Here is a 144,179-nt window from a genome sequence, read left to right as displayed (position 1 = left end):
CCCACCAACCCAAATAACGAAGGACTCACAAGAGATGTAAAATGCAAGCGAGGTTTATTGTGCTGCATCTCTGTCCCGGCTAGCCAGGGGTCGAGACCCAGACACTATGGTCGAGTTTCGACCCAGAGCTCACTCCAAGGTCTGAATTTATAGCCCCAGGAGGGAGTGGTTACACACGTCACAGCCCGCCAACCTTAGAATACAACCAATCAGATACAAGGACAAACAAGTACAATCAATAATTTTAAAACATGCATCCACATATGTCAGAGCCTGCTAAAGACTGCTTATCTCCCTTATGGTATGTGCTTGTTCCCTAGGGCTGCCTTTCCCACCCACCTTGGCTGGGCCAGGCTTATCTCTGCGCTGAGGAATCTTCGGGGAGAGCAGATTAGCATGGCCTTGTTCCCCAGGCTGAAGGGGGAATGCTGATCTGGCTCAGAGATATGGGGATCAGGTCCCATGTACAAAGACCTTGGCTGGCAAGCTGGAGATTAGAGGCTTTGACCTGGTGGGTCCCCTACCCTGGTCCTTGAATCCTGCAACCTGGGCAGCTGGGCTTAGTTAACTTCTCATGCTAGGGGGGGAAAGCACTTCTTCCAGTCTGCTTTCCAGCACCCCTACACCCTCAAGCAGCCGTCCACGGGCATTGAAAGTCTGTTCCCACCCCGTTCGCCCTCCGCTGAGTCAGAACAGTCAAGTGGGTTTCCTGCCTCTTTCCACCTCTTGACTTTCTTGAGTGGGTGCAACAATTTTTTGATTGCTAGCTAGCTTGGATCTCAGTGCTGCAACATCTTCAAAATAGTGCCTAACCTTTCAAAGCAGCAGAGAAAGTCACATTTCCTGTACCAGTATTGGGAACGGCCTAGGAAGATTTGGGAAAGCTCTGATTACTAATATATTTCAAAAGAAAATAATTGATATATCTCAAAATAGTTGTGTCAAAATGGTGGCAGACATGGGTAAAGAAAGGATTTGATTTCTGCCTAAAACAGGCAGCTATTCCAATGTAAATTAACCTAGCTAAAAGTAATTAACAAGTCAATAGAGGAGAGCTAGGGCTTCTCATCTAAAGACAGATCTTAGTTGAGGAGAACTAGGCCTTTCTCTAAAGACAGATCTACATGATTGGATAAGCTAGCTAAGATGGTAGGAGGGGTCGACCTTCATGAAAGGCGACACCTCGCCACACCTTATTGGGGGAGGTACCTTACAGGGTAAGGGGAGGTACCTTACAGGGATGTTCACTACGTCAGGATTACGTGAACAAGATGGAGGTCATGGGTATAAAAGGCCAAGTCCACGTGTGATCCCTTTGGTGTATTCATTTCGAGTCACCCCCCCCCCATGCCATTTTGGCATAGGGCTGTATTTCTATTTTCTGTATTTCTATATTTCTAATAAACTTCTTTAAATCTTCAGCAACTGTCCAAGCTATGCATATTTATTCTTAGCTTAGGACAAGAACCCATGGTAATTTTCTGTTTTTGGTTGTTTTGGGTTGGGGGAAATTGTGTCTGGGACCTTAGCAGGGGTCCCCGGGGAACAGTTTCCCCAAACCATATTCTCCCAATCTGTAACATTTCCCTTATAAAGTCTCCTAGATTTTTCTCTTAAGAGTAATGGGAGGGTTTTTGGAAGGATTGGACAATATTCAACTGAGTGTGCGTGTGTGTATGTGTGTATTACTGGAGATTAAACCCAGGGAGGGGCATTCTACCTCTGAGCTACACCACCAGTCCTATTTTATTTTCTAATTTTGAAATGGTCTCATTAAGTTGCAGAGGGCCTTGCTAAGTTGCAGGGCTGGCCTTGAACTTGAGATCCTGTCTCGGCCTCCCCAGTACTGAGATTGCGGGGTGTGCTACCAAGCCCAGCTCAGCTGAGTCTTTGCGACCGAATCCCCTCAGCTGCTGATGGCGGTGGCAGGTTCCCTTTCCACGTCTCTCATTGGAAGTTTAAGTGAAGCATTTTCTTTTGCTTGTGCCTCTTTAAGCAATAAAAAGCAATCTAGTGGTGACCAGTTTAAAGAGGACAGAGCTTTATCTGCCCTCAAAACATCCCATCAGAGCAGTAAGACATGGACATACAAGTTCTATTTCATGGGAACTAGGAGAAACAAATGGGTCTGTCCTTCAGATTAAACAACAAAACAAAGAACACTACAGGAAGTCTAGAAATGCTGATAAGAATTTGATAAGAGTTTCAAAGGGAAGGGACTTGTCAGGTAAATAATTCAAGACAGCCGGGGGTGGTGGCGCAGGCTTTTACTCCCCGTGCTTGGGAGGTGGAGACAGGAGGATCGCAAGGGTTTGAAGCCAGCCCTGCTGGCTTAAGAGACCCTGTTTCCAAATAAAATATAAAATAGGTCTGGGAGTGTAGCCCGGAGAAGAGTTCCATCCCCAGTACCACCAAAAGAAAAAAATAAAAAATAAAAAAAATAAAGACTAAGAAATAGGGCAGTGGGTATAGCTCGGAGGTCGAATGCCCCTGGGTTCCATCCCCAGACCCCCCCCCAAAAAAAAAGTATAATAGTGAGCAATTTGAGTACCTGTTGGGTGCTAGGAACTGTTCTTGGTATTTAACATCTTCTCTAAATCCTTAGGTCCATTTTACAGATGTAAAAACAGAACTTGGGAACTTTAAATTCCCCACCCAGGACCAAGAAGCCAGGAAGCTTCCTAAATCTGTCTGATTCTGAAACTCACGCCCTTTGTACTCAACCAGCTGCCTCTGGCAGATCCGCAGCCAAGACAAGGATTATTAAATGTTCCCTTTAAGGCAGGTGTGGTGGTGCACACCTGGCGGCTGGCGTGGGTGGAATCAAACAGTGGCGTGCAGGCGGCATGGCTTGCCAGGCCTGCGGTGTGGAAACAAAATGGCTTCCAGGCACGTGGCAGACGCTGAGGCTGGGCCACAGGGCACACGGCTCAGCAAACCTGGCTTGGGGGTGGGTGTAATGGAGATGGAGTATACACTCCGACTTTGCCAAAAGACAGATCCCTGGTATTGCCCTGCTGTTGGCGGTGGCGGCTCAGCCCTCTGGAGCACCACCTGGGGGTGGCGGACAGCAATGACAACCTCCAGGAGCCTGCCTCAAGTGTGGCAAGGTCAAGCCCACCAATCAGACTGTACCCGGCGTGTGGCCAGGAGGGCCACTGGAGCAGTGCCCTTTGAAAAGTGGTGAGCCCCAGGTGCCTCAACACAGGGGGACCACCTTTCCAGACCAGGACCTGCCGCTGGCCCTACTCAGCCTGGCCGAAGACTGATGACTCCTGGATCCCTCAACCTCCATCCTCATTGCCAGTCCAGGGCAACTCTCCAGATAGGGAGTAAGCCAGTCTCCTTTTTGGTTGCCTGCTCAGTCCTTCCATCCTTTCAGGTTCTAGTTTTTCCTTTTCTGATCTTGGTACAGGGGATTGACAGCAAGCTCTCATGACCACGCATTACAGGCCTCTTTCACAGGACAAAATTGCTCTGCCTGAAGCTCAGGCAGATTCTACAAAGGGCTCCGCTACAACAGCCTCATGACAAACTGTCTTGCACAATTTTGGGGCCCACTAAGCTTCGTTTTTCTCGACATAATTCTCTTTAATGTTTTTATTTTAGCAGGTCCACTCGTTTACATAGTATGATGCTCTCCCTCTCCAGATGCCAAACAGCCATAAATATTAAACTCCCGAAAATCCATTACCGATGCTCCTGACCCAATAGCATGTTTTCATTTGACCAGACTAACCCAAACCCACTCACTGCTCTCACGATTTGCCTTTTCTTTAATAGGTCCTTGGCTGTTAAAATCTCCTCAAATGCACATCACCAAGCTGTCCAGGGTAACCTCCGACTCCGCTGCTGCCATACTCCCACCTGCCCACTTCTGGAAGACCCGACCTCTCCCGGCCAAGGGGCCCCCTATGGCGCCTCCTGACAGCAGGAAGTAGTTTAAGACTCGGTCTCTGCCCATTATCACCAAAAGGCCAGGATGATAAGTTGGGTCCCTCCCCTATGTGATCTCGCAGTGGAAGCCAGACGCGGAGATATCGCGAGACTCCAGGTGCCTCAAGACTCCAAACACCGTGATGCTACAGATGTCGCGAGAGAATCGGCATGCCTATAAAACAGCGGTACCTCTGATCCCCCACGTGACTCAGTCAACTGATCAGGACTATGTGCAACTCTCCAGACGTGTGGCCCGTTGGTCCCTTCCTTCATGGCCGGCTGACTCTCCAGAGGGTATCAGGTCTGAATAAAGCAGTGGTCTCTGATAACCCGGTTGGTGTTTTTACCTCCCTCCTAAACTCCTAACTCTATTTTCAACCTAACAATAGTAAAATCATGTTCAGAATGTAGAGTCCCAAGCATTTTATTTATTTATTTATTTATTTATTTATTTATTTATTTATTTTTGTGGCACTGGGGATGGAACCCAGGAGCATTCTACCTCTGAACTACACTCCCAGCCCTATTTTTTTCTTTTTTCTTTTTTGGTGGTACTGGGGGTAAAACCCAGAGGCTTTCTACCTCTGCGGTATACTCCCAGAACTATTTTATATTTTATTTGGAAACAGGGTCGCACTAAGTTGCTGAGAGCCTCACAAGGTAGCTGAGGCTGGCTTCGAACCTTCACAATCCTTCTGTCTCAGCCTCCCAAGCGCAGGGATTACAAGTGTGCGCCACCATGCCCGGCTTTATTTTTCATTTTGAAACAAGGTCTCACTGAGTTGCAGAGGGGCTCACTAAGTAGCTGAAGTTGGCTGTGAAGCTGCGATCCTTCCTGTCTCAGCCTCCCGAGTATTGGGATTAAAGCATGCACTCCCAAGCACTTTATTTCTAAAGTGTACTTCCTTAAGGTATGCCCAAACAGAACGTAAACCAAGACGTCGGCCCACCAAGCAGATTAACAGAGGAATTCCACGATTTACAAACAGCCAGGTTCCCAGATGGCAGTTGGGGCCTCGGTGTGGAGACAGGCTCAGAGAGCCTACTTGGAGCAGGGAGTGGGGTTATGAATGGTTTTAGGAGGGATTTTTCTAGAAACAAAACAAAACAAAACTTGTAGTTAATTGTGTAGATTTGATCATGTAGAAAGCAGCACTGAGAGTAGTTTTACCAATTTACCGGGGAGTTGGAAATAACTACGTATTAGTTGTAATGATCCCACATGGGAGAAGGAAAAGTGTTACGGTGAAATATGTTATGGTTTTGGGAATGTTATGGTTGTGGGGAAACTGATCCTGGGGACCCCTGTTAGGATCCTGGACACAATTTCCCTCAAACCACAACCAAACCCAAAAGAACCAAAAACAGAAAAACCGAAAAACCACGGGTTCTTGTCCTGAGCTAAGGGTAGAAACACGTTAGCTCGGACTCTTGCTGAAGATTTAAAGAAGTTTATTAAAAAGATAGAGATACAGAAGACAGTTAAAGCCCCATGCCATTCAGAAATGGCATGGGGGGTGATTTGAGCGAATTCACCAAAGGGACATACGTGGACCTGGCTTTTTTTTATACACATGACCTCCATCTTGTTCATGTAATTCTGACATAGTGAACATCCCTGTAAGGTGCCTCTCCTTACCCTGTAAGGTACCTCCCCCAGCAAGGTGTGGCAAGGTGTCTCCTTTCATGAAGGTCGAAGTTCTAACTTAGCTAGATTATTATGTAGATCTGTCTTTAGAAAAAGGAAGCCTTAGCTCCCCTTTCCTATTCACTCGCTAATTACCTTTAACTAGGTTAATTTTACATTGGAATAACTGCCTGCTTCTAGGCAGAAACCAAGTCCTTTCTTTCTCCAGGTCTGCTGCCATTTTGACACAATTATTTTTGAAATATATCTATTAATAATCAGAGCTTTCTCAAATCTTCCTAGGCCATTCCCAATACTGGTACAAAAAATATCCAGGGAACCTTTTTTTTTGTGTTACTGGGGATGGAACCCAGGGGCATTCTACCTCCGAGCAAGACCCCCAGCCCCATTTTTTATTCTTTATTTTGAAACAGGGTCTCACTGAGTTGCAAAGAGTTTCACTAACTAGTAGCTGAGTTGGTCTTTGAACCGCGATCCTCTTGAGTGAATTGGGACAGGTGTTCCCTGCTTTTATTCTTATTATCTTAAAGTCTGTGCTTGGTAACTCTGATACTTGGACCAGATTGTTCTGTTTCTATTGTCTGTCTGCCTCCCCCCCTTTTTAACCTGTCTCTTGGCATAGAAAGAAATTTTTGATTAAATGCCAGGCATTGTGTGGAAAAACTATAGCTGCATGGGTGATGTTATTTCTGCCCAAAGCTCTCTTTCATCTCTATCAGACAGTTAAAGTAGAAACACATTGCTTTTACTCGGTCACTGAGTTGATGTGAAGTTGGTGTCTAGTTTTTGTAAGGCCTGGTCTATTTAGGTTCAACCTTACTCTTGGGATCGAATCCTTTAGGACTCCTAATAACAGCTGGGGATGCTTGGCAGAGTCACTCTACCTTGATGGCCTCGGACTCTAGATTTTACCTCTCCAGTTTTGTGCGATGCTATTACCGGGTTTCCCCTACTCCCTTACCAGTTTCTTTTGGAAGAATTTCCTCAATAAATAACTTGCACTTGAGTTCTTGCCTTAACTCCTGCTTCTTGGAGAACCTGATCTAAGATGACAATGGTTAGTAAAACAAAAGTAGATGGGCAGACAAAGGGGATGGAAGTATGGTCTAGGCATAAATCAACCTAGCTCTCAGGTCTACTTGGGCCCAATCAGCCCCCGCAGATTTTCCATCTCGAGGGCCGCGTGACGCGAGCCTTTATTTTTGTGATTTATTTTATAGCTGCCTATTAATTTCTGCCTAAGCAGACATTGGAAAAGGCATAAAGGAAGAAATGAAGACTTAGAGGGACTGTCAGATACTCGGGTTTCTCTTTGGCTTGGTCTAGATTGGTAGAAGAAAGCCACAGCAAAGGGCTTCTATCTTGGTGTTTTGTAAAGGGAGTGACTCTGAAATCATTAAGCTTACAATTTCTCAACTTGCTGTGGACATCTGAAATTTGCTTTTGCAACAGAGCAAAAAAAATTTTTTTTTTTTTTTACCTTTTCTGGGCTATTTGCTAGGGGCTTTGTGCCGAGTGCGGGACTGACTGAGCATGCTTTTGACAGGGGATGCTATAGGTTCTATATTCCTTAAAGACAAAATAACTTTAGTTATCTAAGTCTAGTTTGGACTTAAAGCCAGGCCAGGCATGATGTTGCACACCTGTAATCCCAGTACGTGCGAGGCTGAGACAGCATGATCGCAGGTACGCAGCCAGCCTCAGCAACTTAGTGAGGCCCTCTGCAACTTAGTGAGACCCTGTTTCAAGATGAAAAATAAAATAAAATAAAATGGGGTTAGGGTGTGGCTAAATTTCCAGTACCAAAAATAAATACATTAAAAAATAAAATAGGGCCTGGCGTGGTGGCGCACGCTTGTAATCCCCTAACTTGGGAGGCGGAGACAGGAGGATCGCACAGGTTCAAAGCCAGCCGCACTGGCTTAAGAGACCCTGTTTCCAAATATAAAAAAGTATAAAATAGGTCTGGGAGTGTAGCCTGGAGGTAGAAGGGCTTCCGGGAACCCCAGTACCACCAAAAAAGAAAAAAAAAAAATAGGGCTGGGGATGTAACTTGGAGTAGAATGCCCCTGGATTCAATCCCCAGTGACACACACACACACACACACACACACACACACACACACACACACACAGTATATCAGACCATGACCTTTTGTGCAAACTCTCTGAGGCTCATCTCAGAGTGACAACCCAAGTCCCAAAGCCCCACCTGCCCTCCCCACTCCGGCCACCTTTGCCCCGTGGTCTCTGGTGGTCTCCGCCTCAGCCTCCTCCCCCTCCAGGCTTCTCTTTGGACACATCAGTGTGCTCTGAGCTCCGGCCTTCCCCGGCCCGTTTTTCTTCTCTGGGAGGTTCTTCGGCTGGGCACACATGTGACCTCCGATGTCACCACCCCAGGTCTTCACTGGAACGTCGCTTTCTCATGGGGTCCAAGCCAGATCCTGTTGTCTAGAGCTGCGATCGTCTTTTATCCCTGGGCCCCCACTCCACTCCCCTGCCTCAGTTTCCTCTGTAGCCCTTTCCTTTTTGTTCGTTGCACCAGACGTTTGACTTATTTATTCTTTCATGGGCTATCTTTACCCTCAAGCACAAGAATAGAGATTTGTGTGAGTTTTGTCTTTGGCTTTAACCTCAGTGCTTAGAACAGTGCCAGGCACCTGTGAGCCCAATAACTTAACAACTCTTATTGGTCGGGTTCCATTTATATCTTGTCCTTAATGGAAAATAGTACTACACAGGGCAACAGAAGGGGTGTCAATTCAGAGTGACTTGGTGTGAGTTTCAGATCTGCTCTTTGGGTAAGCCATGAAGATTAGTCTCTTTTTAACTTGTTTATCTCGAGTGGAAAGGATACTCACACCTGCAATTAACTTTATTGTTATTTTTACTATTATTATTATTATTTTGGTATTGAACCCAACATTCGACCTCTGAGCTAAATCCCAGCCCTATTTTATTTATTTTTTATTTTGGAGCAGAGTCTCACTAAGTTGCTGAGGGTCTTGTTAAATTGTTGAGACTGATTTCAAACCCACAATCCTCCTGTCTCAGCCTCCTAAGTACTGGGATTATGTACCATCACATTCTGCCTGTAACTAACTTTTTTTTTTTTTTTTTTTTTTGCAGGTCTGGTGATGGAACCCAGGGGAATTTGACCTCTGAGATACATCCCCTGCCCTATTTTTTATTCTTTATTTTGAAACCGGGTCTCACTGAGTTGCAGAGGGCCTCACTAAGTAGCTGAGGCTGTCTGCGAACCGCGATCCTCCGGTCTCAGGCTCCCGAATGCTGGGATTACAAGCGTGCGCCACCACGCCCGGCTAAGACCTCTCTAACTTTGAATCTTAAGCTTTTTTATGTGGAAGAGATGTTTAAAGCCAGGTTTATATGGCTCTGAAAGTCATGTATTTTTCCCCCCTTTTATTTAACTAGCCTGCTGCTGCTGCTGTGGGTTGTTTAACGAAAAACAATTCAAGAATCTTAGACAGAAATCAAGTGACAGGACCTTTCCCTCCGTGACCCAGAGCTAGCTCTCAAAGTGTGAACACTTAAAGAAGAGGTCGGAGAGGAGATGGTGACACAGCCCCTTTTGAGTAACTCTTTCTAGACTCTATTTAAACATACCCTGTGGCAAGAACAGAAAGAAATTCAAGGCCAGAGATGCTTCTCCAAAAAGAAACATTCTCCTGTAGAGAATGGCATCATGGTTCTCATTTTGCAAGAACTGGATGGAGTTCAATTTTAGTTTTTAAAATTTTTTATTTTATTTTATTTATTTATTCTTTTTGGTGGCACTGGGGTTCCTGGAAGCCCTTCTACCTCTGGGCTACACTCCCAGACCTATTTTTATATTTTTATTTGGAAACAGAGTCCCTTAAGCCAGCGCGGCTGGCTTCGAACCTGCCCGATCCTCCTGTCTCCCCTCCCAAGCGCGGGGATTACAAGCGTGCGCCACCACGTCTGGCTTGGAGTTCAATTTTAAATGTACAGGTTGATTTTATTCATCCATCCATCCATCCATCCATCCATTCATTTTTGTGGTCCTTATTGGGGAATGAATCCAGGGGATTCTACCCGTGAGCTACATTTTCAGCCCTATTTTTATTTTTATTTGGAAACAGGGTCGCATTAAATTGCACAGGGCTTTGCTAAGTTGCTGAGGTTGTCCACACACCTGCGATCCTCCATTCTCAGCCTCCCAAGTACCGAGATGATAAGTGTGCGCCGCCACGCCCGGCCTCAGTAAAGTATTATTATTATTGGTTAGTAATAATTTTCACAGTTGCGTGGTAACTTTATTGTGATCTTAGTGGCAGTCATGGACAGTACACAGAATGAGTCATCTTTCTACTTAAACTTTTCTTCTTCTTTTTTTGTGGCACTGGGGATTGAACTCAGGGGCATGCTGGCCTCTGAGCTATACCTCAGCACTATTTTATTCTTTTATTTTGAAACAGGGTCTCACTAAGTTGAGGAGGGCCTCTAAGTTGCAGAGGCTGTCCTTGAAACTGCGATCCTCCTGTCTCAGCCTCTCAAGCACTGGGATTACAAGAGTGAACCACTGTGTCCGGCTTCCCCACTCTACCTTTGCCTATGGCTAACAGTCACACTATGTAAATGATCAGAAATTTGAAACAAAGGCAGTCTTGTGTTTTTCCTTTTAAAATACTACTTATTGACTTAGTGGTACTATGGGTTGAACCCAGGGTCATTCTCCATCTGAATTGTACCTTCAAGCTACATCCTCAGCCCTGTTTTATTTTTTATTTTGAAATAGGGTCTCACTAAGTTGCAGGGTGTCTCTCGAGGTTGTTGAGGCTGGCTGTGAACCTTCAATCCTCCTGTCTCCGCCTCCCATGTACTGGGATTACAGGCATGTGTCACCATACCCGGTTTAAATACGCTTTATTGGAGTTTCCAGAGACTTTCTTCTTATAACTTTATTTCAGTTAAATCTGTGTCATTCTCTGAATTGGGTCAGACACCCAGGAATTTGGGCTCAGGGAAAGTACAGTAATTTGTCCAAGGCCATCTGTTGAAATACTTGGTTTGGAATATTTTCGTTAGCTTTGATCTATTCACGCAGAGGAAATAAACATCAATCCACCAATGCCATTTTAGGACTCTATTGTGAATTAGTATATATCTTCAGCACTGTTCACTGGAACAGAGTTGCAGTTACCTTCAGGGTTCATCAAGGAGAAAGGCTACATAATTTATGGTTCATCTGTTTGATGAAACACTGTATGTACTGATGATTTGAAAAGATCTGCAATATGTGTTTGCAAGTGACATGATCTCATTCATGTAAAACAAACAAAACAAGCCCTCCCTGTGTGAGGAAATATATGGAAAGGGAAGGCAGAATACACTTTATTTATTTATTATTATTTATTTATTTATTTATTTTTGTGGTACTGGGGATGGAACCCAGGGGGTCTTCTACCTCTGGGCTATACCCCCCAGGCCTATTTTTATATTTTATTTGGAAACAGGTTTCTCAGTAAGTTGCTGAGAGCCTCACTAAATTGCTGAGGCTGGCTTTAAACCTGTGATCCTTTTGTCTCAGCCTCCCAGGTACTGGGATCACAAGTGTGTGCCACCATGCCCGGCTCCAGAATACACTTTAAATTTTTAATAGTGGCCAATGTTGGGGGAAGAGATCAGAAAGAGAAGAAAATATGGAGGTATTTCATATTTTACTCATAAGATCCTCTTGTTTCAGCCTTCCAAGGACTGGAATTATAGGTTGTACCACCCTACCTGGTTTATTATTTTTTATTAAAAACAAAAAAATTTATTTTTTTTTCTGATACTGGGAACTGAACCCAGGAGCATTCTACCTTCAAGCTACACAGTAGCCCTTTTTACTTATAATTTAAAATAGAGTCTTGCTAACTAGTTATGTAATACCCAAATCTTTGTTTACAAGGTCATATTCACGTACTACTTATATAATAAAGGCAAACAACCGGGCGTGGTGGCGTATACCTGTAATCCCAGCACTTAGGAGGTTGAGACAGGAGGCAGGGCGATTTTATTGTGTAAAAGAGGACCTGTAGTGAGTGGGCAGGAGGGCATGAGGGCTTACCATCAATCCTCTGTACAGAGATTGGAAAAGGAAAATAGGATCTGAAAAGGATGGAAGGACTGAGAAAGCAACCAAAAAGGAGAGTGGCTTACCCACTACCTTGAGAGTTCGGCAAGGATGATTGAGGTTGAGGAGTCCAGGATCTGTCAGTCTTCAGCCAGGCTGCGTAGGGCCAGTGGCGGAGCCTGGTCTGGAAGGGTGGTGGTCCCTCTGTGTTGAGGTACCTGGGGCTCGTGGCTTTTCCAAGGGCACTGTTCCAGTGGCCCTCCTGGCCCCAGTCCGGGCATGGTCTGGTTGGTGGGTGTGGCCTTGCCGCACTTGGGGCAGGCTCTTGGAGGTGGTTGTTGTCGCTGTCCTCCACCCCTAGGTGGCGCTCCAGAGGGCTGAGCAGCTGCTGCTGGCCTCAGGGTAGCTACCAGGGATCTGCCTTTTGGCAAAGTTGTAGTGTACGCTCCATTTCAGCCTGTTCCTCTTGGGAATTAAAGACTTTAAATGCCACGTTCGCCAAATCTTGGATAGGGATCCAAGGGCCGTCCTCAGCCTTTCTTAATTTTTCAAATATCAGAGGCTGATTGCCCAGTGAAATGGGTTGCCGATACTACAGATCCTGCCTCAGTCTAAGCGGGTATAGAGGGTAAAAGCCTCCTGAAGCCGATTAAGTAAAACAGCTGGGTTTTCATCTGGACCTTGGGTGATTTCTTTAAGTTTATCGTAATTAACTGCTTTATGGGAAGCAGCCCACATGTCATCAAGAAGGCATAGTATCATATGGTCTCTCATTTTTAATCCCTCACTCCTAGCATTAGGGGCTGGCTGATAATCCCAGTGGGGATCCTGAGAAGGAACCGCAGCTGCTCCTGTAGGGAGCGCTGGGTTGGTCAGATGAGCCTGGTCGGCCCGTTCTCAGGCAGCCTTTACAATACGATCCCGTTCATCCGGAGTTAAGGCAGAGGTTAAAATGACACGAAGATCCCACCGTGTACAATCATACGCTTGCACAATGTATTGGAATTCTTTAATAAAATTGGATGGATTGGTGGAAAAATAACCCAGTTTTCTTTCAATATTAGCAAGATCAGGGAGGGAGGAAGGGACATGGACGCAGACTATTCCTTCTGCTTTGGCCACCTTGCAGAGCGGGGCCAAGAGAGAAGCAGGGTCCTCGGAGCGGGTACAGTAACATAATGGGGGAAGGCGAGGGGGAGGTAAGGGTTGGTCCCTTAAGGGAGGATGGTGGGCAGGGTAGAGTGGGAGGCTGTCCTAGGGTAGGCTGGTGGTCGGGGTGGTGAGGAGAGATCATGGGATCAGGGTCCTCAGAAAGCAGTGCTTGCAACCCAGCAGGGTCAGACGGCGGCAACTGCATGTCGCCACAAAATGGCAACTGTGCCTGTGAGTCAGCAAGATCACAAGCTGGTGCCCGCACACCGCCACAGTGGGATGACCAAGATGGCGACCTTGTGACATCACCAGGTCGCGACTGTGCGCGCCATCACAAAATGGCGGCTGATGGGGGAGAGCAGTCAGAGGGACCAGAGTGCAGGAAAAAGAAGGCCGGGACGTAAAGGACTTCCAGCCCTTTACCAGGATGCTTACAAAAGTTTCTGATCCTGGTCAGGGCATTAAAATCCAGAGTTCCATTTGCAGGCCAACATGACTCCTTATCCAAATCATACTGAGGCCGGACTCTATTGCAATAGAAACGTAGGTGCTCAGGGCATAAGTCCTCCCCTAGACCCAGAGTCTGGAAATTAGTGAGGAGACGACCCAGTGGGGACTGGGAATCTATTTTGGAGATTTGGCTTCCCATAATTGGTCCATGGGTAAAAACAAAGAAAAGGAAACAGGCGTCCCTATTCCTGATCAATCGTTTGGGAACAGAGGGCAAGAGGGCAGGAAAGACGTCTCAGTCCCTCCTCAAGACCGGAGGACGACCTGGTTGTGTGTGTGTGTGTGTGTGTGTGTGTGTGTGTGTGTGTGTGTGTGTGTGGCAGCGACTCTGACGCGGCTGCGCGTTTTAATAACAGAGAAGCCGGAGGCAAAAAGCTGAAAGGCAGAAAGCTGGAACCTGCTGTCCAATGGAAGGGGAGGGAGCTTATCCTGTCTGAAAGAAAGCAGCCGGTCCAATTGAGGGCTGGGTGGGAGAATTCGGGGCTCAAAAAGGGGCACAGCAACAAAAAAAAAAAAAGAGAGAGAAAAGTATTCCTGGGTTTCGTGAACTAGATGTAACGTTGAAATTGAGTTGGGGGTTGCAAAGGAGATAAATCCATGAAAGGGGTGTGGGATTAGGCCTCTTTATTAAAAGGAAATGTTGTTCCTGGTTGATGTCCGGAGACCAGTATCGCAATCGGTCTGCAGTCGCAGGGCAGAGGGGAAGTGCGGGTATTTATAGCGGGGTTCTGGGGTGGAGCTAGCAGCATGGCAATGCTGATCCTCTCGCGATATCTGGGGTCCGCCCCGAGATGTCTGGAGTTTCGCGCTGTCCGTAGCCTTGCCACATCTCTGCTTCTGGCTTCCGGGGTTCCACCTCTTGTCCCAGCTGTGGGGTCCGTGGGGGAGGGGAGGGACCTGACCTATCATCACCTAGGAGCCATGCATGGGTGGCGTTGGACTCTGAGTCACAGTGGAAGAGAGACCCCGGGAGTCAGCCAGGACAGAATTCAGCATTTCTTAGAAACTTTGGGTTTCTAAGAAAATCTACCTGTAAATATAGAAAACACATACATTCTCTTTGTATATAAGATTAAAGCATGGGGCTGAATGATCACATTTATTTTTATAGCACCTTCGGTTTAAGAGCAGGAAATGTCAATAGGGAGGGAAAAGGAACAGAAAACCAGCCTGTGGAGTTTGAAAAGCTTGGACACAAGGAGAACAGATGTTGCCTCTTCTCACAATAGCGCCCTAAGTCCTTGGCTACACAGCTAAGCACTCAAGAGACTTTCAGGACCCGTTGCAAGGTAAACATTGAAAAGGTTTTTTGTGCCCAGTTGGGCTAAAAGCCTTTGGACGAGTGCTCCAGCTCGCAGATGAGACAGTGCGACGGAGGAGCTGTGTTGGGGAGTAAAAGGCAAGGGCAGGAGTAAACAGGCTTTCACAAGACGGTCTCGACCCCTCAAGAGCCACTCCTCACAAGCAAGCCTGCCTTTTTTGTCCAAATAACCGCAGGGGGAAGCTTCTGGAAATGAATAGGTCAGGCAAATGTTAACAACGTTGAACCCGCCACATTTGTAGCCCTCTTGGGCCATGACCTTTTAATCCACAAGGGATATACTGAAAAGGGGAAGATAATATACCCTTTCTCCATTATAAAGTAGCATCGACTAGAAGAGATGTCGTTGATAGAGTGGCTATATTGTCACTTTCTTTTTTTTTTTGTTATCGTCTTTCTTTTTTGTTTATTATAGTCTCTCTTACTTATTTATTCACAGAACTCTTTTTTGTTTATTTTTGTCTCTCTTTTGTTTATTATAGTCTTATTTATTTACTATTTATTTACTTATTTATTTATTTTTGCAGAACTGAGGATTGAACCCAGGGGCGTTCTACCTCCAAGCTACATCCCCAGTCCTATTTTTATTCTTTATTTGCAACGGCGGTCTCACTAAATTGGGGAGGACCGCACTAAGTAGCCGAGGCTGGCCACGAACCCACAGTCCTCCAATCTCAGCCTCCCAAGTACTGGGATTGCAAGCCTGCGCCACCACCCCCAGCTGGAGAGAAGGTTTAAAGGGAGGCAGGCCCAGGGTGTGACCTGGGCGACACCTGGCTTTAACCATTTTGAGCCTCAGTTTTTTCATCTGTAAAATAGAGACAAGAATGGGCACTACTTTAGAGGGGTCTTACCATTATTATTATTGTTTTTGTTGTTATTGTTATTATTTTTGTGTGTAGTACTGGGGATGGAATCCAGAAGCATTCTACCTCTGAGCTATACCGCTAGCCTCATTTTTCCTTTTTCTTTCCTTCTTTTTTTTTTTACTTTGAAACAAGGTCTCACTAAGATGCTGAGGCTGTCCTTGAACCTGAGATGCTTCTGTTTTAGTCTTCCGGGTACTGGGATTCTAGGTGTGAACCACCACGCCTAGCTTATCATAGGTATAAAAGAGGCTAATTCACTCCAAGTGTTCAGTACAAGGCTCAGAGCATTGTAAATGAGCAGTAGATAGCAACTGCCTTCATTTATTATTCATTTACTTATTTATTTATTCATTAATTAATTTTTGTGGTACCAGGCAGGGATTGAACTCAGCGATGCTCCACCACTTAGCTATACCTCCAGCCCCTTAGTTTTTTTTTTTTTTTTTTAATTTTGAGACAGAGACTTGCTAAATTGCTGAGGCTGGCCTTGAACCTATGATGTTCCTGTTTCAGACTCCCAAGTACTGGAATTACAGGCATGTGCCACTATACCTGGTTTATTATGTTCATTTAAAAAATTGTTTTAGCTGGGCATGGTGGCGCACGCTTGTCATCTCAGCATTTGGGAGACTGAGACAGGAGGATTGCAGTTTGAGGACAGCCTCAGCTACTTAGTGAGGCCCTTTGCAACTCAGTGAGACCCTGTTTCAAAATAAAGAATAAAAAATAGAGCTGGGGGTGTAGCTCGGAGGTAGAATGCCCCTGGGTTCCATCCCCAGTACCGCAAAAAAAAAAAAAAAAATTTTGTTTTAATTAAAAAAAAAATTTTTTTTTGGTACTGGGGATGGAACGCAGGGGCATTCCACCTCCAAGCTTCACCCCCAACCTTTTTTACTTTTTATTTTTGAAACAGGGTCTTGCTAGGTCACTGAGGGCCTCATTAAGTTGCTGAGCTTGGTGTCAAACCTGTGATCCTCCAGTCTTTATCCTCCCAAGCACCGAGATTATAGGCATGTGCCACTATGCCTTGCTTATTCTTTTTATTTTAAAGACTACTTTGGTGGAGCAAGATAACTTTGCTTTAGCAATTATATAATTGGTGTTTCTTTTACTCTGTATTGAACAATCTGTGTATGTAGCTGGACAGTCACTGTAGGAAGGACTAAATCTTGGAGGGCTCTCTCCCACTTGTATGCCTTATTCCTCCTCCTCCTCCTCCTCCTCCTCCTCCTCTTCCTCCTCCTCCTCGTTGTTGATGTCCTCCTCCTCCTCCTCTTCTTCTTCAAATATACCTTTTCTTTTTTTGCAGCATTGAAAATGGAACCCAGGGGCATGGTACCTCCGAGCTACATCCCCAGCCCTATTTTTTATTTTCCTATTTTGAAACAGGGTCTCACTAAGTTACGGAGGGCCTCACTAAGTAGCTGAGGCTGTCCGTGAACTGGCGATCCTCCGGTCTCAGCCTCCCAAGCCTTGTGCACTGTAATTATACATCAGAGTGAGGCTCAGCATGATATGGACAGACATGCACACAGCCATTGGTTGGTGTAATTCTCTCTGGATCCTCCTGCCTCCTGCCTCCCTGTATATATTGGGGAGTTTGGTGGTAATACCTTCATATATGAACATAGCATTACTTGAACTCTCTCCTTCCCCCAGCCTCCTTCCCCTCTCCCCGCTCCCCGTTTGCCAACTCCCATCTGTCTGCCTCATTTTAATGCAGCAATCCTCTGTGACTAAGCTCAATTTTCTTGAAGACCCCCTCAGGACAGGGTGGATTTTCTGGCCCCTTTCGTCTTTCCACTTGTAACCAATGAGGTGGCTGTATCCTTAGGTATCAATGGTATGATGTTCAAAAAGTTAAAAACACAATTTTCATCCAAATGTACATTGAGTGGCTGCCAGAGATTTATCTGACTGATGAAACTATTAGCACAATTAGGCAAGTTCAAGGAACACCTGTCAGCTGGGGCAGGAGTGGGGAAATAAGCTTGCTACTTTAGAGACATTAATAAATTAATCTCTAGCCGCAGGAGGATCACACAGGTTCGAAGCCAGCCTCAGCTACATAGTGAAGCCCTCTGCAACTCAGTGAGATCCAGTTTCAAAATAAAGAACAAGCCGGCGTGGTGGCGCATGCTTTAATCCCCGCGCTTGTGAGGCTGAGACAGGAGGATCACTCAGGTTCGAAGCCAGCCTCAGCTACTTAGTGAGGCTCTCAGCAACTTAGTGAGACCCTGTTTCCAAATAAAGTATAAAATAGTTCTGGGAGTATAGCCCGGAGGTAGAAAAGCCCCTGGGTTCCACCTTCAGTAACACACACACACACACACACACACACCCCTGAAACAAGCTGCCTGTCACTCACAGGCCACACTTGCTACAACCTGATGATTTCTGCACCTGCATTGGCTCCCCTCCCTGTTTTGTTCATAAATTTAAAAACAAGTTGTTTTTCAGCCAGCAAATTGTTGGATTTATTATTTCACACAACCCATATTTTGTGTGGGAGTGTGCTGTTTATATTTATTGTCATAATTAACTCATTTGTAATATCTGCCAACTGTTGCTAAGTTTAGCCTAACTGTTGAACTGTTGTTTGCGTTTAGTTTTACTTCTACTTTAGATATTTTCTGTAGTGAGTTTTGTAAAAAAAAAAAAATCTATCCTTTAACTTTTTAAAATTGCACGAATCATATAAGACGGAGCTATCGTTGTAAAAGATGCTGCTCAAAAATGGCACAGAGCATAGAGCATAAAACAAGTAAGAGCGCCTGGAATGTGCTTCCCCCGTTGTCCCCACTCCTCTAAGGGACACGTCACTGTCAGCACTTGGGAGCATATTCTACTCTTCTTTTCTATACATTTCAAATACATTTCTATAAGCCGGGCGTGGTGACGCACGCTTGTAATCCCAGTACTTGGGAGGCTGAGACAAAGGTTTGAGGACAGCTTCAGCTAATTAGTGAGGCCTTATACCTGTTTCAGTCTCCCAAGTACCAGGCTTACAGGTATCACTTCCATGCCCAACTTTTTGTGTGAGTGGTTGTTGTTATTATTTTTTATTTTTGGTGGTACTGGGGTTCCTGGAAACCCTTCTACCTCTGGGCTACCCTCCCAGACCTATTTTATATTTTTTTATTTGGAAACAGGGTCTCTTAAGCCAGCGCGGCTGGCTTCGAACCAGTGAGATCCTCCTGTCTCCGCCTCCCAAGCGCGGGGATTACAAGCGTGCACCACCACATCCGGCATGGTTGTTGTTATTTTTTAAGTGCTGGGAATTGAACCCAGGGCTTTATGCATGCTAAGCAAGCGCTCTACCACTTAGCCGCATTTCTAGCTTTTCTCCCGTGATTTTTAAGCACAATGAAGTTTAAGAAATACTGCCTTGATCTTTGATCTTCAAAGTGTGGTATTTTTTTATTTTTATTTTTTTGTGGTATTGGGGATGGAACCCAGGGCATTCTACCTCCAAGCCACATCCCCAGCCCTATATTTTATTCTTTAGTTGGAAACAGGGTCTCACTGAGTTGCAAAGGATTTCACTAAGTAGCTGAGGCTGTCCATGAACTGCGATCCTCATGTCTCAGCCCCCCAAACGCGGGGATTACAAGCGTGCGCCACCACGCCTGGCAAAGTGCGGTCTTTAGATTAGCAGTGTTGGCATCACCATCATTTGGGAGCTTGTTGTAAGTGCAGAATTGCAGAAAAAGGCCTGTTACAGTTTCAGAAGCACTGCTCTAGAGAGAGACTGTTGATTTCCTGTGATCACAGAATGATTCGCTTTTTATCTCCAGTACTAGAGAGCAAATTCCCTTAGGTGTCTTGGTCAATATTCTCACTGCTAGTAATCCAAAATGACTGACCACTCAACTAAGTGAAAGGAAGATTGATTGGCTCGCAGTTTTTGGAGATTTAGAGGTTCAGTTCATGTCAGGCTGGGTCTGCAGAGCTCAGGGTTCAGTAGTGAGAATTGGAGAGATGGAGAGAGCAGGGGCTCTGCTCTCACATTGTGGAGGCCAGCGAGCGAGAGAGAGAGGGAGGGAGAGAGAGAGAGAGAGGAGAGAGAGAGACGGGAGAGAGAGACAGGGAGAGAGGAGAGAGAGAGAGAGAGAGAGAGAGAGAGAGAGAGAGAGAGAGAGAGACAGGGAGAGAGGAGAGAGAGAGAGAGAGAGAGGGGAGAGAGAGGAGAGAGAGAAAGAGAGAGAGACAGGGAGAGACAGGGAGAGAGGGGAGAGAGAGAGAGAGAGAAAGAGAGAAGAGAGAGAGAGAGAGAGAGGAGAGAGAAGAGAGAGAGGAGAGAGAGACGGGGAGAGAGGGGAGAGAGAGAGAGAGAGAGAGAGGGGAGAGAGAGAGACAGGGAGAGACGGGAGAGAGGGGAGAGAGAGAGAGAGAGACAGGGAGAGAGACAGGGAGAGACAGGGAGAGAGGGGAGAGAGAGAGAGAGAGAAAGAGAGAGAGACAGGGAGAGAGGGGAGAGAGAGAGAGAGACGGGAGAGAGGGGAGAGAGGGGAGAGAGAGAGAGAGAGAGACAGGAGAGAGAGAGAGAGAGAGAGAGAGAGAGAGAGAGAGAGAGAGAGAAGAAGAAGAAGAAGAAGAAGAAGAAGGAGGAGGAGGAGGAGGAGGAGGAGGAGGAGGGGAGAGGAGAGGAGAGGAGAGGAACCATGTAATCCCCAAGGCCACAGTCCCAGGACCCCTCCTTAGTGACCAAGCCCCATTTCCAACACCGTTATCTTATTTCTGTGAGGGCGAGGGGACGTTCATTTAGAACCAACCAAACCATTACAGTAGGCATTTTGACGAATTCGTGCTCGAGCCCAGGGCACCTTAGCACAGTGTTGTTTTCTCCCCCCATAAAGAGATGCTCAGTAGCCCAGGCATGGTGGTGCACGCTTGTAATCCCAGCATTTGGGAGGCTGAGACCGGAGGATCGCGGTTCGCGGACAGCCTCAGCTACTTAGTGAGGCCCTCCGCAACTCTGTGAGACCCTGTTTCAAAATAAAGGATAAAAAATAGGGCAGGAGGGGTGTACCTTGGAGGTTTATGCCTAGGTTCCATCCCCAGTACTGCAAAAAAAAAAAAAAAGATGCTCAGTAAATATTTCTACATATTTATGAATAAGTTTTTCTATGTCTTCCACAAGGTGCACACACACATTTCCTCTTCCTATTGCCTGCTCTATCTCCCTCCCAGGAATCAGAAACCTCTCATTTTCATATCACTTTAAATTATGCCATATCCTACATAATTAGAAAAACATACCACAAGTTCTATGTGCATGTATGTTTCTATAGCACTGAACCCCATTATAATATATAATTACAATGCACCAAAACAGAAACAAACAAAAATCTCATGGGTGGAGTCATTTCAAACATTCCTGATGTTTCAGAAAAAACCGATCTGGACATTTAAGTGTCCGTTCTTCTGGAACATGCTTGTTAGCCAAAGGTTTGCTGTGTGGGCCAAGGCTTTGGTTTCATTTGCTTTCACATAAAGGAGGTTCACATTCTTCTTAAAATTTCTATCCCCATGGTTACTGATGTTAAGTGGCTTTCCTTAGAATCTCAAGAGCATTTCTCCGATGATGCTTCTGGCAAAAATGTCGACATTAAAAATTAAAGATGCCCTCTCCCTTGACAGTATCCTTTTTTTTTTTTTAAACCACAATAGAGAAGCATCACTTTTGGAAAAAAAATTTAACACTTTTGTGAAATGGTCAAATGAAACAACCTTGAGAATTAGCAACTCTTGGGAGCCTTCTGGAGTAGGCTATGTAGCTGGAATGATGCCCCTCCACCCAAGTCCTAATTATTTTATGTCCTATTTGTTCCCCCTCTTCCCAGCATGTGAAGGTACGACCTTCTTCAGCAAAAGAATCTTTGCAGATGCGATTAAGGTTAAGGACTTTTTGATAGAGAGGTTTTTCTGGATTATTCCAGTGGGCTCAATGCAATCAGAGGTCCTTAAAAGTGGAAGACATTTTCTGGGTAGGGGGAAACAGAGAGACGGCAGCATGAGAAGGATTTTGAGGAGATAGAAAGGAAATAGGCAGATAGGGAAAAGGCCTTGGTAGAAAAAAGCTAATTTCCTGAGTTTCCTGAGGGGCAACAAATGCTTGAAACTCCAAAGGCTCAGAGATAAGAAGGCCAGAGCTTCACAAAGCCATCCTGAGTTTCCTGAGAGACAACAGATACCTGAAACTCTAAAGGTTCAGAGATAAGAAGGTCAAAGCTTCACAAGGCCATCCTGAGTTTCCTAATCAACAAACCCACCGAGCAAGTCTGGCATTCCTGAAAGGAGACCCTTCAAAGAACTTGCAAATGTCCTATGCAAATTCTCTTTGGAGTCACCCTAACCACAAACGGACTTGCAAGCGGTCAGGCATTGGCCAGTCAGATGGCAAAAGTGGGGACTTTCCCACTCGGGACCCCCTCCCCTTCTGGGGAGCTCTCTCTCTCTCTCTCTCTCTCTCTCTCTCTCTCTCTCTCTCTCTCTCTCTCTCTCTCAGGTCGTTTTGGCCCTGAGAGAAGGCAGAGTGCATCTGAGGGCACGTGGCTCAGGCGACTCTCGAGTAGTGACCTGAAGGCCTCTGCTGGACATCAAGGCTGACCAGGCCCCTAGGGGTGACCTGCACCTCTTTTCTGGCAGATCGCGTGGACTCTGGGAGAAAGTAGTTTGCAACTGATGGGCACTTGGCTCGGGCGACACTCGGGTAGTGACCCTGAAGGCAGCTACTGGACCCCGGAGTTCCGACTGCCCCTATGGGGTGTTCGGCCACTTTTCTCTATTCCCTTCTGACAGATCGTGTGGACTCCGGAAGAAAGCAGCCTGCACCTGAAGGCAATTGGCTTGGGCTACTCTCAAGTATTGTCCTGAAGGCAGCTGCTGGACCCAGAGTTCCAGACCCTTTGGGGGTGTTCAGCCACCCTTGCCCCATTCCCTGCTGTTTCCAATAAACCTTTTACTCCCCTTCCTGAGGTCTGCGGGTGTCATTCTTCGCTCTCCGTAGACAAGAACTCGCCGGGGTTTTCTCGCAAGAAACCCCCATTTCAATTTGACCTGCAAGAGCTGGAGAAAGAGGACCAGAACATGGTCCCTAAGAAACAAGAAAAGGCCAGGAAACAGATTCTGTGTTAGAGCCTCCAGAAAAGCATCTAACCCTACTGACGATGACTGTCGTTGGAAAGTCTCTCCCATCTCCTTTCTGTGACGTCTCTGGATCTTTAGTTTCACTGAAAAAGGACCTAAGCAGCTCCCCTGAGAATTTATCTTTGCATTAAGAAAGAAGATAAATTTTGATTTGGGAAAACTCAATCTCTTGTCAAAGGTCCTGATGTTAAAGGAGACCCGGAATACATTTTATTGTGATTCACTGGAAGAATTCTTTCAGTTTGAACTCTGCTCGGACAAAAGGACAAACTCATAAAGTTCTCAAATGTCTTCAAAGGAAGATGGGGTAATTGAGATCTAAATTGTGGTACTTCTATATTTCTGACTAAAGATGAGAGTAAAAAGATTTTTTGACCCTTTTGACATATTTATTAAACATATTACTTATCAAAAGAAATCATGACTATAGATCTTAGAGCAGTGAAGTTCTCAGCTTCCGGTAGGCCTAGGGGAAATGCTATTTAAACTTAATCTCAGTTGGGCGTGGTGGCACACTCCCCTAATCCCAGTACTTGGTACTTGCTGAGACAGGAGGATCACAGGTTCAAGGACAGCCTCAGCAGGTAGGGAGACTGTCATCAACCGAGTGAAATCCTGTTTCAAAATAATAATAAAATTGTGCTGGAGGTGAACCTTGGAGGTAGAATGCCCCTGGGTTCAATCCCCAGTGCCAAAAAAAAAAAAAAGAAAAATAAAGATAAAAACAATAAATTTAACCTCTTTCATGTGCACCTTATCCATTTCTTCTACCGATCTATGTGATTTTATATTCTTTATGGACTAAGTCTTAGAGATCTTTGTTCAGTCTACATAGAAAGTTGAAAAAGTGATTAATGTAGTTGCATTGCTGCTATAGAAATGTCTGGAAGAATGTTTATCCATGCAAATGTTAGCCGTGGCTGCCCTTGGGCCACCGGGCCACAGACAGGTCTATTACACTATTTTTTTTTTTTTTTTTTTGGTACTGGGGATGAAACCCAGGGACATTCTACCTCCGAGCTACACCCCCAGCCCTATTTTTTATTCTTTATTTTGAAACAGGGTCTCACTGAGTTGCAGAGGGCCTCAGTAAGTAGTAGCTGAGGCTGTCTGTGAACCGCGATCCTCCTGTCTCAGCCTCCCGAATGCTGGGATTACAAGCCTGCGCCACCACGGCCGGCTTTATTTCACACTCGCCTGAGGGTGGTGGCCTGAGGCGGGCGAGGCGTTGTCTCCTGGTCCTTGCTTTCTAGTTTTCAGTTCTTCTCACCCTTGAGTTTTTCTTCCCTTTTGCAAATAGCATATGGCATGGGAGAAGTGGGGGTACAACGTGGAGCCCTACCATGTGCCAGTATAGCTGAGGGGGCTCAGTAACTCTCCAAACTGTTCCAGGGGCTGAGAGGGCTCCAAGAATCTCCTGTGCCCAGCAGTGGGGACTTTTGGGGGGGTGTCTCCCTGGAAGAGGGCTCTCTTACATTCGAGTCTGGGTAACGGATGTGGGGGGCAGGAAGAGGCAGGAAGCCTCATCTCCTTTCTTGTGGCGCCATCTTGAGTGTTTTCATGCCACGGGGATCTCCTCTCTTCTCTGCAGCTCTCCAGCCCAATCCCTTAGTCACATCGGTCAGAACGCCACTGTTTATCCTTTATCATGGTCTCTTTTTATGGGGAGAATGAGCGACAGAGAACTCTACCTGGTCATCTTGTTGATGACAGTCAGTGATTGAATTTCCCTATTTGGTTTTGAGTTGATCTGGATGAACAAAAAATGCTTTATGGTCAGTCGTCATCCTTCTTCTTCTCCTTTTCCTTCTCCTTTTCCTCCTCCTCCCTCCTCCTCCTCCTCCTCCTCCTCCTCCTCCTCCTCCTCCTCCTCCTGCTCCACCTCCTCCTCCTGCTCCACCTCCTTCTCCTCCTCCTTCTCTTCCTCCTCCATCTTCTTTTTTTATTGTGGTACTGGAAATTGGATCTAGGGGCATTTTACCTCTGAGCTAAACTCCCAGCTCACTTTATATTTATTAATTTATTGAAACAGGGTCTCAACCTTGTTGCTGAAAGTCTTACTACGTTGCTGAGGCTGTCTTTGAACTTGTGATCCTTTTGTCTCACCCTCCCAAGTCCTGGGATTACAGGCCTGCATCACCATGCCCAGCAAATTAAAATATCTTTTAGGGCCGGGCATGGTGGCTCATGCTTGTAATCCCATCATTTGGGAGGCTGAGACAGGAGGATTGTGGTTTGCAGACAGTCTCAGCTACTTAGCAAGGCCCTTCACAACTCGGTGAGGCCCTGTTTCAAAATAAAGAATAAAAAATAGGGCTGGGGTGTATCTCGGAGGTAAAATGCCCCTGGGTTCCATCCCTGGTACTGCAAAAAAAAAAAAAATCTTTTAAAATGAAACTGGAAATTAAGGAACATTTAATAAAGGTTCTGTTTACTTGTGAGAACTACTCCTCAGACTCCCGGGGATATTTGGGTTTAAATTAAGAATACATGTTCTTTTATTCCCCGGGGTCACTTTTGTTTTTGGGTGCCATGGATACCACACTTGGAGGAAGGCTGTGGCACCCTGCTCCCCACCACCCCGGCCCCAGTATCTCTGTCTATGCGAGATATATTTGTGCATTTTCTCAGAGGGGTAGTGCATAGCCTTATTTTTTTTGGAAAGAGAGAAATCTACATTTGGATATGAAATGAAGGGATTCCTGGAGATACGCAGCTGATGCCCTTGAGATGTTTTTATGACAAGCTGGATGCCATCACTTCTTGTAAACATGTGACGCGTCATCGCTGTTTTGAAGGAAAAAAGTTTCACCAGCACATTTTTCGTCTTGCTTGCAATTCACAGCAATTTAGAGTGGTCAGACTCCAATTATGCCTACTTTTGATAGACATTCAAAGTAAGCCAATTTCTTAGCTCAAATTTCCCATGATGCCCCTACGTAGAAGGAGCTGAGATCTTACAGCACAATTTCAAAATACAACCCTCCCCCTCCCCCTGCGGCTCTGACTATTTTAAGGCGTCTGTTTATCCATAGTGGGCTCGTCAAATATCCAGATACCTTTCTGCGGTGACCGATCATGGAGAATACGAGCGCTCTGAAATGTTAGGAGAGAGCTGAATTCACTGCGGAACATTTTGAAAAAGTTCTGTTCTCTATGCCATTGAATTGTCGGAGAAACCTCTCCAACTGCTTGTTGGCTGTGGTTTTTAGCGCATTATGCAGCCAAGATGTTTAAGACTAATTTTGGTCAAAATAAGTTCGTGCCTGGGCAGACAACCCATGTGCAGTCTCCACCAGAGGCAATTAAGTGGAGATTCATTTTATAATGGGCATTCCTAATAACGACCACGGGGCTCAGCATCGTCCTGATGGAGCCGTGGTACCAGCGTGTCCCCACGATGTCAGACTATCCTAGCATTTATCTGCCATGTGTTTTTCTCCTCACTTTAGAGTTGCTCTTTGATTCTGGCACGACATTCTTTCTGGTAATGGTTTCAAATCAGCCAGTTTGATTTATGGCAGTACAGAGCTGGCTTTCTCAGGAGCTGGTAGGATGATTGTTAAAAAAAAAAACCACAAAACCCCGGAGAGACAGATGGTAGGCTAGATTTTTCTGGCTCATCTGCTTTTGCAGGGAATAATTACACATTCAAAGTCAGCGGCACCAGTAGTCAAACTTTTCCAAGGTCCATCTCTTGTGTTTCTTTGTAGAGCAGCTAAGATGCAGCATCAGAGACAGTTTTAAGTTCAGAAAAGTAAGTACACCCCTGAGGACACGGTCTCTATGGGAGCCAGGGATGGGGCGCGTCTGAAAGGCCATTTGTTTTGTGATTCTAGTGTTCTTCCAACCTCGTTGTCAGATGGCAGCTTAGATTCTGCGCGGACACCTCCGGATGACGGGGAACTCGCTATTCCTACCCACAGACGGGAACTGCGACACGAGTCTCACTTCTTTTGAGCGGATGCTGACTTCTACACAGATTCTGTCCGTCACTCCTTGCTCGGCAGCGCAGAAGGGGCTGAGCTCCTCTCCCACCCGCGGCTAGCCTGGGCCCGAGCCGGAAAGCCATCTCAAGTCTACAGGCTGACGGCCCCACTTCCTTGGCTCACCCCCTATATGATATGGACTGAGTCCGGCTTCATCCTCTCCTCCCCTATGAATTAGAAAAACTAGGAAAAGACAGAAATAGTTGATTTTAAGCTTTCCCTACCCACATACATATATGACACAGACAAATTGGATATTCAATATCAGGCTCATAAAAAATAAGACTTTTTTGGGGGATTCCTGGGGATTGAACCCAGGGACCCTGTCCCTTCAAGCTACACCCCTAGCTCTTTTTATTTTGAAACAGTATCTCACTAAATTGCCGAGGGTCTCACTACATTGCTGAGACTGTCTTTGAACCTGCGCTTTTCCTGTCTCAGCCTCCCAAGTACCGGGAATACAGGCGGGCACCACCACGCCCAGCTAAGAGACCTGTCAATTTAGTTTTAAAGGGTAAAGCAGTGTACTCATGACGGCAAAAGCTCTGCCCTCAGGTTCCCTATTCTGGTCCCAGGTGTCATAGGATCAGGCCCTGTCTGGACTGTTGGTGACATTCAGGGGACTTAGTGGCTTTCTCCTGGCTCCTATAACTAAAGTCGGCACACCTGTTCGTCACTCCAGACTTGGCAAATGCAGTGATTTCCAAATCAAAGATTTCCAGAAATGTAATGGATATCTGGGAGTCCCTAGAGATAGGTGTGCTTTGGGGACTTTGGGCTGGCTGAATGTGCAGACTTAGTCAACTAGACCCTTGTTCTGTCACACAGGACAGCTCCACATTTCACACTGTTGATGGCAAAAATAGATCAGGAAGGCCATTTATTAAGCAAGGCGGTCTTCTTCTTTCTCTTTTTTCCTGCTATTATCCCCAGTTCCTCCGTCTGTTTTCATGTCTGTGGCTCTGAGACTACATGCCCCACCGGGATTCTGTTACCCAGCCCTGTGACGACCACTGTCATGTAATAAATGCTGCCCAAGGCTGACTCAGAGAAGAGACAGAGATGGCTAAAGCCTGGCAGTTATGCTGGACGTGGTGGGGCACGCCTGTAATGCCAGTACTTGGGAGGCTGGGACAGGAGGATCGCAGGTTTGAGGTCAGCCCCAGCAATGTAGTGAGGCCCTTAACAACTTAGTGAGACTCTGTTTCAAAATAAAAAATAAGCCGGGCGTGGTAGGGCACGCTTGTAATCCTAGCATTTGGGAGGCTGAGACAGGAGGATAGCGGTTCATGGACAGCCTCAGCTACTCAGTGAGACCCTGTTTCAAAATAAAGACTAAGAGCTGGGCGTGGTGGCGCACACTTGTAATCCCCGTGCTTGGGAGGCTGAGACAGGAGGATCACGCAGGTTCGAAGCCAGCCTCAGCTACTTAGTGAGGCTCTCAGCAACTTAGTGAGACCCTGTTTCCAAATAAAATATAAAATGGGTCTGGGAGTATAGCCCGGAGGTAGAAAGCCTCTGGGTTCCACCCCTAGTACCACCAAAAAACAAGCAAACAAAAAACAAACAAAATAAAGACTAAAAAATAGGGCTGGGAGTATAGCTTTGATGTAGAATGCCCCTGGATTCCATCCCCAGTACTGCAAAAAAAAAAAAAAAAAAATAAGTTTGGGAGTGTAGCTCAGAGGTAGAACCCTACCCCCTATCCCGGTTCCATTCTCAGTACTATAAAACAAAACAAAACCTTGAAGCTTCGGGAGGAGGAAGCCTCAGATACAGGGACTTGACATATGCCTCATTTCATGGTGGCTAAATTCTTTAGTCTCTCATGGCTTTTTTGTTTTACTTCATTTTTATCTTTCTCTCTTCCACTTAGACACCTGATCTAAAGTGCCTTTGTGTCCTGGTTATGTATGGTTTCACACAAAATGTATGGTGTTCCTTTGCATTCCTATGAATAGAATTGCGTTGCAGGGCTTTGCTGTTTCTTAGGTGTTTGGGCAGCGGGTCTACGCTCAGGCTTTTGGTGGGGCGAGATCCCTATGGAGGGAGCCTTCCCCCCAGAATTGGCCTCCTTTCTCTAGCCTGTGTTCACCTCTTCCCTGGCCTGATATTGGAAGGTCGGTTGTCTATGCCCGTAGTTCTGTGTAAGAGTTTGGGGTGTGCTCCCCAAACGGGGATGCCGGTGATCTGAAAGATGGGCTGGGCCAGTTTATACTCACACTAGTCCAGGATGGGGGTTCTCCTCGTACATTCTTGCTACATTGCTGGCATTTTTTAGGTGTCTAGTTTGTGGATAGAAAGTGGTATAAATTTTTGATTACTCGTAAAGTGGAAAATCTTTTCATATATGTGTTATGTGTTTTGTATTCTCTTTCTGTGAATATTCCTTTTTTTTTTTGTACTAGACATTGAACCTAGGGGTGTTCTACCTCAGAGCTACACCCCCAGCACTTTTAATGGCTTTGTTTGGAAACAGGGTCTTGCTAGGATGCTCAGAGTCTAAGTTCCAGAGGCTGTCCTCAAACTCGTGATGCTCCTGTCTCAGCCTCCCAAGTACTAAAATGATAGGCATGTTCTACCACATAAGACTAGTATTCTGTTACTTATTATAACATGTTATGTAGTTTTCTTTAGCAAAACCCATCTCTGTATTTCTGACATTAATCCTGTGATATTTCAGATACTGCAAACATTTACACTTCTTTTTCTTTTTCTTTTTCCTCTTCTTCTCCTTCTCCTCCTTCTTCCCCTTCTTCCCCCCTTCTCCTCCTTTTCCTTCTCTTCTCCTCCTCCTCTTCTTCTTTTCCTTTTTCGTCTCTCCCCCTCCTCCTCCTCCTCCTCCTCCTCCTCCTCCTCCTCCTCTTCTCCTCCTCCTCCTCCTCCTCCTCCTCCTCTTTCTCCTCTTTCTCCTCTTTCTCCTCTTTCTCTTCTCCTTCTCTTCTCCTCCTCCTCTTCATCATCACCATCATCATCATCAATTTTTGGTGGTACTGGGGATGGAACCCTTCTGCCTCCGGGCTGCACTCCCAGACCTATTTTATATTTTATTTGGATACAGGGTCTCTTAAGGCAGCAAGACTGGCTTCAAAACTGCGCGACCCCCCGTCTCCACTTCTGAGGCATGGGAATTACAAGCACGCGGCATCACGCCCGGCATTATTATTATTATTATTATTATTAATTATTATTAATTATTTATTATTATTATTATTATTATTATTATTATTATTATTTGGTACTGGGGATTGAACCCAGGAATATTCTTCCTCCAAGTTGCACCCCCAGACCTTTTTATTTATTTTTGTTGTTTCGTAACAGGGTCTTGCAAAATTGCAGAGTCTCACCAATTTGTTGAGCTGGCCTTGAGTTTGCAAACCTCCCGTCTGCCCCCTCCAAGTCCTGGGTTTATCGGCACGCGCCGCCACACCCGGCTCAGGAGCAAAGGTCTAATCACAGACATTTTGTCTCCCGTGGTCTGGGGTTGGTTTTCTGATGTCTTGTTCGAGACTCTTGCCGTCTTCCTTTAATTGCAAGCGGGAGCGGACGTTGAGCAAGAGAGGCTCTTACTGCTTTCCTGTGGAAAATTCCACAAGGACTTTCAATTTGCTAATTTATCTCCGTGTCTATGTGTAGACTTAAGTAAATGCATCCACCAGATGTCAGCTAGAGCCTTCCTCCCGAGCTAGGGAAGCTGCTTTGAAAAACTCTTCTGTTAGTTCTTTGGAAAGAGACAAAGTCGCCCCCAGAACCCTATGATTTATAGCATAATTTATTAATATAATAAATTATTATATTACATAATAATATGATTATAGCGTATTTTATTAATATCGATCTCCTTTGGGCAGCATGATACTTGAATGTTCCTTTTCATTTGTTTCTACAAGAAATTTGCCTGTCCCACGCACTTGCCAATAATTTGATTATCTATGGTTGAGAGTATGACAGCTTGGTATCATATATATTTTTTTAAAGTTTATTTTTATTTCTATTTTAAATTTGGTAACCGGAGACGAAACACACAGGCATTCTACTCTGAGCTACTCTCCTGGATCTTTTTACTTTTTACACTGAGACAGAGTCACTACGTTGCCAAGGATCTTGCTAAGTTGCTGAGGCTGGCCTCGAACCCGCAATCCTCCTATCTCAGCCTCACAAGCGCTGGGATAATAGGCATGCACCACCACGCCCGGCTACTCTCTGTGCCACATCGTGGACCCTAAGTGCTTCTGTTGTCTTGCTTGCTTGTTGCCTTCTCTGGGTCCCCAACTTCCATTACTATAAAATCTCCTTCTATCATACGGAGCAATTAGGCTCTCTTGCCTCTTGATCACTCCCGAAGGCTTAGTAAAACAAAATACTCTAATTAGACTGAAGATTTAGAAGCCAGAGAGATTATCCCTATGCCCTGTAAAGAGAAATGACTCTTGGTGCACTCAGCAAGCTGTTGTGCAATGGACAAGCCTACTGGGTGGTGGGGCAGCCTTTCTTCAAGATGTTCATGTTACATGGGCTTTTCTTTGTGTGTGTGTGTGTGTGTGTGTGTGTGTGTGTGTGTGTGTGTGTGTGTTACTGTGGATTGAACCCCAGGGCATTCTACCTTTAAGCTACACTTTTGGCCCTTTATAAATTTTTGTTTTGAAACAGGGTCTCACTAGGTTGCTGAGAATATCACTAAGCTGCCGAAGCTGTCCTCGAACCTGTGGTCCTCCTGTCTCAGCCTCCCAAGTACTGGGATTCCAGGCATGCGCTACCACGTCTGGCCAGGTCCCTGAAACTGCGTGGACTCTGGCATCTGTCAACTGCGTGGTCTTGGGAAAGGCGCTTACTCGGGCTGAGTCTCTTGTTTTCTTTTCTTTTTCTTTCTTTCTTTCTTTCTTTCTTTCTTTCTTTCTTTCTTTCTTCTTTCTTTCTTTCTTTCTTTCTTTCTTTCTTTCCTTTCTTTCATTCTTTCTTTCTCCCTTCCTTCTTTCTTTTCTCTTTCTTTCTTTCTTTCTTTCTTTCTTTCTTTCTTTCTTTCTCTCTCTCTCTTCCTTCCTTCTTTCTTTGCTTTCTCTCTTTCTTCTTTCTTTCTTTCTTTCTCTCTCTTCCTTCCTTCTTTCTTTGCTTTCTCTTTTTTCTCTCTCTTTCTTCTTCTTTCTTTCTTTCTTTCTTTCTTTCTTTTCTTTCTTTCTTTCTTTCTTCCTTTTTTTCTTGGTACTGGAGATGGAACCCAGGGGCATTCTACCTTCGGGCTACACCCTCAGCCCTATTTTTTTCTTCTTTATTTTGAAACAGGGTCTCACTGAGTTGCAAAGGGCCTCACTAAGTAGTAGCTGAGGTGGTCTGCAAACCATGATTCTCCTGTCTCAGCCTCCCAAATGCTGGGATTACAAGCGTGCACCATCACCCCTTGATTCTTGTCCTATTTTCAAAAGAGAATGGTAACACTTTTTTTTTTCAAGTTTGTTTGGAGGACTAGAGGTAATAGAAAGGGTCAGGCGCAATTCCTGGCCTGGAGGTGGGTGCTTGCTTCCTGGTGGGCCGTTGTTCTGTACCCCAGCGTAGCCGTGAAGGATTCAGAGAGGCAGTTCAGACACCCGCACATTCTGGGGGTAACTCGGCTGGGGAGTCTAAGTGGTGAGAGTGACGGATGGCGTCTTTGTCAAAGTGATGGGAAAAATGGAGGCAAAGCTTTTGAAACATTCGAGAGGATTCTCACAAGGCCATTGACTTATGGCCAATGAATGATTCTTGGTCATCTTGGGTTCTCTCTCTCCCTTTCTCTCTCTCTCTCTCTCTCTCTCTCTCTCTCTCTCTCTCTCTCTCTCTCCTTTCTCTTCTCGAACCCAGGAACAACATCCTACCTCCAAGCCACACCTCCAGCCCTATTGTATTTTTATTTTGAAACAGGGTCTTGCTAGGTTGCAGAGGGTCTAAGTAGCTGAGGCTGGCCGGGAACCTGTGATCCTTCGATCTCGTCCTCCCAAGTACTGGGATTACAAGTGTGTGCCACCACACCTGGCTCTTTATTTCTTAGTATGATCTATTGTTACAGAGGCTCTGCACTAGAAAGAAATCCTAAATAATTTCCTCAGGGCTAAAAAGCAGTTAATAAAAAGTGATAAAATCTTTAGAATGCACACGTATTTGCACATCTGCAATGAATAAGTGCACAGCTTCTTTCTGGGACTCAGGGTAAAGGTGAGGAGCAGTTTTCATTCTCTGTACCCATTTGTGTGTACAAAAATTGTTTAATTTGTGCCGGGCGTGGTGGTGCACGCTTGTAATCCCTGGGCTTGGGAGGCGGAGACAGGAGGATTGTGCTGGTTCAAAGCCAGCCTCGCGGGCTTAAGAGACCCTGTTTCCAAAACAAAACAAAACAAAACAACAACAAATATATATATACATATATACATATATATGTATGTATGTGTGTGTATATATATATAAAGTCTGGGAGTGTAGCCAAGAGGTAGAAGGGTTTCCAGGAACCCAGGTACCACCAAAAAAAATAAAAAATAAAAATAAAAAAATAAAAAAAAGAATTGTCTAATTTGTTAATTAGAAGATGGCTTACTCTATATGCATTTGACCTCTTATCTTACTGCAATTGGTGTTATGTACAAAGAATGTTTTCAATCAATCCCAAAAGAAGACTTCTTACATCACCTCCCATATGTCTAGTTTAAAAAAAATTCTTTGTACCAAGTGAGGTTTTTGTCTGGAAAAATTAAAAAAAAAAATCACCGATGGCTCCTCCAAAAATTTCAGGTACATATTTACCCAGAGAAATGAAATGAACTGCCGTGAGACAAACAGCCATGGGGTGTCTAAGCAAATGTTTAGTTTAAATGTTTTAAAATGTTCGGCTCCCGCCAAAAAAGTTACACAATTTACACGATTAGTGTGCACTAAATAAAAAGCCCTATACATACACAAGCAATTCCGGTATCCAGTGAACTGTAGATTTGCCTGTTTGCTGGGCTTTGTGATGCTCTTGGGAACTCAGGAATCCATGTCCTTTCTCCAGATAACTGGACGGACTTGGTGGGAGGGGCCCAGGTACCGTATCATGGCCGGCCTTGGAGTCCCACAGAGCTCAGGGGCCAGGGCCTCTTGTTTTGACCTCCCCTTTGCCACCTGGTCTACCAGTCAGTCTAGGTGGGCTCTGCGCAGCTGGGGGGGAGGAGGAAACCAACTCTCGCCACTTGGGATATGGCTTTTGCTTCTGAAGCCCAAGGCACCACTCGCTCTGTGGCCCAATATCACAATCTGGATGAGCGGGGAGCCGCCCTCAGGGTGAGAGCCAGTAGGCAAATTACTCTTTCCCCATCTCGCACACACTATGAGGAGATGCCATCTGGGGAGCCCTGGCTGGGACAGCTGTTGTCTCAGTTTAACCTCCAGGCTGGATCATCATACAGATGTGTTTCCTTTTCTGACTTCCTCAGTGTCTGGTGTAAGTGGATGGCGTCTTGAAGGAGTGTAACGTGGTACAGTTTTATCAAGTGGCCCGTGGGTTCTCCTGAGACGCACACTCAAGCATATTCACAGCACCCGGCCTTTCAATAGTCCTACGAAGGATTGCTTTGCTGTGAATGTGTTAGGACCTGTATGTGAACATGAGCCTAGTGACATTTCTACTTAAAAAGTTGAAGGAAGCCGGGCACGATGGCACATGCTTGTAATTCCCGCGCTTGGGAGGCAGAGACAGGAGGATTGTGCAGGTTTGAAGCCCAGCCTTGCTGGCTTAACAGACCCTGTTTCAAAAAAAAAAAAAAAAAAAAAAGGGTTTCCAGGAACCCCAGTTACACACACACACACAAAATAGCGCTTGGGGTGTAGCTCGGAGGTAGAATGCCCCGGGTATGCATCCCCAGTACAAAAGAAGAGAAAAGCTGAAGGACCCCGAGTGGCCACCTAAGAAACCAGGACCAACTCTTAGCTCAAGGCTGGGGAACAAACCCACTTTGTCCTCTGGTTCCTCTTCTGTTCCGATTACTAGAGCTATCCGTATTTGTGATGTGACATTAGCTGGATTATTCAAACCAAGCCAGCAGATCATATAACATCAGCCTGGGGTTGGCTTTGCCTGCAAAAAGGAGCTAAGAACTGTCGTGTTGGAATATATATGTAAGAAAATCCTCCAAAATAGAATGAACCGATTTTTGTTGAGGAGGCAGATATGTTTATTAGGGTGGGGTTGGGAGGTACAGAATATACGAGATAAATATCGAGGTTATACTCAGCGGGATGTGGTGGCGCACGCCTGTAACCCTGATACTTGGGAGGCTGAGACAGGAAGATCCCAGGTTTGAGAACAGCCTCAGCAATTTACTGAGACTCTCGGCAACCTAGCAAGACCCTGTTTCAAAACAACAACAACAACAACAACAACAACAACAACAACAAATCAAAAGGGCTGAGGGTATAGTTCAGAGGTAGAAAGCCCCTGGGTTCAACCCCCAGTATCTCCCTCCCCTGAAGTTATACCGAGTCCTCTGAATAGAGAGTGGAAGGACTCATAAAATAGTGCTCTGTATTGACCCGGCCTAGACAGTCACAAATGCTTGCTCCATCTTATCTACGCTGGCCTTTTTTTTCCTGAGCAGGGAGGGCGTGGTGATACACTACTTTTGGAAGGTGTTTCTTTGGTCCACCTCCTAGCCAAATTCCACGAGCTTCCTCTGAGTCAGGGAGAGCCCATCGCTGTCCCGAAACCTGCTCGTAGCATCCCCTTTTAGTGTGGGCATCTTTTCCTTTCGCTCGCGTACCACTTCCCCACATCTTAGAGCAGCGAGGCTTAGACTTGTCTTTGAGCAGGCCTCTCTGCCAGTTCTCAGTCCATCCGCCATCTTGATGGGCTCAGGACTCGTCTTCCCGCGGCCAGTTTCAGGTGTAAGCTAGTGACCACCATTGGTTGACTCAGAAGGGCACAATTTGGCCCAGGATGAGAATCAGAGGTTTCCATTGACATTGTTGGAGGGAGAGACATCCTCTTCCCACGCTATTTGTAGCTGTAAGGCTAACCCTGGAGCTCCTGGCGGCCACTTTGAGGCTATGAACAGGACACTTGCTAAGGAAAAAGAAAAAAGAAGGGCTGACGGTGTGGAGTAAGCACACAGATCCAGCCACGATAAGAAAATGAATGTAAGCTTGTGTGGTGGCGCACGCTTGTAATCCCAGTACTTGGGAGGCTGAGGCAGGAGGGCAGGTCGCAGTTGCCAGCCTCAGCTACTTAGTGAGGCCCTCTGCAACTTAGTGAAAACCTGTTTCAAAATAAAGAATAAAAAATGGGGCTGGGGGCTGTGGCTCGGAGGTAGAATGACTCTGGGTTCCATGCCCAGTACTGCAGAAAAAGAAAAAAAAAGGAAGAAAGAAAATGAATGTATGGTGGTGCACACCTGTAATCCTAGTACTTGGGAGGCTGAGGCAGGAGGATCTCAGGTTCGTGGCCAGCCTCAGCTGCTTAGTGAAGCCCTGCATACCTTAGTGAGACAGTTGTTTCAACATAAGGAATAAAAATTGGGGCTGGGGGTGGGGTTCAAAGGTAGAATGCCCCTGGGTTCCATTCCAGTACTGAAAAAAAAAAAAAAGGAAAAAAAGAAAATGAATGTAAACCAGGTGCTCATGTCTATAATCCATATATTTGGGAGGCTGAGACAGGAGGATTGTAGGTTCGAAGCCAGCCTTGGCAACTTAGCGAGGTCCTCGGCAACTTAGACCCTGTTTCCAAATGAAAAATAAATAGAAGGCCTGGGGGTATAGCTCAGAGCTAGAATGCCTCTGGGTTCAATCCCCCAGCACTGCAAAAAAAAAAATAATAAATAAATAAATAAAAAAGAGAGAGAGAACGAGAGAGCGAGAGAGAAAGAGAGAATGTAGTTCTTGAGTTGTAAAAACTTCTCCTCTTTTTCCGTCCCTGTGGCCTCCCAAAGAGGAATCTCCCACCAGCCTTTGTTTTCTTCCCTGCCCTCCCTCTATACTCTCCTCCCAAGCGAGCCTGCATATTCTGTTAGATGTTTACAACAAATGCCTTCCTTGTATCCCCCTTTCCTTCCTTTGGTAGCAGTCAGGGTGAGGAGAGCAGGCGAGTCCGCGCTTGTTTAGAAAGTAATACTATTTAAAGAAAGAGACAGAAAAGAAGGTCCATTATAAGCTTTTCTTTTTTTTTCTTTTTCTCTTTTTTAGAATTTAAGCTTATGAGTTTATCTACGCCCACTATATTCATAATTACAATTTAATATCTGCATACAAAAGCTATGTAAAAATCCATTTTTTTTCCCAAATATACAAATTTTCTTTTTTGGATAGTTTAAAACATTTTGATCACAGATTTCAACAGAGTTTTAGGCTGAAAAAAAATATTACCAACCTAGCAATATCACTTAACACTGTTTGCAAAACACATCTTCCAATGACTGTAACTCTTTTTTCTACTCCATAGCGTTTTTTTTTCTTCTAATTATCAGGGCATGAAAACGTTATAGAAAGCAATGAAGTGATTTCTCTGAAGAAAAGCATAGAGAATTAATTCATCTCTATGATGAAAAGAAAGATGCCGAGTTCATTGGGAGGGACCAAACCGAGAAGAGACATAACAGTCGGGAGAGTGTTCATGCCCTGATAATTTCTACATCAACATGACAGGTGTAGAATCTCTTTTTTGTCTTCCACTGTGCTCCATCATTTACATGAGTATTACCTGCATCCCGAGGAGGACAGATTTATATTTGATTGTCTTGTGCATAAGGTGGGTCAGCTTGAATTGTGCAACAGAAAGCCACAAACAGCACGATATTGCTCTTGAAGGCGGCATTAATTAATGTGGAAACACACTAGAAATGCACACTTTTTGCATCTGCAAATGTTTATACAGCACAGTAAAAATTCTGTGATAAGGCCAAACCTTTTTTTCCCCCGTAGTCTGTTGTTTTTTTTTTTTTTTTTTTTGCGTGTGTTTTAAACTTTTTTTTTTTAAAGATCAAAGTAAAATGTTTCAATTGTAAAAAATACACACCGGGCAAATCCTTACCTGGATAATAAATATCTACATCACAGTACAATAAAATTTCTTCTCTATAAAATTTAAATATGGATTATAGTCTATCACTATCAAAAGAAACACTATGCTAATATTTCCATATTATTAAAATAACAGGAAAAATTATGAGCTTATTTTTTTTTTTTTCGGAACCTGATGCCATTGGGGTTGGTATGGGCAGAGAGATTCAAATGTCGAATGGTGCTCCCCTTTGAGGGAGGAATGGTGGCTTGGTTATTCGCTTAAATTAAGTTCGTGAAAAAGGTTTAGCCTTACAAATGCTGGCTACATTTCAAAAACCATAAGACCGATTTCATAATTTATGACTCATGCAGCAAAAAGGTCAATATGACATAAACAGGTAGAGTTCCATAGAATAAAAATGTATCACTGACGGACATGCTTTGAGGGTGCTCAGCGGCTCCAGGAGGCTGAGCCGGGGCTTAGTGTCGAGGAGGGGCTAAGGTTGTACACCTGTTCACCAAGGAGCAGGGAGAAGCAGAGCCGACTGCCTGGCGGGCCGGGAGGTGTCTGTCCCTCGGGCCCAAGCCAGGGGCTTCGCAGGGTGGAGCGTCCACACAGCAAGCGCGTCTTGAGGACTGAGGCTCAGGGGATCAGAAAAAGACTTGGAGGCAGCACATGATGTTTTGAGCAGAATCATCAAGAAGGAAAGCTTATTTTTTTCCCATGGTTTCTGGAAGGACTGCGCATCTCAATTGAAGAGCAAAGTACACTTGAGGGTCACAAACACATGCATACACACAGCCGTGTGCACACACCTGTGCTAGGGGCGCACACCTACGCCTCCTTCCTCATCCCTAACCATGAGTGATTGACAGGTAGGAATCTTAGCAGGTGTATACCGTTATCCTTTATAAAAACATGTTCCCGCTGAGGGGGGTAGGGGGGAGGCTGTTTCCACCAAGTCTGGACATTTAAGGAAAAAAAAAAAAAGGTTTACAAAAAAAATCCCAAGCAAATTCTTCCCAATCAGGTTTTATAAAATGAGTCTTAAAATGCAGTTAGGGACCTCAGCCAGTTGCGGAAGAAATGAGTTTAGTCACTAACCTCCGGGGCCATGATTCTCTGGGTTCTTAACCTGAAGCACTGGGAATTTAGTCCTACTGAGGACAGAGTATTCTGCCTTCAGGAAGGCTGCAGGACCAGTGGTTTGCCCTGTCGAGTGCTCATCTAAAGACCTTCCTTTGTGTAGGGCTGTAGGGCTGTAGGGCTGGCTGTAAGTACACGGTGTATCATTTGACCGATGCCCGACCACGGCCAATCCCCAGAGCATCCCAATACAGCTCACGGGCAGGCTTGTGCAGCGACATCCGAGTCAAAGTGTCTGAGGTCCTGGGGGATCTATGAACTCAAACCAGGACTCTTTCCCTGCAAAACCCGGTGCCCTGGAGCCTATAGGCCTGTCTAGTACCCCCACCTGCTTGCCCTCCTCTCTCAATTTCTTTGGAAGAAAAACTTGCCCTACATAGTAAACTTCTCAGTTGCTCTTGTACTTCAGGTGGCCAGGTGTTGATTTATGGGGTGTGGGGAGAGAAAGAGAGAGAAAGACACACACAGTCCAAGCAGATAATCTGCCTTGAATTTCATGCTTCTATTACTTTTCAGCCTTTTGGCTAAGATTATGTGTGATTTTCATGCTTATAATTTTAACTTCTTCACCCATTTACTATCTCTGATAAACCAGTTCCATAGTGATATTTCTTGTTCTTTCCATAAACTATTATAATTTGCTTTAAACACACCAAACATAGCATTCTCGCATTATTTCCAATTATGCTTGGGATTTTTGGTGTTACTTTTCTCTTTATTTTTAAGGCCATTCTGCCTTCCTCCGAATCAACTCAGAGTGTATCAAATTCTTATTCTGAATCAGTATCAAATATATACTCCTTAACTGCTAATGGGCCATGTGTTTTTTTTTGTCTAATGAAGTTAGAAATTTGATTATGAAAGAAACCATTGAAATGACCATATCCCCATCTCCCCTATGGAAATTCATATAATACTGAGGTCGAGAAGGATTTTGGAGGTCATGACTTATTTACCAGATAAGAAAACCAAGACCTAAGGTCCTTCATCTATTAGCTGAGCAAGCACAAGCCAGAACTCAGGCACCCTGACTTCTAGACCAGTTATGCTCTGTCAAACCTAAAAAATAAAATTAGTTCACTTTGTTTTCATAATGACTTTCATTCCTTTGTGTTTAGGTAAATCGCACGGATATGGCTTATTTTCCCCAATATTTCCAGGATAAGGCAGTAAAAGGCAAGCAGAGGAATAGTTTATATCTACTATGCCAGCAAAGAGAGAGATACATTCAACTGCATTGTGCATTACTCTTCGCCCAGGATCTGATGCTGAAGCTGTGTGACGCTGTCCCTTGTTCTGGGCGCAGCGACTCCATCCACCATCTGGGAGGCAGGTGGAGCGGGGAAGGAGAGTGAATGTCCAGGCACAGGGCCCGCCAGGGTATGCTGCTGGATACCCGTCAGCGTAATACTCTAAAGGGGACCAGACTTATTTAGAGAGAGAGTGGAGCTATTCCTTGAGTAGAAGGTTTGCTCTCTAGGGAAATCTGTTGTCAGCTCAGGAAAGATGCAACCAAGATAAATAACTCCAGGAACTTGGGAGATGGCAGATGAGAGTGGGGAACCCTGTAAATATATATATATTATCATACTGGAGATTGAACCCAGGGGCATTCTACCTATGAGCTATACCCTCCATCCCATTTATTTATTTATTTATTTATTTATTTATTTATTTATTTATTTACTTATTTTTGTTTGAAAACAGGGTCTCACTAGGTTGCTGAGCATCTTGCTACTTTGATGAGGCTGTCCTTGAACCTGTAATCCTCCTGGCTCAGCTTCCCAGGTATTGAGATTTCAGGCGTGTACCACCATGCCTGGCTGAAATAGGTTTGATGTCTATGGGAATGTTCTGTGAGCCTAAGGGAGCCTTCCTACCATGAAGTAATGCTGTGCAAATTCTTGGAAACTGCGGAGTCACTAACATTGAGGAAGATTTCCAATTTCTTTGGGCTTGCTGAAGAAAACTATTTTCCTTGGGGCCTCATTCAGTCAAATACCTGCACATCGCTGAGTCTAACTTGAATGATGTTGAAAGGATGGCTGATCTGTTAGGACACACATATCCCTGCACGTTCCGAGTTATGCCACTTCTGGAGAGAGGGTACATGCCAAGAACAGCATGCTTGTGAATAGATGAAAAATATGTTTGATTCTTTCCCTAAGAAACGAACAACCACATCTAACCAAAGGTGCTTTGTGCTCTGCTACCTTGAGCCCTGCAAGAATTAAGACAGGATCAAGACGACTGGATTATCTTGGTTTTAAGGCTTCTTTTAGTTTTCTGCGGTGCCATTTGGCTTGCTTGAGAGTCTCGGACCAGGGACAGGTGGGAGCTGGTGGTGGTTTGGTGCTGGTGAAGTGATGACTGTCCCCTACCCCACCTCTGCAACCAGAAAACCTTCAAAGCATTCACAGCAAAGGATTGGAGAACAAAATGCCACAGTTACAAGGACCTGCATCCAAGGGCGATTCCATAACCGCGTCTTTTGCCCAGGACGACCTCCCTTCACCCCCAGATGATCCCTCCCAACAGAGAGAAACAAAGACACGGACGAAAAAAGAGCGAGGCAATGGAATGAAATCACACCCAGTAGTGCGGTGGGAATTTACGAGAATGAATCCGGCCGTTCTAATCCTCGAACACTTCCAAGAAGAGAGGGGGGAAGAGTTCCGTGGGGCATTCCACCTTCATGTGCAGGAAGCGGCTGGCGTGGCAGGCCCCGATCATCCGCAGATCCGTCACCTTCATCAGGAGTTTTGGCCAAAAGTGTGTCACGTGGTGTTTTCGGTAATTGATATAGTGTTCAAAGGCCAGCAGGAAGCTATCTTGGTATTTCTCTATTCTTTCAACGCAGGCGAGCCCTGGGCGGTCTGAGGGGAAGGGAGAGGAAGGATGTTAACTGAGAGGGAGAGAGGAGAACGATTGGCTGGTCAAATACTGGTCCTTCTGTCAGAGGCAGGCAGGTGCGCAGACTTTGCAACTCCTAGGGCATAGCGATTCCTAGGGCTTAGCGATTCCTAGGGCTTAGCGATTCCTAGTACTGAGTGTGGATGCAGCTTGACTCTGGGGCAGCAGAGACCAGGATAAAGGGAAGTGGCATTGCTTCATTCAGGTAAACATCTTTGGTTTAGACAAATCACCTGCTTGGGTATGAAAAGTGATGCTTTCCTCCTAGGGTAAAATAGCTGACAGACTCTGTGTATGCCAAAAAAGACTGAATTTCCACTGGCTGCCTCGGGGAGAGGGAAGGATGAGGCATGGATATAAAGAGAGAGAGGGAGGACAGGAGAAGAGATTAGGGACATCTCAGGAGGCCTGGAGGCCAAAGCAGGAATGCTAGACCCTAATTTCTTTCTTTCTTTTTTTCTTTTTGGTGATGAGGAATCAAACTCGGGGGAATTCTACCTCTAACTTACACCACCCAGCCAATTTATTTATTTATTTATTTTTGATTTGGAAACAGGGTCTTACTAAGTTGCTGAGGGGCCCACTAAGTTGCTGAGGCTGGCCTTGAACCTGCAATCTTCCTGTCTCAGCCTCCCAAATATTAGTATTAAACATGCACACCACAGTGCCTGGCTAGAAGAAACTCCCTTGGATAGAAAGAAACACATTATCCAATTTTAAACTGTTTGCCAGGATGCAGTGAAGTATTTTTTTCCTTCCCTTATTCAGTATTCCCCCTCATATCCATGAGAGTTGCCTGAAACTATTTAGTACCAAACCCTAGACACAGAGTTGTCCCTCATGTCCTTGACATTGGTTCTATATGTCTACTGACATCTGATCCCTTATTATAAAAAGGCGTGGTAATTGCATATAACCTATGCCTATCTTCCTGTATTCTCTGAATCATCTCTAGATTACATATAATGCCCAAGGCAATAAAAATGCTAGGTAAACAATGGGCATTTTGAATTATTTAGGGAATAATGACAAGAAAAAAAAAGTCTGTACACATTCAGTACAGATGCATGTTTTTCCTCCTCCCAAGTACTTTCCATCTTTCCATTTGTGGTTGGTTGAATCTGCAGATAAGGATCTGGAGGGCTGACTGTACTTGCTTTTTCTCCCTATGCATAGAAATAAATATATTACCCACCTCTTTAGCCACTTATACAATAAACATTCCCTGAAGTCTACTAAAAAAACTGGCCAAGGGGCTGTGTGTGTAATAACATCCTCAAAAGAGAAATATCCAGATGGAGCCAGGGACAGGCTAAGCAGGCAGCCATACTGAAAATCAAAACAGCTGACACAGGTACTGAGAAAATGCAGAGGACGGCGCTGATGCCATCTTCTATTCCAGAAGTAGCTTCTCTTCAGTCCTGCGATGTGTTCCATATTTCTTATCTCTTATGACTTGGCCCACACAGGAGGAAGTGTCAGTCTTATTCTCCACCCTTCACCCACGGGTGCGGAGGCTTTGCTGGTGAGCAGTGGCAAGCTGGAGCTGGCTGCTTGGTTGCTGAAAGTCTTGCTATGTTGCTGAGGCTGTCCTTGAACTCATGATCCCCTTGTCTCAGCCTCTCAAGTACTGGGATGATAGGCATGCACCAACATGCCCAGTTTATTTTGTGTATTTTAAGCCACTAAGCTTTGGGTTGTTGTTCTAGTTCGCAATATGTACTGAAAGTTAAGTTGTAGCTGAGCCTCGAGCAGATTCCAGCTCTCAAAAATGTTTTCCATATACAGAAATTAACAAAGAATAGTCCAGGCCAGGCATGGTGGTGCATGCCTATAATCCCAGTACTTAGGAGGCTGCGGCAGGAGGGTTGCAGGTTTGAGGCCAGAGTCAGCAACTTAGTGAGACTCTTAACAACTTACATCCTGTTTCAAACTAAAAAATAAAATAGGGCTGGGCGTGTAGCTCAGTGGTAGAATACCATGGGGTTCAACCCCTAATATCATGAAAAAAAAAAAAGGTCTAGCCACACACATCCATGTCTTGTGTACACAAAAACAGAAACCAGGAAGTGTGAATTCTGTTCTTATTTCCTCCCAGACTTACTGGGTGACCTTCGGGCAAAGCTTTTATACCCCTGGACCTTCTGGGTAACACAGATCTATCAGTAACCTTCAAGATCCCTGACTTTTAAGAGCCTCAAGAAGCAAACTTGCTTCAAATAAATAGAGGAGGAAGGATTAACTAAATACTACAGAAACAAGCTGGTAATGTGTGCTGAAGGTGGGTCATTTCAGAGTCTTTACAATACTGTCTCTGGCTTCTTCCTACCACTCAAGGAAAGTGCAGAAAGCATCAGACACCTGTCACCCTCCTTCAGTTCCCAGTCCATCGGCAAACCCCCCGATTTCTTTGGAAGGAGTGAGTGAGGGTCCTGAAGCTACCAGGGGGCTGAACACTCATCAGGTGCTGGGAATCGGCACCAGAGCAGCACCAGCTCCTTTCACATCCATACACTTCTGGACCCACTCACCTGAGGACATCAGCAGGACGGCCTGCAGGAGGGCCACTTCCGTGTCATCCAGGTTGAAAGATGACAGAGACATGCCCAGGTCAAAGATGGCATCTGACACCACCCCGAGACCCCCGTTCTTCAGCTGGCCCCGCGTGACTGCCATCTCCCCATTTAAGGTCAAAGTCTCACTGTCTGGGTCGTAGCGCACAGCAGCGCGGAGGGACATGATCTCCATGCAGCAGCCTTTGAGGAGGATTATCTGGTCTTCACATGGCAGCTGAAAAGAAGCAGCCGACATCGGAAAGACATGAGCAGAGCCGGTCAGGAGGGCACGCGATGCCCAAGGGCCCCGGGAGTCACCGCACCCACGCGGGTCCGCCGTCTCCCAACTCTTTATACTCCGAGCTGATGGTAATCTTCACCAACTCGAATCTCAAAAGTTTGCATTTCTTTAAAAAAAGCATTTCTGAAATCTTTATTACTGTTTTGATTACTATAGTTTTCCCCCCCAAAAACTAGGGATTGAATCTAGTGGCATTCTACCTCTGAGCTACACCCCACAGTCTTATTTTTTATTCTTTGTTTTGAAACAGGGTCTCACTAAGTTGTGGAGAGTCTCATTAAGTAGTTGAGCCTGTCTGGGAACCTGCGATCCTCCTGTCACAGCCTCCCAAGTACTGGGATCACAAGCCTGAGCCACCATGTCTGGATAGTTTTTTTAAAAAAATATACATTTATGAGTGTATTGTAACCATACATCATATGACTAATGTAGAGGTTAAGGAATTTTTTTTTTTTTTTTTTTTTGCGGTACTGGGGATTGAACCCAGGGGAATTCTACCTCCAAGCTACATCCCCAGCCTTATTTATTTATTTATTGGTGGTCCTGGGGTGGAACCCAGGGGCTTTTCTACCTCCTGGCTATACTCCCAGACCTATTTTTTTAATATACTTTTTGGAAACAGGGTGTCACTAAGTTGCCGAGAGCCTCACTAAGTAGCTGAGGCTGGCTTCGAACCTGTGAGATCCTCCTGTCTCAGCCTCCCAAGTGCTGGGATTACAAGCGTGCGCCACCACGCCCGGCTCTATTTTTTATTTTTATTTTTGATATAGGCTCTTGTGAAATTGCTGAGCGTCTTGCTATGCTGTGTAGTCCTGCTATGTAGCTGTCTTTGAAGCTGCAGTCAGTCCTCCTGTCTCGTTCTGAGTACTGGGATTATAGGCATGGGCTACCACGCCCCACTCAAGGAGATAATTTTAAATGCATTCCTTTTATGAGAGAGATCTCCAATTGGTACGACAGTCGTGCCTGAAATTGTTAACCCCTCAGTTTGGGGGGTTTGTATTCTAACTCCGCCTGATAATTGCGGCCAATAGGGTCCATGTTAAACTCACCTCTTTTTGTGGAGCTTTGAGAGTTAACAGCTGACTCTCTGGTTCATCTGGCAACTGTGCTTCTCTTTGTTTAGCTGAAGCAAGTTTGCTTCTTGAGGCTCTTAAAAGTCAGGGATCTAGAAGGTTACTGACAGATTTATCTTACCCAGGAAGCCCAGAGGTATAAAAGCTTTGCCCCAAGGTCACCCAGTGAGTCCGGGAGGAAGTAAGAACAGAATCCACACTTCCTGGTTTCTGAAGCTTTGTTCTTCTCAGTAGTAACTCAGACAGCAGATTTTAACCCACCACAGCCCCCCCCCCCAAGTGTTTCCATCTCAATTTAATCTCATTTGGGTTGCCCTTTAAATTTTGAATTTGTGATAATGGGATAACATTAATAAACTTCATCAAAGAACTTTGCTAAGATCAAGAATGAAAAAGTAGGAATTTATTTTCTGGAGGGAAGAGAAAGTTTAACTGAATGTCATTATTAAAATAATTTAAAAGAGCCGGGCGTGGGGGCTCACGCTTGTAATCCCAGCATTTGGGAGGCTGAGACCGGAGGATCATGGTTCGCGGACAGCCTCAGCTACTTAGTGAGGCCCTCTGCAACTCAGCGAGACCCTGTTTCAAAATAAAGAATAAAAAATAGGGCAGGGGCTGTAGCTTGGAGGTTGAATGCCCCTGGGTTCCATCCCCAGACCCCGAAAAAAAAAAAGAAAAATAATTTGAGAGGCTTTCAAGTTAATAAGTGTTCTTGAGGAACTGGGCATCATGCCAAGATTTACATGCATTACCTTATTTAATTTTTATAATAATACAGTGAGGTAAATATTCTCGTTCCAGTTTTATTTACAGGTGTGAAAACTCAGACAAAGCATGCTGGGAGGGGGTCATATGGATGTTTTGTGGGTGAAACCAGGATTTGGAGCTAACTCTGTCAGATTCCAATATCCACTCTTTTGGAAAATGGTGGATATGATGATGTTTCCATATGAATATGTAAATGATACATCATATCTACCTCTTCACTAAAGACGCTACAAATCTTTTTTTGGGAAGTGCTCCTGGCAACACTCAGCTAGTCCAGTTTAGGTTACTGTATAGAAATAGAAATGAAAGTCATACTCCTCAATTACATTTCTTTTTGTGGTATTGGGGATGGAACCCAGGGGCATTCTACCTCTGAGCTACACCCTGGTCCTATTTTTTTAGTCTTTATTTTTTTGAAACAGGGTCTCACTGAGTTGCGAGAGGCCTCGCTAAGTGCCACCATGCCTGGCCCCTCAATCACATTTAAAATACTAGACAGTTCATAATTTTTCTAAAGTTCATCCTAGTCATCTTGCTTTTTAATTTCAAACTGATTTTTTTTCTACAGAATAAAAGTAACATAATACTTAGTTCTGGAGTAAATACATATGAATTCTCTTTCTTCATTTATTATTTTTGTTTTTAGTGGTATTGGGGATTGAATCCTGGGGCATTCTACCTCTGAGCTACACCTCAACCATTTTTATTTTATTTTTTGTTTTGAAACAGGGTCTTAGCCGAGCAGAGTGGTGCACACTTGTAATCCCAGCATTCGGGAGGCTGAGACTGGAGGATTGTGGTTCGTGGACAGCCTCAGCTACTTAGGCCCTCTGCAACTCAGTGAGACCGGTTTCAAAATAAAGAATAAAAAGAGGGCATGGGGTTGTAGCTCAGAGTTTGAATAATCCTGGGTTCCATCCCCAGGTCTGCAAAAAAAAAAAAAAAAAAAAAAAAATTAGGGCAGGGGGTGTAGCTCGGAGGTCAAATGCCTGTGAGTTCCATCCCCAGACCCGCAAAAAACCCCACCAAAATACAAAAAACCACCACCAACAACAACAACAAAAAACAGGGTCTTGCTATGTTTTTGAGAGTCTGGCTGTGTTACAGAGGCTAGCCTCAAACCTGCAATCCTGTCTCAGCCTCCAAAGTAGTGGGTTAATGGGCCTGTACTACCACACCTGACTTCCCTTCACATGGTTTTTTTTTTTTTTTTTTTTTTTATGGTACTGGGGATGAAATCCAGGGCATTATACCTCCAAGCTACACCCCCAGCCCTATTTTTTTTTTTATTCTTTATTTTGAAACAGGGTCTCACTGAGTTGCAAAGGGCCTCACTAAGTAGTTGAGGCTGTCCGTGAACCACAATTCTCCTATCTCAGCCATCCAAATGCTGGGATTACAAGTGTGCATTACCATACCTGGCTTTTTTTTTTTTTTTTTAATCACTGTTACTTGCTTTTATTTAGATTCTGATTTGTACTCCTCAATGACATCCTTGGATTCTTGACCCCAAGTGTGGTAGGAAGTAGGAAACCCCAGCTTGAGCAGACCCTCTATAGGTAAGAAGGGGATTTGGCTGAAGGTGCAGAGATTGCTTCAATGCCTGAGGTCAGAGCTTTCTATTTCAGCCCCTTTGGGATCTCCCAAGGGCTCAGTAAGTATAGATAGTTGGCCCCACTCCCTGAATTTCTCCATTTCTTTCAAGTTCGCATGTAAGTCTCATGCTGCAGACCACAGATCCGGCACTGAGGCCCACAGGCATTTAACAGTGATGAGATATCACTGATCGGACTAAACCTTTTTTATTTTCTTAATCGGCCACAAAGTATGCACATGTGGGCTGGCCCCACATTAGAAGTCAAGCCTTCTTCTGGATAAAGTATTCTTTTTACAAATCTTCTACCTGTTGATGACTATTTTATTCAAATAGGTATAACAGCTGAGTAAGTATTTGCAGGGAATCACCAATGGTTTAAGAACCAGGCCATATGCTCTGTTCTTTAAGAGGGTTTTGTAGGCTTCTGGTGAGATCTGCTTCAACATGTGGGCAAGTAATCTCCTAGCACCTGTCACAGTGCTTGCGTTGTGAGAAGGCTCCGAGGAGGGCCAGACAGGCGGAGGCAGGTCCTCCCAGGGCTTTCCTGTCTCTCCAGGAGAGCATCGCTCAGGTTGTTGTGAACTCTGATGGCACACTCCAGGAGAGTCCTGCCCTGTCGTTTTGGCACCTCTGCTGGTAATGATTTTCACTTTGTCAAAGCCCTGCCTCTGAATGGAGCTCCTCCTTTAGGCCCAGGGCTGAGGGACAGCCACAGCCACAGAAGGAGGATTCAGACAGGCCCAGGTAAACAAAGCCAACCTGACAAATAAAAAAGAGGGGCACACTCAGAGCTGGCCAGAGCGAGGGGAACAGGCCCCAGACAGACGCCAGGGCACACCTGTCTATGTCCGTCCTCTGGCACTCATCGGAAGCCCGATGAGGTTCACATTCTACCTTTGTCCTTAAGTTCCTTTTAAATTTCATGTCTTGGCTAAATTATTGAAATTCCATGCCTTAGGAATAAGTACTGGGATTTTACGTGTGTGTGTGTGTGTGTGTGTGTGTGTGTGTGTATTTTTTTTTCAGTACTGGGGATGGAACCCAGGGACATTCTACCTCCGAGCTACGCCCCCAGCTCTATTTTTTTATTCTTTATTTTGAAATAGGGCCTCACTGAGTTAGTTGCAAAGGACTACACTAAGTAGCTGAGGCTGAACCAAGATCCTCCTGTCTCAGCCTCCCAAGTGCTGGGATTACAAGCGTGCACCACGGGCATATTTTTATGAGTGAAAAAAATGGAAATGAACTATAGATCCTGTGAAAATAACCCAAGCTATGGTGGGCTCGTTTTCGTGAAAGGACACTTCAATGATACATTGCTGCGGGACAAGTCAGGGGCAGCGGGCAAAAGAAATGTTCTATCCTTGATCTCAGTGCTCATTATGGGGGTGAATTCATGAGCTGTATTCTTATGTGAGGTGCATATTACTCTAATAAAATGTAAAAAGTGGTTTGGTAAATAGAAAGTATTTTATGGTATAAGTGAATATAAGTATTTCATATTTTATACACATGTATGATACGCACATATGTATGTGTGTGTCTATATATATCTTTATATATATTTTTTTGTACTGAGACTTGAACCCAGAGGCATTCTACCTCTGAGCTATATCCCCAGGCCTATTTTTCAATTTTTATTTTGAAACAGGATCTTGCTAGGTTGATGAGGGTCTCACTACTTGCTGAGGCTGCCCTTGACCCTATCATCTTCCTATCTCAGCCTCCCAAGTACTGGGATTATAGGTATGCATCACCATGACCAGCTTACACACACACACACACACACACACACACACATACACACACATTTATTTATTTGAAGAAGACCAACATAGGCTTCAAAACATTGGTAGTGTTATCCCATGGCAGGGTTACTATAAATATAACCTTTATGTTATATATAAATCTTGAACGAATATGTAATATTTTTGTTTTATCCTCCCCAAATGTTCATAAATACTAATTTTCAAAAGAGATATCAAAGGTATAGGAAGTACCATGCCAAACAGAGATATAAGTCAAAATTATTTTCCCAGAATTTACTAACTCCTCCAGGGCCAAGGCGTGAATTTTCCCCACGGTGGGGCTATGGTACTGGCACAGCAGGTACTTGGTGCCATGGACTAAATATTTAAGTCTCTCCAGAGTTCCTATGTTGTAACCTAATCCCTGATGTGATGACAGTGGAGGTGGGGTCCTTGGGAAGCCAATGGGTCATGAGGGCAGGTCTTTATAAAAAGGGACACAGAGAGGTTCCTGGCCCCTTCCACCTTGCAAAGACTTGGAACGAGCAAAGAGGAGGCCCTCACCACACCTGGAATCCTGATCCTGGCCTTCTCAGCCTCTGGGCTGTGGGAAATTTCAGCTGTTCATAAGCTACCCAGAGAATAGTATTTTGTTATAGCAAGCTGAATTGACTAATACACCTCGCATCCACAGTGGTGAAGCTGGGGGTCAGAGGGAAGCAGACGTTCTCTCTCTAAGTCTGAGAATCAGGTACCATGTTCTGAAGCCTTGGCCCTCTCCTTCTGGGGCTGGCTTCCATGGAGGCGCAGAGCCAGGCAATGACTAGTGTACTCATCAGTGTGTGCGGTTTCTGGGTTGCAGTGATTACAAACTCAAGGGTGCCCTTGAGCTAGAAGCCAAGGCAGATGGGGAGGAAATAAGGCTATCATCGCTTGTTATTCCAGTGGCTTATGCAAGCGCATGGCCCTCTCTGTGTGGCATCTTTCAGGGTCCCTTTGAAAGTATAAATAGTACACTAGCACCTGATGGAGCGTTTCAAGAGAGAAGTTTTCCAGAAAACATAATCAACCCAATTTGGTTCAAAGAGGACAATTCTCTAACTGGAAATGTCTTAGATGAAATTATGGAGAGCTCATGATTCAGAGACCATCCAAGCACTTTATACATCTTATCCCATGGTGGTGTGCACGCTTATAGTCCCAGTACTTGGGAGGCTGAGGCAGGAGGATTGCAATTTCATGGTCAGCCTCAGATACTTAGTGAGGCTCTCAGCAACTTAGTGAGACCCTGTTTCAAAGTAAAGAATAAAATGTAGGGCTGGGGGTATAGCTTGGAAATAGAATGCCCCTGGATTCAATCCCCAGTAAAAACACACACACACACACACACACACACACACACACACACACACACACCTCTCAATAGCTCTAAGGAAGACGTCATTACAATTCTATTTTAAAGATAACCAAGGCTTGAAGGCATTCAGTAACTTGTGTAGGATTCTTGCTCATACAGCTGCCTGCCAAGACAGGACTGCTAAGTTAGGGTTGAAGTGTCCCCAAAGAAAATCTGTAAGCTCTGGCGAATGAACTTTTCAGGGTGTCCTGAAGACAGAGCAAGAAAGAGTGCGTTTGTAGAGGGAGGGAGGAGTTAAGGGGCTACTAGGAGCCTTACTCTGTGAGGGCCATTTGACTTTAATTCTTGTGGATTAAGAAACCACTTCCTTGCCATCTTGCTGGGATATGTTTTAGGAAGAATATAGACCTGGGTTCAAACCCTGGAGCTACATCTGGGCAAGTTAACTTCATGTCTGGGATCTTAATTTGCCCCATCTGGAAAACAGGGGGTTACAAATCTACCCTGCAGGTCTGTCGTAAGGACTGGATTTCATATGGGCAAACTTGGGCATGGTTGTTAGGACTTTGCTTCTCTGTGCCTGCAGTCAGGGGCCTGGAAGGGTCTTAACGGCCCTCACGCGGGACAAGCTAATGAGCGATGAGGGCGTAGAAAAGGTGCAGAAGCCCGAATGCACCGGAGCGCGTGGCTGCCCTTGGTTCAGGCATTGCTTTCCCGTGACTCAGTCCTGCCGATCCGTATTAATTGATAAACAGTACCCAATATTCCTGGAAACTGACCCGACACTAAGGAAAACAGAGAAGAAAAAAAAAAAAAATCCACGTCCTCACCTCACAGAACATAGGCAACTTTTTGGCAAAATCCACCACTCTGGTGATTGCTGGTGTGATGATTTTCGTGAAATGGCTGAAGGCTTCCAAGTCCACCTTCCCACCTTCCGGGGCATTGACTATTGGTGCTTGTCCAATGTCTTCCGGCTAAGGAGGAGAAATGAGGAAGATTTAGGAGACAGGGTTAAAAAGGGAGCTTGATTTATGATAGTTCTCCCGAGGCAGAAAACCTCTTCTGAACTAAGATCCAGTGGTAGTTTCCCATTCCCACTTCATTTATTACCAGATTGTACAGTTCTCATGTTGCTTATTTTGTTGAGCAAAGACATATATCTTGGCCATTGTTTGTTTGTTTGTTTGTTTTTGCGGTACTGGGGTTGGAACCCAGAGGCTTTCTACCTCTGGGCTATACTCCCAGACCTATTTTCTATTTTATTTGGAAACAGGGTCTCACTAAGCTTCTGAGAGCCTCACTAAGTAGCTGAGGCTGGCTTTGAACCTGTGCGATCCTCCTGTCTCAGCCTTTCCAAGTGCTGGGATTACAAGGATGAGTCACATGCCTGGCTTGGCCATTGCTTCAGTGGGCCCCCAGTGACCATGTCCTCAGGGCTATTGCCTGAAAGAGAGGGAGGGGCCGCAGAACCCATGTCCTTGGCCACCGGATAATACAGTCAGGTTACAAAGTTTCCCCAAGGTAAAGTATAAGCTATGTTGGTTGCCCTGGAGATGGGGGAGAAAGAGTGATCTTACAAGCAAAAGAAGGGAAGAAGGAAGGAGAGGAAGTTGTGAACGCCACCAAAGACATCCCAGAGATCTGTGGCCTGTGTGATGGTGGCCACCTTTCTCTAGAGCCACAGTAGACAGGCAAGAACAAGGCCTGGTCTCTCTAGGTGTCCAGGGTCAGGAGTGGAGGGGGATGGGCAGAAAGGACGGGAAGAACTGGGACTCAGAGTGAGCTGAGCAGGACCCAATGCCTGGCTTGCGGAGTCTTGACCGTGCTGTGCTGTCACTTTATGTTATTTGTTTTGGTGCCAGTAAGCAGATAAAGGCTGGTTTCTCTGGTGCTTTTATGGTGAATGACAACGCTTTGGGGCACTTGTTGGCACGCTAAGTCCACAAAAAGCTTCTGATCATGGCTTTATTTGTCATATGTTAATAGACTTATCTTGGTGAATTGTAATTACATATCATAATGAGGTCCGGAGCCGGGGCGTGGTGGCGCACGCTTGTAATCCCAGCATTTGGGAGGCGGAGACAGGAGGATCGTGGCTCACGGACAGACTCAGTTACTTAGTGAGGCCCTTTGCGACTGGGTGAGACCCTGTTTCAAAATAAAGAATAATGAGGTCCAGAGCGAAACACACATACACATAGCACTTGGTGGATTTTCTTCCAGATCTCACCTCCTCTACCTCCTCTTCCCCATACGTGTTACTAAGATCGGGATTGACAATTTCATATATGTACACAGTATTATCTGAACTTCAAGTCTCTCTCCACTCCTCCCTCCTTCAGTACCCCTCTCTACTGTTCCATTAAACTTTCTCCTACTTTATCTGAAGTTCCTTTCCCCCCAGTTTCTCCCTAGCTTCCACATGAGAGAGAAAACCCAACCACCCTTCACTTTCCGAGACTGTCTAGTCTCTAGTTCCACTCATTTCCCTGCAAGTGACATAGTTCTTCTCTTTACGGCTGAGTAAAATTCCATCCTGTGTGTATATAGCACAGTGTGACCCGTTCATCTGTTGACCGACACCTAGGCTGGTTCCGTAATTTGGCTGCTGTGAACTGCGCTGCTATAAACATCGACGTGTGTGTCAGTACCATATAGTATTCTGACTTTAATTCCATGTGGTCTTCTTGGGTGCAGGCAGATGAATAGAATAATTATGTCTACAGCTCCCTTCTTGCCCCTCTTTCTCATATAGATTGAGTGAAGGGCAAAGTACATCTGCTACTCCAGCTCTCCTTGCTGGACTTTGTAATTCCGGAAAAAAAGCCTCATCTTACCTCCCTGTCTACCTCATAGGTCTGTTACAAAGATCAGCTGATGAAAGGCACACGGGCGCGGGCGCATGTTCAAAAAGGTAGGCCATTCTCTATGAAACTTAGTAATATACACCTAATGTGTAATCCATATTTTATGAAGAAGTAGGAACATTTCTTAGAAATAAAAATAAAAGCACTTTAATAACATGGTTTGGGCCTAGCTGAACCCCAAACATCTCACTGACTGGTGAATCCAATCTAATTGTATTTAAATGTAAATTCAGTCTCCTTTGAAATGTCCTGGGTTAATACTGATGTTAATGATTTCCTTTCAATCTGTGGGCAGTAGGGTATTTGAATTCCCTACAGGTGACTCCTCCAAAGATTTTTTAAAGAGGAGTAAAATTATGCAAGGAAATTGGTAACTGTAATTAAATCGGTAACTGGTAACACAGATATAACTTCACGGGGGTGGGGGGGTGGGGGGGTGGGGGTTCTTAAAAAAATCAAAGTAGATAAAAAAATTAAGTCACTGTGCATTAAATGACTATAATTGCTAGAAGTAAAACTATATAATAGGCAAAAGTCTTCTATTATGTCATTAGGATTTTCTGTGTGTGTGTGTGTGTGTGTGTGTGTGTGTGTGTGTGTGTATGTGTGTGTGTGTGTGTTGTACTGGGGACTGGGGATTGAATCCAGTGGCATTCTATCTCAGAACTACACCCCAGCCCTATTTTTTTAATGTTTATTTTGAAACAGGGTCTTGCTAGGTTGATGAGATTTTTACTACTTATTGAGGCTGTACTTGAACCTGCGATCCTCCCGTCTCAGCCTCCTAAGTACTAGGACTACAGGCTTGTACCACCACTCCAGGCTTGTCATTAAGGTTTAAGGTTCATCTCCATGGTGGATCTCAACAGAAAAAAAAGAAAATAGTTCATGTATAAAAATATGTGATTTATGTGATAAAAATTAATAAAATGATGTGATTTATGTGTATAAAAATTGATACATGTATATATGATATATAAAATTATGTATAAGTTTTATTTACACCTGAAATTCGCAAATATAAACATAATATAAGCAGCATAACAAATATAAGGTATAAATAAAAATACAAATCAAACTATCAGTATATTTGTTTATCACATACAATATCATATTTTAATTATATAATTGTGCTCTATTATATAATTATGTGCTAAATGTATTAAGTTAGTGCCTATAAATATAACATGCTATAAAATATTTGTGTATTTATTTGAATTTATACTATAATCTTATAAAGTCTACAAATTGAGAGTTAATATCAGAGATGAGAAATCAAGACTGACTTCCCTGAAGATTTTTCACCTATAAGGACAAGATACGGTTGGCCAGCACTTGAATCTGTTTGATACCTTATTCCCGCTAATAGCGCCGTACACCACTACACAAAATAATATAACACAGAGCTGACCCTAGCCTGCTGTGCCTCTGTGGCTGCCTGCCTAGCTTGCTGGTGGAGGCACTCCAAGGCCCCCTGTGCTTTCTGCACTACACGGAGCTACTGGACCCGCCCAGTGGACCCGCCACGCTTCCCCCACATGTCGCTTTACCCAGGTTCAGTTCACTGCTGCTGCCTTCTCTCTGGACTTTTCCCTTCTCCGAAGCCCCACTTTGGCTGCTCCTCTTGGTCCAAATCCCACCTGGTCACCACGCCCCAGCCCACTTCCTGCTTCCTCTTCCCAGATGACCTTGGTTTTCAATGGTGGCTATTCATCTGAACACACCAGGTGGTCCCAGCATATCACTCCTATGGTCCTAGGCATGTATTGCTACCACTTTTTAAATTATATTTACGTAAGTACACATCAAAGACATGAGCTTCTCAAAGGGGTGGGGAAGAAGCCTTAAAGTGTCTTTGCCTTCTGCGTAGGAGGCACTGGGCCAAATGCCGAGGACGGAGTGGTTGCTGATTGCCTGAATAAATGTTCAGACATTTAGTCGACCAATATTTGTCGAGCAAGTGCTATGGGCAGGCCGAGTCCTAATGCTAAGATGAGAGCAATGGCTCCTTGAGGAACCCGCATCACAATGGAGGAGGACAGGTAATACTAAGACAAATACATTTACTGGAGCATCTGTGCAAAGAAGACTGGAGGTAAGGGGTGGTCCACAGGGGTCTGGAGAGGGGTGAGTCAAGCCCTTTGAAGCCATGTGTGGCCTTTGACCTGAAGAAGGTCAAGGAGGTAGTCTTTCATGATGTCAGAGTACGGGCATTAAAGCAGAAGGAGCGGCCAGCGCCAAGTCCCCAGGCCAGGCAGGAGGCCCTTGTGGGTGGAGCCCGGCAAGGACACAGATGAAGGAGGGCCGCAGGCAGCGTCCCATCAGGCTGGGCCCTGCACACCAGGGAGGGGAGACAGGCCTATCCTAAATGCAGAGGGGTGTCCACTGAAGGGCTGTGAACAGGGGAGAGGCCCCGTGAGAAGGATGGTTCTGTGCTGGGAATCGAGGCACCCAAGGAAGAACCCTGTGGGCCACAGCGGTCGTTGGGGTGGGTTGAAGTGGGATGGAGGATGGGGTGGCAGTAGAGCTACACCCAAAATGAAGTACTGAAGACAAATTTTGGGGTCTGATTTTGGGGCTGATGATGCAGTGGGTGTGGAAGAGGAAGGAATCCACAGTGACTCCTCTGTGCAGCGGGGACAGAGTCCAACCAATCAACCAAGCATCCAGGATGCAGGTGTGTGTACAGGAATGGGATCAGCCCTTGCTCAGCACGGGGAGATTAGCCTTACATAAATCTTAATCACTGGTTTTTTGCTTTGGCTGTTTTATCAGAATTGATTAAGGGAAATAGAAAGAGCTCCCAGTTGTTTCAGGGGCTGTCTCTTCTCACCTTGGCCTGGAAGCTTTCTCGTACACCCAGGGTGGGGTGGGGGCAGATGGGACTCTTCCCTTCCTTTTGCTCTTTCATAGGACATTTTTTGTGCCTTTGCAAAGCCAGGCAGGAGAACCTGGGGCCTTGGGTCATGATTATGGGATCACACTTTTCCTGGGATAAGCAAGGACAAGGTGAAGGTGATGGTGGTGGGATTGATGTCTGCTGGAACCACTTACGTTCTTGTTAACAATATGCAGCCAGGCGTGGTGGCACACGCCTGTAATCCCAGTACTTGAGAGGCTGAGACAGGAGGATCGCAGGTTCAAGACCAGCCTCAGCAACTTGGCGGAGACTCTTAGACACCTAGCAAGACCCTATTTCAAAACAAAAATTAAAAAGGGCTAGGGGTGCAGCCTGAAGGTAGAATGCCCCTGGGTCCAATCTCTACTACCAAAAACCACAACATGCCAGGCACGGTTACGTCCTTGGTATCTATGACTTTTACGTCATGTGTAAGGACACAAGGCAGCTGAGCTTTTGGGAGCTGGAATAACTTGTTTGAGGTCACACAACCCAAAAGCAACAGAGGCCAGTGCTGAATCCAAGTTGCCTGGGTCCAATGTTCATTGCCATAACCACTAGGCTCCCCGGCCTTCTTCTGAAGGGGCGACAGAAGCTTTCCTGACTTGATCCTACTGATCTTATCACCTGTCCACACACCCTGACGACCCTGCTGTTTATGTCCCTTCTCTGAGGTGACTCCAGTTGAGGATGTGGGAAATCAGACAGCGGCTCTGCTGGGAAGAAGTCAGGCGGTTCTGCCTGGATGATGATGATGACGGTTTTTTGTGGTAAGGGATTGAACCCAGGGGCATTCTACCTCTGAGCTAAAACCCCCAACTAGATATTTATTTAAATTTTGAAACAGCATCTTGCTAAGTTGCTGAAGCTGGCCTTGAACCCGTGATTCTTTTATCTCAACTTCCCAAGTACTAGGACTACAGTCAGGGCCACCACGTCCAGTTCTGCCGGATTCTAAAAGCCGCATTTTATACTTGGGTAGAAAGTCTTTCTAAAGCTCCATCTCTGCATATGAATTAAGGGATGAAGATAGAGATAAAATGTCATCAGAGAGTAATAATAACAATGGCAATAGACTACCGGCTAAAGGTCTTGCTGGCCCCAGGCCATGCAGCGGGGCCCTCGCTGGAGAGATAGACCTGCTCTTCCTGTTGGCTTCAGCCAGGACGCGCTCCCTTTCTGGCCACTTCTGCATTTCATTAGTGCACACAAATGATTGGTGGGAAAACTGGGCATTTTGTAGCCTCGGAGATGTCAGTGGATAGGAGAAAATGAGAAAATGATATGGCTTTTAAATGCTTTTGGAAGTAGCTGTGAAAGCATGGCTTTTAACTTATTATGAAAGTCTGCATGACTTCTGTAGAAGTTCTTCATTTGCCAGAAACCTCTCATTTTCTCAGCCCCCAGTAGAAATGCGAAAGGCCAGGACAAGCCACCCATCTCTTGCCGACTTGAGTGCCAGCCCTGGGAACTAGGTCCTTCTGGGGCATCATCTACTAACCCATTCCAGGTGGATGAATAGTTCCAGCGTCTATGACAACATATAATTTTTAATCCCTCAAGACATATTGCTATACTGTTATTAACATAATAGGCCTTTTTAAATAATTTTTTCAGAACAAAATGGGACTTCATACATAAAATCAATGAGATAATATGTACAGCACTGTTGCAAACACAAAAGAAGGGGAGACCAGCCACACAGGAGGTGCGAATCCTAATGCATAAAAGCCTATTGATTCTAAGATACCTTTCAGTACACGAACACAATATAGCAAAGATATATGCATATATATAAAAGATATATATCCTTTTTTATTTTTTTGTGGTACTGAAGATTTAACCCAGGGGCATCCTACCTCTGAGCAACACTCCCAGCCCTATTTTTATTCTTTATTTGGAAACAAAGTCTCACTGAGTTGCAGAGGGCTTCACTAAGTAGCTGAGGCTGACCTGGAACCTGTGATCCTCCTGTCTCAGCCTCCTAAGCACTGAGATTACAAGCGTGTGTGCCACCACACCCAGCTTGATATATATCCTTTATATACGCATATATGCGTATAAAGATATGCATATATCTTTGCTATTAAAATTTAGCAAATCATTCAATCAATCAATCTATCTATCTAGGATTAAACCTCCCAGGGACATTGTACCTCGGAGCTACACCCCCAACCCTATTTTATTTGTTATTTTGAAAAAGAGTTTTGCTAAGTTGCTGAGGCTTGGCCTTGAACTGGCAATTCTCCTATCTTAGCCTTCCAAGCAGTAGGATTACAAGTATGTGCCGCCAAGCCTGGCTGGCTAGCAAAGCTATATTAATTTTTTTTTTTTTTTTTTTTGTGTGTGTGTGTGTGTGTGTGTGTGTGTATGGTACTGGGGATTGAACTCGGGGCACTCTACCACTGAGCTTTTATACCTCCAGTCTTTTAAAATTTGACACAAGGCCTTGCTAAGTTGCTGAGGTTGGCATCAAAACTTGTAGTCCTCCTGGAGCTTTAGCCTCCCCGGTAGCTAGCATTACCACACCCAGCCCGGAGGGGATTCTTAATGTCCTTGCAGGAATAATTCACTACTTAAAAGAGTAAAATTTTCATTCTGAGTGTAAACACTCAGTGGAATTCACCCCTCTGTGTCTGTAAATACGCAAACTGGCTCAGACCTAGGGATTAACTGTACTATCTCCGAGGACCGGCCAGTGGGACTGTATTCAACTTAAAAAATGTTTATTGAATTCAGATTTGGTTATCTGTTGCTGTATAACAAACTACCCCCAAAACTTAGTACTTAAAACAACAATTCTGAAATTGTCCCTGTGTTCCAGGGGTCAAAGGCTCAGCTAGGGAGTCCCTCGTTGGGGTCCCCCATCCGGACACCGTTCAATGGCGGTATGGGATCATCATCTAAAGACTGACCCACTGTTCTGGTGCCTGGTTGGCTGGGGAATCTCATCTTCCAGGCGGCCTCTTCACACAGCCAGCTTGAGCATCCTCACAGCATGGTGGCACTGGGGGCTGGGACTTTAAATAGCAGCTAGCTTTCCCCAGAGAGACTAAGCCCTTTTAAAAGACCCAACGGAGAGCTGCCAAGCTTCAAAGGACATAGCCTTAGAAGTCACTTGGGCATCTCTGTGGCCAAGATGCACCGTTTAAAGAACCCACAGACCAGGCCAGATGGAAGGAGCGAGAGGGATTGTTTCTCTCCTCTGGTGAGAACATTTGTAGACGGTGTAGACAAGTATGGCAACCATCCGGGAGGAACACTACCAGGAGTTTCATCCTCACTACGAGGCTCCTAAATGCAAATGCAGAAGGGAACAGGGTCCCCCCACCCAAGGACATACACGAGTAGGAAACCAGCCCTGTGACAGAGGGGATCACAGTGGAGATGGTGGGCATGGCCTGTATGTCTCCTGCAGATCCCATTCATGGCCTCTCTGAGCTACACTCTATCCATCAATACGACGGGGGGCCCTCAGGGCGGCACCCCAGAAATACAAGCACTAGCCGAGCTGAGGTGGGAGACGCTGAGCCACGGGGGCCTTACCAGGAACTTCCGCTTCTGCTTCCAGTGGCTGCCTTGGGCGTTGGTGGCCACGTGGGCTTCGGTGACAGTCTTGATGAGCTCCCACTCCTCGTCCGTGGGCTCCGGCTTATGCCCGATGGATTTCTGCAGCTCCTCCCGCCGCCTCTTCTCCCGGTTCTCCTCTATCAGCTTCCTCTTGGCCAGCCTCTTGCTATCATCAAGCACCACTGGGCGGGGACACAGAGGAGAGGAGACACGTGAGTTCTCCTAAGACACAAGCAGACGGCAGGGGCGGGGACCCAAGACACAGAAGGCGCGGTGGGCCGGGGTGGGGTGCACGTCACTTTCTCCTTTTGGTGGCAAATTGCCTCTGACAAACCATCGTCCAAATTAAGCCCCAGTGTCGAACTCCCGATGGCCAGCCAGCTCTTCAGAAACCTAGACACTGGCCACCGCACCTCCTCAGAAGGCGGCTGGGGAAGAGGGAAATTGAGAAGAACAACCTAGGCCTCCCGCGGGATCCCAGGTCAACCTCTCTAGCCAACCATCGGCAGACGCTCCCAGTGGGCTGTTCTCCCCTCTTCCTTAAGAGACTTCAAGTTGCCATGCGTGGTGGTGCATGTCTGTAATCTCGGTAACTGGGAGGCTGAGACAGGAGGATCGCAAGTTCGAGGACACCCTCAGCAAGTAGTGAGACTCTTATCAACCTAGAGAGACCCTATTTCAAAATAGAAATAAAATAGAGGTGAGGGTGAGGGAACCAAGGTGCCCAGAAAAATCTACAAATACAATCAGTGGTGTGCAAAAATTTTAGCAGTAAAAAAAAAAAATTATGTCAGTAGAAATCACTAATACTAATGCCTGGTCAGACGGAGGCTAGACCCTCAATGGTCTAGACTGGATTGGGTCCTCACAGTCATAAACATTTACAGAGGTGGAAAGTGGGGAAGCCCCACTCTGTCATTCGGGTTCACGTGCTAAAGGGTGGTCACACCCATGGCCTCACTTCCCAAGTGTTTGCGTTGTTCCGGGGATCGTAACACGTGACGGGCACTATCTCATTTAGCCCTGGACAGAACCCTATGAGGCAGGCGATGACTTCACAGAAGGGACACCAGGCTTAATGCTGGTGGTCATGGTGGTAAGTGGCAGTCCTGAGACTCCAACGGGAGTGCTTCTTATTTTATTTAAATTTTTTTGTGGTATTGGGGATGGAACCCAGGGGCATTCTACTTCTAAGCTACATTCCCAGTCTTAAATTTTTTATTCTTTATTTTGAAATAGGGTCTCACTGAGTTGCAAAGGGCCTCACTAAGTAGCTGAGGCTGTCCATGAACTCAGATCCTTTTGTCTCAGCCTCCCGAATGCTGGAATTACAACTGTGCACCACCACGCCCAGCTCTATTTTATTTTATTTTATTTTATTTTATTTTATTTTATTTTATTTTGCTGTACTGGGGAAGGAACACATAGGCTTTCTACCTTCAGGCTATACTCCCAGACCTATTTTATATTTTATTTGGAAACAGGGTCTCACTCAGCTGCTGAGAACCTAAGTAGCTGAGGCTGGCTTCAAACTTGCACAATCCTCCTGTCTCAGCCTCCCAAGTACTGGGATTACAAGTGTGCGCCACCACGCCCGGCTAGCGTTTCTTATTATAAAGTCTGAACTCTTAAAATGTCTTCTACGTCAGGAAGGGACTCTCAGAATTCATTTCCATGTGGTCAAGATTAACCCTCGTGAACACTCGTCTCTTATTAAACTTTTGGATAAAACAATGAAATGGATAATCTGTAATAATGGCCTACTGTAGTGATATATCTAAGCATTTTGTTCTGAGTCAATCATAATCGCAGATCCATATCAGATATATGGTTGGCTCGGACGAAAGCCCTTAAATCACTGAGGCTGGCCTCACAATCTGTCCTCTGGGCTCAGCCTCCCAAGTACTGGGATTACGTGCCACCACACTTGCACCTGGTAGGAGCAGAGACTTTAAATGATAAAGAATATACTCAGCTAGAAGTCAGACTTAACTTGGAATTTCCAGACTAATATAGCCCTTTCCATTTGTTTGTTTGTTTTTTATTTATTTATTTATTTATTTATTGATTGATTGTAGTACTGGGGACGGAATCCAGGGGCATTTTACCTCCAAGCTACACCCTCAGCCAAATTTTATTCTTTATTTTGAAACAGGGTCTCACTAAGTTGCAGCGGGCCTCACTTAATTAGCTGAGGCTGGCCACGAACCTGCGATGCTCCTGTCTCAGCCTCCCAAGTACTGGGATATTACAAGTGTGCACCACCACGCCTGGCTCGCTTTTTTCCTTTTTAAGGATTCTACACTCGATCTTACTTCCTTCCAGCAAAGTAGAACATCCCATAAATTTTTTTTTGTTGCTGTTCTTGGAGAGAACCCTATTTATCACATCAATGAAGCCATGATTATTTCCTCTTACAGCAGGAAAAAAATCTGCATTGTATTTTTTTCCCTTTGTGTTTTTTTCCCCCTTTGGAATGTTTAACAGTTGCAATTGCTCAGTGGTGTGCAAAAATTTTAGCAGTTAAAAAAAATTATGTCAGCCGGGCGTGGTGGCGCACGCTTGTAATCCCCGCGCTTGGGAGGCAGAGACAGGAGGATCGCGCAGGTTTGAAGCCAGCCACGCGCACTGGCTTAGGAGACCCTGTTTCCAAATAAAAATGTAAAAATAGGTCTGGGAGTGTAGCCCGGAGATAGAAGGGCTTCCAGGAACCCCAGTACCACCAAAAAAAAAAAAAAAAAAATGTCAGTAGAAATCACTGATACCAATGCCTGGTCAGAGGGGGGCCAGACATTGTGAATGAGAGGACTCTTCTGTCTGTGATTAATTGAGGTGACCGGTGTAAATCCCCCACGCAGCGTGGGGTGGAGGGAGCCCAGGGCTAATCTCCCCACCATATGCTGTGCCGCTTGGAAAACTGAGAAGGACAGCTTCAGCTCGAGAGTCCTTATGACTAAAAATAAAGCAAACAGCCAAACTAAAGGACAGTTCGTGTACAGTGCATCCGACTCTGAATTCTTCAGAAATTCCTGAACACGGTGTTTTTTTCTGCCAGTGCCTCATCTCCAGAAATGCATGGAAATTAAATTCCTGTCTTTGCTTTTGAAAAGAAAAGAAAAAAAAAAAAAAAAAAGCACGTGGACTAGTCCCCGAGGCTCCAATCACGTGAGCCGTGGGCATGAAAAGCTACTTTATTAAGGTAAAATATGGACAAGAACTCTCAGTAATAATGTGTCACAGACGGTTCATAGGGTAAATGTGAGAGGGGTAAGTTAGCCCTTTCCTTCCACCTTCATCTGAGGGGTTAAGAGTTAAGACAAAGCTAGGTATGCATGCCCGTAATCCCAATCCTTTGGAGGCTGAGAGAGGATCATAGGTTTGAGGAAAGCCACAGCAATGTAGGGGGACTCTCAGCAACCCAGTGAGACCCTGTCTCAAAACAAAAAAATAAAAATAATTGAGAGTGCGTAGCTCAGAGATAGAACGCCTCTGGGTTCAGTCCCCAGGAGCGGGATAGGGTTGCTAAAGCAGGGTTAGGATGCCAAGCCACCAGTAGTGGCTCGTACCTCCCTTCAGGACCTGGACGTGGGGTGTGTTGGAAAGCCAGGATTCCCCTCGTCCCCTCTTGGTCCACGTGCTTGATCTTCAAACCAACCCTCCCCCGATCCCCATCGGCGGGGAGCCACTCACGGTCCGTTGCCATGCCAACGTAGATGCATTTCTTGAAGCGGCACTCCTGGCACTGGTTCCGCGTGACCTTGTCGATGACGCACTTTCCTTCATATTTACAGGAATAGGATGGATGGAGATTTTTCTGAATGGTTCTTCTGAAGAAACCCTACACGAGAAAGAAAAGCCCCAGACGATGGGTTCACATTTTCTAAAAACGAAAGTTTCTGGGATTTGATGTCCACAGATGAGGAGATGACTTGCTTTGTATTATTTGTTTTGGTTATTTACTTTTCCTTATGGTGTGGGGGATTGAAGCCAGGGGCCATTTTACCTGTGAGCTTTACCCCTAAGCCCTATTTTGTTTAATTTTTTTTTTTATCTGGAAATATGGTCTGGATAAGTTGCCAAGAGCATCATAAGTTGCTGATCAAACTTGTGATCCTCCCTCTAGGATCACAGGTGTGTGCCATGATGCCTGGCTTTACTTTGGATCTTCAAGCTGTATCTGGGTCTCCAGCTTTACTTCCTCAAAGTGGACCCCAAGGGGACCTCAGGAGCTGATGGAGGAGTCAGAGAAGAGCAGAGTCAATACCTTTATGACGTCTATTTAAAGAAATGAGACTAGTAGATGAATCTAGTGCTTGCTTTTTTTTATACACTGAATAAAACAAATCATTTCATACAGTGTTACAATTCTGTTGCTAAGTTATGAGGAGTTCTACTAATTTATACTGGGAAATAAAAGAGGTGGCCACGTTTTTTTGGTACTGGGGATGGAAGCCAGGGGCATTCTACCTCTGAGCTACACTCCCAGCCCTATTTTTATTATTTATTTATTTATTTTGGTGGTACTGGGGTTCCTGGAAACCCTTCTACCTCTGGGCTACACTCCCAGACCTATTTTTATATTTGGAAACAGGGTCTCTTAAGTCAGGGAGACTGGCTTCGAACCTGCGCGATCCTCCTGTTTCCACTTCCCAAGCGCGGGGATTACAAACTTGCACCACCACACCCGGCTTTTTATTCTTTATTTTGAAACAGGGTCTCACTGAGTTTCAAAGAGCCTCACTAAGTAGCTGAGGCTGTCCTCAAAACGCAATCCTCTGGTCTCAAGCCTCACGAATGCTGGGATTACAAGCGTGTGCCACCATGCTCAGCTGAGGTGGCCACTTTTGATGTAAAAAACTTTATTATTTAGTAATTAAACAGATGCATTAATTGCCTTTTCAGGGTTTGTGTCATTCTTGTTTTGACTCTTGAGATGGCCATCACTGCCTCTCCTAGCCTGCCTGCCTTTCTTTCTTTCTTTCTTTCTTTCTTTCTTTCTTTCTTTCTTTCTTTCTCTCTCTCTCTCTCTCTCTCTCTCTCTCTCTCTTCTTTCTTTCTTTCTTTCTTTCTTTCTTTCTTTCTTTCTTTCTTTCTTTCTTTCTTTCTGTATTAGGGATTTAACCTGGTACCTCCCAGCTATCCACCACCAGCCCTTTTAATATTTATTTTGAAACAGGGTCTAAGTGGATGAGAATCTTATTACTTGCTAAGGCTGTCCTTGAACCTGTGATCCTTCTGTCTCAGCATTCCAAGTACTTGGATTATAAGTGTGCACCACCACACTTGGCTCTCTTAGTCTTTCAAACAACAACACTTGGAGAATAGACAACTTACTTCAGTTTTATTTTTTTGATACTGGAAATAAAAACTAGGGGCATTCTACCTTTGAGCTACATCTCTAGTCCTTTATATTTATTTATTTTTTTTGCTTTGAAACGGTCTCACTAGGTTGCTGAGAGTCTTACTGGGAATGTTCTTGAGCCTGCACTTCTCCTGTCTCTGCCTCCTAAGTACTGAGATTACAGGTGATCATCACCTCGCCTGGCCCAGTTCCAGGGTTTTTACTAGATATTCTCCATAGCTCACTGCATCGGGGTTTTTACTAACCCTCTTTATCTTCAGCATTTGTAGGCCTGTATGTTTAATGTGTTTCTTCCATTCTGAAGGACGATATTTTGGTCCACGTTCGGTGACTTACATAATACACTCGAGGGTGTTGTACTAGAACATTTCTGGGCATAATCCCCATATCATAGCAACTGTACTCAGAATTGTAGGAACTTATAATGGTAGTGAGCTCTTACAGGGGCCCATTGTAAAGTGCTGTAGACACACTCCATGTCCTTTGTTTCTTCCTTACTACCTTATAAAAGATGTATTTTATTTATTTTTGTGGCACTAGGGATTGAACCTAGGGGCATTCTACCTCTGAGCTACACCCTCACCTCCAGCCTTTTTTTTTTAAAATTTATTATTAAACAGGGTCTCACTGAGTTGCAGTGAGCCTTGTTAAATTGCTGAGGCTAGCCTAGAATCTGATCCTCCTGTCCCAGTGTCCCAAGCACTGGGATGGCAGGTGTGTGCCTTGGATAAGTCAAATCATGTGGTAAGTATTAGCTGTAACCCAGGAGTCATACTGCAAATCTTATTTGCTTAACTGCTCACATGACGTAAAATGAAGCAAATTTATTATTTAAATGAATGGATTCTAAATAGTCCCCTTCCACTCACTCCTCAAGAAATCTTCCTTTTTGGGTTTTGGTAGACCAGTAAGTTTTGAAGGAGCTCTCTGCTAAAATGTAAACTTGTTTTTTTTTTTGAGAAGTGGTAGGGCCGGAATGTCCATTGACATGCCAGTTTCAGCCCCCATTTGAATGACCCCGGGAAACTTTCTTTGGCTTTGGTTATTATAATGGTTTGGATTTAGAATGTCCCCTAACCCCCAGGGAACCAAGGTAGTGGTGTTGGAAGTGGGGCTTGGGTACTAAGCAGGGGTCCCTGGAGGTGGCCTTGGTTGCTATATTAGGTTCTTTCCTCCCTTGGCCGGCTCTCTGCTTCTGGCCACCATGATGTGAGAGCAGAGCCGCGCTCTCCCTCCTGCTTCCGGCCTCCATGATGTGAGAGCAGAGCCGCGCTCTCCCTCCTGCTTCCGGCCTCCATGATGTGAGAGCAGAGACGCGCTCTCCCTCTCTCTGCTTCCTGCTGCTACACCCTGAACTCCAGAACCTGGCCTCACATGGACTGAACCCGGAATCTCCAAGAAACCGTGAACAAACATATCTTCTTTCCCCTAAGTTGCATAGCCAGGTCTTTTGGATTATAGCAGTGAGGATGTTGTGTGAGTATCCCTTACCAGACCCCCCCCCCCCAAAAAAAAAAAAGCTCTTCCTTGCAGGAAAAACAAATAACTCAGACTTGACCTGGGCTTGTGTGTATATCCTTTACTTTATCATTTCCATCATGCAAATGCTAACAGAAGAACGGTCAGATCCTTAAACACATCCTTAAACGCGCAAGCCGGTGAGTCTGAGTGACTCGGATTCCCTGGGGCATCTGTATGAGATGCCAGCAGGGTTTCCCCGGGGGCTTGGGGTGAGCGAATCCTGCCAAGGCATCCATGCCAGAGCTTGTCGTGGGAGAGAAATGGAAGCTGCCCTGCCAGCCTCTCCCCTTCACTTATTGTCTGTGCCTAAGAAAAACATAGGGGGCAAAAGCAACTCAGACACCCCCAGCAAGAAGATGCATGGTGCAGACTGGGGCAGGGGCTGCACACCCCTTCATGGGGTAGGGATGCTTGGGTACCTACAGGTGGAGTTACTAAAGTCCAAGATACCAGGGAAGATGCTGACTGCTGCCGTAAGGACAGGAAGACGGCTCCTCTGTCTGAAGCTGGGGCTTCCCTTTTCTCCCTTAGACTCACTCGGATGTTACTCCTACTCCAGGGTTGGGGCATCCCGTAAAATCAAGCATCACTGAGGAGAAGGTGCGGTGTGCATGTGAGGACTGGTGCAGACCCACCTCTCCCAAAAGGCTACTCTGTGCACCTTTTAATGGAATGAATGGAATGAGTTATGCTTTGCTTATTTTGCAACAAGAGCAGAGCTGGCCTGCTGTACTAATAATGGTACCCCTTTCTGTGGCCTCCCTTGGGTGGCTTTTCTTGGGCATGTCGTGGCCCCAGTCCCTTATATGTTACTGCCATCTTTGCTAAGCTAGGGGCTACATATGTTTTGGCAGAATGAGGGACCACTTAATATGGGGAATTATAGAAAAAAATGTAAAAATGCTAGGTCTCTTTAATTTAAAAAAGTGATAAAAAATTAATTCTTGGAAGTAAACTCAAATAGAAGACATTATAGTAGTCTACTTATGAAAGAATCCTTTTAATGCCGGGCATGGTGGCGGATGCTTGTAATCCCAGCACGTGGGAGGCTGAGACAGGAGGATTGTGGTCTGAGGACAGCCTCAGCTACTTAGGGAGGTCCTCTGCAACTCAGGGAGACCCTGTTTCAAAATAAAGAATAAAATTGGGGCTGGGGGTGTAGCTCGGATGTAGAATGCCCCTGGGTTCCATTCCCAGTACCACAAAAAAAAAAAAAAAAAAAAAGAAAGAAAAGAAAATAATCTAAGGGGACCTCATGAAAATGAGGAGAGAGACCAGTAGAGGAAGGGAGGGAAAGAGAAAGTCTGGAAAAGGAAACAGACTGAGTGATATTGTATGCAAATATGAATTCATCTCTAGGAACCCCATCATGTAAATTATAATGCACCAATCAAAGATTAATAAGAAATTCTTTGGGGCTGGTGTAGTTTAGAGGAAGAGTCTGTGCTTAGCATGCACAAGGCTCTGAGTTCAAGACCCCAAAAAAGTAACAACACTACTGTCACATCCTTGCCAAGGTGGGCTGACAAAAGAGTTCTTAGGGAATAAATAAGAACATATCGTTCATCGATTTGTTGGTGAGCAGAGGTATTGCTTTAAAAAAGTTGTTGTTGCTGCTGTTGTTGTTGTTGTTGTTGTTGGTGGTGGTGGTGGTGGTGTGTGTGTGTGTGTGTGTGTGTGTGTGTGTGTGTTAGGGATTAAACCCAGGGGCATTCTACCTCCAAGCTATACCCCAGCCCTATTTTTTATTCTTTATTTTGAAACAGGTTCTTACTAAGTTGCAGAGGGCCTAAGTAGCTGAGGCTGGTCATGAACTTGTGATCCTCCTGTCTCAGCCTCCCAAGTACTGGGATTACGAGCGTGTGTCACCAGGCCCAGCTGCAGGTATTGCTTTTATAAATCAACATAAGACCTTATCTGTGCATCCCGAGAACTAAGTTTCTCAGAGGTTCTTAGATGATGTACTAATTTTTTCTCTCTTTTCTTGTGGTACTAGGAATTGAACCCAGCGACATTTTACATTTAGCTACATCCCCAGCCTTGTTTTAGTTTTGATTTTGAAACCGAGTCTAAGTTATGGAAGGCTTCTCTAAGTTGCTGAGGCTGTCTTCGAACCTGTAATCCTCCTGTCTCAATTCCCCAAGTACTGGGATTACGGGCGTGTGTGGCCAAACCCGGCTTAGATATACTAACTGATGAGCTAGGGAGATCCTACCAATCTTTCTACCTCAGCATCGGGGAAGCTGTTACATTCCACGTCTTTCTTAGAAAATAGATTGTTTTGTGGGGCAACATCAACCTTCTTTCTACAAAAGATGCTCTAAAAACTGGTGCATCACAATAGAGAAGGTATCTCCAAACGGGTCTACAGTTGTCAGAGGGAAAATGGGCAAAAAAGATTCTACTCCACAAAGCGTGGGGTAGAGAAAGTTACAGGTTTGAATATATAAATATATGAAGCATAACCTTTTCCATCTTCGGCCACTCTTAAAAACCGTGCTGCATCTGAGAAACTCTTCTTTTTCTAAGATGCTCTGTTATTATATTAAGTCATCTGTCTACCTGCCCTTCCCCATGAAGGTTCCTGGAAAAAGGGTTCTAATCTGAATACAGGCTTCAATATTAAGAAACCTAGCCTTTTGGTACATGATTTTTTTTTTTATTTTAAGAAAATCTCAAACCAGGCATGGTGGTGCATCCTTGTAATCCCAGTCCTCGGGAGACTGAGACAGGAGGATTGCAGGTTCGAGGTTAGTCTCAACCACTTAGCGAGAGCCTGTTTCAAAACCAAAAACAAATGAACAAAAAAGAATAAAAGGGCTTTGATTCAACCCCCAGTACCACTACCAAAAAGGGGGAAAAAAAAAAAGAAAAAAGAAAATCTCAGTTGAATTAGGCTCCAGATATCCAGTGGGCTTGAGAAAAGAGGCTGGTTGATTTTAGTGAGCTGGGGACATGAGTTTCCTCACCTATCTCTCCCTTTGTGTCGGTCAGTTGCTGGGAATGCATTCAGGGCTCCTAAAGCACATTAAGCCTATAGAGTCCTTTCAGGAGTTAAGTATTAAATGGACTTCTCATTAGATTTTCTCTGGGAATCGAAAGTTTACCATAAGAACCTGGTTTAAGAGAATTTCAGCGCTGCATAATCATTCAAGTAAACCCTTACGAATTGAGGTTAATTTAGAGAAAAAAATGGTTAGTTTCAATGACTGAACTTTTGGAAGGAGAGAACTATGTAGTTTTTATTACATTCAAATCAAGCCAATAAGGCTGTGCTTTTAAGAGAGAGCCTGCAGGTCTCCTAATTAATAAGTAGCTAGGGCTTACTTGTAATTAGCTTCATTAAGTTCCTTAAGATGTTATTTTCATCGATGTAATGGCAACCTTTAGCCCAGTCTTTGTTAACCAACTACAGAAACCAGATCAAAGGGGTCTGGGTGAATGGGAACATGTTATATAACCTTCCAAATCACAGTCTTGCTCACAAAAGGCCTTAGGACCTTCCAAATGACCTCTTTCCGATGGCTGCACCGTCTCCACATTTCCAGCGGGCTTCCCTAAACGTTTCTTAATTTCGGGCATGGAAAAGTAGGGAATTTGCTTGGACAATCTTCTCCTGGGGAAATGGAGGGCACCTTGCTTTGAAATGAACTAACATGCTAATTTTGGGGACTTCAGGGACAAGGACAGGAGGGACTGGTCGGAAGAAGAGGAGAGGCAGGAAGATGAAATTTTATCCACCTAATCCTGAGATAACTCAAGCAACTCAACACTAAGAAACAACAACAAATAATCCAATAAAAATGGGCAAGTGAACTAAATAGACACTTCACAAAAGAAGAAATTCAAATGGCCAATAAATGCATGAAAAAGTGCTCAACATCATTGGCAATCAGAGAGATACAAATCAAAACTACCCTGAGATTTCACCTAACCCCAACTAGAATGACAATCGTTCAAAACACAAACAACGACAGATGCTGGCGAGGATGTGGAGAAGTGGGAACTCTAAGACATTGTTGGTGGGATTGCAAATTAGTGCAACCACTTTGGAAAACAGTATGGAGAATCCTCAGAAAAATGGGAACAAATCTAGCATTTGATCCAGCAATACCACTTCTGGGTATCTACCCAAAAGATAGGAAACCAAACTACCAAACTAATGCATGTGTATCTAGGTTCATAGCTGCACAATTCACCATAGCCAAACTGTGGAACCAGCCAAGATGTCCATCAACAGATGAATGGATTACAAAACTGCGGGATATGTATACAATGGAATTTTACTCAGCCATAAAAAACACAATTACATCATTTTCAGGGAAATGGATGGAATTGGGGGACATTATGCTAAGCAAGATTAGTCAGTCACAAAAAATAAGAAATCGGATGCTTCCCCTAATATGTGAAAGCTAAGGAGAAATGGGTCATAGGAGGAACTCTAGGTGAAAAAGGAAATCCTATAGAGGACCAAACAAGACAACCTAAAGAAGGAGAAAGGAGGGGGGAAGAGGAAAATCTCTAAGGCACAGGATGTACTTAAACAAACATAAGCCAAGCATGGGAAGGAGGGTTGGGAAGGGAGTGGGGTGGGGTTTGGGTAGGGGCTAACTGGGCGATGTGTGCATGTATGTCTACACAACTTTTTTTTTTTTATCCCATTATGATGTATGAATACAATGCACCAAAAAATAAAAAAAATTAATTTCAGCACAAGTTTTGCTTTAGGGTTGACATATTGTGATAGCTAAGTTTTAAATATAAAAGTTAAATAAAACATATAACAAAAAATAACTTTAAAGCTTATTCCGGATTTTAAGTACATTCTCATTTGCAAACCATTGGTCGAGTGCTGAATCCAGCACTGGGTTTAGCTTTTTTTGTACTTATTTTATAATTTTTTATATAAAATAGGTGCAATTGTCCATGATAGTGAGATGGATAGTTGCACGTTCATTTAGTGCATGCCATTCTTTGTTTCTTTTCCTTCTTCTTATTCCCTCTTTCCCTCCCTTCCTGCCTCCCTGTGCATTTTCCTATATTTACTATAGACTTTATTTTCTAGGGCAGGTTGTCAGACCAAAAGATGTTTTCCATAAAGCTTATCTTAATTTTGTTGACAAAGATTACAAGTAGGCAAATTAGGGCTCACTTTTGGAAAGTGAATGTACTGCCGATCACTGGTATGTTCTTGTCAAATGTCTCTGAAGAAAGGTCCGTAGAGAAAAAAATTACCTGATAGATGGGCAGAACCTACTTACTGCAGGCTGCGCAAAAAGCCACTTTGGATAAATTTCAGAACATAATTGAATCTAAGTAGCCTCAAAGATATTTCTTAATGGAACCCTTAAAAATGGGCATATTCATGCGGATCAGCGGTGGTGGAGCAAAGCCCTGACTCATCCAGCATTATACAGGGGAAATAGCTATTTCTTGGGATGATAATGTATTTTTTAGAAAAATCTATGCTTTTAAAAACCTACAAGTAAGTGTTTTTTTCAAATTCCTTCCCATTTTATTAATTCTCTTTCAGGTTTCAAAACACTTGGAGAGGTAAAGAAACTTCACCTAGTTACTGCATGGGCTTCAAGAATTCCAGCTAGTTCCTCATGACTTGGGAAAAGAAAATTTAGTTCTTGAGTATATCAAAAAGGAAGAGTACCAACAGGCCCCTGGATGGTCATGGACCATGAATGTTGGAATTTGTTTTTGTTTTCTTTTGTTTTATTTGGTCCTGGAGATTGAACCCAGGGACTTTCTACCTCTGAGCTATATCTCCAGTCCCATTTTATTATTTATTTGGAAACAGGGTCTCACTAAGTTGTGGAGGGCCTCACTAAGTAGCCGAGGCTGGCCACCAACCTGAGATCCTCCTGTTTCAGCCTCCCAAGTACTGGGATTACAGGCCTGTGCCACCGTGCCTGGCTGGAATTTGGTTTTAATTAGATCTTGATCAGAAGATGGAGTTCCCGTAGGGCGTCCGAGCTGGGGAGAGCTTACCTTGCAGCCTTCACAAGTGATACAGCGGTAGTGGTACCCAGTAGCTTTGTCACCACACACAACACAGAGCTCGTCCTTGTCCAGGTAGCTGGGGATGTACCCTGGGAAGGAGGCGTAAAGAGGAAGGTAAGCGATCAGTATCACGTGAAAGTCCAAGACCCACCATTGCTAAGGTCACACGACCAGAGACTAAATTGGTTTGCCAAGAGGAGGGGGTGACAGAGAAGACAGTGAAACTGGATGGTGAGTATCTTACACTTAGTTATTATCAGCTCAGGATTTCAGATGCCTGAGAAATAGGTGACATCCCCACTTGTGGTGCAGCAGGGGACAGCCTGGTAGGCTGTTAGAGCCAAAGAATCAAGTCGAAATGCTAGGACTTGAAATGTCTGGTGCACTTCTGAATTGTCAATGGCACACTCTCTCTCACATGACTCCTTTCAGAACTCTTCTTCTTTTTTTTTTTTGGAACTGGGGATTAAACCCAGAGGCATTGTACCTCTGAGCTACATCCATAGCCCTTTAAATTTTTTTTTTTTTAATTTTGAAATAGGGTCTCGCTAAGTTGCTGAGGCTGGCCTCAAAGCTGTGATCCTCCTGCCTCATCATCCCAAGTACTGGGATTATAGGTGTGTGCCAATCATGCCTGGCCAGAATTTGTTCTTGAGAGGCTTGATTCATTTTGGAGTCAAGGTCCTATATAATGAATTCAGAGATCTTCATAGCTGGAAAGATCCTGGGAGATCTTTAAGTACTTTCTTGAGGTGAAGAAACTGACCTTTGGGGTTTCACCTTCTACTGGGTCACTAGACACTACCAGCAGAGACTAAAACCCAGAGCTTGGACCTTCTAACACTTAGGATATGTTATTCAATCTCAATCGATCAATCTCAGTCTCTCTTTCTCTCTCTCTCTCTCTTTCTCGCTCTCTCTCTCTCTCTTTGCAGAATTGAGATCGAGCCCAAAGGCATTCTACCTATGAGCTACTCCCCCAGCCCTGAGCTATAACCCCAGCCTCATATTTCTTTTCCTTCCACCCTTCCTTCCTTCCTACTTTCCTTCCCTCCCTCCCCCCTCCCTCTCTCTCTCTCTTTGGTGGTACTGGGGTTCCTGGAAGCCCTTCTATCTCTGGGCTACACTCCCAGACCTATTTTATATTTGGAAACAGGGTCTCTTAAGCCAGCGCGGCTGGCTTTGAACCTGCGCGATGCTCCTGTCTCCGCCTCCCAAGCGTGGGGATTACAAGCGTGCGCCACCACGACCGGCTCACTCTCTCTCTCTTTTGTGATACTGGGGATGAAACCCAGGGGCATTCTACCTCCAAATTACAACCCCAGCCCACTTTTTTATTTTTTATTTTGAAACAGGATCTCACTAAATTGCAGAAGGCCTCACTAAGTAGCTGAAGCTGTCCGCGAACCTCGATCCTCCTGTCTCAGCTTCCCAAATGCTGGGATTACAAGTGTGTGCTACCACTCCTGGCTATGCTGGTCTTTTTCTAAAAAATTGATCATTTTAGTAGGATGACTGAGGTTATCTTTAACAACTTTGGCAAACTTGTGGTATTTTAATCCTCAATCTAGCAACACTTGGGTGGTGTGAAATCATAGAGCTTTCAATGACCGAGGAAAGAAAATCCAACCACAAGCACGCTATCCATCAATATGCTTTACGTCTGAGTTTAAACTCCATGACCCCAGAAGCCATCTGCTCCCCAGCTGTCTTCGTTTCAATGCTCAAACACAAGTACCAGCTTCAGAGGGCACACAGAGTGTCATGTATCAACACTTTTCATAGGAGTTTTAGGTAAGATCCCCCCAAGTCAAAATGAGGTGCGGTTTGGTGAGATGTCAAGGTGGAGAGAGAAGCCTCATTCTATTTTCCTGACCATGGTTCTTGTGAAGTTCTTTGATTCAGTAAACTGAGATTCCATAAAAATCAGCTAGGTTGAACTGACCAGTGACTTACTATATCTTCTTCCCTGACATTTTCTTAGACCTTTTTATTAAACTAGGTCACGGAGGGCTGATTAAAAAAAAAAAAGAGCTATAAAGAAAAACTGAAGAAAATGAATCCTTCTCCTAATTTCTTAGAAATGACTTTGCTCCGACTTTAATTTAGAAAAATGTTACTTCTCAGGAGGCAGAGCCATGACTTCAAAGTGAGATTGGGCAATGTACAGGATTATATTTTTAAATATCACAGCTTTTCTTAGTTTACTTTGGCATCACGCACACCATGATTCATCTGTTGAGTTCAAGGTTTTCAAAACTCTCATCAGACATTTTTTTAAAAAGAGAATTCTGGGGCAGGAAAAAAGGGAATCAAAATAGACTGTGTGTCTACTCATCACCCATCTATTCAGGACTCTGATAAACATTTACTTAGCATATACTTTGTGCTAAGCACTAAAGGAGGTGCTGAGACTATATGAAAAAAAAACTGAATAAAACATATTTTCTTTCTTTGGAAAATGTGTATGAAACTGCGTTCTCCTTCTCTCTTGGTGAGAGCAAAAGAAAGAAGACAAACAGAAGCTCAAAGTTGCTGAGCACCGCGAATCCAAAACATTGAAAGACTAGTTCAACTGCACTAGGGGGGGGTTAACAAAGTATGACAATGGCCAGTGTACTTGTGTTTGTGTGGCATATGAACATATGAGGTGTAAAACAACTCTTGCACAAGGAAGTAACCCAAGTATTAAAACCAGCATCTTCCTAGTAAAGGCAGATGAAATGGGCATATCGATGCTGTCAGGGGAGCAACATCCTGGCCTTTTACACTTCTTAACTGTGTTCAGAACAGAAAAAAGATATTTGAGTTCCTGGTATCACATGGGACTGCAGAGATAAGGGCCAAAGAGGGACAGGTCATTTCCCCTCTTGTCTACTGTGGAGGAACCAATCGTAAGACAGCGGGACGCAGTATTGCTTTGGGACATGCTGGCAGAGGGCTGCATCATGGCGGCTGAAAACATTAATAACTGGAGCCAGGAAGAATCAGGGGACCTGACTGCACCTCACCACCCCTCATCTTACTTCGCTGTACCTGCCGACTTCCATTTTCGGCACTGGCAACAGAACACTGGAGAGTTCCTCTTCTCTGTAGCTCAACGGTTTCTTTGGGAGGGGCAAGACGTTTGACTTTATAGGTTTTTGTGAGTCCCGGAATCCAGGGCTAACTCAGTCAGAGCGGGATGACCTACTTTCACATTCTCTGTGCTGGGGGACAGGGGACAGGTGACAGGTGGGTGGCATCACTCTCTTATTCTTCCTTTAGTTAAGTTACCCGGCCATCTACAGAAATGCCTGTGTGAGTTGGTGGCATGTTGACATGATCATTTTTGTGTGTGTGTGGTACTGGGATTGAACCCAGAGGCATTCTTCCTCTGAACTATACCCCCAGCTTGATTCTATTTCTTATTTGGAAACAGGGTCTTGCTAGGTTGATGAGAGTCTCACTAAGTTGCTGAGGATGTCCTCAAACCTGTGATTCTCTTGTCTCAGCCTCCCAAAGTACTGAAATTACAGGCGTGCGCCACCACATCCCGCTCGCTTATGTGATCTTATTAATGCATCCCAACCATTGCTCTCTTTTCTCTAAAGTACTAAGTTGGAACCATCGTATTTGTCTAAAACAGTCACCACAAGTAAGGATACATCATTCATTAAACCTAGGTCCATCATTCATCCTGAAATAACTTTCAGCTGGGAGTCACATCTCGAAGCAGTGAGGGATTCTCTTCCGGTGCCTGGGTTTGCTTGACAACGCCACACGCTCACTAATTCCCCCAGACAACTTAACCGTTTGTTGCTGTTCTAGTTCAGGGTCTTCATGTTTTCTCTCTTCTTACTCACTGACTGAATCATATGCTGATCAATAATCCCAGTGAAGAAGAAAGTGCCTAAAACATTAGTGTTCATTCCCTCTCTCTCTCTCTCTCTCTCTCTCTCTCTCTCTCTCTCTCTCTCTCTCTGTCTCTCTCTCTCTCGTACTAGGGATTGAAACCAGGGCTGTTCTACCTCTAAGCAAGACCCCCCAGCCTTTTTATTCTTTTGAGATAGGGTCTCACTAAGTTGCTGAGAGTTTCACTAAGTTGCGGAGACTGGCCTTGAGTCTGAGGTCCTCCTGCCTCAGCCTCTCAAGTACTGGGATTATAGGCACGAGTCATCACGCTTAGCTAACATTAGTTTTCTGGCCAAGCATGGATGCCAATGGTGCTTTAATGCCAATCTGTTGGCATTGGGTCCTGTCTAGAAACACACATGACTCCCAGAAATCCTGACATCAGTGGTATACATCAGTGGTACTGCCACTGTGCACTGTCTCAGCCAATTTCTAAAGAAGCCTGGTGACTAACTCCCTGGAAAGCAATTAAGAACCATGACAACAGGCGATAGTTCAAGAATGACAAGTTTCCCCTGATTCTTTTCTGCTTATATGCATTATTTTTCAGACTAATGAATTATCTGTCACTTTATCAATCATGTCTTATTAAGCATATGTTTATGCGAGCAAATTCTTGTCTTTTTCAAGAAAAGACCCAGAGGACTTGTTTTTAGTCGACATTTGGTAATGTCTAGTTAATTTGCTGAGTATTATCTTGCATATAAGATAGGTTGACATGGTAACACATTACGGACTTTTAAAAAGTCTTACTTTGGGAACTTTACTGAGATATAAGCCACACGCTATACAAATTAATGGCTTATCATATATCCGTAGAGTCATGAAGCTATCACTACTATGGATCTTGGGACATTTATATCATCCCTCAAAGAAATCCCATACTCTTAGGATTCACCCCCAGATCATTCCTCCTACCTCCTCCAAACCTTCTGCCCCAGGGGGCCACTAATCTACTTTCTATTTCTACAGATTTTTCCATTCTGGACATTTCTCACAAATGGGATCTTATAATACATGACCTTTTGTGACTGGCTCTTCACTTAGCAGAATGTTTTAATGGCTCGTCTGTGTTGCAGCTAACAGTTTTTAAAAATTAGATTCACAGAGCAACTTGGGGTGTGGAAGGGGAAACCGTGCAGTAGAGAGTCAACTCTGTCTTCGTTTACACTAGATCCCACACGTTCTCTTGTGTGGGTAAAATCAGAAGGTTGGTTAGTTTAATTCTTTTCAGTAAATTATAACAGTGTGGCAGGTCCTAGGAGGAGAAACCCTGGTACTTCTTGTCACTTTGGTAGATACACAGCCCTCTCCAAATAGAATATAAAGCAAATTCATCTTGATGGTAGGTCTGATGTAAGAAGGTGCTGTCCAGGAAGAATGGGAGAAGGGCTGAGTGGAGACCTTTTTCAATCTGGCCGATCTTTTACACTTGCATAGAAGAACCAGCCCTGGAGTCTTAGGGGACTAGTTGTTATCCATAAGAGTGAGAAATACTCTGGGTAGCTCACAAAATTGAAGAAGTGCCTGGAAGCTACACTGTTCTTTGGAGGGACTATGTCTAGCCCGTGTAATTGATGAAAAAAACCTGGTTAATAATACCACCTTCAAAAAAAAGTTAAGATAAATATTGATTCATTATGTAGGACTATCAACGTGGAGTCAGTAAGAACCCTGGGTGGGCTGGAACAGAATATAAGACGAGAGTAAATTTTAACTCTGTCTAAATGAGCTAAATTATTAGCATGTTTAGCCATTCCTTCTAATTTTATTTGGATTTTCTCAATTCATTCCACAGCTCAGCCTCTTCTGATTTGATCTTCCTTTCCTTTTCTTTCTTTTCCTTCTTTCCTTCCTTTGTTTATTTTCTTGGTACCTTCTTCCCTATTCCATTTCTTTACATCTTTAAAAATCTTAAATGGCTTATTTTTTAGTCTTTCTGAACATACTAATTCACATTTCTTCCCTTTTTTCTTTTGTGGTGCTAGGGATTGAACCAGGAACATTAGAATGAGCTACCATTTGAGCTACACTCCCAGCTTTATTTTATTTTGTATTTGAAAAGAGGGTCTCAATAAGTCACTGGAATCTTTGCTAAGTTGCTGAGGATGGCCTTTAATTGTGATCCTCCTGTCTCAGTTTCCCAAGTATTGAGACTACAGGCATGCACAACCACATCTGACCCCGGCTCCCTTTGCATTTAATTCTTGATGTGAAGAACCAAGCTTTGCACTGTTAGTCTTTAATTCCATGATAAACACCATATCAATTAATTAAACCATCCATCCATTCATTTATCTAATGAATGTCTGTGGGCATCTTGTGTGTAAATCTTGAAACAGCATTAACTTTGTTGTTCTTTCATTGCTATCTGTAAACTCCCAGCAGAGCTTCCCAGGTCTCTCCAAAACCTTCCCTGAGGATAGCCACGTCATCCACCTCCCCTCTCCTCTTGTGGAATTGCTGGTCTTTTTTTTAATATACTTTGCTCTCTGGCTGTCTGGCCTTGGTGTCAGGGGGATAGAAAATATCAGGGTCCTGTGGCTTCTAACTCACACACTGGGACTAGAGTAGGGAGGGGAATTAGGAGAAAGACTGTACCAGAGATTACTCCAGAAAAGGCTGTTGAAGACATAAGGACAAGGGACTCTGGATTCCCATCTGAGGCCCTATGGCAAAACAGGGGCCACGTTGGTTTTGGATTATTTCCTCTGATTCACAGATTCTTGAAACTAAACCAGAATTTATTACATTTTAGAGCAAGCCTTGGGTATAATATTGTTTCACGTATCAGAAGTCCCAGTTGAACTTTCTTTCCCCCCGTTCCTATAAGACTCAGTTCTTAGTAGCTAGGGTAACCTTTCAACCCACAATCAGAGGAAAAGCATTGGAATATGCAAACCACTTAAGGAGGAAGTAGATTGGTGTAATAAATTCCAGCCAGAATTTTAATCAAAAGGGCATATGTGCTGGCTGGCAACAGTGTTTGGCTCACAGAGTGTTTTAGAAAGTCTTTGTCAAGCTTTAAAACCAAGAGATTTTTCACATAACATCCAGAATCCTTGCTTCATGTGAAAGACAGGGAGGTCTGGGAACACTAAGCCCAAATTCTCACTGGGAGACAACCAACGAAACCAAGGAGGACAAAAAGGGATAAGAAGGCAAAAAATGATATCCCAAGAAAGGGCCACCCTTCCCAATTCTCTGCAGGCAGCACCCTCCCTACTGTGTCCCAGATTCGGATGCCACACAATGGTTGCCATTTGTCTTCATTCTTGTATTATGCTGCTTTAGAAGAAATATTTTACAATTTTTTTTACCATGATTAAAAGCAAGAAGATAAAAATAGTCCGAGAAAAAAGAAAAGAGAGCCAGATGCATTGGCTTATGCCTATAGTAACCCCACTACTTGGGAGTCTGAGACAGGAGGACCACAGGTTCGAGGCCAGTCTCGGCAACTTGCTGAGACTCTCAGCAACTTAGCGAGACCTTGTTTCAAAATAAAAATAGATAAAAAATAAATAAAAGGGGCTGGAGGTTTAGCTCAGAGGCAGAAATGCCCTATGGGTTCTACCCCTAGTGCTGGGAGAAAAAGCAAAATGAAAGAGAACATCTATATGGAAGAGAGAGAAATGTTATTATATAACAAAAATATGATTATATAACAAAAATTATACATTTTTCTTGATTGAAAAGTTTAGATTAAAAAGCCATTATGAAATAATGCCTCCTCTCTCATTACCATCAGCTCTCAGGTACTCGTCGGCACTGACGTTTAGAACCTTGGTGCTAATGAGCTCATTTCTTGCTCTCATGAATGGAAGAGGAAAAGGGTCAGGAGGCAGGAAGGCAAGTGCATTAGAAGAATAGGAAGGGGGACAGGAGAAGGAAGAGGTTGAGGACTCAGCGATAGTTGCTTCTGATTTGACTTTCAGAATCAGTTTGTGGCTTCGGGTTCATACAGTTTGACTTACGATTATTTCATGTCCTGCAGACTTGAGCAAAATAGGGTGCCTTTAGCCCCCAAATCTATATACACTGTCACAACTGGCATGTATGTGTGTGTGTGCATGCGTGAGTGGCATCGGTGGCCAGAGACGAGGGATGCTCCTATACGTCCTGAGATGCACAGGGTCATGACCACAATAAATAATTACTGGGCCCCCACAAGTCAATAGTGTCAAGGCTGAGAAACCTTCATCTAATATACTTTATATATACTTTTTTTTAAAAAAAAGCTGATTTATGCAAATGATGCAGAGCTATTGTGTACAGTAAGAGATACCTGCCCGTGAAGGCAGGGCTGGTTGCAAGCTCAGGTGATGGACAGAACATGGTGCTGGTGAGAGAAGAGGCTGGAGGGCTGGGGGCTGCCTTGGTGCCCCGAGGTGGTGCAGCTGAGACTAGCAGAGCCGGATGGTGGGCTGGGGCTGGAAGGCAGGGCTGGGGCTGGGTGGCAGACAGAGGGACCCATGGAGAGATGCCATGATTTCTGGGATGGAGGCGGTGGGTAGGAGCACAAAGCCAGAATCCAATGGAACTCCTCGGGGCAGGAGAGAGCTGCTGGTGCTTGTGCTGGGTTTACCGATTCACAGAACCTGCGGCATCAGGGAGCAGCCTGAGCGGGGTGTAGAGGAGGCACAAGGACCGCCTCTGAGTGGCTTGGGGGAGAAGCCTGGGAGAGGGACAAAGGTGGTGAGAGGGGACCGTAAACAAGGATGGGGGCAAGGCAGGGTGGCAGCTGGAAAGCACATCTGGAGTCTCCTGGAGAACCCAGGAATTGGTTTAAAGTACCCAGAGGGAGCCCAGAAGAGAGTAGTACCAAGGACAGCGCACAGCAGCTCAGCCTTCAGGAGCTCCGGAAACGGGAGGAGGCAGATACCATGTGGATACTGAGGGGAAGATGGTCTGTAAAGCTGGCCAGCGGGGATGGTAGGACGGGAAGTGGGACGCACCTGAGGGCTGAGAGCTGAGAAGGAAGCTTCGGCCTCGCCCGTGAAGTGTCCACAGAAGGATGCAACAGCGCACCCCGCAAGCAAAAGGTCAGCACTGCCCCCCCAAGCCCCACAGGTGGCTGACCTCAACTGCTCTTAAAGCCCCGGACTCCTACCTCAGCACCCACAGGAAGGAAGGGCAGTGCGCACTTCAGGGTGAGACTGGGACGCCTATGGGCATCTCTGAAGGACTTGCTTTCGACAGACAACCACTTCTCAGGACAGCAGAAAAGAAAGATGCTTTTTTTTTTTTTTTGTCTGTGATTGAGTTTGGGTTGGAAACTACTATTGCTCTTTAATACCATTTCTTTTTTCTTTTTTTGGTGGTACTGGGGTTTCTGGAAACCCTTCTACCTCTGGGCTACACTCCCAGACCTATTTTATATATTTTTAAAATTTGGAAACAGGGTCTCTTAAGCCAGTGCGGCTGGCTTCAAACCAGCGTGATCCTCCTGTCCGCGCCTCCCAAGCACAGGGGATTACAAGCGTGCGCCACCATGCCCGGCTTTAATTCCATTTCGGAATGCCAATAGGCATTTTCATTTAGCACTCTGAACAGCAAATGTGTTCTGTGTTTTAAAAAGAGAAGGGCAGAGCTGGGTGCGGTGGTACATGCCTATAATCCCAGTACTTGGGAGGCTGAGGAGGACCTGCAACATCAGGCAGCGAGTTTGAGACCAGCTTTGGCAAATTAGTGAGACTCTTTAAAAAAAAAAAAAAAGGGCTGAGTGTATCTCAGAGGTAGAAAGTCTCTGGGGTTTAATCTCCAGTACCATCAAGAGAAAGAAAAATGGTGGTATTGCCTTCTGGCGTGATGTTGTCCTTTAATAGTACATGGGTGCCAGTGCCTCGTTTAAAATGCTAACCTCACACAGGCATTCTCACAGTTACAGGCACGCTGTAGAAAACTCTGCACTGGAATTGGCCACTTAAGAGTTACATTTTAGACATGATGTCAATAATACATTTGGGTGGACAGAACACATCTATATTTAAATTAAACAAATTCATCCAGGTGTGGTGGCACATGCCTGTAATTCCAGTACTTGAGAGGCTGAGGTTAGGAGGACTGCAGGTTCGAGGACAGCCTCATTAACTTAAGCAAAGTCCTCCACAACTTAGTGAGACTCTTTAAAAAATATAAAATAAAATAGGGCTGGGAGTGTAGTTCAGTTGTAGAATGTCTCTGGGTTCAATCCCTAGTATCAAAACAAACAAACAAACAAACAAATTTAACTGGAAAGGAAGAGGAAAAATGAAATAGTGTGATAGTCTTCGTTTAGTTTTTTTTTAAGATTGTGATGATCTTACACAAAAATTTGTTGTTGAGAGTAATTGTGTAATAGAATTGAAAAATCTTCCTTTTTTGTTTTTTCTTTTTTATCTGCTTTTCACTAGATGGAGTGTGATTCTAGGGGTTAGCTTTAGCAGTACCTATTTTTTGTGTCTTTTTTTTTGGGGGGGGGAGCAGAGTTTAGAGCTTCTCTACCCCCCAATTCTACTGTATAGCAATCTCCTTACTTTATTTTTTATTTTTTATTTTTTGTGATACTGGGGATGGAACTCAGGGGCATTCTACCTCCGAGTTACACCCCAGCCCTACTTTTTATTCTTTATTTTGAAACAGGGTCTACTGAGTTGCAAAGGACCTCACTAAGTAGCTGAGGCTGTCTGGGAACCACAGTCCTCCGTTTTCAGCCTCCTGAATGCTGGGATTACAAGTGTGCACCACCACACCCCGCTCTTTTTCTATTTTTAAAAGAAGCCGGGCGTGGTGGCGCACGCTTGTAATCCCAGCATCCGGGAGGCTGAGACTGGAGGATCGCGGTTTGAGGGCAGCCTCAGCTACTTAGTGAGGCCCTCTGCAACTCAGTGAGACCCTGTTTCAAAATAAAGAATAAAAGATAGGGCAGGGGGTGTAGCTTGGAGGTAGAATGCCCCTGGGTTCCATCCCCATTTCCTCCTCTCCCCCTCAAAACAGCCAAAGAAATTCTGATTAGAGATGGATCCTATTTCTTTGGGGCTTAACGATTCTTTTTCATCTAATACACTTGATGTTTGTCACTTCAAACATCTCCCAACTTACCACTTAACTTCCATTTTTAATGTCACACAGAGTCAACAAGACAGGGGGAGAGACTGAATCCTGGGCAGACAAGAGGGGCGATATGAGCAGATTGGGAAAGTGTAGTTCTAGGTGGAACATGTACTTCATTTTTCTCTCCGCAAAACTAAAAATACGGCTGAAGAGCAAGAACATACCTAGTGAGGCCCTCTGCAACATGCCAGCTGGGCGTGGTGGCGCACGCTTATAACCCCAGCAATCAGGAGGCTGAGACAGGAGGATAAGGGTTTAAGGGCAGCCTCAGCTACTTAGCGAGGCTCTTTGCAATTCAGTGAGACACTGTTTCAAAATAAAGGATAAAAAAATAGGACTGGGGGTGTAGCTTGGAGTTAGAATAGCCCTGGGTTCCATCACCAAAAAAAAAAAAAAGGACCAACTCACCCTGTTTCTTGAGTCTGGTTCAAAACCAGAGAATTCTAATTCTTTTGGACTAAAACCAACTCTGATGCAAATGCTCTGGCAACTTTTTTTTTTCATGTGTGTGTGTGGTACTGAGGATCGAGTCCAGGGGCATCTACCTCTGAGCTACACCCCAAGCCCTATTTTATCTTTTACTTTAAAATAGGGTATCACTAGTTTGCTAGGCATCTTACTACATTGCTGAGGCTGTCCTCGAACCTGAGATCCTCCTGCCTCAGCCTCCCAAGTACTGGGATTGCAGGTGTGCACTGCTATGCCCAGAAACTTACTGAACATCTTCAATAAATCCCCATGAAGGTGGCCGGAAGTTGGTTCCCATGCAGGTCATGAAAGAATCTTGAAGGCTGAGCTGCCCAGGGTAGACTCTGGGGAGGGTTCTGCTTAACTGGGCAGAGAGGCTAACTTGCAGTTTCCCTTCAGAGTGGCCAGAGGTAAGCTGTTGGAGGGTTTTGGAGTGTGTTTGGAATTTCTAGTGGAAATAGCCAGCCAAAGCAGAAAAAAAAAAAAGATGTTAATTTTTTAACTATGCTGAGACCACAGCCACAACATAGAAAGCACAAGGTCCAGGCTGCCAGTTCTCCTTCCTCTGATTCTCACGCTTATTTTCTCTCTTCTCCTGGACCAGAAGCTTGCAATCAAAGCCCGTGGTGAGGACCGTGACGATGATGTTACTCAAAGGATGATATGCAAAGAGCTTGTATCTTGTGAATGATCATAGGGTTATTTCTATTAATCCCTAACTTTCAAAAATACATTTTTTTGGGGGGGGGCTGAGCACGGTGGTGCACACCTGCAATCCTAGTGCTTGGGAGGCTGAGGCAGGAAGATGACAGGTTTGGGGCCAGCCTCAGGAGCCTGGTGAGAAACTGTTTCAAAATAAAATATAAAAGCCAGGAGTGGTGACGCACGCTTGTAATCCCCGCGCTTGGGAGGCTGAGCCAGGAGGATCGCGCAGGTTCGAAGCCAGCCTCAGCTACTTAGTGAGGCTCTCAGCAACTGTGAGACCCTGTTTCCAAAAAATAAAACATAAAATAGTTCTGGGAGTATAGCCTGGAGGTAGAAAGCCTCTGGGTTCCACCCCCAGTACCACCAAAAACCCCCAAACAAAACAAAAAAACAAAACAAAACAAAAAAAACCCAAAATAAAATGTAAAAAGGGCTGGGGGTGTAGCTCAGAAGTAGAACACTCTGGGTTCAGTCCCCACTATAACACACACACACACACACACACACACACACACACACACACACACGTGCTTGCCTGCTTTTGTGTACTCTGTATAAAAAAATAAGACAGACACGACAGTCTGTTTCAGCTCTTCTCAGTGTAAAACTGACTCCTCCCCTCCCCCCACCACATCTTGAAGTTTTAATTTAAATGTGATTCAGTGAACTGAAGTCTGATTCCTCCTGGGTTCCTGTTCTCAAGGTTCAGGAGTTTTATATCATTCTCCCTTTTTTCTTTTTTGGTTCAGATGCAAAGACACAAATAATGTCCTCTGAAGTCTACCACCCCAGTAATCTCTGGCTTCCTATTTTATAAGCTAACATGCCCTGGTAAGTCTATCGCCATCGTAACCCATCTTTTGCCAGTGTGTATCTATGATACCTTTTCTAAAAACAAGATTATGACAACCGTCTATGTATTAGAAAACTCTGATCAAAGTCTAGAGAACAAACCATTCGTCTAAAAAAAATCAACGTTAAGTCAGGTGCATTACTGAAGATTGACAGAGCTACGGTGGTGACAATTATAAATTTCATGGAAATAGATAAAAATCTATTTATCTATTGGGAGATGAGGCCTGCCCGGCAAACACCTGTTTAGAGTCTTACTTTTGCCTTAATGAGCCACTCCTTAGGTCTTCCAACAACAACAGAAATCAATAGTGGATCAATATGGATAAACATGTTGGGGGCGACCTTTTGTCCTAAGAGACAGTGAACAGCTGGGTTCAGTTTTCCTGGGATTTACTTGAAGACCCGTAACAGTAAATAATGGTGCATTTAAGAATATCTGCTTGCTTTGATTTAGTGAGTTTGGCAGGAGGCAGTGGCTTTTCAAAGGCATATGGCTTTGAGAAATTACATCAATATATGCAAACGATGTGTCTTCTCCTCTAGCTCACGCATCAAATTAATTAGTAAAGAATCCCTGGTTTCATATTTTATAAGCAAATAGTCCCCGGTTTTGGTTGAAGAAAATATAATGAAAAAACTCAAGAGAAAAGGGACTGAAAAGTCCCGCTGGAATTTTTAAGAAGAGTTATTACCCAGATAGAGAGAGAGAGAGAGACCAGTGTTTTCTTGCAATCCTACGACACCACTAAAGTCATAGCCAGGCATGTTTAAGGGGTCAATGTTAATTTCTTCTTTTCAAATGTTAATTACTTATAACATTAAATGCTGGAAAGTAGGAAAGAATCCGCACTTTATCTCAAATGTCCCTTCGTTAGTAAAATTACATGACATACCCCTCGCAATAAATGGGGGATTCAGATTCTCTTTAAGAGGATGTTGATACTAAACAAAAATAGAGAAGAACAACTCTGTGTCCTGTTGTTAACCCTTTTATAGTTCATACTGGAAGTTATAGAATAGATCTACTCTATGGCTTAGTAAAGCAAAAATCAAACAGGGATTTACTTAGTAAATTAGTAAACAGGGATTTACTTAGTAAAGCTTAATAAAAATTAAACAGGGATTTTAGCCTTCTTTTAAAAAATATTTGTTTCTGTAGCTTATTATTTTTAATTATAGGGTCACGTTAAGAAAACCAACTCATAATTCTTATAGAAACCATAAGCAAACAAACCATATGTTTTAAGATTAATTTCACAAAGAAATTTATTTGAAGATCAGAGAGCATCCTGTTCTTGCAGTATATAAATGTGTAGATTTGGTTCCCTTATGCACTATCCTATAGGTAATACTGAGAGAAAAACCAAGCGTCTGGCATATTTACACTAGAATTTAAACTGGTTTTTAAAGGAATGTCTGTCTGGCATTGTTACTCAACTCCCTTAGATTAGCCATTTGCCTTTTTTACTTCTGGTAATAAACGCCATGTTCTATGGATGGAAAATTAGGTATAATATCTATTAAGATATAGGAGCACTGTACTTGTTTTAATCTTGGATATTTTGGAGAGAAGTTTACCTGCTTTTACATGGCAAGTGGATCGGACATGGTAACTTTAGGGACAGGTGTCCAGGTGAAGTCTATCAGTTTCTGTTTGGAGTTTTCCCTTCTCACAGTTTTGTAGTTGCACTTCAGTTCTTTCCATTTTACAGGCAAACGTGTGAAGATGCACATTTATAACTCCTAACCTATCTATGTTATAGCACTATTAAAGAAATCACTGTTTTACTAGTTAACAAAAAATAAACTTTTATTCTCAAGTGCCAAGAAAAAGTCTAATAAATTTTTGATCTGAACTCTCACTGACTAAGAATCACCCCTAATTCAAATGCTATCACAACTTATCCACCAAGGGGAACCACCGTGCACATACTTTCTTTAGCCAAGAAAACAGGAATACTTGGCGACACCTCTATTTCTATATACCCTGCACACCCATGTCTTCACACATACCCAAACGGCAGCTGAGACAAAGAACTCTATCCATCATTTGGAAAACAAGAAAGAAAATGCTGGGGAATCCTTGTGTTCAGAGTCTTTCAGTCACCCAGAAACCTTTCCTACTGCTGCTTTTAATCTCACATACTTGCCACCCGGATCTGGAGATCTGAAGAGGCAGACACAAACAAACTTTAAAACGACGCAGAAGCAGACACCGCAACTTTGACCACATCGAAGCAAAGAGGTCCCTACCTTTTTTTTGAGAGGACGATGGCGACTGTGCTGGAGGAAAAGTAGGCTTTTCTTCAGTGAAATATTCAGGTTGGCTGTATTGATTCAGGTTCATGTCCAAGTCAGAGTCCTTGCTTTTAAACATGTTTCCAGGGTAACTACAGGTAGAAGGCTGATTCAGTGCCCAGGCCTGTTCCATAGATTTGTTGTTACTGGGCACAGCCAGAGCATCACAGCCACTGTAACCCAGACTATCTTCAAAATACGTGTAATAATCACTGGACTGCATGTAGCAATTGCTGCCGGCAGCTGGGTGCACTTCATATATTTCTTGCATACAGTAGTTCATTTTGTTTTTCTGGTTCGGTGTCTACTTTACATATACACACACTCTACGCATGTATTCACAAAAGCCATACACGCAGGGAGCTGGGCATATACGCCGAGGAGCATACATACATAGACATGAAGAGAGAGGGGCAGATGAATAAACACCACCACCAACACAGCAACCCAGCCTGCCGGACTTAGGAACGGCACCTGATGCGCTCAGATCCTATGGAGACACGCAGAGGTGTCTCTGGAGCTGCCATTCAAACCTGGCAGGCAGATTTGTCACTATGAAGGTCTTAAGCCGTGCATACAGTTAATTCCTGGGGAAGATGGCAGGAAGGTGGGAAGGACCGCCACCCAGATAGGGCAGTGATGGTGAGGACCTTCCTCTTCCTTGGAAGCTGGGGAGATGCAGTTTGGATGCGGGGTTAACCCCTTTCAATGTGATTACAAAATGATTACTCATGGTTAGGTCATTCTGACATAATGACAACTTAAGCTTGAAATGTTATAAAGACATCTTAGAGCATATCCCTGGACACACAGACAATCCTAAAATCAATAACCTACTTCATTAGCAGGAACCAGAGAAAATCCAGTAGTAATGAGGCTGACAACGGACTCTAAAACGTTAATCTAGTTGTACAAATGTTAGTGTTTGGGTCTGCTGTTGAATGTACTGATTGGCTTTTTCTCTTCTTTCTTTCTTTCTTTCTTTCTTTCTTTCTTTCTTTCTTTCTTTCTTTCTTTCTTTCTCTTTCTCCTTTCTTTCTCTTTTTTGTGGTACTAGGGATTGAACCCAGGAGCATTCTACCTCTGACCTGCACTGCCAGCCCTATTTTAATTTTTGAAATAGGGTCTCACTAAGTTGCATAAGGCCTCACCAAGTGGCTGCAAATCTGAGATCCTCCTGTCTCAGCCTCTCAGGTACTGGGATTACAGGTGTGCTCTACCACAATTGCCTACTGGTTGGCTTTTAATAGCAGTATCTAAACATCTTCCCATGACAATATGTCTGTTTTTATTTTTATGTTTTATATTTGGTACTAGGGATTGAGCCCAGGGACATTTTACCTATGAACTATACCCTCAGCCCTATTTTTTACTTATTGAAATTTTGAAACAGGGTCTCCCTATATTGCTGAGATTGGCTTTGAGCCTGTGATCCTCCTGTCTCAGCCTCTCAAGTACTGGGATTGCAGGTGTGTGCCACCGTGCCTGGTTCTCACTGGTTTTTTAAAACATGCTTGGAGAGGCCACATTTGGAAATGCTGCTGGAGTGACCAAGCTATGTTATTTCTTGCGGCTAGTTATTTTCTTTTTTTTTTCTTTTTTTTCATATCTATTTTTTTTATTGGTGCACTGTATTCATACATCATAGTGATACAAAAGACTTTTGTAGACATACATGCACACATCGCCCAGTCAGCCCCTACCCGATCCCCACCCCATTCCCTCCCCATCCCTCCTTCCCATGCTTGGCTTGGTGGTTGACATCTAGTATTATAGCAATTTATCCAATATTAAAAATGATAAACTCACATAACAGTTTCATTTGTCTGTTACCAAGCTTTTGATAACTTAAAGATAACATTTTAATATTTCTTTTTGCTTTCTTTCTTACCAGAGAATATGAGAATATTTTTTTTCCTTTTTTTTAGGTGAAGCTATCATATATTTATATATTTATTTTTCAGAAAAAAATCTATCCTAATATGTAATATGGACTCTAGATACCCAAAACGATCTCGGAAAAGAACAAAGCTAGAAGATATATATTTTCTAATTTCAAACCATACAAAGCTATAATAATTGAAACAGTGTAGTACTGTTCTAAAGGCAGATATATAAACCATTGGAGTTAAATAAAAGCCTAGAGATACATTCTTCCATATATTGTCAAGTTATTTTTGACAAGGTTTCCACGAACATTTGGTGGAGGAAATAATAATCTTTTAACTAAATATTGTTGAAAAATAATAATTACATGAAAAAGAATAAAATTGGACCTTTACCTAATCCCATATACAGATATTAACTCAAAATAGGTAAAAGACCTAAATATAAATCTTAAGGCTATAAACTTTTAGAAGAAAATCTGGGTCATAAAACCTCACAACCTTGAAATTGGCAGTGATTTCTTGGATATGATTTCTATGGCACAGGCAACAGAAGAGTATACAAACTCCCTAAAAAATAAAAAAAATTGTATATCCAAAGACAATGTAAACAGAGTTAAAAGTTACTTATAGAATGGGATAAACTATTTCCAAATGCTATATCTGAATGTATATTAATATTCCAACTAGACATCCTAAAAATTAACAACAATAAAGGCAAACAATACAATTTAGAGATAGGTAAAAGACTAACATAAATAATGAATCTCCACAGATAACCAATCTTAGTTGTCTGTTGGATGGAAACTCTTGTTTCTCTGGTTCTGGTGTGTGTTACCTATTTCTTCTTTGTAGTTAATCTCTTTGAGTATTTTCTCTAGAGCTGGTTTTGAAGACATAAATTCCTTCAGTTTCTGTTTGTCATGGAAGCTTCTTATTTTTTCATCTAATTTGATAGAAAGTTTTGCTGGGTAGGAAATTTTTGGCTGGAAGTTGTTTTCTTTCAGAGTTTGGAATATGTTACTCCAAGCCCTTCTGGCTCTCATAACTTGGTTGGGGAAGTCTGGAGTGATTCTAATTGGTTTGCCTCTGAATGTCACTTGGCCCTTTGTTTTTGTTGCCTTTAAGATTCTCTGCTTGGCTTCCACATTGGTCATTTTGACAATTATGTGGCGTGGGGATCCTCTTCTCCGATCCTGTCTAAAGGGAGTTCTATAAGTTTCCTGGACCTGTGTATCAACCTCTTGCTCTATGTTGGGAAAATTTTCTGCTATTACTTCCTTGAAGAGATTGTTGATCCCTTTGGTTTCACTTTCTTTTCCCTCCTCTATTCCAATTATTCTTAGGTTAGCTCTCTTAAAATGGGCCCATATTTCTTCAATGTCAGATTCCTGCTGTCGGATATTTTTTTCTAGATTAGAAACTATGCGTTCATTTTTGGAACGATCATCTTCTAAGAGCGAGATTCTGTTCTCCATGTGGTCTAATCGGTTATTTATGCTTTGAATTGAGGCCTTTACTTCATTAATTGCATCCTTTATCTCTCTTTGGCTCTCTCTGAAATCTTTTCGAAGCACCTCTATTATTTCTACAGTTATTTTCCTGATTTGATCTTCTAGAAATCTTTGATTTTCTGTTTTATCGGGTTCTGATGTTGTGGGGTTGTGGGCATTCATTGCTCCAGTGTTATTCCTCTTTACCATGTTTTCGGAAGTTTGTGCCTTCTCTGGGTTCTTCCCTTGGGTCACTATGGCTTCACTTAAGGTGCTCTGGATCTCGAGTCTGTAGTATCTCAGACCCCACTACTCCTTTACTGGGTTGTATCACAGAGTCTCTGACCCAGGGAATCGATAGAGGCTGCTTTAGATTATGGGGGGTGCCCGGTTGCACGTTCTCCTATGGTGTGATATCTCTGCCACCACCACTCCCCCACTGGGTCAAGTCCCTGGGAGTCAGTACTGGGATTTCTCCTCTGTGGCCCGCAATTTGACTCACTGTTCTTGAATACGCAGATGTAGCTGTACTGGACTCGGTGAATTCGCTGCTGCTGCCACCGGTGGCAATATGGCGCCGCTGTTACACCCTCGGCCGTGAGGCTGGCGTATTTCTTCTTGGTTTTGAGTTCCACTCTGAGTCCCTGTAGCGTGTGCTGAGCTCAGCCACTGGGAGCTTTAGATGCTCCCTGCGCCGAAAGATCCCTCCTGGCTGTTCCACAGCGGCTCACCTCGGCTTGCTGTAGCCGTCTGGTGAATTCGCTGCTGCCGCCGGCAGTATGGCGCTGCTGCTGTGTCCTCGGGCGTGAGGCCGGTATATCTCCTCTGTGGCTCTGAGCTCTGTTCTCAGTCTGCTTTCTCTCTGGAGCCTGGTGATTTTTTTGTTTCTCTGTTTATGGTGTTTTCTGGCTATGAAAGGCGCTGATTTTGTGGTAATGGAGATTGGTTGTTAGCGGAGCTCTTAAGTCCCACTTTTCTCGGTTGCCATCTTCCCGGAAGTCCTAGTTATTTTCTATATTATTAGCACCAATCTATGTGAGACCTACAACTCAACTGTCTCTACATTTTGCATATGAGCACAGGAGAGTGTCTCCCAACACACCCATATGAAGAAAACCTTTACATTATAGCAGTTTTCTTGTTCTGTTTATGCTTAACAATACTCTGAGCAGTCGAATGGGGAAAATCTCTTTTACTTCCATATAAATCTGTTTCTGAAAGTACTTTACAACTCTAATGTGATTCAAATAGTGTTTGCACAGTTGCCATTTAAAGACAGTGATCTAGGAAGGAAAAGTAAGAATCACCACATCTTCTCATTAAAAAGTTAATAAATATCACCTTTGACTACAAGTGCCTACCAAGGGCATTGCCAACACTATTTTCTCCCCGAGAATCATGGCCAATATGTGTGCATCCAGGTATACACATTGTTCTAGATAGGACTTTTTTTGTGATATTGGGGGTGGAACCCAGAGGCTTTCTACCTCCAGGCCATACTCCCAGACCTATTTTCTATTTTATTTGGAAACAGGGTCTCACTAAGTTGCTGAGAGCCTCACTAAGTAGCTAAGGCTGGCTTTGAACCTGTGCGATCCTCCTGTCTCAGCCTCCCAAGTGTGGGAATTACAAGCGTGCACCACCACGCCTGGCTAGATTGGACTTTTTAAGGGTGGAAACTGTTTTCTGCAAAGCTAGAAGTTTCTAGTCTTTTTCCTGCAGACTGCCGGACTGAGCTGCAGGTAGTGATGTTTACATTGGGTCTCTGGTCTACTCATGTATGACCTCATTGATATTTTTTTCCTAAGTGGCTTCAGATAATACACTATTGTGATATTTCACAGTGAGACCTTTGATTTTGGGCAGGAAGCTCCTGTCATCAGTTGCAGTATGGAATTCTGTAATACACAGCAGGAGAAAGATGGTTGTAACAGTCCCTCAGTAAACTCTGGGGTATCTGTTAAATGCAGGGAGGTGTTGGCATGGCTAAACACACACACACACACACACACACACACACACACACACACACAATCATGGTCTCTGCCGATAACAGGTATTAAATATACAAACTGGGCTGGAGAGGTAGCTCAGTGTAAGAGTGCATGTCTAGCAGGTGTAAGGCCCTGGGTTCGATTCCCAGTTACCCCCCCCCCCAAATTCTTTTCTTAAATGTACAAAATAATGTGAACCATAGTTGGGCTATCTCTCAGTTGATGACATATTTATAAATGTAGTAAAGGTGCCTTGACTTAGAAAGTAAGCAAAAGATGAGTGAAAATAAGAGACCCAGGCAGCCCCATGTGGATTATTAGTAATAGAACTTCCCAGAAAACTGAAGCAGAACTATAAAACTAGTAAAGGAACGTTCTCCAGTTGGGAAATTTGAACCTGAAACAACAAATTACCACATCCTAGAAAGTACTGGAGTTACCGTATGTAATAAGGAACACTGCTAACATTTTAATGGTGTTTTTACACTCCAATTACTCTTAAAACAAATAGAAGATTTATTTGCAAGTGTTTTTAAGAACACATATGCATAACATTACAATTAACATTTTCTCCCTACTGAAAATGTCAAAACATTTTATTGGAAGCAAATGACTATTTTCTGCAAACTCAAGGAAAAAGGATTTAGGCCTTATGCTTTTTTTTTTCTTTTTTCTTTTTCTCTTTCTTTTCTTTATTTTTTTTGTGGTCTGATCTCATTTATTTATCTCAAATTTCTCAGAACTAATCTGAAAATTAACCTTTCAATAGGGCAGTTTTCTTCCCTGCAGTGAAAGAGGCCCGAGGGCGTCTCTCGCTGTACGTGGGGGCTCGTGTTCAACCTCTGATTTTGTTCTTCTGCCAGCGTGCTTTATGGTTTCCTCTTGGCTTCATCGAAGGCTCGAGTCCTAAGCCATGGCTTGCTTTTCACCAGTAACAGCGGCAACTAAAGCCAAAGCCTCAACTTTCATTCCAAAGAAACTTTCAAACACAAATTTCAATAGTCTCTAAATGTGACCAAAAAAATCTGAGTGTTATTCTTCTTGGAACTGGATATACACACTGTAGTGAAAAAAGAAGAATGGCTTTTGAAAAACTCGATTCCTCTCATTTTTTAACTAGACACTGGAAAGGTTTCATTGGAAAGATTTCTACGAGTCAACTGCATTCCTACTGAATCTTAAAAAGGCTGAATTCCCTCAGGAAACTTTTATTTTTCTTTTGGTACTGAAGGTTGAACCCAGAGGTATTTTGCCTCCAAGCTACGTCCCAGCCTTATTTTATTTTAAATTTTGGAACAGGGTCTTGCTAAGTTGCTGAGGCTGGCCTTGAATTTGTCATCCTTCTGTCTCAGCCTCCCATGTATTGGGGTGATAGGCCTTGCCACCATGCCTGACTCCCCCAGAAATCTTTGACTAAGGAAACAGAACTCAGTTCCTCACTATTTTTTATTTTTTTTAAAATTTCTTTTTCAGAAGAAGGAAAACAAACTTACCATATGATCCAGCAATGCCACCTCTGGGTATCTACCAGAAAGAATGAAAACCAAAATACCAAACTAATGCATAAGCAACCATGTTCATAGCTGCACAGTTCACCATTGCCAAACTGTGGGACCAGCCAAGATGTCCTACAGTGAATGAGTGGATTTCAAAACTATGGGATATGAACACAATGGAATTTTGCCCAGCCATAAGGGAGAACAAAATTATGGCCTTTACAGTGAAATGTCACAAAAAAATAAGAAATCAAATGCTTTTCTTAATGTACAAAATATTAGGGAGAAATGGGTAACAGGAGGAACTCTAGATGAAGAAGGGACCCCATAGAAGAGCAATGAAGGTGACATATCTGAGGGGGTAAGAGGGAGGATGAGGGAAACTCTTTAAAGCTCATGATACACTTAAACATATCAGAGTCAATCAGGAAGCCAAGCATGGGAAGGAGGGAGGAGGAGGGAAGGGGCTAGAGATTGGGTAGGGGCTGACTGGGTGATGTGTGCATGTATATCTCCACAAGTTTTTTTTAATTTTTTTTGGTGGTACTGGGGTTCCTGGAAGCCCTTCTACCTCCGGGCTACACTCCCAGACCTATTTTTACATTTTTATTTGGAAACAGGGTCTCCTAAGCCAGCATGCGTGGCTGGCTTCGAACCTGCGCAATCCTCCTATCTCTGCCTCCCAAGCTCAGGGATTACAAGCATGCGCCACCACGCCCGGCTCTCCACAATTTTTTTTTTTTATCCCATTGAGATGTATGACTACAATGCACCAACAAAAATTTGTTAAAAATGTTATATCAACATATAATTAATCAGAGAAAAAATAGCCTAAGAAAAACAGTATTTGCAATCATCCTGGAGTCAATGAACAAATCACATATTCAAAAATTTTTTTTCTTTTTAATGCTCTTCTTATACCAAGTAGGGATATTGTCTACTTAAAGTGAGCACATGTACTTCCTTGCTGCTAGGCAAAAATGGAGTATAACACTTGCACGGAATTTAAAGTATGGGTCCCCTACCCTGATAGAAGCAATCACATCTGTCACTGAAGTCAGGGCCTTTCGTATTTCCTTGACTGACTGCTCTTATCTAGTTACTTAAGAAGAGGCGTAAGAGTTATTTGATCTGTACTGCATCAGACTGCCTTAAATAAACCCAGGAGGGCTTTAATAATTCTCATTAGAAGCATTTGATCAATAACAATTTATTATATAAACACACCTTTTTCTATGGCTAGAAGGACCAGACGAGCCACCCCTGTTGGAAAATACCGGTAAACAACAGCCCTGAAGGTCTCTGGAGGAGGAAAATCGTTCCTCTCCCACTGTCTGACTTTATTTTCAACTCTGTTGGTTCTCAAATGTGACTACACACTGAAACCACTTGAGTACACTTCCAAAACACCAACACCTGCATCACCTTCAGAAAGTCCGGACTGATCAGTATAAGGTGAAGCCTTAGCATCAGATTATTAATTAATTAATTAACCTATTTTTGTGGCACTGGGGATTGAACCCAGAGGCATTCTACTTCTGAGCTACACCCCTACCTTCTATCCCTTTTTAAAATTTTTGTTTTGAAACAGGGTATGACTAGGTTTCTGAGAGTTCTGCTAAGTTGTTGAAGTTGGTCTGGAAGCTAAGATCCTCCTCTCTTAGTCTTCTACATACTGGAATTACAGGTGTGGACCTCCACACCTGGCAGTATCAAGATTTTTAAAGCTCCCTTGGTTAGTAAAATTTGAAAACCATGGTTCTACTGGCTGTCCGATCTCAGACCTTTAACCAAAGACCAGGCATCATGTACCCCTTCTCCTTCATCATGGATCAGGCAACCTGCACACCTTCCCTTCACTACAGACCAGATATGTGGCATCTGTCTCCCTCTTTACCATGGACCAGGAATGTGGCATCTGTCCCCATCACAATGGACCAGGCATCTTGTATCTGTTTTCCATCACCATCTACATGGCATCCTGCATCTTTCCCCTTCACCATAGATCAGGCATCCTACATTCCTCCTCCTCACCATGTACCAGGCATCCTGCATCCCTCCCCATTACCATGGACCAGGCATCCTGAATCTTTCATCCTTCCCCACAGATCAGGCATCCTGCATCCCTCTACTTCACTATGGGCTAGACATGCTGTGTCTTTTCTCCATCACCATGGAGCAGGAACCCTGCACCCCTCTCCTTCACCATGGAGCAGGCACCCTGTATCCCTCTCCTTCACCATGGACCAGGCATCCTGCATCTGTCCTCCTTCACCATGGACCAGGCATCCTGAATCCCTCCCCATCACCATGGATTAGGCATCATGTGTCTTTCCTCCATGATTATGGACCAGGAATCCTGCATCCTTCCCCTTTACCATGGACTAGGCATCCTGAATCCTTCCTACTTCCTACAGATCAGGCATCCTGCAACCATCTCCTCAATCATGGACCAGGCATCCTGCATCTGTCCTCCATCACCATGGACCAAGCATTCTGCACCCCTCCTCTTCATCATGTTACAGGCATCTTGTATCCTTCCCCATCACTATGGACCAGGTATCCTGAATTCTTCTTTCTTTCCTACAGATCAGACATCCTGCATCCCTCTCCTTCACCATGAACCAGGTGTTCTGGGTCTGTCCTCCATCACCATGGACCAGGCATCCTAAATCCTTCCTCCTTCTCCATGGACTGGACATCCTGCATCCCTCCCCATCACCATGAACCAGGAACCCTGTGTCTGTCCTCCATAACAATGGACCGAGAATCCTGCATCCCTCCTCTTCACCATGGGCCAGGCATCCCGCTTCTTTCCCCTTCACCATGGACCAAGCATTCTGTATCCCTCCTCTTTACCATGGGCCAAGCATCCTGCTTCCCTCTCCTTCACCATGGACCAGGCATCTTGCATCCCTTCTCCCTTTTCTTCATTTGCAGTTTCACTACCTATTTCCTTTAGTTCTTAAAAGCTGATCCTTTATGCCTCCACCTGGCTTCACCTGCTCTGGAGTTACCCAGTGGAGGGCAGAAGACAGTTCAAGGAGACACAGGAAGAAAAGACAAGATACAAAGAAGTGCCACAAAGGATGCAGGGACACAGGAGGCACCTGCCAAGGGAGTCAAGGAGGCCTCACAGGAGAGGTCGCCTGTGAGCTGGCCTTGGAAGAGTGTATAGGACTTCAGTGCCAGAGGCTTGAGAAATGAGACATATGAGTAGAAATGTCTTAGGGAAAATATGATCAGCCATATTTATAAAAGGGCACAGAGATAAACCACAAATCCTAAGGCAACCGGTTAGAGACTTCTAGCTTCTATGCTAATGATTGATCTTACTTAACTACTTTAGCAATAGTAATTTTAATTGGGCATGTGGCCCTTGGGGAAGAACCATATTTACCAGTCTCCCTTGTACCTAGACGGCTCTGTGGGACTCAATTCTGGCCAATAGGATATAATAGAGGAAGTGGTATAAGACGGTTTCTAGGAAACTTCAAAGCTTAGAAGACAGCTGGTGCTGGCTATTTACTTCTTTGATTTAATTGCTGCGCACAATGTGACCATGATTGCTGGAACCTCAGCTACTGTTTTGGTCTGTGAGGATGAGGGCCATACTCTAGGCATGGTGGACAAATGAACTGGAAGGAGTGCAGGCGGCTAAAGGCCACAGCACTGCCAAATTAGCCCTTGACTGCCAAATTCTGGACTTTTTCCTCAAGAGAGAGAAATAAACTTTTTATGTCACAGTTTAAAAAAAAATAGGAATAAGAGTACCCATCTTATTTGTATAATGTCCATCTTACTTGTAAAACAGGGATAATAGCGTCCACCATATTGTGATGATTACGGGAACTCATATAAGTATTTTTAGGACAGTGAAGCATAACAGGCAGCAATAACTTCTACATAATCTGAATTATAATTGAAATGCTCTAGGTCCTGTCTTAGGCTTTCTTGTTCTTCTTAGTGTAGGTCAGAGGTCAGCAAACTTTGGCCAGTGTGCCAAATACAGCCCACCACCTGTTTGGCAAATGAAATTTTATCCTGGAACGCAGCCATGCTTACTGGTTTATATGTTATCTGGGGCGGTTTTTGTGCTACAGTAGAAAGCTGAGTAGCTTCAAGAGGCCATGTTGCCTGCTGAACCTAGTTGCTTTCTGGCACTTTATGTTTTTATGGTGGTACTGGGGATTGAATGCAGGGATGTTCTACTTCCAAGCTACATTCCCAGACCTGTTTTTTTTTTTTTAATTTTGAAACAGAGTCTCACTAGGTTGATGAGAGTCTCACTAAGTTGTTGAGGCTGTCCTCGAACCTGTGATCCACCTGTCTCAACCTTTCAAGTACTGGAATTACAGGCATTTGCCACCATGCCGGGCTCTCTGACACTTTAGAGAAAAAGTTTGCCAGGGATCTCATCCTGGCTTTTAGCTGCAAGTAACAGCTCTCTGCTGACGACATCCAAGTCGGTTTTCATCCTGGATTCCTGCTCCAGCGATAGAACCTTATACCACACCTCGCCTTGATGTCTCCATGTGCACGGCCCATACGCATCTCCCCCTTTGTTCTTTCTAGAACCTTCTCCTTGTGCAGTTCCAGTGCTATCTCCTATCTTGGAGCTTAAGCTAATGACCTCGAAGCCCTCCTGGACTCTTCTCTTCCCTCACTACCTATGGAGAAGCCACTGCTACATGTGTTGGTTCTTCTTCCAGCAGGTAGCCTCAATCTCATCACTTCATCTCCACTGCTGTCGCTGGGGCCTGGACTGCCCTCCGCTCCCAACAGGACTTCTGGATGGTCTCCATGCTGGCCTGGACTCAGGCCTTCTTCAACACAATGACCCAAGAACAATGTTTTTTTTTTTTTTTTTTTTTTTTTTTTTGTGTGTGTGTGTGTGTGTGTGTGATACTGTGGATTGAACTTGGGAGAGTTCTACCTCTGAGTTACATTCCCAGCCCTTAAAAAAAAAGTGGTTTTTTTTTTTTTTTTAACCAGGTCTTGTTATGTTGCTAAAAGTCTTGCTACATTACTGAGGTTGTCCTCAAACCTCCTGTCTCAGCCTCCCAAATACTGGGATTACAGGTGTGCACCACTATACCTTGCTAAGAGTGATGTTTTTAAAACTGTAAACCAGATTGTGTCTCTCCTCTGTTTAAAACTTCCAGAGGCTTTTTGCTGCTTTTAGAACAAACCCCACACCCTTCACCACGAGGTGGCCCTTCCCCACTTCTCAATGCCCCCTTCCTCCGTACACCTGACTTCAGACAAAACAGCGTCCTTGCCCTTCGTGAGCTCTCTAGGTGCTTCTCTGCCTCAAGGATGCTTCACGTGTTTTTCTCTCTGTCTGCAATGATCCTCCCTTGGCTCTTCCCAGAACAGAGCCTGGTCATGCTTGAGGTCCGACTGAGCTTCAGTGTCACTTTCTCTGCATTTCAGAAACTTTACAGTGATGAAACCTGGAGCGTTCTACCTCTGAGCTACAACCCGGGTGTAGTGGCACACGCCTGTGATTCTAGTACTTGGAAGGCTAAGACAGAAGAATTTGTTTTTTTGAAAGAAGGTCTCGCTAGGTGGTGGAGTGCCCTAGCTGAGTAGCTGAGGCTGACTTCAAACCCGTGATCCTCTGGGTTCAGCCTCTCAACTATACTTGACTTCAGAAACCTCTTCATTCCATTTTAGGCTTAAAGGACCATGATGAAATATACAGCAATCTATAACAACATCTGATTTCATAGAAAACATGGAAAAATCTCGATACATCAAGATCCCTGTGCATTTTTTTAAACAAAAGAATAAAATTTTACATATTTCCGTTGATGGATTATCTTGGGCTTGGAGACTTCCTGAGAGACACCTATCTGCCTAAAATCTATCCAGTCTGCTCTTTTATTATCTTGGCACTAGAGATCAGAGATAGACAAATTTGTTATACTTGCATCAATGGAGGCTATAGAATTATGAATAGCTGTCATCACTGCCAGCCATCTCTGCTCCCCGAAAAGGTTATAAAAAGGGCCCAAATATTCCCTGGCTTCTGAAGGAGATACCCACATTGAGGAAAGTTCTCTTCATAAACATAAAGAGGTGGGAGGGGGCTCCAAGTCTTACTATTCAAGTGCCAAAAGATAACTGGATATTAAATAATATACTTTGGGGGAATCTATAGGGAAGCACAAGAGTTTTTGACCATGTTCTCTTAGTCTTTTTACATCAGGAATCTCTGGCTCATTGCTTTTAAAAATTAGGCTTCCAAAGCTGGGTGTAGTGGCACAGGCCTGTGATCCCAGTATTTGGGCGGCTAAGACAGAAGAATTGCCAAGTTCAAGGCCAGCCTCAGCAACTTAGCAAAGCCCTATTTCAAAATAAAAAATAAAACAGGTCTGGGAGTATAGCTCAGAGGTAAAATGCTCCCTGGTTCAGCCCCTAGTAACACACACACTCACACAGACACACACACAGACACACACAGACACACACACAGACACACACACACACACACACAGACACACACACACACACACACACACAGTAGCCCTCCCTAGACTACTCAACCACCTATGGGCATTTACAGAGGCCAAGACTTCTAGGATTCTCCAGGATCCTATGATATTATAATCGGAAATTCTGAGCTGCAAATTATAACTGTGGTTTTTTTTTTTTTTACTCCTGAGGAAACTGGGTCCCAGAGGAACAAATAAACTGTCCCAGAGTCCATGGTAGCTCTGGGTCCATGCTATGGGTCCTTCTTTGACTATTCAATGTGGTGCCCTTATTTTCCTAACCAGGCCTGTGCTTTAGCGTTAAAACAAAACAAAAGGCTATGGAGGAAGAGGATTAAAGGGACTTGTCCCAGGCCTGGGGATGGGTTCTCCTTCCCCTGGGGATGGGTTTCTACCAAGTTATATAAAGTTTTAAGTCACTCAGCTCACGCCCAACTCCAACCATTTAAGCTGTGATCCGTCCTAGGTGTGTTACTTAGCATGAATCGCCCTCCCTTGCCATTGTGCAATCCTTATAAAGTGAGCAGCAGGGTTAGTGCAGTCTCCTCACTAAGCCCTACCCCGTGTGCTCACCATGGCCTGGACTGATATCCAGATGCTATTCCCAGAGGGGTCCAACGACATCAGGCCTGAGGGATGCTTAGAAGAGAAAACAACAGAAAGAGATTCTGTGGCCAAACGAGTCTGGGAGATGATGGATTATATACCTCCCATTATACATTATGTATTAAGCACTTCCAGTGACGTACGTACATGTGTGAGATTAACAATGCCCGTCTCAATATCATGTACGGGGAAGAAGATGGAGTGGGGGAGCTTAGCAAGTGCTGTGTGCATGTATGTCCCTGTCACCCAGAATTACATTATGATATGAGGCCATAACGCACCAATATAAGTATACTTTAAATGATATTTATGATATGCATATTATATATGTGTGTGTGTATATGTGTGTGTGTGTATATATATATATATATATTCCCCCCCCCCCGCGGGTCTGGGCATTCTACCTCCAAGTTACACCCTCAGCCCTATTTTTTTATTCTTTATTTTGAAACAGGGTCTCACTGAGTTGCAGAGGGCCTCACTAAGTAGCTGAGGCTGGCTGCGAACCACGATCCTCCTGTCTCAGCCAATCTGAGCTGCACCCCAGTCCTATTTTTATTTATTATTTAGAAACAGGGTATCTCTAAGTTGTGGAGGCTCAAATCTGCAATCCCCCTGTCTCAGCCTCCCAAGTGCTGGGATTGTAGCAGTGGGCCACTGCATCTGGCTGGCTGTCACTACTTTAATTAAATTCCATTTCTCTTTAAGAGAAAAGCAGGTTAACCTAACAGGTTTTGGTGCCTCTGATCTTTTAATTCATCTCCCACAGAGCAGACAGGGGTGTTGATTTTACAGGAGAATCTACAATATGTCCCCCATTCCCCCCCAGCCCCAGTTTGAAGGTCCTCTTAAAGGCTAAGTGAAGGGCCATATGTGTTCACTCATATGTGAAGCTAGGGCATAATCAGGATACAAGAGGGACTGTAGATAATGAAGAAAAAGCCCCAGTGGAGGGATGAAGGGGTCTAGGGGATGATGGTGTTGCAAAGGAGGAGAATTTATGAAGGAAACACTTCTACTGACATTATATACACATGTGAAATTACCAGTGCCAACTTCAGTATCATGGTGGAAAAGTTGTGGGGGGGAGGCGAAGGAGCCGGGGGTGGGAAGCTCACCAGGTGCCACTTGCTTGCCTCTCGCTATCTCTTAGAACTACATTATGATGTACTTCTACAGCGCACCAATAAAAGTATATTTAAAACAAAGATTAAGCCGGGCGTGGTGGCGCACGCTTGTAATCCCAGTACTTGGGAGGCTCCCAGATTTGCAGCCAGCTTCAGCTACTTAGTGAGGCTCTACACAACTTAGACCCTGTTTCAAAATAAAGGATAAAAAATAGGGCTGGAGTAGAATGCTCCTGGGTTCAATCCCCAGTACTGAAAAAAAAAAAAAAAGAAGTAAAGAAAAAGAACAAAAGATTAAGCTTCAAAGATTTATGGGTGCTTTTTTTTTTTAAAAAAAGTTTTTATTGGTGCATTTTATTCATACATCATATTGGAGTAAAAAAACTTGTGTGCACATACATGTACACATCACTTATAGGTGATTTGTACTGTGGCCTCTGACGTTTGTTCTTATCTCTTGCCATTTTCTCCTCTAACCAGAGTTGCAGACTTGTTGAATGAATCCCTACATTTTGAATGACACTGTGCCCTTGCATCTGGGCCACACACTGATCCAAGCACTGTGATCATCGCTTTTATATAGATAATAGATATCACATAAGTTTCTCAACTATCTTGTAAGTAGATACTATTATTCCTCCTTTAAAGATAAACTTGGGGCGGTTATGTATGCACCCTTATTCAAGATGATTAGGCTGACAAGTGGCGATCTGAATGCAACCCACCCATGTCTATGACCAATACACTGTCTCTGTTTTGCTGCTCTTAGAACAGCAGGAGCCCACACTGGGGAGCCTGGGATTCTGTAGGGCAGTGAGGATCTGACCTTCCAGTTCAAGGCTTGTCATCTGTCCTTTTTGAGAGGTCCATAAACGTAACCATCTTAGACAAAGGAATTGATAGACTCCAAATACTACTACACGATCCAGGTGTGGTGGTGTTATGTCTGTAATCCCATTACTTGGGAGGCTGAGGCAGAAGGATTGCAAGTTCAAGGCCAGCTTCAGCAACTTAGTGAGACCCTGTTGCAAAATAAAAAATAAAAAGGGCTGGGGGAGTAGCTTGGAGCTAGAATGCTCCTGGGTTAAATTTCCATTAATAAGAAAAAGAAGGAAGAGGAAGAAGAGGAGAAAGAGGAGGAGAAGGAGAAGGAAGAAGAAGAGGAGGAGGAGACAGAAATATTGCTAAATAATCCTGGCTGGATGCTTAGACTATGAAATTCTCCTTTGCATATTGAGACGTGATATAGAGTTTGGTTTCAGCAGCGAGTCCAGATTTATTTCACTTAAGTTTTCAAGTAATGAGTTGTAAGATTCAATATTCTCAAATCAATGCACCCTACTTTGGGGTCTTCCTTGTGTAATATTTCCAGTGTATGGAGGAGTGTTGAGTGACTGGAATCCCAGCTCACTCCTGCATAGAAGATCCCCCAGGCTGAAGATCAAGGGTTTGCTTCTAATCGACCTGTCCAAAGACCAACGTAAAACAGAAAGGCTCCTTGTGCTTTGAGAGAATGAGCTACTATTCAAAAAAGGGCTCAAGGTCTAGACCAAAGGAAAAGCATATATATAAAAAAGTGAACAGAGAGTTGTATCTTTCTGTCTGAGGATTAAAATAAAGGAAGGCTTCTGAAGTATATTTCAGACTCCTGCCACCATCATGGAATCCCCTTTTCTAAGCCAACAGTAGAGTCTGCTCTTTTTCATGAATGATTATTTGATAGAAAAGAATGTTTTCTTGTGTGGTGCTGGGGGTTGAACCCAGAGACATTCTATCTCCAAGCTGTATCCCCAGCCCCACCTTTTTTGTTTTGTTATGTTTTGAAACAAGATCTCATTACTAGGTCGCTGAGACTATCGGTAAATGGATAAGGCGGATCTTGAACCTGTGGTCCTCCTGTCTCGGACTCCCAAGTACTGGCATTAAAAGTATATGCCACCACACCTAGCTTCAATACACAAAAACATTTCCGTTTGCTATAACTTTCATTGGAACACTGGTTAGATAATGATGAGGTCTACTGCATGGTACATTCATAGCTAACAGTAAAATTGGTAGGGAAGGAATTAGCATTTATCTTACTGAGTGGAAGACTCAGGGCATGGTTTTTGTCATGCTTACATAGCTACAAAAGGAAGTAGTTAGTATTGAAATTTTTCTAGAACTCATTTGTCCCAGTTCCCCACACTGCTTTTCTAAGGAGAAAGTTAATGTTATAAAAGTTTTAGAGTGGGGCGTGGTGGTGCACACTTGTAATCCCAGGATTTAGGAGGCTGAGACCGGAGGATTGAGGTTCGCTGACAGCCTCAGCTACTTAGTGAGGCCCTCTGCAACTCAGTGAGACCCTGTTTCAAAAAATAGGGCTAGGGTGTAGCTCAGAGGTCGAATGCTCCTGGGTTCTATCCCCACACCAAAAACAACAAAACAAAGAAACAAAAAAAGTAGTTTTGGTGACTATGCGTTTCAACACAATTTCTTTTTTATTATTTATTTTGAAACAGAGTCTCACTGAGTTGCGGAGGGCCTCACTAAGTAGCTGAGGCTGTTAGTGAACCGCGATCCTCCGGTCTCAGCCTCCTGAATGCTGGATTACAAGCGTGCACCTCCACGCCCGACTTCAACACAATTTCTAAGATCGCTTTAATGATTTATCTGTCTGTACAAAGATGTGCCTAACTGAATGCTACCTCGTATGTTTATTAGGGTCAATATGTTTGTTTTCTTCTACCTCTAGAAAAAATACATGCTCTTGAATATTTTCCTTTTACTGTTATCAATTGTGCTTTGCATAAATACCACAGGGCACTCATTTTACATATTCTTTGTGTGTACGTTTCTGTGTATGTCGCACTGGAGACTGAACCCAGAGGCTTTCTACCTCTGAGCTACACCACTTGTCCTATTTTTTTGAAACAGGGTCTAAGTTGCTGAGGCCGGCCTCAAACCTCCAACCCTCCTGTCTCAGCCTCCCAAGTACTGGAATTACAGGCATGACCATGCTTGGTCTCACGTTAGGTATTCTTTAATCACCTATAAACAGTAGATGCATTCCACCTAGCTTAACGTGCTTCAGATGGTTATTTCCTTGCCATTCACGCTGGCTGACTGGTTGCAAAAAACTGAGTGCTTGTGTGAGCAGGACTTTGACATTTAAGAGCTATAGTCTACTTTATCCTAGAATAATACATCAGAGGTTAATTTTAAACAAATTTCCCCAATAAAGGGAATAATAAATGAATGATTGAATCATTTGCTTTTTTTTTTGAGTCATTTGCTTTCATTTTATTTTTTATCCTAAAGACCAACTTGTGAAAAGCTAGATTCTACTAAAATTGGCGTTTTCAAAAGATTTCTTCTTTATTCACTGAAGGCTTCAATTCTCCCCTTACCCTTGAAGATGCTATGAAGAATAAAGGTTACAAGTTTCAAAGAGCTGATAGGTGGCGCAACACAGGTGCACCCTGAAAACAATATACTAAGACAAGATGCCAGTCATCAAACATCACGTTCTATGTCTCTGCAGTACCCAGAAAAGGGGAACCCATAGAAACAGAGAGCAAGTCAGGCGTGGTGGTGCACACCTGTAATCTCAGTACCCGGGAGGCTGAGACAGGAGGATCTCGGGTTTGAGGCCAACCTCAGCAACTTAGCGAGACCTTCAACAACTTAGTGAGACCCTGTTTCAACATAAAAAAAAAGCAGTCTGGGTTATAACCTGCAGGTAAAATGCCCCTGGGCTCAATTCCCAATAACAAAAAGAAAAAAGTAAAGTGGGTGAGTGGTTATTAACGGAAGAGGGAGGAACTGCATATCCGCTCAAAGTTTTTTCTGGGGGGATGGGAATGTTGTACAGTAAGGCTGTGGTGTGGTGATAGTTACACATCTCTCTAAATACCAGGCTAATTACCAAATTGTATACTTTTAACTGAAATTTGATGACATGTAAGTTATATGCCAATGAAGCTTTATAAGAATAAATGTGGGATTATAACTAGTTTAAGCTAACTTAAACTGATTCTGAAAAAAAAAAAAATTATACAGCCAGGCATGGTGGCACATCCCTGTAATCCCAGTCCTCGGGAGGCTGAGACAGGAGGATGCGGGCTTGAGGCTACTCACAGCAATTAAGTGATTAACTTAGTAATTAATTAATTAATTGTGGTGCTGGGGATGGAAGCCAGCTACACCCCCAGCCCTATTTTTTATTCTTTATTTTGAAACAGGTCTCACTGAGTTGCAGAGGGCCTCACTAAGTAGCTGAGGCTGTCCGTGAACCGTGATCCTCCGGTCTCAGCCTCCTAAATGCTGGGATTACAAGTGTGCACCACCATGCCCGGCTCAGTCACCAAAATTTAGTCAGATCTTGTTTCAGAATGAAAAAATAAAATTGGGCTGGGGGTGTAGCTCTGGTGTAGAATGTCTTTGAGTTCAATTCTCAGTGCCAAAATAAATAAATAAGTAAATAAATAAGTAAGTAAAGTAAAAAGTTTCTTCCATTAATGTGTCAGCACTACAAATATTCTTTCCCCCAATATATGGGAGATACATCATAGTAGGAAGACATGGCCCTTGGTCTGAATTTTGAAAGCTGAGTAAAAAGATACGTCAACAAGCAGAAAACAGTATTCTCCATACTGAATGTTTTAAGTGTTAAGTGAATATTGAGTAAAACTGAATTCTTTTCTTAAAAAATAATTAAAGCCGGTCGTGGTGGTGCACACTTGTAATCCCAGTATTTGGGAGGCGGAGACAGGAGGATCGTGCAGGTTTGAAGCCAGTCTCAGCTACTTAGTGAGACCCTTTGCAACTCAGTGAGACCGTGTTTCAAAATAAAGAATAAATAGGGTTGGGGATGTAGCTTAGAGGTAGAATGCCCCTGGGTTCCATCCCCAGTATTGTGAAAAATAATTAAATTTGCCAGCATGGTGGTGCATGTCTGAAATCCTAGTATTTGGGAGGCTGAGACAGGAAGATGTAGGTTTGAGGCCAGTCTCATCAACCTAGTGAGATCCTGTTTCAAAATTTAAGAAAAAAAAAAAAAGAGCTGGGAATGTGGTGTGTAGCTCAGAGGTAGAATGCCCCTGGGTTCAATGCTCAACACCACACACAAAAAAATTAAATTTATTTTTAATCGATGCATAAAAAGCATAAAAATGAAAACATTTATGAGCTAACACATGTTGTCTTGACACATGTAGACATTGTATAAGGAATTATTTCATGTACAAAACATGATACAATTTTTTGTTATTCTTCTCTAAGACTAATGCCTGTCAGCCAGCAGAATTTCCATCACTACTTGGTAGTCAACATATTTACTGCTAGTTTCAAGTCTAGACTCAAAACTCAGCCAACTTGTCTACTTAAAAATCCCATGAAGGAAAGGGTGGGTCTCCTTTAATTTTTGATTCTCACCACATGGTGGTGTTGGGTACAAAAAAGCATACTCAAATAAACACATTCTTGGTATAAACCAAGATGAATTCAGTCTCTGGTGAATCCAGCAGGCATGTCTGGAAGCCACAATAAAAACCAAGCTGAGTGTAGTGAATACTTTAATAGAATGTTGTGACCTCATAAAGAAAAAAAAAAAAGCATAGTAATGGGGAACACAGAGACCATCACAGAGGCGGATTTATACTGGGGATGGAAGAGAATTTATTAAAAGAGTTTTCAAAAATAGGATTTACTTCCTGTGGGGAGTCTTGGGGGCCAAACCGAGGAATGTGGAGTTGCCTTTCTTTGTTTTATTTCAAACGTTAGGATATTTTAGAAAGGTGTTCTGTTAATATCCAGATGAAGCGGAAATCGTTCCAGTCGTAATTGTGACTTATTCTGATTGCATTAGGGGACGAAAAGAAAAGTCCAGTTACGTGTGAGAAGAGTTTTAGTTAGAGAATAGTTGTTTTTATCTCCTGTATCTCTCTAGGAGAGACTCTAGTGGAGCGATGGGTGGGGAGTGCTTAGGGGAGCGGAGTCGTGACGAAGGCAACAGTTGAAATGTTATGCTATGTGGCCGGGCGCGGGGGCACACGCTTGGAATCCCAGCGCTTGGGAGGCTGAGACAGGAGGACGCGCGGGTTCGAAGCCAGCTTCAGCTACTTAGTGAGGCTCTCAGCAACTTAGTGAGACCCTGCTTCCAAATAAAGTATAAAATAGGTCTGGGAGTAGAGCCCGGAGGTAGAAAGCCCCTGGGTTCCACCCACAGTACCACACACACTAAATAAATGGTATGCTGTATACTTATATGAAATGATCAATACCCATTTTAAAGACACACACAGGGAAAGGGAGGGACACACGGCGAGTGTTGTGTGCACGTAAGTTCCTGTCAGCTAGATCTCATTCTGATGCAGATCACAACGCACCAGTAAGTATTACAAATACAAATAAAAATTAGAAGGGAAGAAAGAAAAAAGATGAAATTTAAAAAATGTGAGAAGAGAATGAAGTGGCGGTGTCTATTTGTGATCCTTAAAAAGATCCTCCCAGCTGGGTGTGGGCGCACACCTGCAATCCCAGGACTTGGGAGGCTGAGACAGGAGGATGGTGGGTTCGGTGACAGCCTCAGCTACTTAGCAAGACCCTGTTTCAAAATAAAAAACAAAAACCAACCAAATAAAAAAGGGCTGGGGGTGTAGCCAGGAGGTAGAATGCCCCTGGGCTCAATTTCCAGTCACACACACGATCCTCCGGTCTCAGCCTCCCGAATGCTGGGATTACAAGAGTGCGCCGCCACGCCCGGCTTTTATTTATTTTTAATGTACCTTTATTGGCACATTGTATCACACACAATAATGTAGTTCAGACTGACAGGGTCATACATGCACATAACATTTGGTGAAAAAAAAATAAACAAATAAAAAGAATTTGTAGGCCTGCCTTAGAGATCGTCCGAGAAAACCCACAACATACTCTTAAGTTGAAGATTGGTGGTTCTTTGTCACGATTTTTCTTTTTTCCGTGTAACTCGTGGAAACCTACTAACAGTGTAAGCAGATTTGCGGTAAAACAACAAGCACGACCAATAGCCGTTGACTCATCTGAGACCAATGGGTAAGACTGATTAGTGCAATTTTCTTAAGCAGTGATCATTTGGCTTTTTTATTTATTTATTCTTGATATCGCAAAACCTTCAAAAAGGATTATAGGAGAAACGTTCGCTTTTCTTTCTTAGGGGGTGAAAAAGATTGAGGCATCTAATGACGTCTTCAAAAGAAAGTTAAGAGTGAGATATCATGTGTGACCAGAAAAGAAAAGCGTTATTCCCTAGGTATAAAAGCGTTTATTCCCTAGGAGAAAACATTATTCCCTAGGTCTGGTCATAAATATTAAGCGGATGATCCTGTGGCAGATACCTGTTGCCTTGGAAACCCATTCAATGGAAAGGGCTGCAAAAATTAACATGTATTTTTCCCCCCTCTTAAAGGGCAGTGGTTTCTTTTACTTACACACTTTTGACCTTTAGCTTTATATCTTGGGCTTATTATAAGAAGTTCTTCCCAGAGCTAGTCAAACAGAGACCAATAAGTATGTCTTCATTAGTTTTTGAGGCTTGACTTAAAATAGTATGGCCTTTAGAGCTGTGTATTCTGGGACAGTTAGGGGAGCTGGGGTAAAATCTGCCATTCAGAGGATATTGACACCTAGGCTAATAAAACAGCCCACACACAATATTCTAGCTCAAATGCCAAGTGACTTTGTAATATAGATAATTGAATTAAATAGTCATATTTGCAGTGTAGCTCTATATTTTAGGAGACAGTGGTTTAATAAAGTCAAGTTTCTTGTATAAACCCATATAGACAAATGCCATGGAGACAGAGTCAGGTCCGTGCCACAAGGAAGGGCCTTGGACCACGGAGGCTCTGGGATGTTCATCTTATTTCCAAAGCCTGCCTGGTGCTGGATTTCTGGTAACCCCAAAGAGGCATGCATCTATTCCAACTTAATCAAGGAGACTGAATTGTCCAGACCTGAAAGGTCAATCTATAAATAAAGCTCTCTATTAGAATCAGCCACCAAATAGAATAACTAGAGAAGCCAGCCCGGTGCCGAGGCAGGTCATGAGTACATGGGACACAGTTTCCCAGGATACTTGTCAATTTTGCTTGCAATGCTGTTGTCTGAGGCAACCTTTGGTGTGGAGTCTCTGAATTGTCAGGGGAACTCAGAACCCCAAAGCCTTCCTGCCCCAGAGAGGTCAGGATATATGCCCGTCACAGACACTAATACGTTCAGGGGAGGAAGTTGATCGTGAAGCAGAAGTATGTATTCAGAAAACTTCCTATGAAACAAAAACTGGGGTCTGGCTAGACTCAAGTCTTCAGAGTTCTTGTGGAAACATGTCCCAGAGAGAAGTAAAGACAGTAAAAAGGATGGTGGAAGGCGAATGACTTCCCAACTTATCCTAGAGCTGGAAGTATGGGTTCAGGTGATCACAGCTTGAGGAAGCATTGGGGCCTGCACGGACTTAATGTAATTTATCCTGTTTTTCCTCATCCAGGGGAAGTCTGGTTATCATCTTAAAAAGCAACTTTTTTTTTTTTTTGTAGTACTGGGGTTCCTGGAAACCCTTCTCCGGGCTACACTGCCAGACCTATTTTATATTTTTATTTGGAAACAGGGTCTCTTAAACCAGTGAGGCTGGCTTCGAACCTGCGCGATCCTCCCGTCTCTGCCTCCCAATTGCGGGGATTACAAGTGTGCGCCACCACGCCCGGCCTTAAAAAGCAACTTTAACAACTAGACAGACATTCTGGTTCCTGACTTCTTTGTGGTACATTCATGGTTGGAGAGAATTAGTGATGTGTCCAACCCAGGTGAAAGAGCTGGGAAGTGTAAGAACCAAGATCCAACCGTGGGCACCTGTTCCAAACATTCCCCATGTGTCTGCTAAGTGCTGGACAGAGCTCCTAAGATTTGATACAGCAGGCCAGCTGTGTAACCGGAGGATTCTGGGAATATCGCGCTAGCCCACGATCAGGGCGCCATTTACACATTTGTCTAAATTTGCCTGGAACTTCTTTCTAGAATCAGTCTGTGATTAGTGTCAGCCCTTAGCAAGCCATGGTGGCAGGTGACACTTGTCTTCAGAGCACCGAGTCCCAGCCTCGAGTCTGAGGTGGATGGCACACCTGCTGTCACAATCTGAAAACCGGCACCATGGCACCTTCTGATCTTGCCCCTAATTTTCTCTCTTTCCATCTCTCACTCTGTCCTACCCTCACCTCGCTCCCAGCCTTCTTCCACTCCAAGGGAATCGTATCCAATCTACCCACTTAGAGCTGCTAGTGACTTGATAAGATATCCAGATAGGAGGCTGGCATTTTGATAGACCACATGTTTATTTCCAGACTTTCAGGGCAACCTGTAAGATATTCTGGGGGAAGGGAAAGGCTTTGAATTCCTGGGTAACTCCAATGTCTTTCTTAGGCTGACCCTCTCAATGATAACCTTTCACCCTCAATGCAAGGTCAGTAAGTTAGCCATTCACTTGTTCCCGATTTTGACTGAAAAGTACCTGCTAGAAGCGTCAAGGGATGTGGCTATGGTATCTGTTCCTCCTTCATCCACAACATTCCTCGTTTCCTTGGAAACCCACTTCATTGAAAGGAAGGCAATCACCAAATCCTGTAAGTTATCCACTTAGTGGTTATTCTAACAAGAGTATTTGGCACACCTCGCATCCAGTCTGCTCCGCAGTGGCCTTTCCAAGGTTCATTACAACACTAACAACTCCCAAATGTTGAGGGCTCACAGTAAGATTCTCTAAGAGCTTCATTCCTTCCATGATTCTAGGGAAAAAGGTTACCATTTTACAGATGAGAAAACTGAGGCTCTGATAGGCGAAGTGAATTGCCCAAGTTTCAATGCTGGTAAGCACCAGGGTCTGACCCGGATGGTGCAAGCAGAGGTGTTGGAGCCCTGGGACGCTCACCAAGGCAAGTGTGGCCGCCTGTCCCTCCTTTCGCCTGGGGTCCATTAGGGGTCCGTGGCTCCTGATCCCTTCCCTGGGGTCACTGGAGCACACAATCGCAAAGAGATGTGAGCCTGTGGCTAGCCTGCCTGAATTCACATTCTAATTCAGCGACTTCCTATTTTTGACAATTTCTTATTTCAATTTTTAACTTTTTATTTTTATTTTTTTATTTTTGGTGGTACTGGGGATGGAACCCAGGGGTCTTCTACCTCCAGACTACACTCCCAGACCTATTTTATATTTTATTTGGAAACAGGGTCTCTTAAACCAGCTGAGGCTGGCTTCGAACCTGCACGATCCTCCTGTCTCAGCCTCCCAAGCGCGGGGATTACAAGCGTGAGCCACCATGCCTGGCTCAATTTTTAACTTTTAAAAGCCTTTGAACAAAACTTTGGGTTATGGCTTACCTTCACGTATCTTTCCAAAGTCTGATGATATAATTCAAGGTCAGAGATGGCTGCAAAAACTGAAAGAGGGGGTGCACAGGACTGAGGGTTTGTTTATATTAGAAGGATGGTTACTAATTATTCTCTACTAAGTGCCAGCCACCATGGTGAGTGCTTTACACTCGTTCTTCCTCTTCCTTCCTTCCTTCCTTCCTTCCTTCCTTCCTTCCTTCCTTCCTTCTTTTCTTTTCTTTTCTTTTCTTTTTCTTTTTTTGCCGTACTGGGGATGGAACCCAGGGGCATTCTACCTCCAAGCGACATCCCCAGCCCTATTTTTTATTCTTTATTTTGAAACAGGGTCTCACTGAGTTGCAAAGGGCCTAAGTAGCTGAGGCTGTCCATAAGCTGTGATCCTACTGTCTCAGCCTCCTGAATGCTGGGATTACAATTGTGCACCACCACGCCCTGTTCTACACACATTATTTCCCATCTTTACAACAACTCTGAATGCTGGATATTGTTACCCCATGCAATACCAAGTGGAATGAAGGTCAGAGGGGTTAAAGCATTTGCCCTGAGCTGGTTTATAAAGGAGCACTCTATCGATTTTAGCCCATTATAAAGCATATGATCTTACCTTTAAAATGTTACACAAGTACACAAGTGATTCGAGAATACATTCTTGTAAACAATTTTTGAGTACAGGTGCCTATGGAATGAATATTGACATCTACCCTATGCTTCCTAAGGTGTCTACTGACATAAGTTTGATGCGTATCTGGAAACTTTCTGTGCACATTTGGGCACGCACAACTACATAGACTTTTAAAGCTGAACCGGGGATCACTCTATTTCATACACATGCTGCTTTAAGTATTTCTAAAATTGCTTCCTTTTCAAAATCAGTTTAAACATTTTTTTTTCTAGCGGGTACTGTAGCCGTGCCATCATTTATGTGACTGCTCCCCTCTAGATGGGCATTGAGATTGCTTCCAACTTACCAGTAACAAAAACCAAAGGTGCCACAAACACTGGTGAATGCAGATCTTTTGGCCCTGGTGAGAGCATTTCCACGGGGCAGGGTATGACCAGAGGGACGGTGGAATCGGATCTGCACTTTTTGATTTGAGAGATGCTGCCAAGTGGACCCCGGATGCCCGGGTCGTCCATGGGCACCATGTAGCATCTCACACGCGGTTTTGATGTCTGTCTTCCTTCGACACTGTTGTTTCTGGTTTCTTCCCTTTCCTTCCATGCTCGCTGGCAACTGTTTTTCCCTTCCTCTTGGCTATGCCCCATCTCTTTATGGGGGTGAAGCATCAATTCACAGAGCTATGTTACATATTCCAGGAGCCGCGTCGCTTCTCACATGGACCACTGAAGGCTCGCGGCGTGCCCTTGAGGCCTACGGCTCGCCGTCCTTCCCAGCTGAGGCTGCAGAGCCTGATGGATGGTGAACAGTGGCACGGTGAAGAGCGGAGATGGATGGAGCAGATGGTGGTACTGGTGAAAGGGCTCGAGCCTTTTAATCCTCCACCTTCTAAAGTACTCATTCACCTGAAGATGTCCTTGCGTTTTACTTAAGGACAAAGATAGCAATCACCCGCTGAAAATGCGGGTGTCTAACTTGAAAGATTATAATGCACGCGATGACTTGCATTTATGCCTCCAATTTTTACAGCACTATGTTATTTTGGTAAATGAGAATTGTACATCATTTTAAATCGCCACCATTGATTTGATTCATTTTTTTCTCTTTATGAAGAGCATGAGTTAATAGTCTGCCCCTTTGCTGATAGAAGATATTGCTTTAAAAATTACTTTCACTTGTCTTAAGTCTTGGGACTTGGTTTAATAAATTATGGTACATCTACAAGCAAAGAATAATTTATAGCCAATAAAAGTCAGGATTTAGAAGAATATTTAACGGTATGGGCAAATGTTCATGATATATTGTTGGGCATTAAGAGCTGGTTAAAAACGGGATGCCTAGCAGAATCCCAAGTTTGTGAAAAATAGATTTGCACAAAAAAGACTGAAAGACAATAAAAATTATAATAGTGCTTGTCCTTGGAGGACGAGTTACAAATGATTTAAAAGTATTTGTACTCTAAAAAATTGTAGGAATTTTCATTTTTACTTTGCAAAGGACACATACGGGCTTTTATAATGAGAGAAAACAGCTTGTTATTAAAATTAAATTGACTATTTTCTTTTGACTTCCTGGATATTTGAAGCTCATTTTTTTTCCCTAAATATTAAGCATCAGCTCTTTTTATCTTTAATTTTGAAACAGAGTTTTTCTAATTGCTGAGGGTGCTGTTAAGTTGCTGAGGCTGACCTCGAACCCCTGATCCTCTTGTCTCATCCTCTCAAATATTGGGGTGACAGGTGTGTGCCATTGTGCCAGCTTTACCCATAGTGAAGAGCTACAGAGAAATGTTGGAGAGATTGCTAGGGGGCCAGTCCCTGCCTCGTGTCTCCTCCTCCCTCAGGGTACAGTGTTACGGGAAGGTCCCTCATTGACGACACAGGCAAACCTCACAGCATGGAGACCTGACTGTCCGGGTTTAGAGGAGCTAGTTAGTTCTGGGAGTCCGTGCATCTTTCTAGGGTCTACCCTGGTGGGACTTGGGGACCCTGTGGTTCTAGGAGAGAAGTTTGGGGGGATTTGGCAGGATGCAGGGGACAATCCTTCTAAGCATTTGGGGAGGATTAGGAGCCGAGTCAAATACTATGGGATTCTCATAAGCGCTAAAGTCCCAGGGTGATGTGTTACCAGGGTGAGGATGAGCAGACCATCCGGTGGCTATTAAGGCAGCAGGTGCAAAGGAAGGAAAGCCCAGCCAGAAGAGGAGCGACACCTGGCTCCTTCCCAGGTGTACCCAGGAAGGAAAAAAAAAAAGAACGTTCCTCAGGTGTCCACTAGGTGGCAGGCCTTTTCTTATCCTGAGAGTGTAAGCACGTTCCCTGGCACTTCTTGATCCAGAGGTCTTAGGCACACCAGGAGGGCTGGATAAAATGCAGATTCCTGCCCCCCTCCCCCCAGAGCTTCCAGTTCAGTAGTCTGGATGGGGCCTCAGATTTCCATTTCATTTCTTTTTTTTTTTTTTTTTTTTTTTTTAATGGTACTGAGGATTGGATACAAAGGCATTCTACCTTCGAGCTATACCCCCAGCCTGATTTTATTTCTTATTTGGAAACAGGGTCTCGTGCTCCAGCAGCTCATGCAGATCTTGAGAAAGCTCGATCAGGGGATCCGTAATGGAGTAGGTCCCCATGACGTATGTCTAGCATTCCTTTCTTCAAAAATTATTTTAGTATTATTTGGTATAAACATTATAATTAAAACTGATGGGCAGCGGCTTGTGAGAGATTCAGGCAGCAAAGATTTTTTCCCAAGGATAAAGTTATTGGGCCAAACATTAAGTTCAAACTGACCTTAGTTTGGGCCAATGTATAAGATTAAGTTTGAGTCAGCCTTGTGAAGTGAGACAAAGCATACTATGATTATTTAAATGTCTGACACCTGCCCTGAAGTCTGTAAATAATAACTTTTCCTGTCCTTGGGGATCCTGCTTGCATGGCTATGCCCTTGCTTTTCTGCCAAAAAGGAAAGTAGAAAAATTATAACAAATCCTGAAGAAAATGGAGAAGATTGATCTCGTGTGGCAATTTTTCTCTCTCTCAACCTCAGCTCTCCTCTCACCAACACACGAACCTCGACTCTTGCTAGGGCTGGACCCTGGCAGTCTCGTTTGGTTAATGAGTCTTATTACTTGTTGAGGCTGTCTTTGAATCTGTGATCCTCCTGTCTCAGCCTCCCAAGTACAGGGATTTCAGACATGTACCACCATGACCTAAGTTGATTCTCGTTTCCAGTAAGTCCCACGTGCTGCTAGTGGCAGTGATAGTTGAACCCCAAGGGGTCAAGGAGTAGGGTGTGGTCCTCATGGTACAGCGAGAAGTAAATTGTAACAGTCCAAGGTGGCACAGCATGGAGATAGAAGGAGGGGAGTGGGCAGGTAGAGGGGTACTTGGGAAGGGAACGCGCCGCTGGCTTCCAATTGGAACAGCCTTGAATAGTAGAGTCAATTTGAATCCTGGCTTCCAAAGCAAAACATACAGGTGCCAGGGCTCCCATTCAAGTCAAATATGCTTCCAGTTAATTTACTCAGGGTGACCATGGCAGATAAAGAGCACACGCATATGCAGATTAAATTAAAAGCAGTCTTCAGAGCCATGTGAAAAATAAATCCTAGACGCATACCAGAAACAAGCCTAGAAGACTAACACTGACAACAGCTATGGATATTAATCAGTGACCCGTACACTACCGAAAGTGAAAGGCTCTTTAAAAACCTGCTCCAGCCGGGCGTGGTGGCGCACGCTTGTAATCCCCGCGCTTGGGAGGCGGAGACAGGAGGATCGCGCAGGTTCGAAGCCAGCCGCGCTGGCGTAAGAGACCCTGTTTCAAAAATATAAAATAGGTCTGGGAGTGTAGCCCGGAGGAAGAAGGGCTTCCAGGAACCCCAGTACCACCAAAAAAAAAAAAAAAAAAAAACCTGCTCCAATATGGACCAATATAGTCGTACTGCACAAGACTTTCACATACCTCTGGCCGCTTGAGACTGGGCAGGCAAGTTTGACAACATCCAACTGGTCGGTCCCAGCCTCCTGGTCAGTGAGATGAATCCATTGGTCACGTATTTAGATGACTGGCAAGGTTAAACTGCCATCCCAGTTTCCAAAGCTTACTCTTGCATCAGTAAGGAGTGGTAAGGCACATTTTGCAGAAGGGTACCAATCCACAGGTCATACTGATGGGTGTGCTGGTCTAGCCTCGCTCAATGCCTGTCTGGGGAGGGGGACTTATCATTATCAATCTTCAGCAGTCAACTTACTGTTTTGGAGCCTGCACCTCAGACTTATTTTTTGTATCCTTCAGGGCTTTTTGGTTGTTATCAGTTACACTGGGATTCTTGGAATGGGGCTAGTAGGATGTCCTTGCTGTTTCTTTATGCTGGACATCAGTATACAGTAGGTCCTCAATACACACAGAAGGACAAGTGCATAGAATGGTAATCCAGGGATGCGATATCACATATGCTCCGGGGCTAGACAGCCAAGAGATAAATACCCGGCATGCATGGACATCAAATAGCACTTTCCTTGCAGTGACTATATAGACACGAAGCAGATAATTGGAGCAGATGGAGAACCAACTTCAAAGAGCAAGTACAGGCTCATCACTTTCCTTCCCTTGCCTATCTGCTGTATCACTAAATACAAGTGCCCATCGTTTTTTATACTGGACCTTAAACCCAGAGGTGTTCTACCTCTGAGCTATACCCTGAGCCCTATTTTTTTTTTTTTATTTTAGATGAGGGTCTCACTAAGTTTCTGAGAGCCTTGCTAAGTTGCCGAGGCTGGTCTCCGACCTGTGATCCTCCTGTCTCAGCCTCCCAAGCACTGGGATTACGGCTGTGCATCACCACACCTGGTTACAGGTGTCCGTTCTGAATGAGTGAAGTTTCTTCTATTGAGACTTTTGGGCCATGAGAACACAGGCTTCCCGGCCAGGGCACTGCTGTATGCTTCCGAAACCATAACAAAATTGGCTTTGCTTGGATTCTACTACTCGAAGCATGAAGATACATTTTAAGAATTTAATTTTAATTTTTGTTGACTAATTCTCCAACTTTTAGTGAAAGAGAGTTGAAAGAAAAATTGAAATGTCATGCCCCACCCAGACTCACCTGCCCTGTGGCCTGACTCCAGTTCTTACCACACGGCACCGCACAGGGGTCTGTGCACTTTAATGGATGCATTGCTAATAATAATGACCACAGGATCAGGGATGGCTGTCATTGGGAGAGCACTGTATGTCAGTTACCATGCCAAAGGCTTACATACATTATCTTCTTTAGTTCCAGCAACAATTACATAAGTTTGCTCAAGGACATAAAGGATTCTAACCCAAATATGTCAGTCTAAATAATCCAAACACCTCTTGCTTTTCCTTACTGTTTTTTTCTTTTTCAGTATCAGGTCTCGTGTATACTAGGTGAGTACTCTTCTACTGAGCTACATCCCTGGCCCTTTTTTATTTTGTGAGAGTGCCTTGCTAAGTTGCTCAGGCTAGCCTCGAACTTGAGATCTTCCTGCCTCAGTCTCCTGAGTAGCTGGTATTACAGGTGGGTGCCACCTTACCCCTCCCTACCCGGCTCTTCTTGCTTTTAAATATACTAACAAACTAAAAAGTGTCATGTTGGGAACTCTAGGGCCAAGATTTCAAATACAATGTAGAGACACAGATCAACTTTTTAAAAGAACGAATAAAGGTACCAAGTGTGAAGGAGTCAGGTTTAGTTGATGAGGTTCCTCAATTATGAGGATAACAGAGTCCCGTTGTCATTTCATTCAATCAAGGACTGATATAATTTTAATGTAGCCTATAAGATTTGAAGACATAATACGATCATAAATGTTCTGGCTAAATCTCAAATTGTATTTTAAACAATGTGTTGTACACAGTACACACACATATATACAGAAACACATCTGTCCTATATCATGACTTTATTTTCCCCTGTAAGTATCCCTTACAACTTCTCAAATCTCTTAAACAATAAACAGGGAGACAGTTCAAATATAAACCTTTCCAAAAAAGTATAATTTAACTACTATCAAATCAGAGATCATGACATCGTTATTTTTTTATGTTGCTAATTTTTAGGATTTCTATTTGGTATATTAATGTACCTTCAGATACAGCATTTGGAAATATTTTATCCCATTCTATCAGTAACTTTTAACTCTGTTTACATTGTCTTTGGATGTATAATTTTTTTTATTTTCTAGGAATTTTGTTTATTCTTTTGTTGCCTGTGCCTTTGAAATCATATCCTAGAAATCACTGCCAATTTCAATGTTGTGAGGTTTTATGACCCAGGTTTTCTTCTAAAAGTTTATAGTCTTAAGATTTTCATTTAGGTCTTTTATCTATTTTGAGTTAATATTTGTATATGGTGTTAGGTAAGGGTCCAATGTTATTTTTGAATAATCTTATTTTCAACGGAAACAACCTACACTCCCAATTTTCCAGGTAAACTGGTAGTTACAAAGAGCTTTCAAAGTGTTTTCAGAAACCCCAAGAGACCCTAGCTCCTTTGCAAAACTTAAATATAATTGTGTGATTACGTTCAGGATAGCATAATCAGTAAAAATCCTCAATGGCTCACAGTATAGGAGTCTTTGCAAATTTCCATTATTATAGACTGGTATATGATTGTGAGATGTTAAAACACACAATTAAACCTGACAAAGAGTAACAATCTTGAACAAAACACGACAACAATTTTTTTAGAGACAATTTCTAAATTGGGAAATTACACGGAAGTTACATGAATTGGGCATTTAAAGATAAACACCGACTTCCTAGACACTTAAAGATGCAAATTGACTTAAGAAGCAAAGATTTGGGGAAGCCCTAAGACAATAAAGTGATCAGCAGAGGGCATCTGTCAAGGTAGAGGCAACCTAAGGTGAAGACCAGCTCAATCTCCTGCATCAGCAACTTAGACCAGTTTAACTTTTGAGGTGACGGCCTCCGAACACCATAATCTCTATCCAGGATTTAATGAGCAAAAGACAACAACTTAAAACCTCTTTCCGAGCATGGATTGTCTGTTTAGGGAAAATACAGGCACTGAAATCCCTTTAGCTACTGGCGCGATTGGAATAGAAACAGACTTGTAGACACAATCATGCACACGCTTCAAGGCAAGTACTTATATATATGCAACAATGTCTGTTTCAACTCACATCCCAAAATAGAATCCAAGCCCCAAACTAACCACATTTCTGCGAATTAAACAACAACAACAACAAAATTGTTATCTCTCTAAGTATCCTGACACAACCCCAAACCGAAATGAATTGCTCTCCTTCGGATTTCACTAATTTGCTTACGTGGGGAATAAAGAAAGGAGGAGGATAAAGAAATCTCATGACAGAATAGTCGGGACAAGCACAGGTACGCTACGCCTTGGGAGAAAAGGAGGAAGAGATCTTTTCCCTTGTTGCAAGACTCAATAACGGCCCAAGAAACAGTCTAGTTACCTTTACATTTCTTCTCCTCCGCCTGGAAGGTCTGGGCACTGGAGATGTTCTGCTGGCTCACATCGTCCTGGTCTAGATGGAAAATCGAGCTGGCCCAAGTGGCCTGGATGAGGTGCGGCGAGGTCTGTTCATTTTTCAGCGTGCTGCGCCTCTCTGCATGGCTCTTCCTGTGCAGGCAGGCTTCGGACATTCCTACTAGCTTCCAGTCCTGTTCTCGGTCTGGACAGTGCTTCGGTTTGTCCCAGGCTGGAAGGCCATTTTCTAGGGAGATGGAAAATAGGAGATGACGAGGGCTTGGCATCGTCAGGATTTTGCCGAGACGCTGGGTTTGGGAAGGCAAGCTCCTGTCTCCATTCTACTCACATGCACCCCCACTTGACCGCAGTGGTAAGACACAGAATTAGCCTTGGGCATTTAGGTACCGTCGCTGCCCGTTGGAGTCAACACATCCCCCTGTGCTCAGTGCCTAGAGACCTCAGTCCCTCCATGGCAGAGCTGTAGCCCCCTCTGCGTGTGTGTCCCCTCTGCGGCGATGGCCCAAGAACAAGTGTGCCCCAATGCATGTGGCCGCCCAGATGACCCTCTGAGGTCTTGAGAGTCAGGGCTGGCCCGGTCTTAGGTCAGAGCCTCGGGACACACAGCGGCCGAGATTCAGCCTTGTTTGACTTGGGTTTTATCACGGGTTGACCTGAGGGACACCTGGTTACTTAAGTAGGACACATTTAAGTGGCCACACGGAGAGTGACAGCGAGGATCTTACCACCTGATGGCAAGGGGAAAAAAAAAAAAAAGGAAAAAAGATCTTGCAAATAGAATTTTTTTTTTGTGTGTGTGTGTGGTACTGGGGTTCCTGGAAGCCCTTCTACCTCCGGGCTACACTCCCAGACCTATTTTTATATTTTTATTTGGAAACAGGGTCTCTTACGCCAGCGCGGCTGGCTTCGAACCTGTGCGATCCTCCTGTCTCCGCCTCCCAAGTGTGGGGATTACAAGCGTGCGCCACCACGCCCGGCTGGAAGTTTTATAAATGGTTTCAATTAGTTCCAAATTGTCAATGAGATCAGGTGAAGTGTTGCATTTGGTGCTTTACCTGTGCGGCAAACTAAAAACCCTAGCAATGGAGTGAACAGCCTGCAATCTCTTTGGCTGGACTATGAGGGGCCTGATCATGTATGTATATTATATATTTTTTGTATTCAGTTTATAGGGACTTGAGGGTCTGCCCCCTAGAAAATGAAGAAAAGTGGAATAATACAATGAAAGACTTTCTCATGCTAAACTTTGCTTGTCACAGATTTTACTTCTTTTTTTCTTTTCTTTTATATTTTGGTGTTACTGGGGGTAGAACTCAGAGACTTTCTACCTTCGGGCTATTCTCCCAAACCTATTTTATATTTTAGTTGGAAACAGGGTCTCACTAAGTTGCTGAGAGCCTCACTAAGTAGCTGAGGCTGGCTTTGAACCTGTGCGATCCTCCTGTCTCAGCCTCCCAAGCGCGGGGATTACAAGCGTGCGCCACCATGCTTGGCAATTATCTTCCTTTTTTTTGCGGTACTAGAGATGAAACCCAGGGGCATTCTATCTCAGAGCTATACCCCAGCCCTATTTTTTATTCTTTATTGTGGAACAAGGTCTCACTAAGTTGCAAAGGGCCTCACTAAATAGCTGAGGCTGTCTGTGAACTGAACTCCTCCTGTCTTAGCCCCCCAAATGCTGGGGTTACAATCATGGGCCACCACACCCGGCTTATTATCGTTACTTTTTATTATCTACTTTTTATTACCTTTATTTATGGATATAAATAAGGAGGAAAAATAATCACGCTTATATACAGATTTACATACTTATTGACAGATACATGTATATTATACATATATTAAAAATGTATCTACCTGGTTATCCATTTTTTTCAGAAATGCTTAGACTACTTTTTGTTAAATTAAAAAAAATATGAAAAGTCCTCCTCCTACAGTGGTCAAATATAGTGTTTGAAAGACTATAATTTAAATGTAAGCGGGGTGTAGTGACACATGTCTATAAAATTCAAGTTCTTGAGAGGCTGAGACAGGAGGATTGTAAGTTCAAGGCCAGTCTCAGCAATTTAACAAGGCCCCTCAGCAATTTAGCTAGACCCTGCTTCAAAATAAAATAAAAAATAAAAAAATAGGACTGGGGGGGTAGCTTGGAGGTAGTATGTCTCTCAGTTGGACCCCTCAGTGTCTTCCCCCCAAATTTACACGTAAATTTTCTTTTATGCTAAAATTATTCAAAGCCCATGGACCCCTCTGTTTCTGGTGCTTAAAGAAACGATCACTGACCTGTGCTCAGCACAGGGAATTTTAAATTGCCTTTCAAATTTTTAAAAAGAATTACAAATTGCTTAATACAATGACTAACAAGTTTTTCCTCAGTGTCTTCTCTAAAGGTATCAGGTCTCTTCAGCTGAGGTTGGTTAGGAAGGTTTTCTAAAAGCACAAACTATTCTCAGTCACTTTTATTTTTATTTTTTGTGGTACTGGGGATGGGACCCAAGGGTGCTCTATCTCTGAGCTATACTCTGAGCCAACAGGGTCTCACTAAGTTGCAGAGAGCTTCTCTAAGTTGCTGAGGCTGGCCTTGAAACTGTGATCCCCCTGTCTCAGCCTCCCAAGTACTGGGATTACAAGTGTGCGCCACCACGCCTGGCTTCCTCAGTCACTTTTGGAAATAGGGTTTACACCTCTAAGTCTTCAAGTTACTCTGAGAAAATTGTGATGCCCACACGCATTCTGCTTCTCCAGGAGAAGGGCGTGAATAACAACAGCCAAGTATTAATTAACACACTATTTCTGTGTTATAGTAAATTGAAATTCTATGACTTGAAGTAGCCTAATTTGGCTTATAATAGGCCTGTCATCCCAGTACTTGGGGGGGCTGAGATAGGAGGATTACAGGTTGGAGACTAGCCTCAGCAACTTAGCATGGCCTTGTTTCAAAATAAAAACTAAACCCAGGCATGGTGGCACATGCTTGTCATACCGGTACTTGGGAGGCTGAGACAGGAGAATTGCAGGTTTGAGGACCGCCTCTGCAAGTACTCAGCAACCTAGTAAGAACCTGTTTCAAAAAGTAAAATAGGCCGGGCGTGTTGGCCAATGCTTGTAATCCGTGCACTTGGGAGGTGGAGACAGGAGGATCGCGCAGGTTCGAAGCCAGCTGCTCTGGCTTAAGAGACCCTGTTTCCAAATAAAAATATTAAAAAAAAATAGGTCTGAGCCGGGCGTGGTGGCGCACGCTTGTAATCCCAGCATTTGGGAGGCTGAGACCAGAGGATCGCAGTTTGTGGACAGCCTCGGCTACTTAGTGAGGTCCTCTGCAACTCAGTGAGACCCAGTTTCAAAATAAAGAATAAAAAATAGGGCAGGGGATGTAGCCCGGAGGTCGAATGCCTCTGGGTTCCAACCCCAGACCTACAAAAAAAAAAAAAAAAAAAAAAGGTCTGGGAGTGTAGCCCAGAGGTAGAAGGGCTTCTAGGAACCCCAGTATCACACACACACACACACACACACACACACACACACACACACAGTAAAAATAGGGCTAAGGGTGTAGCTTGGAGGTAATTGTCCCTGGGTTCAATTCCCAGTACCACAAATAAAATAAAATAGGCCTGAAGAATGCCCCTGGGTTCAAACTCCAGTACAAAACAAAACAAAACAAAACAAAACGATGGAGACTTTCCCTAACAACAGGTGATTTTCTGCATCAATGCCCAGAATTTGGAGTACCAATTCCCCAGCCCCAACAGAAATGAAGGAAGACAGTCATGCTAGTTAGTCACTGTTCTGGCGAAAAAGCATTTTTGATGAAAGATGCAGAAAGGCCCGGCACCCAAGGGGACACTGTGCCTTGCAACACAGCTTGCTAAAGCCCGCTCGTCGGGTCCCTTGGGGAGTTCTTCTACATGAGGAGGTTAGGTTTGGGGTGAGGCAAGGGATACGACTGCTTTCTACTCTCCTAAGACAAGTGCTCGGGATGGTTTGGGAGAAGGGCTCCATTCATGGGACGTATTTATAAGCTCATAGTTCCTGTCTGTAATTACATTCACAATAATGATATTCAGTTGCTTAATTGGCAGGTTTATTGGCTGAGACTCCGCTGGGAAACACGGAGACCGAGAAGTCCCAGTTGGGTCATGGGAAAACGCAACAGAGCTTGATTTCAAAAGGAGTGTTGATTCTTATCCTCTCCAGAACTGGGGGACATGCAAACCCCACTCCATTCCCAAGGCAGGATGGGACACCCACTGCCCCAGGCCCTCACCTTCTACGTACGGGTCCGCCGGGGATGAGAACTACAAATGACCTCTGCACGCATGTGGGTGGCAAAAGAGGTTTTCAGAAACTTTTTGCTGTTACTATTTCAAGCGCCCAATTCCTTTCGTTTCTCCAAAGCTCACACCAATGGGATTTCTTTATAGAGAGATTCATATCCCAGAGATAAAGTCGGTTATTCTCAAACGTTGATGTATATCAAAACTGCCTAAGGTGCTCTCTCCCCCTTCCTTCCTTCCTTCCTTCCTTCCTTCCTTCCTTCCTTCCTTCCTTCCCTCTCTTCCTCCTTCCTTACCTTTCTTCCTTCCTATTTTTCTACTGGGAATTTAACCCAGGGGCATTGTATCTCTGAGCTATACCCCGGTCCTTTTTATTTTTAATTTTGACACAGGATTTAAGTTACCGAGAGTCTTGCTAAGCTGTTGAGGCTGGCCATAAACCTGTCACCCTCCTGTCTCAGCCTCCCAAGTACTGGGAATATCCTACCTTCTCTGACTTTCTCAATTAGATTGGGCCTGGGTGTGTGTGTGTGTGTGTGTGCGCGCGCGCGTGTGCTAAGTTCTCCAGGAATATAATAGGGTTGGGAGTGTAGCTCAGAGGTAGAATGCCCCTGGGTTCAATCCTCTGTAACACACACACACATACACATACACACACACACACACACACACACACACCCCAAACAAACAAACAAAGCAACACCCAGAATTCTTTGGTACACACTGCACACAATAGTTGAAATAAAAAAAAAGTTAAATGGGGGTAATTCTAGTCATAACATTTTGTTATTCATATGAAGTATGAACCCTTTGCTCTTCAGTGGCTCTAAACTATTATCTGACTCTCAACACTTTAACATCTAGAGACCAAGACAGTTAACCAATTTAATCTGTTAGTTGTGATGCAAACTAGTCAATAAATAGAACAAAGAAAATAACTAGATGGGGACCTGTGGCCGGCTACTGAAATAACTAGAGAGATGTTGGACTGTGTGTCTCCAGTGGGTTTAGATACAAATGAACGCGATGGTCGTCGCTGGAATGGCTTTGAGTGATGCAACATTGGTCTAAAGCATCTTTTGCAAAAGAGAAATAAACTAAATCTTTTTAATATAATTGCATATATCCTACCTCTGGAAATCTCACTAAGGATGACAGAAAATAAATACATCCATCAAAAAGAGAGAATTAGCCAGGCATGGTGGTACACGCTTGTAATCCCAGCACTTGGGAGGCTGAGACAGGAGATCACAGGATTGAGACTAGCCTCAGCGACACAATGAGGCGCTCAGCAACTTAGTGAGACCCTGTTTAAAAACAAAACTTGGAGCCGGGCGTGGTGGCGCACGCTTGTAATCCTCGCGCTTGGGAGGCTGAGACAGGAGGATCGCACAGGTTTGAAGCCAGCCTCAGCTGACTTAAGAGACCCTGTTTCTAAATAAAATATAAAATAGGTCTGGGAGTGTAGCCTGGAGATAGAAAGCCTCTGGGTTCCATCCCCAGTACCATCAAACAAAAACAAACAAACAAACAAACTAACTAACTAAACCAAAACTTAAAACAGGGCTGGGGGTATAGTTCAGAAATAGAATGCCCGTGGGTTCAATCCCTAGTACCACACATACACAGAAAGAGGGATAATTATATTAAAATATTCAAGTATTTCAAACTGTGCTGCTATGATCATGGGTATGCGTATGTTACTGTAGTTCTCTGATTTCAACCCCTTTGGAAGGATACCCAGCAGTGATAGAGCTGGATCACATGGTGGATCCATTCCCAGTTTTCTAAGGAATCTCCACACTGATCTCCATAGTGGCTGAACTAGTTTGCACTCCCACCAACCTAGGTCTCCATCAACAGATAAATGGATTACAAAATTATGGGAAATACACACAATGGAACTCTACTCAGCAAAAAGAAGAACAAAATCATGTCGTTTGCAAGAAAATGGAAGGACCTGGAGAATATTATGTTAAGTGAGATCAGCCAAGCACAGAAAGAGAAGGGACACACATTTTCCCTAATATGCTCAAAGCTTACGGAGATTAGGGACACCAGAGGGACTCCAGATAACGGAGGGGAAACCTCAGCAAAACAAGAAAGGAAGGGTAGGGGAGGAAGAAGACTGAAATTAATTCATGGAAAAGCTACATGCAGCTGTGTGTACACATGTGATATAATAACATAGTTAACCTGGACACCCAGCCTGGGGAAGGAGAGAAAGAGGAAGCAGGTGGGGGAGGCACCAAGTGCTGTGTGAATATCTGTCATTGTCAACATGATCCACGTTATGATGTGAGGCTATAGTGCACCAATAAAATGTAAAATTTCAAGTATTTCAGGACATGAAAGTAAGCTGACAATTTAGAAAAGAGCTAAATAAAGCAAAGGAAATAGGATTATGAGTCAGGGATCAGAGCCAGCGAGTTGGTGAAATTTCATGGTTCATCATAAGAGAACTTAGCTCGTATTAAAAGGTACTGAAATGACCAAATACATCAATATTAGGTGCCGAAATCCCAAATCACTCTATATTAGAGAGATGTATATATACTAAGCCTTGCAAATCCAAGGAATGTACAGAATTATCATTGTATAGCATCAGATTATTAGGTATAAAGTTTCTAATTTCCATTAAAAAAATTTTTTTTTGTGTGTGTGTGTAGTACTGGAAATTGAACCCAGGAACATTCTATCTCTGAGCTACACCCCCAGCCCTTCTTATTTCTTTTTCTGGAAAGAGGGTCTTGCTAGGTTGACAGGAGTCTAGCTAAGTTGCTGAGGCTGGTCTTGAACCTGTGATCCTCCTGTCTTGGCCTCCCAAATACTGGGATCGCAGGTGTGTGCCACCATGCCTGGCCACTCAATTTACTTCAACCCGCAAGGCTTAGCTTTGCTGAATTCTCAGACGGTGTACATTATCAACTTTATTTTTAGAGTCATATTTGACCGGATAATAAAATTCGTCTGAGCATTACTATGGGCCAGGTACTGAGTTAGACACTTGGCTTCACCTTCACGAACACCCAGGGCGCTCCGTATAGGAACCTTCTGCTTCGTTGACAACCTCAACCTCAGATGAGTGCCTGGGCTGTTCTTTCTTACCTTTTGTGCTGTTAACAGATATGCTTCTATTATTGACCTTCCTCAATGAGCCGCAGTTGACCTATTAATAACTACTCTTTGATTAGGACCTAGAAAGTTCTTTAGAAAGTATACTTATTGTCAATTCAATAATCCCACTCCTCGTTGTTTTTTCTTTTTGTGGTACTGGAGATTGAACCCAGGGACATTCTAATCTGAGCTAATAGGACCCCTAGTCCTATTTTATTGTGTATATTGATGAGGGTCTCACTAAGTTGCTGCGGCTGTCCTTCAAACTAGGATCCTCCGTTCTCAGCCTCCCAAGCACTGGGATTCCAGGCACGTGCCACCGTGCTTTGCCTGTTCTCGTTTCTGTATATAGCAGCTCTCCCTGTATTCTCTCTCTGCCTCGTAGGAACCCACTGTCCACAGAGCAGCCAGAAGTAGACACTGCAAAGATAAATCAGAATATATTTCTGTGCTGCTTACATCATCTGTTGACTTGCCATCAATGTTGGAATAAAGTCCTCAGGCCTCCGTGGTCCTCCAGGCCCCTGGACCGTGCCTGCGTCCCCTGCTGAGCTGTTCTCAGCCCCAACTCCTCTACTGTGACGTCACCCCTAACTCTCTCCCCTCCAGCCACAGGTGCCCTTAATGTGGGGAGCTCATCCCACTAGGGTCTTTGCAGAAGCTCTTTCCTGGGTCTGAGGCTCCCTCTCCAAACCCTTTATGGAAGCAGCTCCCTGGAAGTCAGGTCTCAGAGAGACCTTTCCTGACCAGCTCCCCAATGGTTGCCCGTGGATCTCAGGTCATGTTCTCCATAATACTCATTACCAATGGGAACTTGTCTGTCTTCACTAGATACGCAAGCACAGCGGGAACAGGGACCAGCGCTGTCATGGTCGTTGCGTGTCTAGTGCTTAGAAAAGGAACACAGAGCTGGGTGTAGTGGCACATGCCCGTAATCCTAGTATTTGAGAGGCTGAGATAGGAGGAACTCAGTCTTCAAGGCCAGCCTCAGCAACTTAGCTAGACCCTCAACAACCTAGCGAGAACTTGTTTTAAAATAATAATAATAATAATAATAATAATAATAATAATAAACAGTAAAGAAGGCTGGGGATGTAGCTCAGAGGTAGAATGTTCCTAGTACCAAAAAAAGAGAAACTTGTACAGAGTAGGTACTTGTGAAACTTGTATGGGGCTGGGCGTGGAGGTACACGCTTGTAATCCCAGCATTTGGGAGGCTGAGACAGGAGGATTGCCGTTTGAGGACAGCCTCAGCTAAGTAGTGAGGCTCTTTGCAACTCAGTGAGACTCTGTTTCGAAATAAAGTATAAAAATAGGGCTGGGGCTCTAGCTTGGAGGTAGAATGCCCCTGGGTTCCATCTCTAGTACTGCAATGAATAAATAAATAAATACATAAACGAACGAATGAATGAATGAATAAATAAATAAATAAAACTTGCATGGGCAGGGGGTGAGAATAGAATTTTGTTCTCACTTCACACAAGCATTTTGGGAGGGACATGGATATACGAGATGGACCTGGATCCAGGTCTTTCAACGCCACAGCCTGACCTCCCGGAGTTCAGTGAAAATTGCTTCTCGCTGCCGAGGATTCTACGCTCTGATCTGGTCTGGAAGCCTTTTGAGGACGTCCCCGCTCTTTCTTGGCAGACTTGTAAGAGGAGCCAGGGGAAAGGGTTGCTTCGGAAAGTTTGGAGATGTGAGTTTTCTGTAAGATGGGAATGCATTATTGTGTAGATGATTAAATAAATGAGCAGAATAAAAAGGTGTTGGAATGTTGTCTGGCCTCAGTAAGAACAAGCTCTTCATCGATCCACCATGTGACTTCTCCTTCTCTAGGCTCACCCTTTAAACTCAAGTCGCTTCTAGACACAATTATTTTTAAGAAGGACATCCCTAACAGAAAGGAGTCTGGAAATGATGTCATAGCCCTATGTTAATGGCTCAGAACCTGAGATAAGCAGCGGTTGTGTTTTAAAGAGGTGATGTGTGCGGGTATGTCTACACAAGTTTTTTTTTTTTAACCCCATTATGATGTATGAATACAATGCACCAATAAAATTATTTAAAAAATAAAGAGAATGCCTGAAAAGGGTTGGGTAATAACCCAAGAAATTAATTTTTTATTTTTATTTTATTGGTGCTGGGGATTGAACACAGGGGCAGTCTACCTCCGATCTATACCCCCAGCCTTATTTATTTTTTTATTTTGAAACAGAGTATCGCTAGATTGATGAGAATCTCATTACTTGCTGAAGCTGTCCTCAAACTAGTATGATTTTCCTGTCTCAGCCTTCCAAGTACTGGGATTACAAGTGTGCACCACCATGCCCAGCTTCAAGGAAAGAATTTCTAAAATCTGATCCCTAATTGCAGTGTAAACCCGAGGGGAAAGGCATTTTGGTGAAGCGGGAATCTTCTTTAAGGTTGGCTGGACTCTAGTCAGACGTGCCTTGATTAGCTTGGTGACCAAAATTATATGATGAGAAATGCAGTTTGCTATTTCTCAGCCCTCAAGATCTATTAGTTGTTTAATTTTTTCTTTCCTATTGGGGATTAAACTCAGGGGCATTCTACCTTGGAGGTACACCCCACCTTTTAAAATTTTATTTTGAAACAGGGCCTTGCTAAGGTGCCAAGGATCTCACTAAATTGCTGAGGCTGGCCTACAGCCTGTGATCCTCCTGTCTCATCCTCCCAAGTACTGGGGTTTCAGGCAAGCACCTCCATACCTGGCTTTGTTTAATGAGGCATTCTGCCCATCCTCCAAGCTTCCACGATACTGTCCACATATCTCCTTCTTTCTGTGTGCTGGCATTTACCTTGTGACCCACCACTTATGTACATATATAAGATTTGCTCATTTTTATTGTTGTAACTCACAGCACCTAGCACGATGTCCTGATTAATTTTATCTGCCCGACGATCCAGAAATTTGCAGCAGAAAACTAGTTTCTAGCATGTACTCCTACTTTCTCATCCCAAAGCCAGTGGTCAAAGCCAGTGTATTCTAGAGATTCATGTATACCCACACTGAGGGCGGCACGATTCACAATAGCCAAGTTATGGAACCAGCCTAGGTTCCCAGGAAAAGATAACTAAAGAAAACGTGGTTTACGTGCACAATGGAGTTTCATTCAGTTATGAAGAAGAAGGAAGTTAGGTCATTTGCAGGGAAATGGATGGACTGGTGAGTATTAGGTTAAGTGAAATAAGCCAGGCTCAAGAAAGTCAAGGGTGGTTATGTTTTCTCCCACACGTGGACCTAGAGAGGAAGGAAAGAAAGCCAGAAGGAATCACAAGAAAATGGAAAGGAGACACAGAGGGCAGAGGGAGGGATCCGAGGGAGCACGGGGAGAGGTGAAGGGGCGGTGCTGGGGGATGAGATTGGCCGAATAATGTTAAGTGCATGTGCGGAGATGTAACAAGTAGCCCCACCATTTTGTATAACTGTAACGTGCCCAAATGGGCTCTGCTAGCTCAGGTTCAGATCCTAGCTTTGCCACTTATTGGCTGGAATCTGGGGCAAATCGCTCCAATTCTTTGGACCCCTTTCTGCATATTCATCATATGTACCTGCCTTTTCTATAAGGCAAGAACTCCCCATGCGGTCTTTGCTTTGCACCAGTACTGCACACACTTGTGTCCCCCTTCAGTGGACTTTGATTGACTTCTTCATCTCTCATTTCCACGGCTCTCTACACAACGTCTGAACATGACAGCACCTCAATGCATATTATTTGCGATCAGCTGAACGTAATAAAGACCTAACTATGCCCGAGGCTGAGCAGAGTGTGAGCAATCTCTTTATTTACCCAAGAATTTCTACGATTCAGCCACAATGTGTTCCATTCAAGGCCGACTCGGGCCACGAGTGGTTAGCATCGAAGTTCTGTGGCTAGAGGCAGCTCTGCTGCACGCGCCTGAAACACACCCTGTGAGTGGGGCAGACAGAAAGGGCAGCTAGAAACTTCTGTCCTTCCTTGTCCCTTTGCTGGGTAAACGGGCCATTTTGACTTTGCCACTTGTCTCGAACATTCTGCCTAAGCTGCAGGCTTCGCCCACGGTCTGCTGCCCCGATGCATGTTGGTCGAGGAGCTGTGTGACTGATGTCAGAGTAAGGTGGCTGCAGCTCCGCGCCCTGAATCGGGAGCTCTGAACCCTAGTAATGTTTGCACGGGGTGAGGTCGGACCCAGATGCCAGGCTGTTGGCTGGTGTTACCCAGTGACTTTGGCCTGGCCTGGAACCTTATACTTCCTAAGATCTCTGCAGGGATTGCTACTCTAGTTGATATCACAAGACTTATCAATTTGAAATATTTGGGCAAGGGAGGGAAGATATCTCCAGAATAGACAAGTCAATTATTAGTATTTTTTTTTTTTTGTGGTGCTGAGGATTGAACCCAGGGGCGTTCTAACGCCAAGCTACAACCTTAGTGCTATTTAATTTTTTTTTTTAAATTTGGAAACAGGATCTCGATAAGAAATATGTTGAGCCTCACTAAGTTGTGGAGCTGGTTTCGAACCAGTGATGCTTCTCTCTCAGCCTTCCAAGTTCTGTGATTACAGGTCTGTGCCACCACACCTGGTCCAAGTTAAACTGTTGACTAGTCTTTTTAAACAAAATTTGCTAATGCTCTACTTTCAAGATTCATGATGGAAAGGCCACATGATCTTGCGGTCTCAGTACAAAGGGGGTGAAAACACCTCACACGAGCCTTAGTGTGAAGGTGGCAGGAGCCAACACACCTGCAAGGTCCAGTACTGAACTGTAGTGTAGTAAGTACTTACTGTGTCTCCTTCATTTTTTATTACTAATAATTATACAGCTCAAATCTATGATTCTCAGTTGGTAGAAAGAAATCTGTAGGGGCCATACCCAAACTTCCTCTTTCTCTCAGCACTATAATTATTACTATTATTTCTTGTGGTATTGCCAGTTGAAGCCAGGGACATTCTATCTCTGAGCAACACGCTCAGCCTGTGGTTGTTGTTATTATTTTGAAACATGGCCTTTCTAGGTTGCTTAGAGTCTCACTAAATTGCCAAGGCTGGTCTTGATCCTGCGATCCTCTTGTCTCAGCCTCCCAAGTACCAAGGATTACTGGGTGTGCGCCACATATCCGGCTTATAATTATTAACCCACCTGTTTGTATTTGTGAGCTCCTAAATAGCCGGGACCTTGGCTTGTTTAGTTTTATGCCCTAGCATCTGACATGGAGCCTGGCACATTAATGAAAGCTTAATTAATGCTTAATGTTCCATTGCCCTGGGTGGAACCAAATTAAATGTGGCATCTCTCTGAGACTCCTCCCTCTCCTCTGCGGCCTAGTGGGAGATCTGAGTTGGTGAGAGAATCCTCCCTGCGTACTTATCTGCCCTCCTGCTGCTCAGCTGAGCACCTTTCCTCACGATCTGCCCTTCATACCCATACTATTTCTCCCAAACCTTTCTTCCATCACCTCCTCCCCTTTTAAAGTGCTATGTACCTATGGCTAGATCAAGATCCAGAGCAGAGAGGGATCTAAAGAGAGCTGACAAGGGTTTGGGAAGAAAATATTAAAGTTCTACTCACTGGTTATTGAAAAATTTTAAATAAGTTAAGTTCTATTTGTGTATAAGTAGGATGAATGGATGGTTGGATGAATGGGTGGATGAATGGGTGGATGGATGGGTGGGTTGGTGGCTGGCTGGATAGATGGGTGGATGGGAGGATAAGTGGGTGGGTGGGTGGATGGATGGATGGATGAATAGATGGGTGGCTAAGTGGGTTGGTGGATGGATGGAAGATGGGTGGATAAATGGATGGGTAGGTGGGTGGGTGGATAGATGGATAGATAGATGGGTAGAATGTTGGGGAGGGCAGCCACATGCTTAAACATCCTAAACGGGGCTCACTGGTCGAGAGTAACTCTCTGCCTTGCTTCTGAGACTTTACCACTGAGCTTCCACTGGGGCCCCGTTCAGCCTTTGTTCAGTTACATGAGATGTGCTTTGAGAAATACCTGCCTGTGAGCAAAGTCCTGCCAAACTGGCCCCTTTGTTCAGGTAGGCTGCCTCCCATTGCTACATGGTTTTGTCTTTCCCTTACTGAGCACCTGCCTATGAATTCCCCCACTTGTTGAGACTGGGCTCCTCTGTCCCCGTGTGCGGTGAACGGGCCTTCGCTCTCACAGAGGCTTTCTCTGATTTCGCTGGCTGGGGCTCTCAGGCCATTAAGCGAGCGAGCCCTGGGAGCTGCCGAGAGCCAAAGAAATCTGTTCCTTATCTGGCTGCTCCCGCTTCTCTGGTTTTCCTGTATACTCCATTAGGCAGTCACTAGCCCGATGAAAACCAATCATCGTGGACTGATTGGTGACAATCTCCCAGAAACCTCAAATAAAGACTCGGAAACCAGAAACTGTGGTGATAATCTCCCGATGATAAGCAAAAACCATTTAAAAAATCTATCGAGTGTGTGTTTAGAATATTCAAATGAGATACACACGAATCTCTTTCAACATTCTGCCTAAAACAAAGCTAAAGAACAAAACAATATAATGTTTGTTTAAATAGATGGTGGAGATGCCACTCATTTGTGTAAAAAATATGGTGGTGACTAGGTTCTGGGGTAATGTCCTATAATTATAATTGTTATGTGTGTGTGTGTGTGTGTGTGTGTGTGTGTGTGTGTGCTGTTGAGAGATTAAACTCAGGGCCATTCTACGTCTGAGCTATACCCCCAGTCTGATGTTTAGCTTTCATTTTGAAACAGGGCCTTACTAAGTTGCGGGGGCTGGCCTCAAATCTGTTATCCTCCTCTCTCAGCCTCCCAAGTGCTGAGATTACAGGCATGCGTCACCACGCTTTTCTAAAATCTTACAATTTTTTAACCATGTAAGATCTGCCTGTGGATCACTACCCGGAGGCTCCAAGAGGGAGCAAGAGCTCTCTAGAGGACTCAGTGGAGTCCTCCCCCTAAAACTGTCATTTGGGTTTCCATAATACATTCCAGATTTGATCAGAGGATCCTCAGGTTAGATGACTCAAACCGAGGTAATTACTCTAAAGGCCGCAGAGATTCCATTTAGGAGATTAGATGAGCTACAGCTGTTGCAGAAACATTCATATTAAAAAGCCACAAACGCACATAAAAGGGACCAGATGTTTTTGCCAGGATTAGATCTCTCCTGCGTGGAAGTTCAGGGCACCGTGCTTATTCTCGTTGCTTGTCTCAACCTGCAGTTTTGAAAAACCATAAGGTGGTGTGTGCAACTGGCCCCGTTTTATGCTCCTCAAAGTGAAACACCCTTCCCACGAGTAGGAAATGCACGTGCGTCCTTTCTAACTTTGGAGACCAGGACAGGGGTATAATTTGTGGATTAAGAACAAACTTCGAGATTTACAATTTCCCAAAGAAGAGGCAAAATGTGACTCTCGGGTCATCTGACCAATTTTAAACACGGCATCATAAAAGGAATCTCATGACTTGGCAGCAAAAGACACACATTCTTTCGGTAAATCACACTCGGAGATTAGGAAGATGGACAGAAATATACGTGGTGTTAATTGCATAATAAACAGGTTTACAAGTTGTTCCTTCGCTGGGTTTTTATAGAACCTCGCTATAATTTTCCTTTTTTTTTTTTTAGGAAAAAGTAATCAGAATTAAAATCAAAGCAGATATTTCTTTTCATTTTGGAAACTTTTCAATCTGGAAAAGTTTGTTTTTTCTCTTTGTTTAGGAGCAGAGGGTTTTCCATGTTAAGAACTTCTACTTTATACTTTTCTTTTCTTTTCTTTTTTTTTTTTTTTTTTTTGGTACTGGCGATTGAACCCAGAGGTATTCTAGTTACACTGAGGTATTCTGAGCTACACTCCCAGCCCTATTTAATTTTTATTTTGAAGCAAGGTCTTGTTAAGTTGCTGAGGCTGGCCTCAAACCTGCAATCTTCCTGTCTCAGCCTCCTAAGTACTGAGCACTGTGTGTTACTAAGTACTGTGCTTCCACACTGGCTACATCTATATTATTATTATTATTATTACTATTATTATTATTATTATTATTATTAGTAGTAGTAGTAGTAATAGTAGTTTGGGGGATTGACTCCAGGGGTTCTAGCTCCTAGCTACCTCCAGATTTCTTATTTTTTATTTTAAAACAGGTTATCACTAAGTTGCTGAGGCTGGCTTTGAACCTGCAATCCTCCTATCTCAGCCTCCCAAGTACTGAGATTCCAGCTACCAGCTTTTAGATATTAAAACTCTTTGACAATAGGGACTTTTGGGAAGTTTTAAGACCCTCAAAACACTATCAAATACATCAAAAATATATTTCTTTAAATAGGTCTTAGCGGCAGGAATCACTGTCCTGCGGGGCAGCTAATATTCTCCTAGAGCGGTCTGGTTTAGCGTATGCACCTTACACATCTTGTCCGAACAGCAGAAACAGAGAAGCTAGGGAGAAAGTGGGTCATAGGAGAAACTAGACAAAAAAGGAGATACCACAGATGAGCAAATAAGGCGACCTGAGGGGATGGGAGGAGGCAAAAGGGAAATTCGCTAATGCCTTACTAAGTTGTACATTAATTACTAAGTTGTAATGATGTACATTAACAAACACATCAATGTCCATCACTAAGCCGAACATGAGAAGGAGGGAGGGGAGGGAACGGGGCGGGAACTGGGGAGGGGCTAATGGGGTGATGTGCGCATGCGCGCCTCCACCATCGCGTACCTTATTAAGATGTATGACTACAATGCACCAATAAAAAATTAAAAAAGAATTAAAGTGTTTTCTACCTACCTGTGGAAGGTAATTTGGCACCATAGATGGGGCAAATTACTTTGTTCTATGATGTTTTTACAGTATAGAAAAATGGATAGAAGTAGGTGGGATTTCTAGTCTTTTGAATACTGATTTGGTTATAAGTTTTTCAATTATTAAAATAGAGGTGGTGACTTGAGCCTGGAGGCGCGTGCCTGTGATCCCAGTACTTGGGAGGCTGAAGTATGAGGATCGTAGGTTCGAGGACAGCCTTAACAATACAGGGGCCCTTAGCAACCTAGTGAGACCCTGTTTCAAAACCAAAAATATAAAAGGGTTGGAATGTAGCTTGGAGGTAGAATGCCCCTGAGTTCAATCCCATTCACACACACACACACACACACACACACACACACACACACACACACACACACACTAAATAAATAAATAAATAAATTAATTAATTAATAAAACAATTTAAAAAATGTACTGATGAACCTGGAGGTGGAGCAGGGGTTTGGACAGTGAGTTTCTCTAGGCTTGTCCTCTATCACCTGCTTGCCCCACATGTCCTCCATCCTCAAATGGTTCTGAATTCCTAAGCCCTCATCATTCAAAGTGCTGCTGGGGGCCCCCGCAGCAGCAGCCTCAGCTGGGAGCTTGTAAGCAACATGAAGCTCGGGGACCCAGAATCCGTGAGTCAGAAGTCGCATGTTAACCCGATCCTGCGTGACTGGCAGGCACGCTGATGCCTGAGACGCTGTTCCAGGGGTGCTGTCTCCATAGAATGTAGATAGAATTTGTTAAACGTGGTTTCTCAATTTAAATTTTGGTGGGCTTTAATATTTGCTGTACAGAGATAAGATGTACAAACCGGGCATGGTGGGCAGGCTTGTAATCCCAGGACTTGGGAGGCTGAGACAAGAGGCTGTCAAGTTTGTGGCCAGCCTCAGCTACTTAGGTCCTCCGCCACTTAGTGAGACCTTGTTTCAAAATGGAGAATAAAAATAGGGTTGGAGGGTGTAGGTGAGAGGGAGAATTCCATTGGGTTTAATCCCCAGTACTGCAATAAATAAATAAATAAATAAATAAATAAGGTGTATAAGCTGGGCATGATGGCATATGCTTGTAATCCCAGTACTTGGGAGGCTGAGACAGGATGATTGCAGACTTAAGGCCAACCGCAGCAACCAGTGAGATTTTCATCAACCTGGCAAGACCCTGTTTCAAAATAAAGTTAAAATAGGGCTGGGGGAGTAGTTTGGAGGTAGAATGCCCCTGGGCTCAATCCCCAGTAAAACATATATATACATGTACAAAATTCCTGTTTAGTAGCATTAGATGGCTTGCAAGTTAGGAAAATAATATACTAGAAAATAAAAGGGTGATCCTATGCCTGTAATCCCAGTACAGGAGGATTACAGGTTCAAGGCCAGCCTCAGCAGCTTGGTAAAACCATTTCAAAATAAAAGTAAAATAGGGTTGTAAACATAGCTCAGAGGTAGAATGCCTGGGAGTTCAATCCCTACTACCATTTTCCACCCCCCCAAAAAGGGAAAAAGCAAAGAAATTACAATGGAAATCTTCTAATGTTATTTCCTAAATAGTTTGTTGGTAAATTTGATTCATGTGGTGGAAAAATCCAAATATCAAGATCATAATTTTATAATTTTGGGGAGGTTTTCCTCACTAGAGATATCCAACAAAACAATAATAAAAGCTGCAGATTTTATTATTATAACAGTTATTAAAATGTTATTAAATAAAATTATTAAAATTAAAATAATAGTTATTATTTATTAGCATTTCACACATGCTTACTATATGTGAGAAGGCACCCATTCTGAATACTTTCCATTTCATTTTTGAATGACTCTGTGAGGTAGAAATATTATCCTTATTTTTTTTAATCCTCATTTTTATGAGGCTATTAGGAGCACAGAGAGGGCAAACCCTCACTTAAGTTCACACAGAAGATACACGGTTTAGTCAAGACTCAAGCCGAATTTAATTGTTCTAGCTGACCACACTGCATAATCTACTTTACGCCTAATGACTTAGCTGATCATCACAGGCAAAAGCAAGATTCCACGGACTAAAATACATGGCTTGGTATTGGAAATAAAGAAAATAAGGCCTAGAGAAGTCACAGTCTTGCTCAAAGTCACCCCAATTGGGGATGAGCTGACTTGGGCCTTCTGATTATTGGTCCCATGATCTTTTAGTTGAAAGCACATGTTTTTGGGTAGAAGGATTTATTGCTCAATCTCGAATTCTGACATTTTTATTCTATACCTCAAACATTAAGAACTGTTTTTCTAATTAAAATTCTTTTTTTCCCCTTATAAACTTACCAAACAAGAGACAGCTGCACACAGAGGGATCCTGTGTCCCACACTGGATGCAGAAAACAATGGTCTTTAAGAAGGTCGGTGGATATGGTGGGACTTGCCTTCGAGTGGCCAAAAAACTTGGGAAGACCAAACAAGCAAACAAACAACCAAGGCAGCGAGGTACTGATTTGTGTTCCAGCCATGTGTTTGGAAGGCTAGAAGGTCACTACATAGTTAAGAAAGGACAAAGAGGCAATTTCATTTGTGTTTAGGATAGCGAGAGCTGACCTTAGAGAGGGTCTACTGGGTGCCAGACAAGGCTCCTACTACTTTACTTGTTACAGCAGCGTGCTGAGGAAGATACTGTCTTTAGCCCTATTTTACAGAGGAGAAAACTTTGGCTGAGGAAGCTAAGGATGTTATCCATAGTTACAGACAGTAGTGGGGGAAGTTGCTCTCCTGGCCCCTCTGCTTTATTCTATAGGAATAGCAGAGGGGACCAAAGTCAAGAGGAGAGAAGCCACAGTCCCCAGGCTCATGCGGGGCAGAGCTGTGCCTGGTGGGCCAAAGGCCTGACGGCAAATGAAAACTCCCTGAAGTTAGGATAAGCTGTCTCTTAGCACAAGTACTGCTCTGAGAGAAGTTCCTCTATTTCATCAGGACACACCATGTCGGGAAGAAAAGTCTCTCCCAGAAAGAGAATGGACAGAATTGTGTCATTTGAAGATAAATGGATGAAACCAGAGAATATTACGCTACGTGAGATCAGTCAGTCTGAGAAAGTGAATAGATGTATTTTTTTCTTTCATATGTGGAAGCTAGAGAGACGGGGTAACAAAAGAGACTTCAGATAAAGGAGCAGAGGCCATGGTGGAGCAATGGGGGGAGTCTGGGAATAGAGGAGGGGAGGGAGACGTAAAGAAGCCAACAGTTCACATAATGCTATGTACATATACGAAATTGTCAATACCAATCTCAAGGACTTGTAGGAGGAAGGGGAGGATGCCAGGAAGGAACCAGAGGGAAACACCACGTGCTATGTGCGTGCAAGTCCCTATCACTCTGGACCTCGTTATGATGTATAATTACCATGCACCAATGAAAGTATATTAAAGGAAGAAGCCGGGCACGGTGGTGCACTCCTGGGATCCGAGTACTCAGGAGACTTGAGACAGGAGGATCACAGATTCGAAGCCAGACTCAGCAACTTAGTGAGACCCTATCTCTAAGTAAGAAATTAAAAGGGTGGTGAGGGAGGTGTATAGCTCAGAGGAAGAATGTCCCTTGAATTCAATCCTCAGCACCATAATCAATCAATCAATCAATCAATCAATCTAAAAAATGGAGTCAAGAGGCTTTTTTTTTGTACTGGGAATGAAACCCAGGGGCATTCTACCTCCAAGCTATACCCCCAGCCCTATTTTTTATTCTTTATTTTGAAACAGGATCTCACTGAGTTACAAAGGGCCTCACTAGGTAGCTGAGGCTGTCCGCGAAGTGCAACCTCCTGTCTCAGCCTCCCAAATGCTGAGATTACAAGTGCATGCCCCTACACCTGGCTTATTCTTTTTGAAACAGGGTCTCACTGAGCTGCAAAGGGCCTCACAAGATCCTCCTATTTCAGCCTCCCAAATACTGGGATTACAAGCGTGCACCACCATGCCTGGCAAGAGGCTTAATTTTTAAAACGCATATATTTAAAACATTGAGTCCATATGAAAGGGCTTGTCTGATTTCACCCGCAGAGCAACACATGCTGATGAGAACATTGAGGCTTAGGAACTTGAAAGGTATGATTATGATGGGAAGAAATAAAAAGCAATCGCAGCGTAGGAGACCCACATTTCCAGCTTTATGAAATTCTGGCCCAAAATCTTTTCTGACAAAATAGTAGCCAAAGTAAACAAACAAACAACAAAAACAACAACAAAAAAACTGGCTGCCAGTAATTATTTTACCTGTTCCGGCTCACATTTACCCCCCGAGCTACCAAAACGGCCTGGCCTGAATGTCTTCCAAGCTCATGGCGCCCACTTCCTCCGTGTGTTTTCATAACCGTATTTTTTGGGACAATATGGCTGGTTACATGGAAAGTGTTGCAAAGTGAAGCAAAGTTGCTACGCTGAGCAGAATGGGCGCTTTGCTTCCTGAGAGTCCCTGTCTACAACTCTAGGGCCACATTTCCCTGGGAGGATGAGGAAAAAGGAAGGGGAAGGAAAGAGGAAGGGGAAGGAAAGAGGAAGGGGAAGGAAAGAGGAAGGGGAAGGAAAGAGGAAGGGGAAGGAAAGAGGAAGGGGAAGGAAAGAGGAAAGGGAAGGAAAGAGGAAAGGGAAGGAAAGAGGAAGGGGAAGGAAAGAGGAAGGGGAAGGAAAGAGGAAGGGGAAGGAAAGAGGAAGGGGAAGGAAAGAGGAAGGGGAAGGAAAGAGGAAGGGGAAGGAAAGAGGAAGGGGAAGGAAAGAGGAAGGGGAAGGAAAGAGGAAGGGGAAGGAAAGAGGAAGGGGGAAGCCAGTCTGGAAGGGGACTCCCGTTCCTGCAAATCATCTGCATGGAAGGAGTATCTGGTGGTGCTGCATATATTGGCTCAAAAAGATCTACAGAGACCCAGGTGGCCTGGCTCACCACGGGCTTGCCCCAGGCCTGAAGCTTTCACCCATGTTATTTTTTCCTTGTCTCCCTGGGGATAGTTGCCAATATTTGGAGAGACATTTTAGTGGCCCTCATTGGGCGGGAGCTATTTGTGTACCACTGGTATCCAGTGGGCAGGCCAGGGAATTTGGTACACTCTGCCTTAGGCAAAACTGTGAGTGAGAGAGTTTCTCACCTTTCTGGTTCCAAGTGTTGTTCTTCTGGCCTTTGTCTGCCTGGCTCTGGGGTTTCCTGTCTATACCTGCTGACATGTTCTCCCCTCCAGTCTGTGTGAGGTTTTTTGGTGGTACTGGGGTTCCTGGAAGCCCTCCTTCCTCCGGGCTACACTCCCAGACCTATTTTATATTTTTGAAACAGGGTCTTATGCCAGCATGGCTGGCTTCGAACCTGCGCGATCCTCCTGTCTCCGCCTCCCAAGCGCGGGGATTACAAGCGTGCGCCACCACGCCCGGCTGTGTGAGGTTTTTTATTGCGGGTCTGGGGATGGAATCCAGGGGCCTTCTACCTCTGAGCTACACCCCCCCAGCCCTATTTATTTATTTATTTTTTATTTTGAAACAGGGTTTCACTGAGTTGCAAAGGGCCTCACTAAGTAGCCGAGGCTGTCCACGATTGCGATCCTCCTGTCTAAGTCTCCCGAATGCTGGGATTACAAGTGTGCGCCCCCATGCCCAGCTGTGTGACTGATTTTAGGAGGGGAAGTCTGATCGAATCAATGCACACCCAGGTGTAGATGACAGATAGGCTCAAG

General features: G+C 44.0%; 1 protein-coding gene across 3 annotated transcripts; it reads right to left on the bottom strand.

Annotated features, from left to right (window-relative positions):
• Positions 1–41,453: 41,453 nt before the first annotated feature.
• Positions 41,454–122,479, bottom strand: THRB (thyroid hormone receptor beta; the record flags this gene model as incomplete). Of its 3 annotated transcripts, none has more annotated exons than XM_080715669.1 (7): positions 41,454–41,695; positions 44,435–44,522; positions 51,965–52,111; positions 60,450–60,655; positions 64,164–64,311; positions 73,357–73,457; positions 122,275–122,479. In XM_080715669.1, 7 exons carry the CDS (start codon positions 122,462–122,464, stop codon positions 41,454–41,456), a joined length of 1,122 nt encoding a protein of 373 aa, XP_080571795.1. The 3 variants fall into 3 exon arrangements, with proteins under 3 accessions (XP_080571795.1, XP_080571794.1, XP_080571793.1); XM_080715668.1 differs by having other exon boundaries at positions 44,264–44,522; positions 122,275–122,464; XM_080715667.1 differs by lacking the exon at positions 122,275–122,479 and adding an exon at positions 88,636–88,963 and having other exon boundaries at positions 44,264–44,522.
• Between the last annotated feature and the right edge of the window lie 21,700 nt (positions 122,480–144,179).

Source organism: Muscardinus avellanarius (assembly GCF_963383645.1).
Source record: "Muscardinus avellanarius genome assembly, chromosome: 18".
Taxonomy (NCBI): domain Eukaryota; kingdom Metazoa; phylum Chordata; class Mammalia; order Rodentia; family Gliridae; genus Muscardinus; species Muscardinus avellanarius.
Note: the sequence above shows the minus strand (reverse complement) of the source record. Positions and strands in the feature narration are given on the sequence as shown.